Source organism: Schistosoma haematobium, chromosome 1, assembly GCF_000699445.3.
Source record: "Schistosoma haematobium chromosome 1, whole genome shotgun sequence".
NCBI lineage: Eukaryota > Metazoa > Platyhelminthes > Trematoda > Strigeidida > Schistosomatidae > Schistosoma > Schistosoma haematobium.
The window spans coordinates 31,799,532-31,914,920 of record NC_067196.1 but is presented as its reverse complement, the minus strand read 5'-3'; the positions used below and the strand labels follow the sequence as shown (position 1 = coordinate 31,914,920).

Genomic DNA, 115,389 nt, shown 5'->3' with positions numbered 1-115,389 from the left:
AATAGTAGTTTTTTCCATCACATCAATCGTGTTCTCCTGATAAAAGTAGGTCACTACAAATTCTTGAGGGAATTTTGGGTTTTCCCCAATATTTTCCCACAATCTTACAACACTGGGGTTTTTACCCGAAATTTCCGTAAACTTTGGGGAAAACTACCAAACTTTTCACGACTATAGGGAAAACCCAAAAACTTATTCAAAATTCTCCAAAGTTCCTCCATAATAAAGAGATTGGAAAATGATCCTTCTTTATGTGATATTTTAATTTCAACAGGTTAATTACTAACCACTTAACTCAAGCTGCTACAATAATAGCATCTCAGAAGCAACACTGGTCAACGCTGTAAACGAAATGGTGTCCAGTCTTCAAACTCCAAACGGAAAAATTGCCATCCAAATAGAGCTTCTGGTGACTAGTTACTTCCATGGTCAGTGAGGCAGTTACCTACCAATTATATTGGAAGACAGATATGTAATATCATGGGTTGATTGAATTTTGATATAAGGATTATTGGATGTCTGACCATTGGACTGACACGCTCACTGCGAGGTCGATTATTGGCTTTGCCGTGGATGTATAGTTTGACTGAATAAATATCTCACCTAGCACGTCTCATGCCGCGTACTGATAAAAGCCATACAATACACTATATAAGACACTGAAAATAGAGTGCGTTGCTCCAAAGAATGGGATCGTGATGCACCTAAACCAGAACAGTGATTCCGATACTTCATTCATCGAGATTTAGATGGTGGTTGGAGGTAGTCAACAGGAAACCCTGGACCCGGGTTTCGTGCTACTTGGCACTCGTCAGCAAGGTGTACCTGTAATCTTGAGGGAACTGGTGCCCCCTGGCGGATTCGATCTCGTGTCGCCCAGCTTCACAGTCAGAGACGTTACCACTGAACTATCCGAGCCGTGACTAACCTCCTGTAGGACTGAGATGTAATCACAATTGATTGATCACTGGGTGGTGATCAATGTCATGCTTGTCTAGTCCTTATTAGTGCAGATCGAATGCTATCGATCATGTTGCAATGTGGCCAAGTAGCACGAAACCCGGGTCCAGGGTTTCCTGTTGACTACCTCCAACCACCATCTAAATCTCAATACATAGTGCCCGCAGTGTCCAGTCACCTAGACTGGTGGCCACATTGCAACGTGATCGATAGCATTCGATCTGCACTAATAAGGACTAGACAAGCATGACATTGATCACCACCCAGTGACCAATCAATTGTGACTTCATTCATCATAACACTATATGGTGATAACAGTCTTTATTCTTAAAAACACACCGCCTAGCGCTTCGAAAGCCAACAATGGCTAAAAATGAGCTTAATCTTGTATTGAACTTGGATACTATCCGCTACTCAAACAGTACCTCTTCGTCCTCGCTGCCTATTATAGCAGGAGTCTGAGCATAAGGGGCTACTGTGGACAACTTAATCAAAATTCGACCTCAGACGTCACTACTTACTACGTTCTCAAAACCTGACAGTCACCGTTCAAAAATTAACTCCATAAAGCCCAACAAGCAGAAGCATAATATATCTTTAAAACAGTCCATACATACATCAAGCCCCTGCAACATCTTGCCAATCCCCAATAGTTCAGCTTAGTATAGGTAATGTGTTCTAAGTGTAAATGCTGTTTCCAATTCTACTAGTTGATGTTTATTTCGGTTAAACAGAAATATTGGGTACCTTTGGGGGCAGTAATCCTATTTAGACGTCCCGAAACTGAAATCCGTCGGAATCACAATAAATTGTTTTATCCAGGAAACCCAAAATGTAACTGGATACGATATCAACAAACTCCACAATCCCCGAATAGCTAAGTCCAAAAGTTAGATTGATAATGGAATTTGAATTGCTTCCTAATGTATTACTCCGCACTCTAAAATGTGCCGGCTACAAATAAACACTAATGCTATTAGCCCAGACCAACAGACGGACTTGCGAAGGGACCACACAAGGATCAAGTACCAACACTTCAACTTCCTTGGTAACTGTAAGAATAAAACGTGTGAATAGATAGCATTAATGTTCAGAAATTGGGAACAATTACTGAAAAGCGGAAGACGTAACAAAGACTGAAATGAGTTGACGGAATAGCAGATCATGTCATATAATAAGATGATCGGTAACTGAAAAACTAAAATCTACTTACAAAAAACTCAACATTACAACAGAATGAGGACACGTAATTACATGATTTTAGGAAAAAGAAAGTTACTTACATGTCTGAACACATCTATAGGGACCTCATAGATGACTAGAGTTACCTCAATTTTCTACACTACACTAGTAGTATTGTACACACCTGCTGATAAGTTTTTAACATAAATTAAAAATACTACCACACTAAATCCGTCCGACTAATTACTTCCTAATAAACTATTTACTTCTGCGATGTATCATCATAGCCGATAAGGGAGAGATAAAAACGTATCTTAAAAATCATTGCTCATGTACAAGAACCCACTAAAATAAACCTCGCCTATATAACTTTTATTAGCCCAAATTTTCATCGTGAAACGATAGCGACAAAAAACCAAATGTCGAAACATCTATTCTAAATAAAACCGTTAGTTGAAACCTAAGCTTTCATGTTGGTTGTCATTTTTCATCTAAACTCGTGCGAAACCAATTTTTAATCTAAGATATTAACGCCATAAAAGTTTTCCTATAAAATATAGCTTATTCTTAAAACTGAAAATATCCGAAGGAACTATCGAGTTTTGACGACAAATCAACTTTTATTTGAAAAAATTCAGGCGCTAAACTGTATGCCCATGATGAATGTAACATTGTGTAATCGGAAAAAGCTATTTACGAATTATGTAATTAACCAGAGTAAACACCTTTTAAAAATATATACAAATAATTTTGACAACAGAAAATGCCTAGAAAAGATTAATAAATATATAACATATTAACAAGATAGTTGACTGCAATAATACTAAATTAGTTTATTTGACAGCAAAGAACGAGGACAGAAGGCAAGGTAGAGTCAAACCATTGAAGACAATGACTACAATACTATATTGTGAATATGAACTATCACTAAATATTATGATACAATATTTGACGAACACATATTATTAATGAAAAGAGATATTATGAATATTTTTTAGACAAAGTATATAAGCAACCAAAAGCAGCACAAGTAGCTTTAATCACAGTAGGAAAACAACTTTTAAAATAAATCACAAAGAAACTTGGGAAATTAGCAAACTATATAAGTCACTATAATTAATTACAAAACATGAGAACATAAAGAGGAGGAAATGCAATGATGAAAAAGAAAGATAAAACTAAAAGTTGAATAAGTAACACAGTTTGCTTTTTACATGGAAACTGGTACATCTTTTATAATTAAAGCCTCTTTAAAAGAGAAAGATTTAGTTTGAAGTCCTGAGTTATTACAAGCTCCTGTGAATGGAAGAGCACCAAAAACAGGTTCATAGTTAGTTGGCTTGATATGATCGATGATTTTTTCGTTGGAACGGTTATTAAGAGACATATTTGAATGCAGTGTAGAATCTGTGTTACAATTGTTATTATCGTTTAATAAACCATCTGAAAATAGCAAACCTTTTATATCAGGTTCTAAATCGCTTTCGGTAGATTGGGATACAGAGTTTATAGGAAGAGAAAAGTTTTTCAAATTTTCATTACAATCTATTAGTATAAAGCCAGCCGTATCAGAAAGGGGGGATGAAGTGTGTATACTTGAAAGACAAGTCTTTGTGAGTAGAGTCGGACTAACAGATGACGGTAGCGAATCCGATACAGATTTCGAGAGCAGATTAGAATTGTGGTCTACTGTGAAGCAAGAAAATGGATGCTTTCCATCAATAATTTTTGAAATAGCACGACTATCAGTTGACATAACTTGACTACAACGCTTACTGCAGTTATTCAGAGCATTAAAACTCCCGGAGTGTCTTTTTTTGTGGTACATTAAAATGGACTCTCTTCGAAGAGACGAAGATGCTTGAGAGGAAATCCATGTAGTAAGGCGAGTTGAACGCCGTGTTGGCTTAGGAAACAATATACAGGATTCAATAGATTCAAAATCCAAAATAGATGGACTTGAATCACCTTCAGAACACTGGCTATCTGATGATTCTGTGCTTACCAGTTCCTGGCTAGATTGGATACATTTAGCCAACGATGACTCTTGTTTACCAGACGAATTAGCACTAGGTTTTTTACAGTCTACAGTCAAGTTTGCTATTTTCCGCTTTTTTGTTCTTCGTACCATCTTATGAGGAGGGAATAGGTCATAACGATGTCCAGTGAGATAATCAATGATGCGCACATCACGTAAACGGCAACGGCTACCTTGAATATAATCTAAAACATCTAAAGCACGATCAACGCCTGATGAGAAAGCACCATGAGTACATTGTTGACCACCAGAACTGTCAACGGTACCTTCACCTGCAAAAAGCAACTTCGGACAAACCTGTAGTAAAAACAAGTTGGAATAGCGTGTAAGTGATGAGAATATTTTGGACCGTCTTAAAATATATTAATATTGCATATAGAAAGATTATGGTAAAACCAGAAACATAGCTTAAATACATTGGGGAACATTGCAATTTTAGGAAGGACTATGTAGATCGAATAATAAATTTAATAGCTTCTTGCAATAAATGAGTCCCTGTGATGATAAGGATATTCTTACCCCGAACAGTGTGTTTAAATGTTTATGGCGATCCACTTATAAAGCGAGATTCTCCGACATCTATGTAATAATTTCCATATTTTAAAAATACCACTTGGAATTATGTGAGTTGTCTGGCCTTTAAATGTTTACTTAGGACAATCTGTCTGAAGACAAACATCTCAATAGGGGATTGATTTCTACAGCGATCTCACACACTAAATTAAGTCACACTCTAAACATTATTGATAACAGAATATTACTAAAAGTTGTGATTTTCCACTGTCGATATGTTTGTGAATTGGTTAGTCTCTATTAATACTAATGTTCTAATTCCATTACCTCATAGCCAAAAGCACTATCTACTAAGAAGTGGTTACATCCAATAAACTGGCACCAATTAAAATAAAATATTCACCCTATTAGTCACTGATAAATCAAATATGTAAGCAAACATGATTAATTAGTTCAATTTAAAGAAATAATAAGATTATAACTAACTGCGGAAGGCAGGCTACTTGCATAAGCTTGTCGATCAGCGTCACTGCAGCCAACCTCGCCAGCAGTATAAGCACCCAAACTAAACGGGTCTTCTGACCATCGAGTAACGTGAGTGTATATAGGTTCAGGCAATGGACACTGAGAAGTGTACATACCACCTAATAAATCTAGTAAAGTTTTGACGACAGCTTGATCAGATCGACCAGTAATCCTGAGCTTTGAACCACCCCATACGTGAGCAACCAGAACACCTGGATTTCCATAAAAGTCACAATTAAGTATATGAAGGTAAGCGCCGGGACACGTAATATGAGGCGTGTCACGATCCCAAAAAATTTCTGATGGGTTAAACATTAAAATAACCTAAAAGGGAAAAAGCGGGATACCTATTAGTTATCATAAAGTATGTTAACAATACCCTCATTCATTAAAGCAAACACATGAAGACTACAATTCATTGTCAAATGGCTTTCTAACACAGAAATTATACAAGTTTCATTAAACAACAACCACGTAAGAAATAATCTATTATATCTACATACAATAAGTCAAAAATATAAGGAAAGATTATAGAAAATATCATGCTTGATGATTTTAATGAAAACTGAAGGTATAATCCAAACTGTATCTAGAATATTTCGAAAGCATTTTGTCATAATCTCTCTTATTACGACTCAGCTATTCTTATTGTCCAGTATTCTTGGACACCCACTCACTCGACAAGTCCTCAAATCAGAACACGGTTGAACAGGAACGTAATTACATTCCAAATAACAAGGTTGGATGGAAGTAGGAATCTGTGGTGTTTGTATGAACTAATAATTCTTTTGTACTTGATGTGTGCCCGATTTTGAATTCGTAATACAATACATTCGTTTGTGCTCACCTAGTTCTACCTAACATGAATTGTGCTATTTCGGGGATTCCTAGATCATATGATAATCCAAATGCTTCTAAGTATCACAGAATCACAATATGAAAAACGTTAGTATATTTGTAGTTTTTACATGAAAAGATCCTATTGTCTTCTCCAAGTATCCACTAGCGCTGATTGGTTATGAAATAGCCAATTAGAGCGCCCCAACACAATCCTGTAAGAAACATCCTTCAATCGAATTTACATCCCGTTAACACACCTATATTATAATCACTTTTTTTCAGTTGAACAAAAAGGTTACCATATGAGGGTTTGATACGGTAATTTTTAGTTATGAGGTCATCTAATTAACATTATTCGAAAATTTCAAAAACCATTTCTTTCGAACGGATAGTCTAATATCTATCAATATCAGCTTTGTTAGTTACCCTAATAATGTTTTTAGAATACAAGTAATTTACCATGATTATAAAAAAAAACCTAGTCTTGAAGTTCATACCTTCTGCTGGATTTTTTTCAGAAAAGTAAAAAGTGAAATTATTTTAAAGTGTAAAAATTGTGTTAGAACTACTTAATAAACGCACAAAGCCATGTAATAAATTTATACATCTTTTCAAGTATACAATCACTACCTGAATGGTAGCTGAAAATTTTGTGTTACTGTTTTCTTATTTCGATCCGGTTTACTTGAGAATTTTTAAACGTAGATTTTTATTAAAGTTGTACATATTTTATAGCATAAAACTTGCATCATGATGTAAGTTATTTTACATTGAATGAGCACATGAATATCAAACGTTCAAGGTAGAGAAATTCCTGTGAAACTGAACAAATGTTTCAAGAAACTTTAACAGTGTTTTTATCCACTAATGATAACCACACACTTTTACATTACTCAATATTACATATATGAGATATAAAATTTGGAACTCATAATGATAGCAGTGATAGACTTTACGATCACTGTATACTTTTAATATTGAATGCATTAAATTGTACACTTAACATTTAGACCATTAATACGACGATATAAAATGTTGCAATTTCAGAAGAGAAATCACCAGGCAATTTTGATTTTAAAGTGTAAATTTAGTGGTGACTAGTGACTTTTAATCCAGCCTGAATATCGCTCTACATAATACAAGATTCCTCGAAATAACACAAAAATGAAAATATACAATTTATTTCGACGCAACCAACTAAATGCAGTAATATATTTCCAGAGAGAATTTCTAACGAAAACGTACGGTAATTTGAAGTAAACAAAGTATAGTGGACCATTTCCTTTCTAGGATGAGTCCACTTAGTTATAATACTGTTAAAAAGCCTATATATATATATATATATATATATATATATATATATATATATATATATATATATATATATATATTCATATATATATTCATATATATATTCATAGGAGCGAAACTGGTATGAAAATATCAGATTATTGCTCCTAAATTTTGGTAGAACGGTGGCTAAGGCACTCAGCTTTCAATCAACAAGTTAAAAGTTCAAAACTCATCCCACTTAATTCAGTCAGAGCAGCAGGGAATCAGTAATATCATTAGTCATCACACAAATAACGTGGCTCAAAGCAAAGTACATGAACTTGTAATTGACAAGTTAAACTATATTGTGAAGTTTACAAAGAGTATTTTATCATAAGTTTTTCAGCCAATAGTTTATTCCACATTGACTGATATTTCAGATAACTTATAACCTTTCAGTTAATATATTTTTTTCAATACTATGATTATATCTGTAAAACAACTCATGCTATCAAGTTAAACAACGTTACAAACTGCACGAAAATCCACAGTCAGTTTACCTTATTATGAGTTTCTGCTCCCAACTTTGGAATACCAAGACGATCTATTGCAAGTCTTTTCCTTGAAGGCAAACACGGATGAAAATGGATGGCACTACGACGATCAAGGCCTTTGAGTACACCAACAGGGACTGTTATGATGCAGAAGCGTGCAAAATAACGCCTAGAAGATTGCCTGTTGAAAACCAACGTAGACGATTCCCCTGAGTACTGTGCCACATCAACACATACTAGATTAGAAGACTCAATAAAATCCATAAGAGTTTTAGTAGACCATGAGGCAGCACTGTCATGAATTAATTGGATATTAATTTCTTCATTAGATTTACTAAAGTCTGTGTGATTTGACCAATACACATGCCGTGCAACACATCGGTGATGAATGTCTACACCAGACGCTAGAAATTCGACAAACTTTGAGAACCCATCTAAAACTAAACGATCCTCCCATTTGTGATCGGTTCGACGAGCAATACTCTTACACGAGCCATTCAAACTTAAGTGGGTTCTTTTTTCTTGCAACCAATCCAAATAGATTCTTTTGGACACAGAGCTCGGTTGGTCAACATTCAGAGCTAAACCTGCCATAGCATCAGCTTCGAAATGAGGTCCCAAAGAAAGTTTAGGAGAGAGTCTATGAGCCGGATTTACATACGCTATGTATCGGGCAAAAAGGGAATCAAAAATGCCCTTTTCTCTTCGAGAAAGAGTCGGAGAAGTTCGGTAGCCTGCTTTGTATAGTAAATGAAGACATGATTCTAGAGCACTATAAGTAACAAAACAAAAAAAATTAGAAGAAAGCCAACATATAATCATGTGAGTAAATGCATTGATTTAACTCTATTAAATGATCACAGACAAATTTCTACCAAAGTAGTAGGGTTATATGAAGGGTGTCTTATACCGAACAAATAGTCTTTAAATAAGTTGGTAAAACGCGAGTACATATATTGTCACATCTTATGAGTTTAAAAGTAGAGCTGCAGGATAAATTATTCATAAAATCATGATATGAAGTTGAAAAAGTAACCTGGAAACTCAAGTAATACTCCAGTATCTGATGCAACATATCTCTCGAAACACATACACAAGCCAATTCTATAGACTTAAATAAGAATTTTTGAGAGCAGCTTATAAAGAGGTGATCTTAATATAATTTAATATAGACACTGGCGAAATAAAGTAAAGTGAAGACTAATGAAAGCTACTTAGACTGATATACATTTAGTTACTATTATATATATATATATATATATATATATATATATATATATATATATATATATATATATAAAGAGAGAGAGAGAGAGAGAGAGATTTATATTCCCTGTGAAATGAGTGAAAACTTGCACACGGAACAAACCTTGGTAAAGCAGTAGCTAAAGTTTTATTTGATCGATTCTCTTGTTTCTTCTGATTTGCTGCCATAAGAATGTACAGTAAGCATCTGTCAAGTAGAAAACTCATGTCCGCCACTTCCTCCAAGCCAATTTCCTTACCCGACTTATTATCTCGCCAAACAGCTACCTCTGGACATTCCCAACCCCGATGCGTACCTAGAACATCCCCAGCGGCAGGAGAAGTAGCGATTTTTAAACGACTAGCCAGAGTAAACAAAGGTTGAACATCCTGCGAATTGTTGCATCCATGAAGGTAGCTAGCCCCCAGGTCGACGACAGACTTATCTTGTGATTTGCCAGTAACAGAAGGAAGATCAACTGTATGAATCCGGCCACCACTTCTTGATCGCGCTTCTAAAACAATAGTTTTAAGTCCTTCATTAGTTAGTAGTTTGGCTGCAGCAAGTCCAGAAATACCGGCACCCAAAATAAGCACATCACAAAACGTGGCCTCTGACATTTTATAAGTAGCCTCAACGAGGATCGAGCTGCACAAAATAGCAAATAAAAATAAGAATTATGAGGTGAGTCAGATGTTTGGTAAGTACAGTAGTTCACCTCAGTAACAAGATACGTTTTCGAACACAATGACGCAAGTGATATTTATTAGGTGAGGGTCGATAGTATAATATCAATTTTACGAATGTCCTGTGTGGTATAAAGCGTTGCCAACGTCACTAAACGATTCCGTGACTACTTTTGATGGACAGACTATAGTCTATGAATTAACCGACCAGATATAAGATGAAGGGTCTTGGATTTTAACGAGAAAATCATTGATCTATTTGGTTAAGTGGCGTTTTATCGTTTTAGCTTATGTCAGCTCGTGACGAAAACCCGAAACCTAGTCCTAACTCCTGACTCTCATTTATAACCCTTACTAAGTTATAGTTAGTACGTGGATACTATCAAAGTCACTTTAGTGTCGCTCAAAGGTTGCTCATAAATTATATTCTCAACTAGTAAATAAATGTACGTTAAGCAAGATTATTTGGAAGCTGATTTCGGCTTCAACTGAAGTCTTTAAGTTCACCTTAATCTTAGTGAGGCTAGTGCCAAATTCGAGAGCCTGCTTTGAAATACCTGGTGATATTTTGACGGTTTTCTTAAATACTAGTAATTTTTAGCATAGTGTTGTGAAAACCATGTCTTCCAAATCCACTTTTAAGCATGTAAAACAATTTCTAAGCGGGAAGGAATTTTTCTAGGCTGGAACTCTAGGTTACTATTGTTTAAAAGTCAACAACTAAGCAACAATTACAAGAGACAGAAGTTACGAGAATACAGAACCAGATATACTTGGAGTCAAGTACGCCAGGAACCAAACTTTCCGCTCCCAACATTTGGTACTCAATCTTATTATAACGAAATTTTGAGACGTTTGTTTGTAGCCTTGATGTTTGTTGTGTGCAGGTTCAGTTTAAGGAGCCATTCACTAATGTAGGAATATAACCGATGTTATTCTGTGCAAGTCACGACTGGCACTCTCGCTTTCACTTTTGTTTACCGATTAGTTTGTAGTTTTGATGCAGTTGTTAGTGTTTTCTTTTGAAATTTTCCTTTTTGACAGTACCGTCTACTCAATCTGTACAGTCTTATTGACAGTTAACCGTCAATTAAATGTCTACCAAAAAACAGGAGGGTGCTTTTATCATATTACTTGTCAAAGAATACACAGGAGATAAGGGACTATCCAAGATAAAAAAAGATGCTCCTCAAAATTAACTACCTATTGGGTTTTGAGCGAAACCTGACACCCGAAATCACAACCTGTAGGAACCCATGCAGTTTCTAAAAAACTCTGTTTATGAACATTGAGTTCAAGGCAGATACTGCTGCAGGGATTCTGAAGAATCGTTAAAAAATCATTGAGGAATGTTTTTTACGCTACCCAGGCTGCCATTGTCCTCAAAATCCGCTACAATACCCATGGATTTATCAGAGATAAACTCTTGCCATGGGTCATATTATGTTTAAGTTCACTTGCTCATGTGAAGCAGAGTTCACTGGGCGCACAGAGCAAACATTTCGAAGTGCATCTCTGCATATTTTCCTAGGAAGCCTTCGAAACGTGAATGCAAAACGATCAGTAGTTGAATATTATGAGCATTGATCGTGTCGCTTCACCTGGAAAGCCTTTCGAAGTCATTCATACGGCCAGTCGATTCAATTCGAGAGAAAAACAGCCCGTAACTCGTGCATTCCAGAGGTTCTGGCAATCCATATTTTCAAACTTGAACTTTGTATGGAAAAGAAACACGTGCAATCTATTGTTCTTTCATGACTCTAGCAATTATTGTTCATAAAAAGTGGTCTGATTGTTAATACACCTGTCAAATGTTTTAAGTCTCAGTATTAGTTTTTTGATATTATAGCCATCACTTTTTTAATAACCACCAAGTGAAAAATTATTTTTCATACTATTATCTCTCGTCGAATTCTTTATCATCCACATGCTCCATGTAGTTTTGAAAGGAATAGAAGAAGCTTTCGCTTAACGGGAAAAAATTTGTAAATCATAATGAGATACTGTCCTTAGTCCTTAAGAATATGTATCGTGGTGTCGAGTTGAGATTAACTATGAACACCGCTACCAAAAAACACGTGCCAAGTAAATCAGAAGGCGAAGGTTGAACGTAACCAATGAAATCCATAAAATCCCTGAGAAGTCAAATATCAGAAGGCAATTGATGGACCAAATCGAGATATATTCGCTGGCGATCTCGTGGCATCGAAAAGATACCGAGATCGTGCCAGGATAGAAGCTTGGTTACAGAACGTAACCGAATTCGCGCGAAGTTACAATCAAAGTGTAAGAATAAGAATGGGAGCACAATATAGCTGTCATTAGCACAGCCAAACTAAAGCACATTAAAACAAGCACTGGTACAGTTGGTTATAATAATAATTGTTTTTATTAAACCAGTCGTGTTCTCGTGATAAATGTGAGTCACTACAGGAGCCCCCCGCTAGAAAGGGTTTACACTTTCGATAAATAGCGGTTTAAATCGTGGGACTAATCGGCTGACGAGCGATTGTAGGACGGAAGAATTGGCGAACAGGAAAGCGATCGTTGATCGTCGAGTTGCCAACGTAGGTCATTTTCGGAGAACGGTACCAGGAGCGATGTGTTGTATTTGTTGCTTGAGTTGGCATGCTACACGAGAGTGGTTTGTATCCAGAATCTGAAGATTGCGTTCGTAGGAAATGCGGACCAGAAACGCTGCAGACGTAGGACGAAACCACGTTGAGCCAAAAGACCAGAAGCGACCATAACGACCAGGTTCGAGACCAAGCGTATGCCAAGCATTCGAAACCAATATATCGACTGAGTGCGTTGACAAGAGCATGGGTGGCCAATCCAGCTTTCGCCAAAGTTGACTGAAGTCGACGGAACCAAACAGAGATGGTCGAGGGCGTGGGCTCAGGAAACAAAAAGAAAATCAAAAAAGAGAAGGGTGTAGCATGCGTGTAGTATAGGAATAATCCTACACCGTATCAGTTGTTGACTGTGCGACTATTCGCGGAAGCGTACGGGCAACCGTACTCGGCGACCGGAACGTGAGACGGCAGTCTCGTTCGTATCGCGTGAGCCTGCAATCTCATCCGAGGTCAGAGGCGGCGTGGTCTGCTGATCTGGACGTGAGACTATCGTCTCGTCCGTAGACGGTGCAGATGACGCATGCTGTTGACCGGGACGTGAGAATGAGGTCTTAGATGTATCTAGCGTGGGACCTGAAGAAGATTTAAGGATCCCGCTAGGTTTGATAGGTCTAGCATTGAATCTCAAGTTATCAGATAGGGCACTGTCATCGACGTGTGCTGGTTTGAGACGATCAATGCTGACGATCTCGACGCGGCCATGTCGACCAACCTTGAAGGTCTTTTCGTGACGAGCGATCACGCGAAAAGGGCCTTCGTAAGGTTGTTGCAAAGGTTTGCGTACCGAATCTACTCGTATGAAAACATGTGAACAGGTAGATAACTCTCGAGGGAGAGCGACCTGTCGATGTTGTATTCGAGTTGACACCGGAGGCAGCGTTCGCATAAATGCAGACAGTCGTTGGACGTAGTCTGATTTAGCGAAATTAGGTCTGCTCCGTGGTGTGAAGAATTCCCCGGGCAGACGCAATGTCGTGCCGTATACAAGTTCAGCGGCGGAACATTGGATATCTGCCTTTAAACTCGTTCTGATACCTAAAAGAACGAGCGGTAAGGTTTCGTACCAGTCGTCGTTTTCGTGTGCTCGAAGAGCACTTTTAAGTTGCCGGTGAAACCTTTCAACTAAACCGTTTGAAGCTGGATGGTAGGTGGCAGTGCGTATGCGTTCCGTACCAAGCAGCCGAGTAAGTGAGGAGAATAGTGCGGACTCAAATTGTTGCCCTCGGTCAGTCGTGACAGTCGAGAGACAACCGTATAGAGCTATCCATCGTTCTACGAAGCGGTGAGCAACTGTCTCCGCCGTGATAGACGTGATGGGTATAGCTTCGGGCCATCTGGTGAAGCGGTCGATGCACGTATGTGATCATACCCGTGCGATGGTGGCAGTGGTCGTACAATGTCTAAGTGAGCGTGATCAAAGCGAGCATCAGGCGTAGCGAATGTACCGAGGGGGCGGCTACGTGCCTGTGCACTTTTGATAGTTGACATTGTAAGCATTGCTTCGCCCACATACGAACATCTTTATTCATGGACGGCCAGACGTATCGTGCAGCGATGAGACGTAATGTAGCTGCGATACCTGGGTGAGATAATCCATGCAGGGCATCGAATACGAGACGGCGATAAGCAGAGGGTACGATGGGTCGGGGAAGACCAGTAGAAGTATCGCATAGGATGGTGCCAGAAGTCGTGGCTAGAGGTACTTCCTGATACTGAAGGGACGTAGAGTGTGGTGCTTCTGTACAACTGGGATCGTTTGCTTGGGCAGTGGCCATAGCAGGAAGATCGAGCACCAGCAAGGTAACTGCATTCGTTTGGATTCGTGATAGAGCATCGACAACACAGTTCGACTTGCCTTTGATGTGACGAAGGTCTGTCGTGAACTGGGAGATATAATCCGAATGTCTGCACTCCCGTGGTGAGTAGCGGTCAGACTTGGTATGCAAAGCATACGGTAAGGACTTATGGGCGGTGAATAAGATGAATTGAAGTCCTTCTACTGCGTGCCGAAAATGTTTGATGGCGCAGCAGGCTGCTAGCAGCTCGCGACCAAAAGCGCTATATCTCGTCTCCGTGGTAGTAAGGCGTCGTGAGAAAAACTCGAGGGGTTGCCAACTACCGGAGATATTTTGTTGCATGACTGCTCCTATAGCAACATCGGATGCATCAACCGCTATACTAAGCGTGGCTGATGGATCGGGATGGGCGAGAAGAGTGGCTTGCGCAAGAGCCGTTTTGATTTCAGTGAATGCAGTACGTGCAGAATCGTTCATTTCCAATCTGCGTGGGTTGCCGCGTAGTAAGTCGGTTAGTGGTCGTAACCGTTCTGCCGCGTGTGGGATGAAACGACGGTAGAAGTTAACCAGACCGAGAAAAGCCTTCAGTTCCTTGAGTGAGGACGGCACGTTGTACTCCTTTATTGCTTGCACTTTGTCATCACAAGGTAGAATACCCTCTTGCTTGATAACATGACCCAGAAATATTATTTCTCGTTTACCTAACTCGTATTTGTCTGGGTTAACTACTATTCCATTATCCGAAAGGCGTTGGAATAATAGCGTAAGATGTTTATAATGTTCATCTACGTTTGATGATGCGATTAGCAGGTCATCAATATAGACGTGAACAAAATCGAGGTCTCGTACAATGCTATCAATAAACCTTTGAAAAGTTTGAGCAGCATTCCGTAATCCAAATGGCATTCGTAGGAACTCAAACGAACGGAAAGAAGTTGTGATAGCAGTTTTTTCGATATCTTCAAGAGCGACTGGGATCTGATGATATGCTCGTACCAGATCGATCTTAGAAAAGATGGTCGTACCCTTGAGCGATGCCGTAATGTCATGTATGTGGGGGATGGGGTAGCTATCAAAGCGCGTAACTACGTTTAAAGCTCGGTAGTCGCCGCATGGTCTCCAACTAACCCCATCTTTTTTGCTCACCATGTGAAGAGGAGAGGCCCATGGACTGTGAGAAGGACGAATAATACCAGTAGCTAGTAAATTGTCAAACTCACGTTTAGCGAAAGCTAATTTGTCCGGTGCCAGTCGGCTAGGTCATGCCGTGACTGGCGGTCCGCGGGTGACTATGTGGTGTACCACACGATTGGTCACCGATGGAATCTCCTCGAGTGGTTTAGTGAGTACGGGGAATCTCTCGAATAAAGCGTGGAATTTACCGTCACGCGAGTAAAAAGTGCCGAGGATTCGGTACGCGTTCATGTGGGCTCTACAGCCCATGAATTCGCTGTTCGACGAAGTGTCGATTAGCTGCAGCCTACGTGAATCGACAAGCAATTCATAGTGCTGTAGGAAATCGATACCTAGTATGGCTGTGGGAACATCAGCAATGATGAACGTCCACAGATACCGTCGTCGGTTGCCCAGGTTGAACGCGAGTTGTCGTGTACCGTAGGTAGGAATGACTGAGCCATTCGCAGCGCGTAGTCGAAGCACTGTGGCTTGTGACTTGCTGCTACCTCGTGGTACGACAGAGACTTGGGCCCCACTGTCTACTAGGAGCCTAGCGTTTGTGCGATAATCGTGCACATAGAATAAGCGACCAACCTGGGGAGACGGGCCGGCGAGTATGGCCGCTTTTACTCGCCGGCGCTGGCGTTTCCCGCCTTGTATGAGCATGGTGCTCGACAACGGCGGGCGCCAAACCCGAAGGTCCTATGGAACCAGCACCAACTGTCACTCGCTTCCGTAGCCGCCTTTCGGCGTGGCCTGGAAGATGCTCTTTTTGGGCGAGTGGTGACGGGTTTGCAGGAACTTGAGCGAGCTCGGGGGACGTAGGGTTGGGGTACGTTACAACGGTCTCGAAAATTAAGACGTGTGTGAATACATCCGTCCCTGTTGCCATGGGCTGGGGAGTGATCGGCGTCCCTGTTTACTTTAGGACGTGCCGTTGAAGCAACTACATAGATGCCTCTATTACTAGTCCTTGCTAAAATTTTGTCTGCTATGAGGGCTACCTGGTTAAGCGGTGAGTCCTCGAGCAGTGCCGTCACAGTAGGTTGGATATGAGCTGGTAGTGACTCGAGCCATAATTCCTTAACTATTTCCGAGTCAGATGCTGTTGGTCCTGCAAGAGATTGCAGGCGCGTGAGGTGGTGGCTTGGTTTAGCATCACCCAGAGGGTGACGTGCTGACAATGTCCTCGATCGTTCCTCCCTCGATGGGAGGAAATGTCGGAGAATTGCCTCTTTGAGGCGATCATAAACATTAGGCACATTGGAATTGAGGATGACCTCACGTACAGCAACTAAATGGTCCTCGGGCAGTGATTCGAGAGCGAAGGCGTACTTTTGCCTTTGGCTCGTAATGCGACGAGTCTCAAACTGAGACTCTAATGCAGCAAACCAAACCTCTGGGTCGTGGGGAATGAATGATACCGGTCAAAAGTGAATGGCCTGTACGTCTGAGTCTATAACATTAATATTATTCTTGTCGCTATCCGTCATGTCGTGTATATTAAATATTAAAAGATAATATGAAAATCTACGACAGACGTGGATAGATAAACTATAGACTCACCGGATTGGCTTCTTTGGAAGATATGACCAGAGGTTGAGGCGTGTTCCAGAACTTGGGTCACCAATTGTAGCGCGGCGTCGAGTCGCGGTTGACTATGAAAACCGCTACCAAAAAACACGTGCCAAGTAAATCAGAAGGCGAAGGTTGAACGTAACCAATGAAATCCATAAAATCCCTGAGAAGTCAAATATCAGAAGGCAATTGATGGACCAAATCGAGATATATTCGCTGGTGATCTCGTGGCATCGAAAAGATACCGAGATCGTGCCAGGATAGAAGCTTGGTTACAGAACGTAACCGAATTCGCGCGAAGTTACAATCAACGTGTAAGAATAAGAATGGGAGCACAATATAGCTGTCATTAGCACAGCCAAACTAAAGCACATTAAAACAAGCACTGGTACAGTTGGTTATAATAATAATTGTTTTTATTAAACCAGTCGTGTTCTCGTGATAAATGTGAGTCACTACAAATATGTCAAATTTTCTGATAAAGGATTCCTGGGAGGTCGCTTGGACTAGCTCAGTCGTCAGCGTATTTCAGCACTTCACTACTCTCAAAAAGGAGTTTGCCTACAGTCAGTTCTGCTATGTTGTGTCTCTAGTTTCTGGATGTTACCCCTTAGGTTAGTGTTGAGACTAAGCTTAAGCAGGTGTTTAAGAGAATGTCAAGAAGTGTTAAGGATCCTGTAAGCCATTAGAAGGTCACCTCTAAGACGTTTATACTCTAATGGGTAGAGGTTAAGTGATTGGAGGCGCTCTTCATAAGGTGATTTGGTGCATATCTTCGTCATTTTCTTGGGAAACCTACAGACTCAGGTCCTCTCACAACTTATTCTAGCCACCATGAGCTGCCACGGCAGCTGATGTATGGACACGCGCTACACATCCTAACCGTCCCTGCATCTAATCTCATAGCTTCTTATTCAAATGTCATATGACAAGCAAGTGATGCCTCTAACGACACTAATGGAACACGAGTAACTCAAAGGCACCCTGTATGGTACCTTACATTGGTCTACGCACTCACTTAGCTCTTTAGTGAGAATATTACTACAGTCCTGCTAAATATCCCATGAACCCCCTACCTCCATCAAAACAAATAAGTCTGTATTTGCTTCATATAGCAATTTTATTTTTCAGAAGTAGGATATAACAGTTAGAATTGGAGTAAAATGGCAGTATACAGCAGATGCACGTGGTACATGTCTTCATCGATTAACTGAAATAGAGAATACGGATATTAGCTTAACGGGCTTATTTAGAAAGACTAGTGTCTACCTTGAACTTACTGAGTGAGAAAGTTATACTGGGATAATGAATAATGTAGGAATCTAGTCAACCAGGGTGTACGAAGCACTCAAACTGGAAGACAGTTGTCCAAAAATAATTCGAATATGAAGGTGAAAATTTGCAGGTACTTTTCATCGTAAGGGTGAACATATTAGGTACCGGCTGACGTCATACCGTAAAAAACAGGTTTGCGAGTGGTGAAATATGATCTATAAAACAGTTAGCTTAATAACAGTTAATTACCTTTTTACTCCCTGATCATGACCCTTCGGCTTCCTTTTATGGCCAAAACAGCAAACATACACCACACACTGATAGCAGATTTCCGGCTTTTCAATGTTAAGCTTGCTTTAACGCACTACGTAACGAGTACAAACTTTCTGTTACTGCTATATGGCATATTTTTTATAACAAACCCTCTGCAATAGATTGGTAGTATCTGTGACTTCGTCTATGATTGTCGGAAGTCTGGGTCCTTTCGAAAACAATGCTGATATCTCCTACTGCTGGGCAATCGGTATTAGTTTGACTCGTTGGCGGGATAGTGTTGTCCATAATACTGAAGAAAATTAAAAACCGGAGATTGTTTCCTTTCATTTTGCCGATTACATCATAAAGGACAGTTAGGAACGAACATGCGGACAGTTAGTCACAGGCGGCAGCAACAATTATTTTAGCTAAAAAACGAACTTCGGCTTTGGATATCTAGAAAACAAGTCAATACAAAACCGATTACCATTTTAAAACATAAGACTAGGCAGCTTGGCTGAAGAAATACATTGACTTGAGTAGAGGCAGCAAAAACTCAAAAAACAATGCTGATTCGAAGTAAATTTCACACCAACATATAGAACATTACACTAACTGCGGCATTTTAGCACACTGAAACATTAAATTACATAGCTACACGAAAGAAATAGCTGAAAGTAGCACAGAACGAAGAAAACCGAACGCAATTGCTTACAAAGATGGCGGATGTAATAATTCACGTCCCATTCTGATTGGTTGCTAAGCTGAAGGGCACATTTACGAAATTGAGCTGCGTTTAATTGCAGCCATAGGTCACTATTGAAGTTGATGTATGTGCACGGTATGGTCCACTCGATTTGGACGGCGATAGTGTGACCTGAGTCAAGGTCACGCTTTGCGGTTAGTGTCTAACATCGATAATACTTTCGTGGTATCGAGATACTGTGGTAGCTTCGATGACCTTACAGAAAAAAGATGACGTGTTTGGAGAAATGTATTAGTAAGAAGAGATTAAGGAAACAGAAGTATCATATATTAAGGGTTTGACAATGCTGTCGTCTATAACACTCTTATGATTAGAGATCCCAGAGTCAGTACTATCAGAGATCAGGAACGAAGGAGTTCGAAGGTGCATTTGGAAGGTAGTCGATTTAACAGGAAGTATATGATCCAACCTGACTAGTTGTTAGGGGGATTCATAGCACGGTGCAATCAGCAAGGATCTCATGAGGATGTATGACTGAACGACTTCAGGCTGATTGTTTCCAATTACACGGAACTATCTTTTGTGAGGACTGAATTAACTCCATGCTGTATTATGCTTTTGTGTTAAGTGGTTAATTTGGATTAGTCATCACGACCCTGATGATTTTTGGTAGACTAACAGCGATCCGTCATCCAAAGTATAAATGTCTCAGTCAGACGAATGGTTCTAGAAGAGTTCAATAATATTTCGCTCACCCCACCTGTGTAACACTTCTAGGCTCATGTGACGACAGCCAACCTTTTCGAACGGGATGTTTAGTCCTAACGTGATTTTCATTTCTCAAACTTTTGCTGTGTTCTTACGCAAAAAGTACCATTTCTGATCTAGAGAATCTGTTCTGAGCTATACGTTCAGTAGATTACTTTTTTCGAGTCTCACCCAATTTAATAGTTAACTGTGGCTTTGCCTCAGCTTACTATTCGGTTTTCTTCCAGCTTTTCACGTAAAGGCTAGTTCAGTTTATCTTAACCTTTATTATCCAGTTTCGCCCGTTTTTAGTGTGCTTTTTAATGTACTTTTTAACGGTTTTAGGCCTTTACTAGCATCTATAATACAGTTTACGTCAATATAGTCATGAAAAATTCATGTAAACGACATGGATGCCGTTTTGCTGTTATAATAATAATAATATATTTCTGCATGTGCAGGTACATGCCATTTTTACAGGCATGATCTATAAATTACAACATTTGTTGGTGCACAACATGCTTCCTAACTTCAGTTTATAGTTGTTATAAAGTAGACCCGTAGAGCGCTTGCTGTAAACTGTGACCTTGAGGAGACAAGTACGTCAAGTTTGTTCCAGACGTCAGAAGTTTCATAGCTGTGCCCTCAGAGCAAGGTTCTGAAGGAGAAAAAAAGAGAAATAGAAGAGCAGCAAGGCACATGGATATGAACGCTAAACGTTGCTTAACATTGTGTAGTAAAACAGACAGAGGTATAATAAATTAGTTAAATTCATATTATGTCTTGAAGTCAGAGGCTCCATATTAGAGAATGTACTAATAAAGAACAATGAGTTGTGTCGTTTAACAAGTTGGAGTAAGCTCACATGAAGGAAGGGAAGTCAAGGTTGGTAAAAGGAAAGCGGTTTATTAGAAGGGAGCGTGTATATAGAGGGTGAAGTGTTAGGAATACTAATGACCATAGTCTTTTATTGTCTAATTTTTTCTTCCTTTTCATTTTTTGTCCACCCGATGCCAGCCACACAATCCTAGTGGTAAAGTCCGAGTTAGCATGTTATAGATTGTCTTAGTAGAATAGCTAATCCAGCATAATATTGGAAACATGAGTCTGAGTGGTGAGCGCAGGAAGACAATCTATATCACAGATTGATCGACTTATTCTCAATCATAAAAAGCCTGATACATACAAAATGTCCTGCCCCACAAACACGGGTGGATTAAAGTCATTGCCCTCGCCATCAATGCTTGCTGGTCAGTAACTCCACCCTCCCTCCTTTTGTGATGTTAGGCTCATTGAAGCTTATTTTTGGATATATGTCATACCTCACACAATCCTCTGTGTTTCACAACCTGTTAGAAAACACCATTTCTATAACTACCATTTTACAAGCTTATCAGGCAGTTACAAGTTATGGACTATGGGTAAGGCATCGATGCAGTGCTTCTGTTGACTATAGTATAAAGTATAGTTTGCCAGAGTATAAGCATTAAGAAGGGTACAGTGTGGGATAGTTGTTTATTAAAGCAGGTGGAGAAGTATAGAAGTTTATGAGTTGTAGATAAGGTAACGAGTGGAGAAATAACATTAATTGCTGGTCAAAGTGTACAGGAGAGTAAAAAGCTAATACAGGATAAACAGGAAGAAACTCACAATAACTTGGTGTTGATGTTATTTTTTGTTGTCCTAACCAGTTGATTGGTAACAGGCTCCATAGATGCAAGACCGCTGATAGTAGGCAATCGATTGTGCGGTCCTCTTGACTTTTTAGGGTGGTAGAGAGTGTCCATTAGCGACCGAGTTTAGTTGAACAGTATCAATAAGTCCAGTGAGTTACTTGTCTACTTCAAGTGAAGAAATGGTGGAAAAAGTAATTAATACAACTGCAAAGTAGGAAAAATAAGGCAAACTGAACTTGAAGTCCATTTTGGTCTAGACATGGAGAGAGCCTATGATGTCTGAGTGGGGCGCAGATGTGTTCGTACGTGAAAGATCAGTGCAGGTGAGGGCTTGATCAAGCAGTTTTACAAACGTATGTAATTCATCTGCCATACGTATTCAGGAGGGAAGACTGTCCCATATTATTGCATACTTGGTGAGGAAGAAGTTTTCCCGAGCTTTTGATCTGTATTTCTCAACTTTGGCCTTAGATACTTTGTTTCGAAGTTCGTATTCATGTGAATCTTGGGCAACAATTATCTTGCATGTTGAATAAGTAAGGTTTTTGAGTAGTTTGAAGTAGAGAATCAAATAAACCTAAGCCTTCTCTCCCAAAGGGGTGCTATTCCTAAGATTTGGCATCGGTAACTGTAGCCAATGACCGGTTCATTCTTAAGTATTTTGCGGGTGAGGTCTCGTTGTATTCCTTCCACCATTAGTATATCAGATAGGCGTAGGTTGGAAAATAAGAACGAGCAGTATTCAACGATAGGTCTTACACAAACTTTATAGAGAAGGATTTTAGATTCATTTTGGTAGAAATTACAGAGAATGAAGCCAAGCAATTTCTGCATTTTAGATGCTTTGGCTGAGATGTGTTCAGAGAAATTAAGACTGTGTGAATAATGTACCCCTAGGTCAGTTACTGACGCCAGTCTGCGCAGTGTGCTGTGCGACAACTGCAAAGGTTGGTTCCACGAAGCGTGCACAGATCCCACAGTAACTACTCACAACAGACTCAGTAAGTCAGATCATAAGTGGGTATGTATTACGTGCAGCACGGATGCTGTAGTTTTGCTGAGTAACATCATTGTCCTATCGATAAGTCTGCGGAATAAGTTGTCAGCAAACTTGAAAAACAGTCATAAAACGTGTAGACCATCGATGGCGCGTAACGAAAACAAGAATAGGGATGTCGACAGGTCTAATATCGATGGAGCACGCATTAGCACTAGTGATGACATGTTGAGACTCAGCACCACCACTACGTCGACAGTAATAGATTCCCTCAGCAAACTCGAGTCTCCCAGACCAGGGTCCTTGAATGCAACAGTGGCTCCCAAAAACTCTTTAAGTGATTGGACCCACGTTAACAAAGCTAAAAAGGACCAGGAATCATTGTCTAAGTCGAACATCCTAAGTATTGTACGGTTGTGGTTTGATCGCACAGTCTACCCCCAAGAATGTCCGTCCGGTCATCAAAGAGCCTAGGATCCAGAAATGTGCTTCGACCACCAAACAACAAGGTGCTGAACCTGAACGCACCGGAAAACCTGGAGAGACAATAACAGTTCGTGATGACTCTTACAATCATGAACCTCAAAGATAACCCTGACCTTCCTCTCAGTTTGCAGGATGCCCTGGGTGAATCGAACAAGAAGCTTGAACTTCATAGAATAGAGCCTTTGACGGTCACGGCTCACTCGGGGAAAGAAATCTAATCATCAAAATAACCCGAGGCTACTTCGTGTAACACTTAAGAATGCTACCGACGTAGAGGATGTCCTGCTAGCTAGTCATTTACTGAAATCCGATGAGAACGTATGAATACTGCCCGACATACTGTATTCTGAACACAATCTCATACAGAACATCCCTGAAGAATCTCGCGAGTTCTTCCGCGGAAGAAATATAATCGTGCAAACGGTACCGGAAAACACGGACCCTGTTCAAGGAAACTCTGATATTAGGGAATGGAAATTCATCAAGCAGTCCTTGAGGCTCAAAAACATAATGACTTAATATGTGACGAGACTAGTCAAGAAAGACAGAGATTCTAGACCCCGGCTAATGGGGATAACTTTCCCACTCTCCCATATGGCGGCTGCAACTATGGAAGCATTTCGTATCAACAAACATCGGTTGCCAACTGGAATCCATATGCACCCGGATAGGCCATATAATGCCAGGATCAAGCACAAAGGCAAGTTGGGACTGACCATTCCACTTGTGCACTGTCCTGATAATAAAAAAACGTGTAAAGGACAGGGCTGCCTGTCCATTTGCTTGAGGTTCATACAGACAAACAGGAAGAAGCTCACGCGTTTCAAATTGAAAGCATTAACGGCCGCGAGTCTACCTGTTGGGATATTCAGAAAAATATCTCAAAAATTATCCTGTTAAGTCTAATGCTATCCTTGAACGTGAAATGGTATCATTTTCCCATTGGTCAATATTTATTTCACGTGCCGTTTCCCTACTGGTAAATATTTATTTCACGTGTCATTTTCCTGTTGGTCAATATTCGCGGTAGTCCTACCTGTATAAATATGCATTTGTCTGTAAAGTATCATTCCTATTCCTATTCTTATTCTTCTCCTGACCCCATAAACAATTTCATCTACGGTTCGTATTCTGATATATTGGAGAATGGGAACAGTATTGGGGTCGTACTAGGATATCTGAAGTTGGTCAGTCGGTAGAAATCAGCGTAGCCACCCGCGGTCCACAATACTACCAAACAAAATGGATGGGCTACGTGAACTTAGCAATGACAACAAGGGTCATCTGATAGGAGTATCTGAAGCTTGGATATCTTCTCAGTTTGCGGACCAGGAGCTAGCAATACCTGGGATGTCTTTGTTTTGCAACGACAGAAAAACAGGAATTGAAGGTGGAGTAGCCGTATACATACGATTTTGCTTGGAGGTACACTAAGTTCACAAACATGTGTTTAACAATCTTGATGAATCCGTATGGTGCTCAGTAAGATTGTCTACCACATCGATGTGCCTAGTCGGGGTCATCTATAGGAAGCCCACTGCTGAATTCGAGTATGACAGTCGTATGCTGAAAGGACTATCCTGCTCTACACGTTTCGGATTCACTCATATCCTGATTCTAAGGGACTTCAATCTCCCTAGAGTCAATTTCGCGGAACATACGTATATTGGACGTGAAAACCCAACCTCACTGAGAATCTGGGATTATTCGAAAATGTGAAGTCGGCAGCTCGTTGGAAAAACAGCCAGATACCGTCGCGCTTAGACTGGGCAATTACAAACGAAGAATTTGTAGTTGACAACCTCTCAATCCTGGCTCCCCTGGGGAAGAGCGATCACGCCGTTATAACCTTCAGTTTTGTTAGCAAAACTGAGCCAAGATATTCCACCAACAACAGGCGCTGGGATTTCAAACGGTTGAATATTTCAGCTCTACAGGACTATCTACAACAGGCGGATTGGGTTGTTCACCGTCAACTTGATGTGGATGCTCATTGGAACTTCTTACTGCACACGCTGTTATGTGCTACAGAGCAGTAAGTTCCTCAAACGGTCCCCAAAAGCTACAAGCAACCTACAATCATCAAGAACCACACTCTTCGTTTGCCAAGCCGCAAAAGGCACTGTTGGGCAGAATAGAAACGAACTGACAACAACGGCGCGTACAGGCAATACAATCATATAAGGAACATATGTACGAAGGCTAAGAGAGAAGACAGGCTTCAGTACCAGATAAAGCTTATGGATAAATTTGTCTCCAATCCGAAAAGCTTATTGCGTTACGCAGCCTCTCCTCGTCAGGCCAAAACCGGAGTTTCCCAACTGCTAGGTCCTAATGGGCCGATCAATAACGACGGTGACAATGCCGACCTTTCGTCTGGACAATACTCTCGAACATTTCAACTGACCCACATCAACTATACTGAGGACACCTTCATTTGCAACTGCACAGGACTTTCCGTAGTGAATCTGAGCGCTGGCTTGGTGTTCCGGAAAAATCATGTAGTCCCCGATATGCGATGGTATACATGACTATTTACTGTCCTTAAATTTCTTCTCACCCCAACAGCATGGTTTCAGGAAGGGTTACTCTTGTATAACCAGCCTTCTGACTGCGGTGGACAGATGGACAAGCATCCTCGATCGCAAGGGGAAGGTTGATATCATTGACGTTGATTTGTCAAAAGCCTTTGATAGGGTTAAGCATATATGTCTTACCAATAAGCCCAAAAGACTGGGTATCAGACCACCTCTAAATGATTGGCTCATTTCATATCTGAAAATCAACATTTTAGGGTCAGAGTTAACTTCACTTTATCTCAGGCTATGGAATGTCCTAGTGGGGTCTCCTAGGGCTCAGTATTAGAACCTCTTCTCTTTTTGATTTATATAAACCATCTTCCACAACAGGTATCGTCAGACACTACTTTTTGCTGATGACATGAAACTTTGGAAAGAGATACGCAACCAAGAGGATACACAGGCACTTTAGGAGGGTCTGACTCGACTTCAAATCGGACAGACTTACCTTTAACACTTCAAAGTGTAAAGTAGCCCATCTGCGACATGTCGCAGACTATCGTTACAACTTGGGAAATTCTTTTCTAGTAGTATCCCGAGTCCCAAAATATTTAGGAGCCCTGGTGCCTCATAATTTAAAGTCCTACGCTAACTGTGACAAAAATGCCTTTCGAGAAAACCTTGCACTGGTAACATTGAAGCGCATTTTTGGCTAGTTTGATGGAAGAACTTTCATCATAATCTTCAACAGTTTTATTCGTCCCCACTTAGAGTACGGAAACATAGTATTTCCTCCCTCACTCCAACAGGATAAGGACACTCTGGAGCGTATCCAACGGAGATCCACGAAATCAGTTCGGGGACTCAAATTCAAGACTTGTGATGTGCGCCTCCATTCACTTAACTTTTGCCCATTTGAGTACAGACGTCTTAGAGGTGACCTTCTGATGGCTTACAATATCCTTAATATTTCTGGACACCCCCTTGAACACCTACTTAAACTTAGTCCCAATACAAACCCAAGGGGTAACACCCAGAAATTAGAGACACAACTTCTACTCCTTAAGAGTTGTCAAATGCTGGAATTCGCTGCCGACTGGGCAAGTCCAAGCGACTTCCCAGAAGTCCTTTAAGAGGAAACTTGACCTATTCTTAGGGACTAAGGGTAACATCTTTTTTTCTAATCTATTATAGTTAATATACCTAGGTTCCTGCCTGGAGGTATTGGCAATCCCATGCTGTTAGACACGGAAGCCTGTTAAGCGAATGCTTCTATTCCGTCCACAACCATTTGAACCATTCGAACCTCTTAGAAGTCTTGCCTGAGGTCAGCAAATAATAAAATCTACGTCGTGAAAGGTACTAACTACTGTGATGGCCATACTATTATGAAATGAGTTAAAGTAGTGTTTGGTTGAAATAATTGGCTTTCTGGCGTACTGTCGTTTGAGCGCGTATTTGGATTATAGTCCCAGCTGATAGTTGTCTGGCGTTTTTGTTATGAAAACCAGGCGGTCTGGATATAGATCTGATTTCAAGAAATCATACGTCCTAGGAAAGTCTTCAGATCCAAAAACTCCACACCCAGGTGAACGTAAACAAAAACCGGGCAGAGTTAAGGGTATCCTCAATTGTACTAAGCGTCAGCGGAATTCTGAAACCTATAAATCAGCGCATTTAGTAGGTCGTAGAAGAGCTTCTAACTTCGTTACATATACACAGAACGGTCGGCTTTTTTATGATATCTATGTCAGAGAATCTCCATACCGTACAAACAAACTAGTAACGTCAGTTCCTAAAGAATCTATTGAAGATAGAGCTACTACGAGTCTAAAAGATCAAATCAATACAAAGCTACGTAAAAGGGGTGTTCGCACTAGAAGCTGCGATGATTCTGTTCAAATTTCATGTTCAAAAGCCTCTGTAACCAAATATTTGGCCAGAACTAGTAAAAACAGTGTCCGATCAAGTGGCTCTGTTAAAAAATCTGCTAAGGGCTTTAGGAGAACCCGGAAGTGTCGAAACAAGAGTCCAGACATTAAAAAAGCATTAAGACGTGAGCTTGGACCTGATTATGTATCTCCTATTGAAGCCCATGGTAAACGGTTAGCAAGTCTAAACGCAACTGCCATCATAGGTGCTTTTAATTCTAAATCTCCTAGGAAAACATACGTCAAGAAAAGAAAGTCGGGTGTATTATTTGAATTAGGATTACCACCAACTTTGATTCATTCGGATGAAACAGATGATGCTATTACAGAGCCTATGTGTTCAGTCGTTGATGATGATTTAGTTCACTGTGTGGAGGTTACCGATGCCCTGACTTCTGAACAAGGCAGCGTACTGACAACACACAAGTCCTCAAGTTGTACTCCTGTGAAAGAAATTACACCATTAACGTTTAAGAACGTTTGCCAAATTAACCCTGCAATCGAGAGTTTTCATTCACAACGAATTATACCACTAGGACATGACACGTTTGGTGTTCAGCAGATCATGCATCAGGTAGTAGTTGTACCTCATTCGAACGAATCCTCTCCAATTATGTGTCAGTCTAAATTACCAGATCTCGGCACAGCTATCCCTCGTCCGTCAATAGGAAGTTCTGTTCCTTTTCCTGTATTATCCTGTCCAAAACCATATGGTTGTTATTTTAATGATACCGCATTACAACAGCGACACAACCAAGTTATGTACAATCCATTTTATCCCTCCCTTCCGCCCCAGTACGTTAATTCTTGGAATCCTACGTTATCGTGTATTGCAAATTCAAGTATCACACCATCCTTTGTTGCTTGCGCACCTCCAAGTATTATTCTTCCCCACATCGGCTCACCCTTTGTTGTTCCTAACCCTGGTGTCACGCCTCAGGCCGCATATCCACTTGTCTTACAATCGTTTTCGAATATTCCTGCATCTTACATAGGACCTAGTTTTCCCTGCGGAATTATGTCACCTGTTCTCTTACCAACATCATGGGTTCAACCTAGCTTGCTACCTTGCCAACCATTCAATACCTCAGCTAACAACAGCAATGAACTCTTATGTCCTATGATGGTCTCGTCCGCACAAATTATTTCAACCACTCAACCACAAATTATCCAATTGTCAAGTAATCAATGCACAAGCTTTTTACCTCAAGCAGGTCTAGGACAGTTAGTGTTGAACCACTCCACAGTCATACCAAATGCATGTTCTATTTCTGATCAGCCGACGTCTAGTCACAGCAAACCATATGTGGAGAACCACTCGACATGTTGTTCATATGGTAAGGTTAATGGTCCTGTATTGCCACACCAAACACCGCCTGTCGACATCCTAGATGAAACTATTAATATAGTTCCATTCCAAAATTCACCTGTACTTTGTACAAAAACTGAAAGACCTTTACTGAATGAAAGCAGTTCACTTGGAATGAAGTCCTCGATTGAAAACCCTGGGAAAAAATTAAGCCCAACAGTCATATGTCTGGATAATGGAAAAGATGCGTGGGTGTGGGAGGGCAGTTCTTTTGATCAATATATTTTCCATCAGGTAAGCTGTATAATATGTTTTGGTTATGTTAAAGACTAGGCTTTTCAACTATGCTCAGATCTGCAAGTTCATGTTTTGGTAGCTGTAAGGAGTTTGTTTGATATTCCACATTTTGTCTAACCATCCACGAGTTTGCTTTGTCCAAAATAAGTAATTGTATGTATTTCGCTAAGCTGAATTCTATAGCAAACACTAACTATTGTCGAAATGATCGGTCTTAATTTGGTTAGTGTTTTAATATCTTGCCTGGTCCTACGTTGTAGCTGGCTGACTGATCTATGTCTTTGCGTCGATGTGTCATTAAACATGAGACAAAGTAGAAGTAGTCAATTTAATTCCTTCCAACCGCTTACGTAATGCTACTGCTAACGGCAGGTTAAAGTATAAGGAAATCGTGGAAGGAAACAAAGTTTTATCCATCAGTTCATGTTCAAAGAAAAATTAGTTGTACTACCGATTATATAATATTCTCATCCGAGCGCATACGGTAAAAATCGTAGTTGTAGGTGACGGATTTAATGCGCGGATTGGATGTTGGTGTAATTTGCACTTATCACATAGCTTGTGCAAACACGATCATTGTAGGGAGCAATTTCCTACAGGTTTAATTCTGAGCTATTCTCTAGACCATCGAATACAGAGTCTTGGTTTGGCCAAAGTCAGAACAAGCAAGCTATTTGGCTAGATAAACTTTATCTGTTTCTAAAGCATAAATTAACATCGTTAGTGTACAAACAAACAGTACGGTCTATTAATACAGGGAAAAAACAGATAAAAAACATACCGAACAGTAGCCAGAGAGTAGAAAAAAATGAGTCAACAAGCAAATATTGTTTTACAATGAACATCAAACTGTGATTGGTTAATAAAGAGATAGAGTCGTACAAGGTCAAAGGGAGTTAATGTGGTGGTGGGCGTTTCCCTTTATTATTGGTGAATTCGTCTATTCATCACATTTCACACTCCCCTCGAAACGCGCATCACGTCCATTGTCCAGGGTCGTCGTCGCCGTCAGATAACCGGCTTCTTCTAGCATGCATAGGCTTCGCACATCTCTGACGATTTCTTCTATTGAGGTTCTAAACTTTACCGTGCGGAGACACAAACACAAGTTACCTAATAACAGGAAATTAGCAGAACGTAGACTTAGCTGCTTAAAAGGTCGACTTATTCGGGATAAGAAATTGTGCCAAGACTATGTGGACTCCATGACTCGGTACATAGAACGAGATTACGCTGAAAAGGTAAACGATAACCACTCTGATGAACGAATTTGGTATCTTCCCCATCATCCAGTCTTCCACCCCAAGAAGCCTAACAAGTTAAGAATAGTGTTCGATTGCGCAGCTCAGTATGCTGGAACGTCTTTAAACAAGAACCTTTATTCTGGGCCTGATTTAGTCAATAACCTAGTAGATGTTTTCACCAGGTTCCGGCAACGACCAGTAGGTCTTACGGCGGACATTGAAGCCATGTTCCATCAAGTAATAGTTCCGCCGCATGATCGAGATGTTCTTAGATATTTGTGGTGGTCAGGTGGAGACTTAGAAAAGGAACCCGAGATCTATAGAATGAAAGTTCATCTGTTCGGGGCAACTTCATCGCCATATTTGTCTTGCAGAAAACGATTTCGGATAATCAAGATAAATTTCCCAAGGCAGTCACGCGAGCAGCTAAAGAGCAATTCTATGTGGACGATTTATTGATAAGTGTGGATACTATAGAAGAAGCCAAACTGACATATTCACACTTTAAAAGACTCCTAAGTTTGGGAGGATTTAACTTAACTAAATGGACTAGTAATAGCGCTGAAGTGCTGGAGTTCATTCCAGAAGAAGACCGTGTTGAAGGAAACATTATTGTTTGCGAATCCAATGAGACAAGTAAACAAACTCTGGGAATAGAGTGGAACGTCCGAACAGACGAGTTATGTTTCAAAGTTCATGAATTTCACGGAAACCCAACCAGAAGAAATATTTTATCGTACGTAGCATCTATCTTTGATCCAATTGGGTTTGTAGCCCCAATAATATTACCAGCTAAAGTGGTCTTACAGGATACTTGTCGTCAGAAACTAGACTGGGATGCCGAGTTACCTATAGATTGTCAAGCAAAGTGGAATATTTGGTATAGACATATAAAAGGGTTAGACCACTTAAGAATACAAAGGTGTTTGAAACCAGGGTTTAAACCATCATCTGCGCAAATTCATTGTTTTGCCGACGCCTCCGAGCTTGCGTATGGTGTTGTTGCGTATATTCGTTATGAAGGTGTTTCTGGTCAGATCCATTGTTCGTTCCTGCTAGCTAAGTCTAGGGTTGCTCCTCTAAAACTTGTTACCATACCCAGAATGGAATTAACGGCCTGCGTTCTGTGTGCCAAGATTGGAAGGCACGTAAGGGAACAGTTGAGCATTCCCATTTCGTCAGTCATTTATTGGACCGACTCGACAGTTGTGCTTCACTGTATAAAAATACGACTAAAAGGTTTGAAAGGTTTGTGAGTAACAGGTTAGAAACTATACAGGAGCTGTCTACGCCGAACCAGTGGAGATATGTGAAAAGCAAATTGAATCCTGCGGATCACGCGTCACGTGGATTGTCACTAAATGATAAGGCTAAGTTAAGGGAGTGGTTACAAGGACCAGGATTCTCGTGGGAGGAAGAAGGCAAATGGCCTAGCCTAGAAAAGGTTGAGAACACTGTAGCCCATGTACTGACAGAAGATTTCGAACCCCCAAGATGCAATGATGGGTTTCTAGATCGATTTCGTACGTGTAAGTCGTGGTCTAGGCTTCTAAGGGTATTTTCATACTGCAGACGGTTTGTCAATAATATATTAAACAAGAGGACTGGAAGTCATCTAACCTTAGGTGCGCTAAGTGCTGGGGATATCGAAAATTCGAAGAGCGACATAATTATACTAGTCCAAAGTATCGCGTTCCCGGATGAGAAAAGAATCCTAAGTAGTTCACCGTTAATGCTCGGAGATAACGCTTTTAGACAACAAAAAAGTCAGGAAATAATGGACGAGGTGATCAGGAGAAAAAAATTAATTTGTCAAAGTTCTATAAGAAATCTCAACCCCTTTATGTTAGGCCATAGACCTCTATTCATTTCGACGTTACTAACGAGGACTAAGTCACCCGGTTGTAAGTTCTTGTGTACACCAACCATCTGTCTCTTGTTTGGAGAGTCGGTAAATATTCTTTTATCCATCTATTTCAGAATGCAGTGGTTAATTTTTGAGCTTCTTTCCATCTTTTGTTGTATAATAACGTCTTATCCACCAAAGCATCATCGAATAATTTTTTATAAATCAGTAACAACTTGTTCGGAGTAAGAACTTCTAGGGTACCAGGGTCATCTGTCATTTTAACCAGAGATCTGTCATCCAGTATCCGTTCCGCCTCAGTTAAGAAGGTTTGCATAGTTTCATCGGTCAACACATTCTGGAATAAAAGCACTCTTAAGATTCTTCTAATAGATCTTATGATGCGTTCCCACACACCACCTCGATGACTTGCCCTAGGTGGGTTGAAACGCCACTCACATTCTCGTTCTTTAAGGTGGTTTTCTATTTTATTTGTATTCCAGGAACGTATAATCTGTCTCAAACTAGCGTCTGCACCTCGGAAGTTTGTGCCGTTATCACTAAAAATACGCTTTGGGCATCCTCTTCTGGCAATAAATCTTGATAATGCACATAGAAATGAATCCGTATCTAAAGAGTAGGCCATTTCGATGTGAACAGCTCTAATAGATAAGCAAGTGAATAAACAGCCATAACGTTTCTCGACAACTCTACCTCCTTTGGCGTGATCCGCAGGATTCAATTTGCTTTTCACATATCTCCACTGGTTCGGCGTAGACAGCTCCTGTATAATTATAGTATAATTATGTCACTCTTCGAATTTTCGATATCCCCAGCACTTAGCGCACCTAAGGTTAGATGACTTCCAGTCCTCTTGTTTAATATATTATTGACAAACCGTCTGCAGTATGAAAATACCCTTAGAAGCCTAGACCACGACTTACACGTACGAAATCGATCTAGAAACCCATCATTGCATCTTGGGGGTTCGAAATCTTCTGTCAGTACATGGGCTACAGTGTTCTCAACCTTTTCTAGGCTAGGCCATTTGCCTTCTTCCTCCCACGAGAATCCTGGTCCTTGTAACCACTCCCTTAACTTAGCCTTATCATTTAGTGACAATCCACGTGACGCGTGATCCGCAGGATTCAATTTGCTTTTCACATATCTCCACTGGTTCGGCGTAGACAGCTCCTGTATAGTTTCTAACCTGTTACTCACAAACCTTTCAAACCTTTTAGTCGTATTTTTTATACAGTGAAGCACAACTGTCGAGTCGGTCCAATAAATGACTGACGAAATGGGAATGCTCAACTGTTCCCTTACGTGCCTTCCAATCTTGGCACACAGAACGCAGGCCGTTAATTCCATTCTGGGTATGGTAACAAGTTTTAGAGGAGCAACCCTAGACTTAGCTAGCAGGAACGAACAATGGATCTGACCAGAAACACCTTCATAACGAATATACGCAACAACACCATACGCAAGCTCGGAGGCGTCGGCAAAACAATGAATTTGCGCAGATGATGGTTTAAACCCTGGTTTCAAACACCTTTGTATTCTTAAGTGGTCTAACCCTTTTATATGTCTATACCAAATATTCCACTTTGCTTGACAATCTATAGGTAACTCGGCATCCCAGTCTAGTTTCTGACGACAAGTATCCTGTAAGACCACTTTAGCTGGTAATATTATTGGGGCTACAAACCCAATTGGATCAAAGATAGATGCTACGTACGATAAAATATTTCTTCTGGTTGGGTTTCCGTGAAATTCATGAACTTTGAAACATAACTCGTCTGTTCGGACGTTCCACTCTATTCCCAGAGTTTGTTTACTTGTCTCATTGGATTCGCAAACAATAATGTTTCCTTCAACACGGTCTTCTTCTGGAATGAACTCCAGCACTTCAGCGCTATTACTAGTCCATTTAGTTAAGTTAAATCCTCCCAAACTTAGGAGTCTTTTAAAGTGTGAATATGTCAGTTTGGCTTCTTCTATAGTATCCACACTTATCAATAAATCGTCCACATAGAATTGCTCTTTAGCTGCTCGCGTGACTGCCTTGGGAAATTTATCTTGATTATCCGAAATCGTTTTCTGCAAGACAAATATGGCGATGAAGTTGCCCCGAACAGATGAACTTTCATTCTATAGATCTCGGGTTCCTTTTCTAAGTCTCCACCTGACCACCACAAATATCTAAGAACATCTCGATCATGCGGCGGAACTATTACTTGATGGAACATGGCTTCAATGTCCGCCGTAAGACCTACTGGTCGTTGCCGGAACCTGGTGAAAACATCTACTAGGTTATTGACTAAATCAGGCCCAGAATAAAGGTTCTTGTTTAAAGACGTTCCAGCATACTGAGCTGCGCAATCGAACACTATTCTTAACTTGTTAGGCTTCTTGGGGTGGAAGACTGGATGATGGGGAAGATACCAAATTCGTTCATCAGAGTGGTTATCGTTTACCTTTTCAGCGTAATCTCGTTCTATGTACCGAGTCATGGAGTCCACATAGTCTTGGCACAATTTCTTATCCCGAATAAGTCGACCTTTTAAGCAGCTAAGTCTACGTTCTGCTAATTTCCTGTTATTAGGTAACTTGTGTTTGTGTCTCCAAGGCAATGCTATTGATAATACCCGTTAAACCTTTGCGCTGAACCCGATATAACACTGAGTGCTAGACGATCTTCTACAGATATCGATATCGTACGACTAAACGGATCTTTGAATTCATTTGAGTACAACTATTGAAACTTACCCTCTAATTTCTCTTTAACTGAAAGGTGATTGATCACACGATTGTTTTTACAGGGTTCCCCATAGGAACCGAACAGCGTCCAACCTATCAGAGTCCTCACAGCGGTGGTTCATCCGACTTTCCAGTTATTATCTCTTTCGTCTCGTGTACACTCGGTGTGTTGCACCCGATCAACAGGTTGACGTTCTCATCTTCTACTCTCGGAAAGTTTATGTCCTTTAAATGAGTCCAGGATGCCAATTGAGATGCCGTTGGTACCGTCCTACGCAACATAGGTAATCTCTTTACTGTCCATACATTTGGGATTCTAAGTGATGACGACGAATCTAAGGGTGAAATTTCTACTTGAACCTCTTTACATTGAAATGTGGACTGGTTATCCGGTGTTTTCAATAAAATCGTCTTCGACTCTCCTTCTAAACCCAATCTTCTGGCTAGATGTGTAATAAGTGAAGCATCCGACTCACTATCTAAGAAGGCGCAAGTCTCTACTGACTTTTCTCCATTTTTTACCAATACAGGCACTATTGCAAATGGTACTTGCTTCTGTACACACTCAACGCTTTTCTCCGTACATAGTTGGGTATTAATGTGTGCACTATTATTATTATCTCTTTGCTCTTCCCACTTCTTATGTAACAACGTATGGTGTCTCCAACCACACCCTTCGACGGCACATGACCTCGGTGCTCGACAGTTTCTTGCTATGTGGTTCGCTTTTAGACAGACATTACACAACTTCTTCTTTGATACAAATCCTATCCTTTCATTAACACTCTTGTCTCTAAATCCTTTACATTGATCTAATGGGTGGTTTCCCGTACATAATAAACCTGACAATCCAAGTGTCTTTAGTCTTACGGGTTGTGTAACATCAAACTCATTCGTGTTAGCGAATGACACTCGCTTTATATGCTGAATCAAGATGTCCTTTAGTATTAGCAACAGATTGCTTTTGGTTGCGATTAGAAGGATCGCCGGTGACAAGTAACCCGTATCTAGTATTGGCAATGTCTGACTGCTCTTTCGCAAATTCGCAAAGGTCCTTGAATGAAGGTTCTTTACCTGTCTTAAGAACTCTACATGCAACTTTAACCCATTCTCTTTGCAGGTGTAACGGGAGTTTTAAAAACATGCATTCGATAGTCTTTATAGAATTAAGATCAGATACATAGTTCATCTGCGTGAGTGTTAGCTCACAAATATGCATCTCACGAGACAACCTTTTTAAATTATATGGATCGGTCCCTTTAATGGCAGGGATGTTCAGAATCTTATCAATAAATACATGGGCTAGTATATGCTTCTGACCAAATGCTTCCTCGAGAAGTTCTAGTGCTTTACGATAGCCTTCTTCTGGCTCGAGCAATGCGCAATGAACAATAGTGTTTTTAGCTTCACCATCACAGTACTGGATCAAATAGTTTAACCTAGATCGGAACCCAATGCTCTCGTCAAAAGTCCTCAAAATTCCGTATGAAGCTCCAATAGTTCATAGGGTTACCATCAAACCTTATAATCTCTTTCTTTGGTAGGTCTAGAGCTCTAGACATCATTTTACCCAGTCTTTTCTAGGAGGAACATCAACGACATGTGAGACAGATGTAGACTCATACGTCATCGCCTTGTCAACCATAACTTGATTATAATGTTCTCTTCCTTTTTGGCGTGACCGTTCTAGCTCGATTTCTCTTTCTGTCTGAGCTAAACGTACTTTAGCTAATTCTAACTCTAACAAGAGATCCATTCGGTAGGTATTTCCTCCGAGCTGGTCATCACTATGGGTTTCTGAATAATGAGGAGACAATTCAGGAATATGATCAGTTTTATGACTCTCCATAGACATCTAAAGGTACCCAATGTACGAAACTTTAATGAGGTACTGTTCGAAACTTTGTAGGGAGCAATTTCCTACAGGTTTAATTCTGAGCTATTCTCTAGACCATCGAATACAGAGTCTTGGTTTGGCCAAAGTCAGAACAAGCAAGCTATTTGGCTAGATAAACTTTATCTGTTTCTAAAGCATAAATTAACATCGTTAGTGTACAAACAAACAGTACGGTCTATTAATACAGGGAAAAAACAGATAAAAAACATACCGAACAGTAACCAGAGAATAGGCCATAAAGAGCATGTCGAATTTTGTTTTGGTTATAAACGGATTACTCATGTAGTCATCCATCAAAATGTTGAATACTACCGTGTATCTTGCATGCCAACATTCGTATCTAACTACATCACGGTTGCTTCTGTTTGCTGAACTAAATTGTCTTCTAGAATATTATGCTAACCGGTAGCGTCTGGAAAGTTTAAAAGCACCTGAAGTAGAATACTGAAATATTACTATCTTTGTACTTCGTTTTAAACTAGTAGCACGTTAAACAGGGTGTTCAAACTCTCTACTAATTTTTAATATTACCACACATTAAATTCTGGAATCGAAATTTACTGTGCTACCCTGACTAAACTTAATCAGTTAGTAATCAACATCGACAAACAAATCATGTTCTTATAATATCGAAATATACTTCTAATGGAATGACGGAAATTCACAGCTACAATCGACATTTGAAATAGTCAGTAAATTCATGTGCCTGGATTACCCAGTGTTAGTACCAGTTGGTGTACCTTGCTTTAATCCACACTTTTACTTGCTAGTGATATTATCCAGGCACTTAAGCTGGAGTAGGTATATCAGAGTTCATACCTCCGACCCAGTGATTCAAAATATCTGGGTTAACCTTTCACGTAAAGTGTATCCCTCAATGCTTTGTATTTTTGTCTTTATTGCATAATTTTCACTCATCTTTTCCTCTACGACTATGTAATTTATCTCTGTGTGGTCCATTTCTTAATGCTTTGTTGTATCAAGCAATTTGTTTTACAAATAACTGTGAAAGATGTCAAAGTGTACTACTAGCATACGTTTCGGGAAAATGGTAGTTGAGATATGGTTTTCTACAAGTAACTCGTATCTCTTTCTGGCGGATTCATAACACCATTTAACTTTTGTTTTTATCAGTCTGACGCACCCCCAGTGCTCTGCCAGTGTTACCTTGCAATCCGACACCGACGAGATGGTATGGTGATTCGTGTGAAGGACAGTGTCTTATTGTGTAGTGGTCCAAGCCGAAGTCATCCACCACATGTCGCGAAGATTGTTGCATTGTATCATGATAAAAATACAGGTGAGTGGTTATAACATCGCACCTGATTTATCTATGCTAAACTATTTCTGATTATCTTATTCGTTTAGTTTACATGAGTTGATAAGCAGGCTTTCTTATAGGAGGAGGTCAATGTTCGAAAAGTTAGGCGGTGTTATTTTCAGGAGTATATCAATGGTGTAGTTATATAAAAGTAGGGATGTTGAGAAATCCTGACTAACAGTATTTGGTGTTATGAATTCTAACGGCATTTCACTATAAACTCTCACTCGATCAATAGTATTTGACCAGAGCGTCTGTATATGCAGATGTCTGGATGTCATACCAAGCTCCTTCAGGATGAGCATTAGTTGTCGATTCAATGCATTTTTGACCTTTTCACCTTCGAAATGATCTCTAGTGGATTTTCCTATTGCGACTTTCCTGTGCCCAGTATAACAGAAATGTTTACTCTTACTAGAACATGGTCGGTGTTCAAACATGTACTGCAGAAGAAGTGACAGTTTTCTATTTGGCCGCTCCAACGATGGCTCATGGCAGTATAGTTTATATGTATCGATCGTTGTGTTGATGTTGGAGGCCACCAGACTAGGTAGCGTCCCTCTTTATGCTAAAATTTTTCACGCGCAAGGAATAAGGGGTCGTCTGAACACTTGTCTTTTCATTGGGCTGAGTTTCTTAATGATTCATCTGAATGTTTTTTAGTTTTACGAAGCCTACCAACTTGTGCGTTAGAATCACCTGCTTCGATTACTATCTAAATACTTGAAATTCTGTTTTGTGTCAGAAAGCTTCCTGTAAAGCTCATCTTTTACTTTATCCGAGCTACAGACAGTGGGGACGTAGGGAGAAAAAACTTTGAGACAAAAACGTGTGCCTCTATATTTTCGAGTTCTTACTGTGCTATTTAGATGGACAGCACATAAGCGACTGTCGACAGGAATTCAGTCAAAAAGTTTCTTTTGCAACAGAAGGTATGTCGTGTGTGTGTTTCGGAGATACATCATACATTGATGGGACGAGATTCTAGTGTACTAGCTAGTGATGCCCATTGTCTGATTTAACATGAAGTTCGGACGTTGGAATCTCCAACTTGTAGCTTAAAGTGCGGTTTCAGGAAACTTGAGAACTCATTTCCTGGACTCGAATCGTTAGTACTGGTGAAAGAAGTCGTAGACAGATAAAGGTTGCTAGTGGAGATAAAAGAAATACTAGGTAGAGATGCACATGGGCTCCAGAATCCTGCGGTAACAAATGGTGTATGAACCAATTCCTTGGTCACCGGCTACCATGGGACTTCATCTCCTCACGATGCTCCACTGCCTTGTGGGTTAGGCCTTTAGGTCAAAGGCTCGGGGTGTGGCTCCCTAAGGAAACCACCTGCTTCGGTTTAGGCACCCGGGCAGTATCTCAGCCCGCACACAAAAACATGATAAACTGTCTACTTATAAAAAATATTCCTCTCGCTCCAAATTACAATCAAGTGACTTGCATTATTATTATTATTATTATTATTATTATTATTATTATTTACTACGTCATTATCCACCCTCTTTTATTCCTACTGTCTATACTTATTTTTTTCGACTTATACAGCAGCTCGTCTATGGTGGAAATTCGGCTCTGTCTAAACGTTCTCGAGTCACTGTCCGGTTGAAAATTGTATGTTACCACCGAATACGAGTACTGAAGCAGTGTTTTTGAAACCACGTGCACCATTCAAACTGGCTGTCTTCAACATTCGCACACTCATGCAGGTTGGACAACAGATAGGACTGGCTATGTCTTTAGAAAGTCTTAATATCGATGTTTGTTGTTTATCCGAGACCCATATTCAAGACTCTGGTGAAGTACTACAAATTCGCTCTCCATCTGTCGCTTCAAAAAGCTTGTTTTACGTGCGCTTATCCGTGGACCCTGTGGCATCTCCGTCTGGTCTTGCTGGCGTTGGTGTTGCACTAAGCGCTAGAGCTGAGGCAGCACTAATCGATTGGATCCCCATTAACAGTCGGTTATGTGCTGTTAGATTAGAGAGTTCCATCAAAGTGAGAAGAAATCGGCGTGAGGAACCATCTCCGCCTATGTTCCGACAGATTGCAGCCCCGATACAATCAAGGATGAGTTTTACCACCAGTTATCTGTTCTTCTCCAGAAAGTGCGTTCGACAGATATTGTAGTACTAGCCGGAGACTTGAATGCTCAGGTCGGGTGTCTAGGCACAGAAGAGAGTCGTTTAGGTGTCCGATGGGAACTTGTTGACCGCAGGACAGAAAATGGGGACCGTCTACTGCAACTGTGCACAGACCACAACCTGTTTCTGGCTAGCACTAACTTCCGGCACAGTCATCGCCGATGTGCCACCTGGCGTCCTTTCTCTGCATCTGAAGCCTGGACTCAGATTGATCACATCGCGATCAGCTACCGCTGGCGTGGTTGTGCACAAGACTGCCGCTCCTTTTGGAGTACCTATCTGGACTCTGATCATGCCTTGGTCTGCGCCAATCTTACCTTACTTTTCAGTGGCCAACGAAGTGACCGCCACCAAAGGATTGATGTTAGCAAGCTGGTTGCAACTTCTGTTGCAAGTAAGTATCGAACCGAGCTAGCTGCTAGGCTAGCTACCATACCACCGAAAAGTATAGATGAGCGTTGGTTGCAATTGCATGACGCCATGAAAATGGCGGGTACAGTCAGTTGTGGGTTTGCGAAACGTCTCGCTCTTAAGTACTGGGTTTCTTCTGGTTCCTTACAACTCATTGAAGCCCGTCGGTCTACTCCGGGTGACCGTGAGTTTGACCACAAACGAAGGATGTTACGTAATGAAATTGGGCAAAGCTTGCGTAAGGACCGAGAAACCTGGTGGTCGGAGCGCACTAATGAGCTGGAAGCAGCAGATGCGTTTGATAATTACCGGAAGCTCTTCCAACTCGTCCGAGCCACTGGCAGGAAGTCTGGTGTGAGTGAAACAATCTGTGAGGATGATGGGATGCCAATCACTAACATCCATCGACGTCTTGGACGATGGGCAGAATTCTTCGAAGGGCAGTTCAACTGGCCTGCTGCTCCGGCAACATCGGTCAGATTGTCCTGCCCTCCATGGCCGGTGACGACTGATCTACCAAATGAGGCGAAAGTCCGCAAGGAACTCTAACTCTTGGAACGCCACAAATCACCTGGCCCAGATGACTTGCCTCTGGCTCTTTTTAAAGATGGTGGTGACTTTCTGACTAAGGAATTGACGACGTTGTTTACAAAGGTTTGGGAACTAGAGAGTGTACCAACGTCATGGGATGAGTCGATAGTTGTCCCTATCTTTAAAAATGGTTCACGTCGTTCCTGTAACAACTATCGGAGGATAAGTCTACTTCCGATTGCGTACAAGCTATTGGCTTCCGTCATACTTCGTAGGTTGTTCAAAACCCGAGAAAGATTGACTCACGAGGAGCAGGCTGGGTTTCGTTCTGGTAGAGGATGTATTGATCATATCTTCACCCTCCGCCAAATGTTAGAACACCGTCATACTTATCAAAGGCCAACAATCGTAGTGTTTCTTGACATCAGGGCTGCCTTCGATTTGTTGGATAGGACTGTTCTCTGGGATTGTCTATTGAAGAAGGGTGTGTCTGAGAAGTTTATTAACATCCTAAAAGCCCTATATAAAAACACCTCAGGCAGAGTGAGGGCATACAACCACCTTTCTCCATTGTTCCATTCGAGCAGTGGGGTTAGGCAGGGTTGTCCAATCTCACCATTCCTCTTCAACTTTGCCATCGACGACATTCTGGAAACAGCTCTGATGAATGTAAGTAATGGGGGTGTGGATCTGTTGCCTGGAGAAAGACTTCTCGACCTTGAGTTTCGGATGATATTGTCTTACTGTGCGATAATGCCCAAGTCATGCAATCCGCACTTAATCAGTTGGCAATCAGTGTCCGTAGGTATGGTATGTGCTTTGCACCTTCGAAATGCAAAGTACTTCTACAAGACTGGCAGGATTCTAATCTTGTACTCACTCTGGATGGTGAGCAGATAGAAGTAGTCGAGAAGTTCATGTATCTAGGTAGCTGCATAAGTGCTGGTGGTGGCGTGAGTGATGACATCAATGCACGTATAGTGAAAGCAGAGCGGCTTATGCCAATCTGGGCCACCTTTGGCGCCTTCGTGATGTTATTCTGGCTGTGAAAGGTCGGATCTACAACGCGTCGGTGAGAGCAGTTTTGCTGTAAGCTTGTGAAACTTGGCCTCTCCGAGTTGAGGACGTTAGACGACTCTCTGTGTTCGATCATCGCTGTCTCCGAAGGATTGCTGACATTCAGTGGCAACACCATGTTAGTAATGCAGAGGTTCGGCATCGTGTGTTCGGGCACAGAGACGACAAAGCAATTGGTTTCACCATCTTGAAACACCGACTTCGGTGGTTGGACATGTTCTACGAATGTCGTCCCAGAGAATTCCACGTCGTGCATTATTTGCCGACTCTGGGACTGGTTGGAAGTAGCGGAGAGGTGGTCAGTGTATGAAATGGTGTCGTGGTATGAAAGAAAGCTGTAAAGGACTGGCTTGTGTTGGTCCTTCACGACTCCCTGGTTGGGGTCCGAGAGATGGTGCTACACAGTGGCTAGAGACGTTATCAGATATGGCTCAGAATAGAAGCCAGTGGCGATGCTGCTGTAACCTTCTTTAACTTTCTTCGTGAAAAGTTGTTGTATCTTCCTTAACTAAAGGAATCTTCTGATTGTACCTTTCCGTTCCCTCATTATTACTATTATTATTACACTACCTTACACTAACCTTTTCTTTCACGCTCCTTACTTTTTTTTCCTTGTTTTTAAATTCTCATTGTTTTGTGTGGCGCATATATATTTGGTGCCCTCTTGTACCAATATATATGTGTTCAAATAAAATAAAAAAAGGTAGAGAAAATAGGGTTTGATTGCATTTAGAGGTATGAGGGCGGTTTTCACTTCCCGGTTACCCACACTGTGCTGAAACATCTCTTCTTGAGGGTTCTGGAAATTAAATAAAAATTACAGTGGTCTTAGAGACCTGGGAACCTGTCTGCAGCGCCTTTGGGGTAACTGCTGGAAGCTCATTACCTACATACTTTTTGCAGTTAGTTCTTGTTGTATTAGCTACTTACTTCTAAGTCTTTACCTCTGTCAGCGGAAATCCGTGGTACAAGGTGATGTGTAGTCTTTTTTGAACCGATGATTTATAACCTCTTCCTTCCATTTTAAGAAGGTAGCCTCGCTGTAGATTTAAATCCTGGTTATTTTTGAGAAACACCTCACTCCATCCCAATTCCTATACGGCCAGCAGTGTGACTTCACTGTTCGACGTTAAGTTGTTGCTTTTAGCTTTACCACTCTCCACCCTACTTGGGCCAGTAGAACGTAAAAAACGAGCGTTCAGCCAATATATCTCGATTTGATAATCATGATATGGAAACTCGACCAAACTCGTCAAAATAGCAGCTGCGGTCGGTTCTGTCTAACCTATCGAGTCTCGGTCAGTTAAGTGGTCAGTCAGTCAGCTACAACGTAGGACCAGGCACATATGTGCATCTGTCTAAGTTGCCATACCTCATTAGCACAACAAGATGAATACCGGATTAATAGAAGTAGTTAATTCAGTGGAGGTAATATATAAAAGAAAGATTGCATGTAAGGACACAGTACAGGAAGAAAGAATTAGTTCGTAGAAATCAAGGTATAAAGTAATTTTAATTTCGTGGTAAAAGTGCAGACAGAGAGTGTATACATCTACTTCATTGTGATCGATTCTGAGCCATGTCACCCAGAGTCTCGAAACATTGGTTACGATAGTCACGGGGACCCCATCCAAGTAGTCTGCGTCTAACGATATGGATAAGACCAGAAGTTAGTGACCTCAATGACTGATGCCACGTTTAGGTCTGGCCGCCCCTACCTTTCTTTCAACCATCCACAACACTAGTCAGCATTGCACGTCGCGGTAATCGGTGTTCAGGCACACATAACACGTGGCACAACATCTCAGTCGATGAAGGTTTACAACCCTAATACCTTGCGTCTAACCTTACTATTACTTACCCGGTAATCCCAGCAGATGCCAGCAATATTTCTAAGGCATCTGTGGTCAAATACTAGTAGCTTACGAGTATCTTCTGCTCTTAATGGTCACGTTTCGCAGCCATAAATTAGAACAGAACGGACTGCCGCGCAGTATACTCGTCCTTTTATTGATAGACGGATATCTCGCCTTTGCCATAGGTGACGTAAGTTGGCAGAAGCCAAGCGAGCTTTTCGAATCCGTGCTGAGATTTCGTCAGACACCAACCCATGAGGGCTGATTAGACTTCGAAGATAAGTGAAGTTGTCAACGCGTTCGACTACTTCACTCCCTATCGTTAGTTCAGGTGTTGACGCAGACCAGTCCTGAAGCAATAACTTACATTTAGAGGAAGAGATTCGCATTCCAAACACTCTGGCATTGTTACTTAGTGCTACTAGAAGACTGCATTTTATCAGCGTCTTCACTAAACAGGACTATGTCATCTGCGTATTCTAAGTCAATATATGGACCTCCTGGAAGGAGATCAATGCCCGAAAATTCAGTCGATCAGAGCGTTATTTCCATCAGTAGATCTACGACGAAGTTGAACGAAAATGGAGAAAGTGGACAGCCTTGACGGACACCACTTGAGGTTGCAAAAGCAGGTGACAGTTCGAGTAAAGAGCCCTCACAAGGTTTGTGTACTTCTGAGGTACACCTTTCAATGACAGACAGTTAAGTGATACCATTATTTCATCTCCGTAGTTCTCACATTCGTTACGAATTAGCTGAATTATGTTTCATTTTCACGTTTAAGACTTCGATTATTCATAGTAACATATGCGACATTACTACAAAGTGTTTCTAACGATGGTCTTGGAAGTTTGAGTTTTCGAACCCATTTCACTTCTAGAAAATGCTATTTATTAAATGTGTTATGACTTTTGTCCCTTTTAATTATCACACGATAAGATCGCCAATTAGAATACCGACTTATATGACCTTGACACTGCCGAACCAATGGCACATAAACCAGTACGAGCAGCCTAGAGTCAACTCTGAGTTCTTATTGGTTCTCTGAGATTGTAGCTACTTGCTTAACCCAACCGGTTCAGCCCAGTGCAGTAATATCAGCCTTCACTGTATGAATCATATATTTCAGAATACTTGGTTTGTATACACGCAAACCAAACGACATACAAAAAATAATAAAAAACAACAATTGTACAAGATCAAGCCAAAAGTGGTTGTGATTGTGAAAGACTATTACTGATAAATTGGGAATAATTTAAGGATAGCAAATTTTATCATAGTAGTCAATAGGTCAAATAAAAGCTAGTGTTAAAAGGAACTTAACTATATATTATCTAGTTACTTAACAGTTATACAATAAGAATGTATATGATAACAGTCTATAATTAGTTCCCATAATTTACCAATAACTTAATCTTCAGATATAACAAACTATTAAACTCATCAGTGGCACGTATCCTTAAACGTTTTAATAATTTCCTAACATTTTAATAAATTGGAATGATGGAAAAGACATGTAACTTGAGAAGTTTGTGCGAATGATGTTGTCTAGGAAAATAATGAAAGCTGCATGACTAAATAATCTAGCTTCAAATGACAAAAATTAAAATAAATTACTTACCTAATACATTTACAGCTTTCACATTTAATTCTTTTTAAAAGAGCCGGATGCTAATTAAAATTGTTTAGTTGAGTAGAATCAAAATATTTTAACTGTTTTCCTACCACTTGTGTATTATATTGATAGGAATAAGTTTCTAATTCACTTGGTATTGTTTGGCTTGTATCTTCCCATTGAGGTTTAAGACTGCAATTGATCAGTCTGTTATTGGCATGTGTGCATACTGTGCGTATGCCTCGATATTACCTTAATTCACAAGCTATTTGTAAGCAATGATGGATAGTGGTTAGCAGTGGAATCCAGGACGCGCGTTTCGTTCTATTTGGGACTCGTCAGTTGGATGTACCTGTATCTCAGAGTTGATGTTCTAATGATTAAAGCATTTTTAAAATTGTTTGATAATGAAATATAGTTTACAAATGTTATGATAATATTGGCAGGTGTTTATTTACCCAACGGTTGAAAATTAGTGAGTTTGTAATACACTCCAAGAACGTTTATGTTGAGGATTTTACGTAGACTCTCTTTCTTCATTTTTCGTCCTCTTGGACTTTAGTGTTCTGGATGATTGTCTGTCTATTCTACTCTTGTATGATATTTATCTAAAATATTATCTTTTTATGTAGACACAAAAATGATGTCTCTACTATGGTACTATCGTCCTGAACATATATCTGGTGCATCACACAATTTTGTCAAGAATGAACTTTATGCAAGCAGACATCGTGACACTAATCCACTTGACTGTATAGAAGACAAGGCATATGTACTTTCAGTTAGTGCATATAATCGTTATATGGCAAAGCTTAAACGTCAACAGGTAAATTTATTTTTCTAAATGAAGTGTTTCCTATAATCTCTTCGAATTTTACATCATTCTAGGATGGCATACTAAAGAAATTAATAGTGCAATATTTATTTTTTTCTGTTTTTTTCCGTGAGCTGAAATTCTACGGTTTCCTAGTTGAGGTTTATTCATATATTCTAAACCTTTAAACAGACGAACTAAGTATTTCGAAGTCCACCAATAAGGGCCTTTAAATAATAGTTTGTATTTATAGTTATTACAGTTATAAATCTTTGCTTTTACTGTGTGACATGTGTTCAGATCAACTTCTGTCTCTTAATAGAACGTTGGTTCAAAAGATCTTACTTAACAGCATAGCGCAACGAAAAGTAAAGGATTTGTTATCTCCAATTAGTATTCTACGTCTGACATCAAAATTCCCCTTTCAGTAGATCGAAATGCACTAGCAATGTTTTAGAGACACTTATCATTACATATATATATGAATGGAGAGGGGATTACTTCACTATGTAGTCGCTAAGTCAATGAGTTTCCAGACAAGTAATCAATTCTTAGGAGGGAAATTCACAACAAAATAAGTAAAAATGGGTAAAGCTGAGAGTATTTTATAAGATTTGATCTAACTTCAAGTGTTCAAATAAAGAGAATTTAATAAGCTAATCGCAACAGCGAACAATGCTACAAATCATTTAATATCGAGAGAACAGAATACCGTCTTCAAATAATTTAGTGAAGCTACAATTGAATGTTGGCATATATGCCAGTGAATTGTAACTTTGATAAACTCCATCACCTTCGGTGCTGAAATATTGTCTTTTTGAGTTGCCGCGTATGTTCTGGCTCATTGACAACTGTATAATAACTAAGTAGGCAAGTATTACGTTTAACTCAGATTTAATTCTGGTAAATTGTTTCCTTGTAATATTTCAGACGGGCTATCGGAAGATGCCACTTAGTTCCATTGTACCTCAATCTATACAGTGTGGGTTACATGGTAGTAATAGTTCAAACGACAACTTTTTCATGGATAAAGTAAGTTCAGGATACTCAACAGAGTTCCTTGTTTTTACAAATACTACTTATATTTAACAAGTTTGCTTTGATGATACACTTTTAATAGACAAATAGTTGTAGTCAAATTTGTTTCAAAATGATTAGAATTATATAGTGTGTTAATCGTGTTTGAGTAACTGTACTGAGCTATTAACCGAGAATAAAAATATTGCTAAGATTAGAACACTATTAAACTTTATTGCATATGGTCAGCATGGATAACCTCAAGGTTGATGAGCACACACATTTTCCTTGAAAGTTAATGCTAACATTTAACGTAAATTTAAATTAAAGATAAGTTGATGTCTAGAATTATCGTATTCTATTGTAATTGTTTGTTCTATTACACTAATCTAGTTTCTTTCAACCACTATTTTTAAACTTAATGCACTGAATATGAGATATTATATAGATAAATTTTGTACAACATTTACCTTATTATAATTACATTGATGGGATGGCTTTGCGACTAAAGTATTCAACTTCCTATCAATATATTGAAATTGGAATCTGGCTTTTTCTGATTAACAGAATGGTATCACCAGCTCTCATATGAAATAAATGAAAACTGATTTCACAACTTTATACTCAACTACTTGGTAGTTGGATTAGGGGTAATTGCACTAAAACTATATGATCGACTCTAATTTGTTCATTATACCTGTTGTGAACAGGGAAATAAGAAGCCCAGACAAACTACGAAAGCTATTTCTTGGGACGTTATTTCATTTCATTCAAACCTTGTAAAACACTTATATCTATTTTTGTCCCTATTTTATTCTACAGAACATGAGCTTTCGTTCGATGTATCATTCGTTGCCATACCCCTTTTTGTTCCGAAACTATTGTAATTTAAGCATAATATTTTGCACCTTATTTTCTACCCTAATTCCCAGTTTTGGACATAATTGTATTTTCCCAAATTATCGTACTTTGTGGTCCGGATACTCACTTATTTATTCATGTACGTTTTTGCACTAATCCGAATTCAGAGTGGTCCAACTGTCTTGTCTTCTCTCACTTGCGCGCTTGCCAGCCAGTCAGGTTCTAGAATAGTTCTCTCTCTACCCCATCTCGAATTCACGCGCACTAGCTTCAAGGTTAAACCGCTCAGCTTATTGCGCCAAGGTCATAATCTAGACTAGACAGATCAAGGTCAAGTCATAACAAAGTATCGACGGGGTAAAAGCGATTCAAGGCCATAACAATACCCCAACTTTGTTGAAATAGTTATAACTCCTCATTTGAAATGCATGATTTCAGATTAACTCATAAACTTTTATGAAAATCTGTATCAGTCAAAGCATTAAATCAGCAAATTAAATTTAGCATTCTCTTCACTGTTTTATCGAAGTATATTTCGTAGATTTATGTGTATTGTTTTTGCATCGGGTTATTCATTTGAATCCCTCCTCATTAATGTTTGAACAATTGTAGAATATCGTTAGCGACACTCATACGCCATCGCATACACTTAACAAGTTACATTTGGACACTTGTGATTCTGTGTTGTAAGCGTAATTAATTTTTATGTTCTGAAACATATGTCTATTTGCTGTGTTTTATTGAACCATTCCCTACAATTTATTATATAGTTCAGTAGACAGTAATATGAAGCCTGTGAAGGTTTGTAGGTTTCCAAGATAGTTTTCATAATGTACTGATATCAGAACCATTCAACAGCAGTGGAGGATTGGACAAGTGTTTCATCGTGGTTTCGGAGACACTGAATTCCAGAGTTCTAAATGATAGTTGTTTGATTTCTACTCTGTGATTCCATTTTTTCTTTTCCGTGAAACCTGAATATATGGGGTTTATTACTTTGTAGGACCATTGATAAAAATTATTGAAAAATCTTAAATTGATCAGAAAAAAGCACCCATTAGCTTCTATTCCTAATAGTTCTTTAATTGATGTTAGTTCATGATAAAAGTTTGCGCAAAATTTAAAAATCTTTGAGGTCTATTTTTATTTCTTGAAAATCCATTTTTATTGATGTATCATTTGTATTTATATCTAGTTGATTTACTGTTTTCGTTATATTTCTTTTTTTTTGTAGCAGTTGTTATCTGAATGTGATGAATGTTTTAACAATGTCAGTTGTCAAAGTGTTTTCTTCTGCCGTGGTTTGTATGATTATAAACTAAAACGTGTTACTAAATACCCTGTATTTGGAAATCAGTGTATCTTATCTTCTCATTTTGTTAATCGACCCAAATTTTATGGACAGCATTTTACATCACCAGCAACAACATTAACAACGAAAAATGTTACTGAACATAATAACTTGGACATTTCAAATGATCACTGTTGTGACACATCCGTTTCTCTTAAGGATGATGTTCATAAAATCGTTAATACTATTGAACCCATAACTTCGTTGGATGAAAGTGTACCCTTTACAGTGTGTTCAACGTCTATAGTTTCTATGGGGAAAAACACAAACACCACAATAACACCGTCTCAACTTGCCGAAAATGATTGTCATTTTGTTGATAATTCTCATATGAACGGAGAATGTGAGCGTTTATCTTATGGCAGTCATGAAGGTAGAACATCAACTCCTGTAAAAAATCGTGATCAATATAAAGCTGTTGAAGAAAGTATAACAACTGTTGTCGAATCGCAACAGACCTTGATTACCGAAAACAGTTTAAATGCTCCACCTAAAATGTATTCGACTGATTCATGTATTGAAATCACTAAACCAGATCTATTAATTTCAGAAATTCGTGTAACTTCACCAAATGTAGAGTCCCAGTTCACTTCATGTTCATCTTTAGAAAAAAAACTGTCTAAGGTGACTGAAAATTCCATCGTTCAGCCACTGGAAACCAATTGTTCATCAACTGTCGTTGGACAACTATGTGAAAACAAACTAGCAAACCACCTTGCATGTCAGTCTAACTTCTCACCTGTTCAACCTGTATGGCCAGTAGTTACTACATCTGTAATCAGCTGTGATAGGTCTATCCTTGAAAGAAGTGCTGATATATCCGTTAATTGGGGTGAGCATGGTGAACAGATTGCTTTGTCTCTTGATTGTAGAATTAAAGAGAATAATCTTAATGGCAACAGTCAGATGACATCACATCTTACTATGTCTTCCGAATCTCTAGGTCCAACACAATCGTTTATTGATATGACAAAATTACCTGTACATCCTAATCCGATGCATTATTCCAAAATGAACTCAAAATGTCTTGATCAGGATCAACCACGTCTAGTAATACTTTAAGTTGTTTTCAACCATAAAATTTCAGTTTACATCACTGTGAACAGATTTCCTGAAATTAAATCTAAAAAATGTAAGGAAACTCATTTCAGCTGTGACATACATATTCATCTAGTTTTGTCCTACCATACAACTGTTTAATAGATGGGGCATCACTGTGAAGTTATACTACTGGAATTATCTTTCAATTGAATGAAAGATTAATGACACTATTAACTCTTTCATACTACATTTCACAGATTACTGGAACTAGTTACATTATTATTACTAAATCTACTACCTAATTTAGTTTTTTGTTAACTTTAACTAATATTGTCACATATATTCATTTATGAAAACAAACAAGGTTTCTTTTTCCAATCTGCTAAATAATTGTCTTGTCTATAACTTTTTTTCATTGTTTCTTTTTGTGTGATTGTCATTATCTATCACTTGTATATTTCTCATTTACTACTCCTTCAGATAAAGAATGCAGCATTCTCAGTTTTGTTTTTCTATTTCTACTCATGTAATGTTTGTTTCAGCTTTTCGTTTTTAAGGTATATATATAATCACTAGTCCGTCGATAATGTGCTGTCCTTTTATGTACACTGAAATGGTATATCATACTTTTTATCTTAGAATTTAATCTATTTGTTGAATTCATTGTGTATATTTTCACTTAAATAAGAATTGAGTGTTTATTTTGAAAGATACGAGTTAGTTCTGAACTTATTCACACGGTTGTACCGCACTTTATCCTAGTGTACATGGACGTTTTCCGGGTCATTAAGAAAAATTAATTTTCTAGAGAAACAAACTGTAGAATGTAAATTATGACTGTTTTTCTTACTATCACGATTCCGATTGCCTATTAGTTAAATATCTTGAACTATGGTAAGAGTAAGATTCATAGATTTCTGATAAACCCCTCAATTAAAAAAATGCAACTCTTTCCCTCCAAAACCCACGAAATATTGACTCGTGGAATAGTGTTTCTCGATACTAGGGCCGCCTTCGATTCATTGGACAGAACTGTTCTCTGGGGTTATCCATTGAAGAAGGGTGTGCCTGAGAAGTTCATTAACATCTTGAAAACACTACATTACTAACACCTCAGGCAGTGATGCCATACAACTACTCTCTATTGTTACATTCAAGGATCGGGGTCAGGCAAGGTTACCCGATCTCACCATTTCCCTTCAACTTTGTTATCGATGAGTTCTAGAAACAGCTCTGATGGATGTAAGTAATGGTGGTGTGAATCTGTTGCCTAGAGAAAGACTTCTCGACCTTGAGTATGCGAATAATATTGTCTTACTGTACGGTAATACCGAAGCCATGCAATCCACACTTAACCAGCTGCCAATCAGTGTCCGTAGGTATGGTATGTGCTTTATACATTCTAAGTGCAAAGTACTCTTACAAGAATGGCTGAACCTGCACTCCTTGGTAGTGGGTAGATAGAAGTAGTTGAGAAGTCCATGTACCTGGGTGGCTGTGAAAGTGCTGTTGGTGGAATGAGTGGTGAAATCGATCCACGTATGGTGAAAACCAAGGCGGTTTATGCCGATTTGGTCTATTTTAGGTGCCTTCATGATGTTAGTCTGGCTGTAAAATGTTGAATATATAACGCGTCAATGGGAGCAGTTTAGCTGTACGCTCGTCAAACCTGGCCTCCAAGTTGAGGATATTAGACAACTCTCTGTTTGATTATCGTTGTCTCCAAAGGATCGCTGATAATCAGTGGTGACACCATGTTAGTAATGCGTAGGTTCGGCAACGTGTGTTCAGTCACAGGATAATTCAATTGGTATCACCATCTTGGAACGCTGACTTTGGTGGCTTGGACATGTTTAGCGAATGTCGTCTCAGTGAATTCCACGTCGTGCATTATTTGGCAACGCTAGGATTGGTTGGAAAAAGCGGAAAGGTGGTCAGTCTATGACATGATGTCGCCGTATAGAAAAAAAGTCATCTGTCTTTCACGACTCCCTGGTCGGTGTTCTAGAGGTAGTGGAATATAGTGGCTTGAGACGTGAATTGAAATGGGAGTCAGTAATGGCCCTTCTGTAATTTTCTTCATGAAAGTGAGATTTCCCTTGACTGGAAGAATCTATTCTGGTGTTATTTTTCTTAGCTAAACTGCTTCTCGCGACTTTTTTACTCATTCACTAATTTGTGTTCATTTTGGTTATTTTATTATACTCACCTTCGTTTCGTTACCTTTTAACAATCCCATTTTTATTGTGTAGTGTAAATTTATTTTGGTGCCTCCTCGCTCTAATAGTTATGTGTTAAAATAAGTAAATAGTTCACCCCAAATATTTCTAATAGTATACATTGCACAGTGAATAGTTATTCCAATTTGGTCAATGGAGGTAGTTGTCGTGCAGATTTTCAGCAATCCCATCCTTTAACACTAAAACTAGTTTTTCCCAAAAAATGTGTTCGAATCAAATTCGACATTGTATATCATACTCAATAGTGGTATTCGCTATAGGTAATATATGAAATACTTGTAATTTTATTTACATTGAAATGGTAGAACAATGTAATCAGACTAGAATATATTCGGTTTTTTCAATGGCTTCGATTTCTGATGCTCGGAAAAAGTGTTTGAGATGTGAGAAACATTGTTACATAACACAAATATATCTCATCTTTTTATCCTTTCTTCCTAGCAGCTTCTATCGTTTTTCATGTTCTTTAAATATCTCATGTGATACAACCGATGAGAAACGTTAGAACTCATTGGTTATATTAGAATGCATGGCACATGCACTGAACTGCTGGAATATCAGAGGCCAAAAGGTATACCATGATTGCGAAGAATTACTGGCAAGCGAAAATATGGCTCCATGTACATTTTTAATTAATCTGAAATTATAGTGGAAATGATTGGTCTAATGCTAGAATAAGTTTTTCAACGCTATTACTCAGAACAAGTAGAGAAATCCTCTTGCTGAGGTTCTGCAAATGTAATTTTTTCCTAATGTATACATAGTGTTAGTTAAAATCGTTAAATTTTGTTACGTCCTATGGTATATTCAAGGAATTTTCGTGTACCATAATCTATAGATGAAGTACATGGGTATTCTTACTGTTCATCTAACCCTAAATTATTAAACATCCTGTTAGTTCTTTTTAAATACGTTGTTTGTTGATTCTAAGTACTACATGAAATTACAGCAGCATGGTGTATCGTAGATCCAAATAATGTTAGATAGATTGATATGAATGAAGATCCTATGGGAAAGAAGTTTCTAGAATGGGACGGTAGCGAAAGAGTGATACTAGAATCACATGGCTACATGATGATTTAATTGAATACAAATAGGTGATAATTAGGGACAGATTAGTATAATCTCAGTTGGTTGAATGATAACTTGAAGAGTTTAAAGATGTTACTACAAGGAGATTCGCCCAGAAAAGATATATTCGGAAGGAAAAGAAAGATCGATGACTGTTTCCTATTGAACATAGGTTTCAAGAGCATGATGACCGTAGTTCCAACCTACATGGGATAAGGTTGGTTATTAATCACAACGGTATATGTCAAAGTTTCTAATAAACGTATAGAAACCATACTATTGGACACTTTTGTTTACACGTTTAAAGGTTATAGGGTAGGTACTTCTTTCTGTTTTTCCAATTTGACTGCATTCGCGGATACATGTAGAGTGATAAATAGTACTGAAGGTATGAAAAATCTTCTGTGTGTTGGTTAATCTCAAAAATTAATCGAACAGTAATGTAATTCTTATTAGGAAGCTGTGAAAACGGTCGAAAAGTATATTGTGAACATGAGTTGGATATTCATGAAAAAAAATTCGGCAATGAAATTTAGTCAGGCTAGTTAACTATCTATCTTTCTTCATTTAGGCTATATATTTTTATATTACCCAATCAGCAGAATATAGCATACGATTTAGTTTTTAGGCATTGGAATAGATTCTATCAGCCAAGTTAAATAACTTAACGCTAGAGTACAGTGAATACCATAACTATTTCGCTGAAATAATTATTCTTTTTGTCGATTTCGACGAATGAGTTCGTAATCATGGGTATAATGAATGGAAATCACAGTGTGCTGTTCAGTAATAGTTGGGTGGAACAGGACAACACCGGATATGAAGATATCATGGGACGGCACAGACTGGGAGAAAGAAACGAAAATGGTGAGAGATTTGCAAACCTATATGCCTTCAATAAACTAGTCATAAGCGGCACTATATTCCCACATGAAAACATACACAAAGCCACACGAACTTTACCGGACCACACTACACAGAACTGATTCGACCTTATGTGCATCAACAATAAGTTCTGGAGGATGTGAGAACCATGAGAAGAGCTGACATAACATCAGGCCATCACTTTCTGATCGTCAAGACGAAAGTGAAACTTAAGAAGCACTGGACAACGGGGCGGACAATATCACAAAAGTTCAATACGGCTTTTCTTTAGGATACTGACAAACTCAACAAATTCAAGATAGTCCTCAGCAATAGGTTCCAGGCCTTTCATGATCTACTCAATGGAGAAAGAACTACTATGGAGAGCAACTGGAAGGGGATTAAAGAGGCAATCACTTCAACATGTCATGAAGTTCTGGGCCACAAGAAACACAACCACAAGGAATGGATCACTGTTGATACACTGGATATGATCCAAGGATGAGGAACAAGAAGGCAGCAATCAATACCAGTCGAACAAGAGCAGAGAAAAAAAGGCAAAAACTGAACGCACAAAAGTAAGCAAGCAAGTGAAGAGGAGCATCAGGACCGATAAACGTAAACAGGTGGGAGATCCAGCAATGACGGCGGAAAAGGCTGCAAGAGAAGGAAACATGAGACAATTGTATGACAAAACGAAGAAACTCGCTGGGAATTACTGTAAACCAAAACGACCAGTGAAAAGCAAGGAAGGCAAAGAATCACCAACATTGAAGTACAGCGAAACAGGTGGGTAGAATACTTCAAAGAACTCTTGAATCAACCAGCCCCACTGAATCCACCCAACATCAAAGCATCACACACGGACTTCTCAATCGATATTGGCCCATCAATAATTGAAGAGATCAGCATGGCCATCAGTCAAACCAATAGCGGCAACGCAGCGGGACCAGACAACACTCCAGCAGAGGCACTGAAAGCAGACATGGCAGTAACTGCAAAGATACTTCACATTCTCTTCAGCAAGGTCTGGGATGAAAAACACGTACCAACAAACTGGAAAGAAGGACACCTGATCAAGATACCAAAGAAAGGCGATCTCAGCAAGTGTGAGAACTAGGGAGGCATCACTCCTCTCTGAACACCAGGAAACGTCTTCAACAGGATATTGTTAGGCAAAATGAAGGACTCCGTGGACGCCCAACTTCGAGACCGTGTACAGACCAAACAGCAACTCTATGGATCATTGTGGAACAATCTATTGAATGGAATTCATCACTTTGTATCAACTTCATTGACTACGAGAAAGCATTTGATAGTGTGGACAGGACAACAATATGGAGGCTTCTTCGACAATACAGCGTGCCTGAGAAGATAGTCAATATCATACAGAGTTTATATGATGGATTACACTGCAAAATCGTGCATGGAGGTTAGTTGACAAAGTCGTTCGAAGTGAAGACCGGTGTCAAGCAAGGTTGTTTACTCTCACCCTTTCTCTTTCTCCTGGTGATCAACTGGATCATGAAGACACCAACATCTGGGGGGAGGCATGGGATACAGTGGACAACTAGAATGCAACTGGGAGGTCTAGACTTCGCAGATGATCTGGCTCTTCTATCGCACACGCAACAAAAAATGCAGGAGAAGACGACCAGTGTAGCAGCAGCCTCAACAGCAGTAGGTCTCAACATACACGAAAGGAAAAGCAAGATTCTCCGATACAACACAGCATGCACCAATCAAATCACACTTGGTGAAGAAGCTTTAGAAGATGTAAAAACCTTTATATATCTGGGCAGCATGATTGATGGACACGGTGGATCTGATGCAGATGTGAAGGCGCGGATCGGCAAAGCAAGAGCAGCATATTTACAACTGAAGAATATCTGGAACTCAAAACAACTGTCAACCAACACCACGGTCAGCACTTTCAATACACATGTCAAAACAGTTCTGCTGTATGAGGGGCGGAAACTTGGAGAACTACGAAAGCCATCATCCAGAAGATACAAGTGTTCATTAACAGTTGTCTATGCAAAATACTTCGGATCCGTTGGCCAGACAATATCAGCAACAAACTACTGTGAGAGAGAACAAACCAGATCCCAGTGGAGGAAGAAATCAGAAAGAAGCGCTGGATGTGGATAGGACACACATTGAGGAAAGCAACCAACTATGTCACAAGGCAAGCCTTCACATGTAATCCTCAAGACCAAAGGAGAAGTGGAAGACGAAAGAACACATTACGAGAAATGGAGAGAGACACGAGAAGAATGAACAACAATTGGATAGAACTAGAAAGGAAGGCCCAGGACAGAGTGGGTTGGAGAATGCTGGTCGGCAGCCTATGCTCCATTGGGTGTAAAAGGTGTAAGTAAGTACGCAAGGAATAGGTTAATAATAAATGAATCATCAGAGGGGCGAGAAATCACAGAACATATGAGCGATTATAGGTTAAAGGCAACAAGAGGATGAAACTTTGGTGTGAATCGACAACTAGGTAGATAGGGATTGGTCTGAGATAATTGGTTGAAGGTGGTCATATGTTAGTAGTAATAGAATGAATGGAGTGTTTGTTGGGGGGAATATATTCGGATGTAACAAATTAGGTATAAGATAACATCTGATGCAAAGATAAAAGAGGCCAATATAGAGCGAAGAAACTACGTTAATGCAAATAAAGGAATATCAATGGCCAAGTTGAACACAGCGATCTTACATACCGTTTTTATAAGCATCAATCTAGTTTTATATTGGTATTGGGAAGGTCTCTGCAATACAAAAAGGTCTGGATTTACCTTTAAACGGATTCAGTTTGATTTTGCAGATGACCTCGTATTCTGAATCCGGTACTATGTGATTATAATTAATTACATACTGTAGGATAGATGACTTCAAAATTTTGGGTTATCATTTATAGAGAGATATGCCGTCAAAAAATTATTATACTTACTATCATTGAACGTACAACGATATTTATTATGTTTCATGCCATGCGAAATATAAATAACTGATGTTATTCACATTTAATATTTAACAAATACATTGTATACTATAATACATCATAGTGTATTCCAAAAATAGTGAACCTCAATCAAACAAACGAAGAGATTATTTGTTTTTTATTTTATCGTCTTCCCTCAACCATGATAATATGATATCCATACTGTGTTTTAACTGGAGGATCAGTGTACTTGGGATTTTCTAAAGTTGATATAGGCAAGTTAAATGCTGCATCCTATGAAAATTTTTTGAAAAAAAGAACATAATAAGAATAGATATTTTTCTGGTAAAACAACATAATAATACTTAATAAATATGAATAATGAATTTTACATGCGATTGATTAACAACACTGATATAAGCTTAATTGTGAGGTTTGTGTAAAAATAGTTTAATTCTGAATATTTTTGTGTGTAATGATTGAGATCGTTTAAGAAACCATTTAAATCTATGGAAAAATGAACAACTGTGCTAAATTCTTAAGCAGTGCCCAATTATAACTTTAAAACCTTTAAGTTTCGTGATGAGCGCGGTAACACTGGCATATATCCTCAAGTTCAATCAATTCCAGATGTACTTGTTAGGTCCCGATAAGTATAATGAATGGTAACTTTTGAGATCCATTATGGACCAATACTATACGTATATTTTTATCGTATAATTGTTAATTAACTAAACTATTCATATTCATGTCTCTCTTATTATGAGCTTTATTTTGACCTATGAACTTTTATTATAAGATTTTGCATTCTTGAATGATTCTCTATTTATTAATCACTACCTCCCACATTCACAGTCACATTTGGCCAAATCTTGTATAAATATTGTTTTCTATTTTATGGTACGTTGTGGTCTGTTTGATTGGTATATAAACTCAGTATGTTTGAAATATAATGATTCATATTGCAGTGGCTGAGATTGGCGTTCTGGACTTAACTGGCTAGGCTAGGCGGAAAGCAAGATAAGTTAGAACTCTAGGCTGCTCGCACGTGTTTTACGCGTCCTTGGTCTGATCGATAATTCACTGCTCTCTGATTGCGCAGTATTATTACGTTACTCATTAACAGGGCACTCAGGCAACAAGCTATAACAGTAATACAACAATTATCTAGATTGATCTATAAATCACTACCACATGCTGAATTTCAACTAGATGCAAGTTTTGATTAGAACTTTGGAAATCCACCTCGAAGTCAATCAATATCTAATATATAATCGGTATCGAGTTTGACGATTGATTCCATTCCAATACAATTTTTGAGAATGATTTTGTAGTTAACATCTATGTTTTGTTCTACTTTCTACTACAAGACATAACCCAATGTAAATTCATTAGTTTATTAAAAAGCAAATAAATTTGTTATCATCATTTGAAACAATAGTTATACTATTTATGTTTTCTTCGGTCTAAAGACAGCAGAAACAGAGCATAGAAATAATTTTGTAATATTGATAAAGATTTTGGTCAACATGATTAGAGATAATGATAATATTGATCATTACAATTGAAATCATTACTTTTTGTTTTAGTCTTCAACAGTACATAAATTAGACTGACAAAAATGTCTATGACATGAATAGTGGCTCATGTTTGTTGTAATTGCAAAAGATTTCCAACTATTCATTATGAAAAATAAATATACAAAGTGCAAATTATAAGTTTGGTAGTGACAAATGAAAAAAAATCTTTTTTCCAGAATATCAATATCATTTGACAATGGCAATAACTTTTGAAGTTCCAACATTAGTGAATGCATTAATCTGGTTGACTGATAATTTAAAAAAAACACGGTAATACCAAGATGATGTTCAGTAGTTGAAAACCAACCAAATAAAGCTACATAACGATGAATCCAAATGGTAGTTGATAAGTTTTAACTAGCTTTAATTTCCTTAATAGTGAACATCAATGATTTTTTATCCAAATTTTTTGCGAATTGAGTAATCCAAAAAATAGATAACATTTTGATAATTCATTGAAGATACGAAAGATAAATGATTAAACCGAGAAGTAATTGTGCTTAATTATGTTTATAATGTTTTTTTGAAAGTATGGTTAAAAAATTTTAGAGCATAATTGAATAATAGGGGTATACCAGTATGAATAAAACTAGCTTTGTATAGAGAAGAGTAGTGATGGACAAATGAGAAAAACTTATGGAATTAGTAAATGACATAAACAATTTTAAGGGATACTTAATATTACGACTCTTGAAAAATATACGGTAAAAATAAAATGTATAGTGACATGGCTCAGAATCGTTTGCAATGGCGCAGGTGTATACACTTTGTGTTCTCCCAAATTCTAATCTCCTGATTCCTCCTTGTCTCTTTTTTCTCTTCTTAAATTTATTTCACTGGATTATACTCTTTAAATAACATCTCCAAACCCTAATCTTCCCGATTACTGCTTATACTCTTGCTACCTCTACCACTACGGGATTTGAATCGACAACTGCATCTCTGTGCTAATGTGGTATGGCAACTCGAACTGATGTACGTACGTACGAAGTTCTACGTTGTTACTGACTGACTGATGATGTGTAAAATATCGGAAAAATGAAGCAAACAATCGAGATCCGAATAAAAACATCTACTTGAAAAAAATAACAATATTTTTTGTGATATCCTAATAAGTAATAATTTGTATTTCTAATGTTTCATGACTATAATGTATGTCAATTCATGAGAGGAAGAAAATACCACATCAAAATACTTGTATATCATAGTCGTTTTAATAAATTAAACGGAAAGTCATTCTATGGATTCCTAACATAAAAAAATTTATTAGGTTCATCACAAATGAGTTGCTTGCATTGGTAACACTCTTAGTCTCACAATATTTGAGTTGATAGTGAAGATATGAGGAGAAATATCAAGATGACACATTTTGATGAATACACAACTATAAATAATACAGAAGGTACATGTGATAAACTTAAAAGCTGTAACAAAATTATGATAATGTTGCAATTATTGTAATAGAAATCATTTAAAAACCCTGATACTATAGATTGCTTCGGACTATTTTCTATCAAGACAATAATCAATAAAAAAAGTTTTGGCTGATTATTTATATAATTTTTCGTATCAGTACAGTTCATGTTAAACTGACCAATTTCAAAGGTACTGGACTAATAGATTTACATATTTCTGAGATTTATAATGAGGAGAAAATATTATGAATAGTACAATATTATCAATGATGGTATAAATCTCGAGTAAGATGACGTTATCATGAGGTACAAAATAAAAGTAATTGAATTATCAATGCATAATCTCAAGTAAATTAAATTATAACTAACTTGAAATGCACCGACCATCGATCCACGGGACATCCATCCTAGATCACCCCCTGAACGAGCTTTATCTTCACTGTACATTTCTGCTACTTGATTAAAACGTTTACCATTTTTAAGTTTTTCTAAAGCTTCTAAGCATTTACTTTGTTTTTCACATAGTATATGACGTACCTTAAATAAAAGTAAATCACAGAAGATCATATTAAAAGCATATATAAGACGTAATCTAAACAGAATAGCTAATTATTACAATACTCCATAGGTTTGAAATTGGGTTCAAGATTACCAGGTCAATTTAAAAGAAGTGATTAAATTACTTTCGAACAAATGAAAGGATTAAATATTCTAATGGTCAAGGCTTCTACAAAATTATAAATGTAAAACTGCTTTTGCATACAAATTTTAAGGTTTTTCTAAGGTCAATCTTAGTTAATGTAGTAACATTTGGCAGTTATAATTAATTCTTGATAGTTTAACACTCATCTGAACAATGATATATGAAGTGTAAGTATTACGTAAGATGTTACCATTAAATAGCAAGATATGTAAAAAATGATCTTGTTTTGTTACAGGGAAATAACAAAGCATTAACTAAAATAGAAAGTAGTTTCCACTGAATCGTAATCAAGAATTTAAAATTGCGAATAAATATTAAGTAAAGAAATAAGAAAGGACATAAAGTTAAGATAATTTCAAAAAGATAGTAGATAGAAAAAGATAATATTATTTTCCCCAACAGTGATATTTATTTAAACTAAATGTTACTGTAACCAACTAAAACATGACACGACAATAATATCTGAATAATTAATACTAGGTATTGTGCATACAATGACAATAACTTTGCAATACTCCTTTAATACAGGATTTACGTATTATTATTAGGCGTCTTTATTATATTGAATAAAGTAATCTATACTCCTAATCCACTGACAATGTATCCTCATTTAAAACTTCTTATTCAATCAAAATTTAAGTTGGTTATCAGCTGTTGAAATATTCATTTTAAAAGTTGAAATCACGAGTCGATCTAAGCTAGACCACCATTGAAAACCTGGAATCACTGGACGGTCGTTTCGTTCGAATATGGGAATCCTCAGCAGTGCGCATTCACAAAGTGATAAGAAAAATATTTATTAGAGCTCAGGATTCATTAGATGATTGAGTTTAAACAAAGTTCTGTTTATTTACGTTTGGAAAACCAGGTACTATCAATGAATGTGATGAAACTAATTGTATCTTGTCTCCTCAAGGAAATTTTTAGTAAAAACGTGAAAAATCTGTTCAGAAATGAAAAAAACATTATAGTACGTGCGCGGCTCAGATATGAGTATATGGTAAATGAGTTATATTGTGTAGTTCAATAACGAATACACATATCTTTGACTGCAGTTTGAAGCGAAATGTAGCACTATTGAAGAAACTTAACGACGCCACTGGAAAACAACTACTTACAATCCATATGAACTGGTTTTAAAGATGAAAATACATCTCATCAGCAGTAAAGAAAACATAAACTGTTCTACTAATTTGACGTTTGTTACATTTCAATTTGTCGGTGAAACGAAAGTACACCTACTTAAAAAACCTTTCTCAAATCAAATATTCATCACCATAGAAAACAATAATTACGGTAAATCACGATCAAACTAGTAAATCAGTCAACTTGAAGGTATAACCATCATACTGAGTGAGTTAGGGGATTTTATCAATGATCAATAAGCAACGAGAATAACGGTTAACACTTCATTGACTTTGTAAACAAAAAGACAAATATTCTAGATATCATAGATCTAATATAAAAAATAAAGGAACTATTCCACAAATGCTGAAAAACGTAAATGAAAACATTGAATTTGAGGTAAACACAATCTAAAAAAATACGTATGACAAATAACAAAGCATTTTGTCATATTATATAAGTTACCTTCACCGCATTTGCCAACTTGGACTGTTTACCAGAGCCGGTTGATGATGCATTATCAGTTTTATTGTTAGAATTAGTTGAACTTTTTCCACTCATCTTACCACTTTTTGAATTGTCACTTTTAGCAGACGACTTTGGCATGATATTGTTTTTATTATTAGTTCTAGCAATGGCTGTGAAAGATAAAAGCAAAATAAAATTGGTGTTATTCAGCGATCGAATAAACAATTATTATTCTGAAAAGGTTATATGGAAAGGAAAAAATGTAGGTGATTTATAAATTAAAAGTCAGCTTAATACAAGTTTGGTTAGGTAGTTAATGACGCTTTGTTCAATCTGGTAGCTTATCATAGACAGGTCGGTTGGACAAGTGGCAAGGACTGAATAGCTTATTTCGTCACCATTTGGAACTAATAGGAAGTCTGAATGCATTTCGATACAGATTTCCAGTAATCCTTAACTCTAACTGACGAACTTGTAATTAAGAAAACTGATCAAGGTTGAGTCATTCAAAATAACTTTGTTTACAAGAGATTCAGTACTCCAAATGTATGCTCTTTTATTCGATAACCTTAAGAATCAGATCAATCAGGATAGGTACAAACATGTAACACTGAAAAACTAATAGTGATATAATATTGAAACAAATGATCACTACGGATAAGTGCACTAAAAGGGTTCTTTATGAATATATATTATTCATTTATTTGTAAATTATATTCTGATATTAATAACAGATCATCATTTCTAACCTTCATACATCTGTTTTAGATTAACACACAAAATTTAATGTGATATAAGAACAAAGATCCTGTCAAAATAAAGGGTTGAGTAATAATTTAACTAAACAACATTTTGTTATTCATCCTAAAGAACCCTATCAAGCATAGAACTGTTTTGGTTAAATCCAGTACATGAAACAGCTTTTATGCAGAGCATAATCAAATTTAATTGCTTTAGGCGCTTAAACTTCAGTTAAATTACAAGTAAATGTAGTGACATTCTATAAAACCGTGCAATTTCATTTAAAATATGTACTATAGCTAATCCATCATTAATAATCAACTTCCTATCCCACTACACTTATTCGGATTTCAGTAAATAAACAGTATCTAAATGTGAACTTGGTTACTGAGTTTCATCAAATTTAAAATTATATGATTTTCCAACCATCATTTAGCATACTTCAATTATATATATGTACATGGACGAACGTGTAAAAGAACATATAAAAATGTACATGAATTCTTTTATCTTTCCAGTTTAAATTATTAACAAATGAGGAAAATCATTCAAAATTAATATTCTGAAGCAAAAGAGCAACAGGGAAAATGATTATTCCAAAATTATTGTCTGATAAGATAGAGAGAGAGGGAGAGGGAGAGAGAGAGAGAAGTATATGTGTGTGTTCAATTCATGTCAAATTATCGAAGAAAAAATTAATGTTATTAATAATATTAAATTTTTACAAGAAATACAGAAGCTGCCATTAATATAACTGCCACATAATAAACTCGATTGGTTGATTCTTAATCCCTTGCGTTTCCGTAGATTCCTTTCAAGACTACAAAAATTAAAATTGTTGTTTAACCTAATACATTCAGTTACAATTAAATATAATTAAAAAACAAAATGTCATCTATGGATTTAAATCACACACATCATTCAAAAGAAGTCTGGTGTTTATTCGTTTTCTCTTTCTTTTTTCCTTTTTTCTTTTACTAAAAAGGATAAAACACATAAAGTCATCATTTACATTTTAATATTCGTTTCATTGTATTTGAGAAAAATAAAGGGGAAAATAACAAAAATTCAATATTTCAGCATTTAATAAAAAGTAAGTTGCTAACGGATGACCAAAACAGAAAACATAAGAGTCATAAAAATAGAGTAAATAATAAAAAAAGTAGGAATAAACAGTGATTATTATTATTAACATTGAAAAATAATTCATTGGAAAAACAGCACAAAATCATTTTTGATACAATCATTATTATTATCGAGATCAGTGTAAATTAAATAACGGTTTACAAAAGTATACACATATATGTATAACAAAGTATTCAAATGATCTAGTGTTTCTCATTTCACCATAAAGGAATGTTAATAATGGTAATAATAATAATAAGAATAGTACAGTGACTTCAGAATGTTTGAATAAGTGAATATATATTTGTGTATTATAGTGCTGTTTACTTAAATTGATCTATTGTGTAATACACATTTTGTTAGTATGTAAATAATATCGACAAACAAAAAAAAAAACAAAATAAACAAATCAACATGAAATGCCTTTTTTTTTCTTCAAAATCACTATTGAAAATTTCATTCTAAACTATTTTACATAATTGATTTAACTTTAATATAATAAACTTAATGCACCAGTATCACTTCCTATTAATAATAAATTATTTTCTGATAATGAACTAATGGCACTAATGGAACCACGTAGAAAATGTGAAGAAATTCTGCCTAATGTATAAAAGTTTTCATTTATATTATTATTATTATCATTATTATTATTGAATGGATATGAACAAGTTGCTAATATTGTTCCACTATTATTATTAGTAGTATTGTAGTATGGTTGTGGTACTGTTGTAACAGTTGACAGCGGTGTAGTTGATGTCTCGTTTATTATGGATGACAATGATGATTTATCTGAGTTAATAGTTACATTATTTGTTCCTCCGATTCCACTTCCACTGCCAAAAATTGGGAAACGACTTGTACTCGGTAATGGATATGATGAAGGTAGAGAATTAGCACAAAATATAGGATTTTCTTGATGTTTAGTTAAACATGTGATATTCTGGAGCGTTGATGGGATTCGAATAGATTTTGGTTTTAAAACAATTGTGGGTTTATTCGGTAAATAATTAAAAGTTTCTAATTCACTATATGAAGTTGATAACGAATGCTGATTGAATTTTGATAAATTAGTTGGATTAATGAATGACAAACTTCGGTCGTTACATGATATAAATCCATTCAAAAGATGTGGGATAATCTAAAGTGAATAATAATATCAATATATAAGGAGTATTACTATATGGAGCTTAGTATGTAATTTACTCAATATGGTAAAAAAATCTGGAGTAGATAACTAACGAATCAACTGTTTACTCTGAGGAGTAATTCCCTGTTAATAACTTAAATGGCAGGGTGAAAAATTCATGAGTAAGGTAGCAATCTGTTCCGTTGAAAGTCAAGGTATTCCACCAAAATCGACAGAAGCATTCCCTGTGACCGAACTGCTATATATTGGGTCATTGAAAACTGCCGAAAAACTCGATTGGCCAAATAAGTGTTGGTGCAGTTGGTGAAATCAATCCACTTATGGTAAAATCCAGGACGATTATAAGAATCTGATCTATATTTGTCGTTCTTACATTAAGTTTCAGTGATTTAAGGATGAAAAATAAAGGCCACCTGTTTAATTGGAATTTTGAAAATTTTGAATATAGAATAAACATTCGGTAACTTGCTTCATTTTAGTACAATATGTTAGTGTTTTCACTCAATTTCAAACTTGGCATATATCAATGAAATATTTATTCCACGTTTATGTTGAGATATTAAAGCTCCAGTCATCATGTTGGTATCAAACGAGATGAGCGCTAGTTCGACAAGCGAAGAAACATACTCTAAGTATATAATCGGTATACAAATCATGTATAATCTGATAGACTGATTTTACATGTTGATCTGGTATTTCACACATTTTCCTAATATTTCTACTAAATAGTTTTACTGTACATGAGTGATGCTATATGTTGGAAAAATAAACTTCTAACAATTTAGCTTTTATGCTCAATCCAAACATATTGACGATTTCTTTTTGGTCAACATCAACCAGCTCTGATAAACGACTCCAAATAACGGATGAAATATTTTTATGTGACGCTTATCACAAACACTGTTGCAAACTTCGTTTGAGCTATTATATAAAGAATATTTTGTGTTCACCTCATTTTTGTTATTAACAATGTAGAGTTGTGTGAAAAATCATTGACCGAACAGTGTACACATTGGGAAAAACCATTAGTTTCACCCTTTACAAGTGTGGAAACTCTTAGTTAAGGTGTTCATAGTGTTTTAAAATTTTTAATCGTAGTAGAGATAGATTTAAGAAAATAATTAAAACCATGAAACAAAAACCAAAAATAAATTACTCACATCAACTACTGAATCCTGATATTCTCTCCATATGTGAATAACTTGTCCCATTCGTAGATCTAATGCAGTAATTATGCCTGTTGTAAAACCACACAATAAATAATAACCATTTCGACTAGTTGTTAAACAATTTAACAAACCAGTCATATTTGTATTAGCATTTAGTAGAGAAGAAATTGGAGAATTACTGTTTGTATTAGTAAACGAATTAATTGATAAATGATACGGTTGAAATTGATTAGTTATGTTCATCATAATATTTGTGATAGATAAATCCATTGTAGACTGATTGTAAAAAGAAGGAGCTGTTGAATAGATAGAATGAAAGTAAAAAAAATACAGGTAAGAAATATGTAACGAAATCTAAAAACAGTCCGTCAATTAAAAACACAGCTTGTTGAGCCGAATCGTTTGATAATTAAAGAAAACAGTGAGTTAACAGTAAAAGAACTCAGCTTTCAACTATTAGACCACACGTTCGAGGTCCCTTCAGTTCTATACTCCATTTATACGTTTGGGTGAGTACCATTAGAATTTGTACAAAGCATGTGTCTAAAAATCAAGTAATCGAATGTGTACTTGAAAAATGAGTTAGTTATAGAATGTTCTTTTTTATCGTTAAATTAAAAAAAAACAGCATATGATGTACAAGAGAATAAAACATTTAAAAAATGATAAGATGCAATAATTATTTCTAATATGATGATTAGAAATACAAAGGTGTATGAAATACACTGTTGATTCAATTTATTGAGCTGGTTGAAAAAGAAGATAAATGATTACGTAAACATTGAGAATCAAACATTAAAAATAGTCTAATTTGTAAAAACCTAAATTATATTATATGAGTAGAAATAGCTAAACTATGACAAGTTGTAAAACAACAATATTCATATTCATTGTTCAGTTGAATAAATAAACCACACCTATACAAAATAAAATCACACATTATATTTAGTGTATAGGTCGTTTTTACTTATCAGTCAAATGGTATGGTAATAACAGTCAAATAGTCAATCATTAATAATTTTACTTATTTAATTAAACACATAAACATTAGTACAAGGAGGCACCAAACAAATATGCACCACATAAATCATTTGATTTATGTGAGGTCGGGGATAGTGCCGGGTTCCCAAACCGAAGCAGATGGTTTTCTTAGGGGGCCACTCACAGAGCCTTTGATCTAAAAGTCTAATCCACAAGGTAGTGGAGCGACGTTAGGAGATGCAGTCCCATGGTAGCTGGTGACCAACGATTGGTTCATACGCCATTTGTTCCTTCAAGACCCTGGAGCCCATATACACAACAATTAAATTCCAGATATTGTTAAAACAAATAAAGATTTTCAACAATAAACACAACAAAAATTGAAGCACTGAACGTACAGCATAATTTCGTATTATATCTTGTATGCTTGATTGATTCATTGATAGGAGTTTCAAATTTTGAGCGTTCTTTGTTTATTAGAAATGAAGCTAAATTTGCACCACTATGGAAACGTAAACTCCCTGTTCTTCCGGAACACACAGCACGGGGATCTATAAGGTGTACAAAACCTGACTGGTCAGAACAGATAACAGCTCCATAAGGAACAGAGCTACAATTTATTGCAGTTAGATTTTGCCAACTTGAATTTTCGCTTTGATTATTGGATCTTACCTAACGGAATGGAGAGAGAAAAATTCTACAGATTTCTGAAAACAAAAAAGTTAATTTTATCAATATACTGATACATTCATAAGAAGTGTGTCTAATCGTTATATATAACTAAGAACATGATCTACTAGTACAGTAATATAATCGCCGTTTTGTACATTAATTTCAGTGTCAAATGACTTTTCATTTATCATTAAAATGTTAATTATTTCTATCAACTGTCCAAAATGAAACCTAGCGATTCATTTCAGATTATAGAGAAATGCTATTCCAAAGCCAGAATTAGATTATTTATACAGTTATTCGTGAACACAAACGAAGATGTAAAAGCGGATTGAAGTGATTCCAACTTTACAGGAAATTTGAGAGAATTATTATATAATTTTCGCTACTATGATATAATTTCAATGTATAAGGTTTAAACTTTTAAAAAACCGAACTTATGAATAGATTATTTTGAAGGAAATGCCAGAGCATAATCTTAATCTATGTAACGATACATTAAGAATCATAATCAGAGTTAGTAGTAGGAAGAATTTTTACATTTAAAGGTATTAAATTACAGTTTAAATAATACCTCTTTTAGCCACTCAGTGGCTAAACCGTGTTTAAAGCGAAAGCGACTAATTGAAGTCCCGTTGTGGATATCAACATTGGAGTGCAGGTGAATCGAACTGATCATTTCAATGTTACACATTATCAAACTTTGCTTAAAGATATTTCTTTTAATTCCGACAGCTACTTATAGCAAACGCTGACATAAAACAATAAGGACCAATCACCCAGTGTGAATATCATTTCGATGACCACGATGCTGATAAGTGAGATTAATTTTGATTTAAGCTACATAGTCTACAACTACCAGGTGCCTTCTCTTTTGCGAGTGGTATACTGATAGAATATAGTTTCACGTTGAGATAAGGTGTCTACTTACAAAATGTAATTTGAATATATATAATGTTTAGACGTAACTGGCTAAATCACAAGAATGAACAAAAAGTATAATTATACATACACATTTTTAGCATATTTTTATAAAAAGAACTCTGAGGTCATATATTTTTGTTTTGTAAAAGAATAATGATGAAACATACTGTTTTTCCCATCGATGGATCCCAGAAGATTAGACAACTATCAATAGAAGCCACTAATCGATAAGGTTCCAGATAATGCGCAGCAATTACAGATTTTCTATGTGCTCTGTATACTAGACGAGCAACTACATGATTACTTGAATCAATAGGTAGACTTTTGTTTGAATTATTCACATTATTATTATTAGTTATTTTATGATTGATGGATATAGAATGTTGATCAGAATTATAAGTATCAGTTAATGACCATAACTGAACTGTTTTATCACGACTTGTTGTAATGAAACAATTTTCAGTATTTAAATGCGTGACACAATTGATTTTGTTAATATGGCCTAGAAAATAAAAGTTATTTTTTGAAAAAAAACCCGCCTACATATAATCGAAGACTAATAAGAAACTGGCATTTAACATTAATCATAATAAAATAAGAGTAAATCCTAGTAGAAATAAAATTAATTTTAGAAAAAAGATCTATTCAACAGTAAGCCTTTTGGATGTTGTTGGTAAATAGAGGTATAGTTCACTCAAAACCTATCGAATTGCCACATTATTAATATATCCTGAGCAAAATACATAAATTCAACTTCACACAACACTTTGTTGTTTAAGGTTTGTAATGTACACTAGAGACAGAAGGAATTAAACTGGAAACTCGATTGTAAACGTCCCATTTTACAAAACAATATGTTGAAAGCAATATATAGTTTAATTCTAATTAAAATGAATGAAGACTAGAATAAAATGTGATAACTTTAAAAAATTGGGCGGATGGGAATCTCATGAATCCAGAATCATCAAAGCATCATTAGAAATAAAGAAGGAGGGAATTACGATGACTGTTATCCAATGTTATGCACCCACCAATCACAGCAACAACGACATTAAAGATCAATTCTATGAGAGGCTGCAATCAATCATATTGAAGTGCCCAAGAAAGGACCTCACCATTCTGATGGGAGATCTAAACGTCAAAGTTGGAATAGACAACACCGGATATGAAGATATCATGGGACGACATGGACTGGGACAGAGAAACGAAAATGGGGAAAGATTTGCAAATCTGTGTGCATTCAACAAATTGGTCATATGGGGCACAATATTTCCACACAAACGTATACACAAAGCTACATGGATCTCACCGGACCACACCACACAGAACCAGATAGATCATATTTTTATCAATAAATCCTTCCGAAGGACAATTGAAGATGTGAGAACCAGGAGAGGAACTGATATAGCTTCAGATCACCACCGGGTGGTGGCCAAGATGAAACTGAAGCTAAAGAAGCACTGGGAAACTGGACAAACAGCACTACAAAGGTTCAATACAGCCTTCCTTCGAAATACTAACAAACTCAACGAATTCAGAATAATTCTCAACAACAGGTTCCAATCCTTATAGGATCTACTGAAAGAAGAAGAAACTACTATGGAGGACAAATGTAAAGGTATCAAAGAAGTATTAACTTCAACGTGTCAGTTGGTTCTGGGCTGCAACAGGCATCATCATAAGGAATGGATCTCTATAGAAACACTGGGCAAGATCAAAGAAAGGAAGACAGCAATTAACAACAGCCGAACACGAGCAGAGAAAGTCAAAGCACAAGCTGAGTACACAGAAGCAAACAAGCAAGTGAAGAGCATTAAAATCGATAGGCAGAAATACACGGAAAAAGCTGCAAGAGAAGGAAATATGAAACAAGGCAAGCCAATCATTGAGATTCATGAACAGAGGTACAGATAGGGAGAACGCTTTGATGAACTTTTGTATAGACCTGCTCCATCGAGTCCATTGGACATTAAAGCAACACCTATAGATCTTTCTATAAATGCCACTTCACCAACGAACGGAGAAATCAACATGGTCATCAGATAAATCAAGAGTGAGAAAGCGACAGGACCTGAAAATATAATGGCTGAAATCTTGAAGTCAGACATAGAAGCAACTGTAAACATGCTCCACGTTCTTTTCAGAAAGATTTAGGAGGAAGAACAAGTGTCGACAGACTGGAAAGAAAGACACCTCATAAATATACCAAAGAAACATCTGAGCAAACGTGAGAACTACAGAGGAACCACATTACTGTCAGTACCAGTGTGGTGTGTGCTACTTATGTTGACATAAGTAGTATATGATGTTAGTCGTGAACAGAAGGTCTGGCAGCAGAGAGACAAGAGGATCGAACAGTAAAGAATGGAAACAGGATGCGATCTGAATGAAAATGCAAGAACAATGAAGTTTGAGTCATTTTGAGACAACTGGTGGACATTTTGCATATTAAGCATTTACTTTATGATTGTTAGATTTTATTAACAAGTCCTGTAATTTTGTGTTAAATACATTCGATTGTCCCCACTGGTGTTCTTGTTAACTACACCAGGAAAGGTTTTCAACAAATTGTTGCTGAACCGGATGAAGGACGCAGTAGACTCCCAACTCCAAGACTAACAGGCTGGATTCCGTAGAGATCGGTCGTGCACAGACTAAATCACAACAATACGGATCGTCATTCAACAATCACTCGAATGGAACTCCTCACCTTACATCGACTTCCTTGACTATGAGAAAGAATTCGACAATGTGGATAAGAGAACCTTATGGAAACTTCTTCGACACTATGATGTACCTGAGAAAATAGTCAACATCATCCCATACACACTAACAAGTGCGGGTCAAAACAAAGTGTAGCAGCAGCCTCTGCATCAGTAGGCATCATTGATGAACGTGGAGGATCCGATGCAGACGTATAGGTGAGGGTTGAGAAAGTAAGGGCAGCATTCCTATAGTTGAAGAACATATGAAACTCAAAACAACTGTCAACCAATGTCTTTAATACGAACGTCAAGACAGTTCTGCTGTACGCAGTTGAAACTTGGAGAACTACTACAACTATCATCAAAAAGATACAAGTGTTTATAAACAATTTTCTAGGCAAGATAATAGATTTCCGTTGGCTGGATACCATCAGCAACAGCCTACTGTGGTAGAAAACAAACCAACTCCAAGCTGAGAAGGATATGAGAAAAAGACGCTGGAAGTGGGCGGGACACATTGGAATTATCAAACTGCTTCATGAGGCAAACGCTGATTTGGAAATCTTGAAGGGAAACGTAAAAGAGGAAGACTAGAGAACACACTGAGTTGGGAATAGGAGGTAGGCATGAAAAGAATGAATAGCAGCTGGAAAGAATAGGCCAGGAGAGAGTTGGATGGAGAATGCTGGTGACCGGCCTATGCTCCTCCATGAGGTGTAACAGGTGTGAGTAAATAAGTATTTCAAGTTTGACAGTTGGTTACCGTCACTAGTTTACACATGAATAGTTTGAACTTCAAAGTTGAGAACGAAAAATCTGCGCTCAACAAGTTACATAGATGCTTCATTAAAGGAAAAGATGTCGTATTTTCAAGTAGTGGCTGATACGTTAGGAAGATCGTCAAATAAGTTAATATTTCGATCACCATAGTTTTTAAAGAAGTTAACAACGACGAGAATTACAGAAGTTCGTATGCAGATTCCACAGTCATGCACACATGATGGAAACTAAACTACTATAAATCTGGTGCTAATGTTTCATTTACAATATTTGAAAATCTGAAATAGACAAAGCGATGAAAACTGTCGTTTTTGATTATATATATATATAATTTTTCTCTACAATTCACACTGTCAGAACTATTTAACAGATATATTAGCTGTCAGGCTTGAACCAGTTACTCAGCGCAAGATTATCTGCCTCATATTTTGTATTATAGATACAATGATACTGGCGATAGTCTTTGGGCATTCAGTAGAATGTTTCATTTGCGTGACATGTCTATAGTATATCATATAAACTGTCATTATTGAGACTGAATACATATGATATAAAGTTACCTGTGAATGCAGCCACTTGTATACCATGGTACTTTGGAAGGGAAGCTGACTGGTTGGAGCTAGTCTCAAGGACTTCATAAATAACTTGACGCCAAGCACCACGCAAATGAAAATTGCAGTCGTTACACAATGCTGAACTAGCAAACTGAAATATTAATTAATTAAATCAGGCATAGTAGGCTTGCAACCAGGTATTGTGGTACAAAGAATTTATGTCATTGTTTTGAGTGGAAATATTCAAACCAAATAATTGTTACTTTTAAAAGTGGAAATGATTCTTTGTTTATATTACACATTAAATTTAACCATGATCCTAATAAAAATGTATTTTGGACAAAAAGTAATGTCTCAAAAAAGTTTTTGATAGCTCTTTTATCAACGGAACTAACAAGAGAGTAGTAAATATTCGTTGAAACAACTATTTACCTCCATTGATGACAAGTTGAAAGCGAAGCTTATTTAAGCAACAAGCAAAAATAAATTTATGGGAATAAAACAACAAAGCATGTCGAATAAATGATAAGATAAATGGAAAACAAGAAGACACTTATCATTCCATAGAATCATTAGCTATTGATCTGAGGCATGTTGACAGATGCAAACAACTTGGTTACAGTCCACACAATAATTGCGATTAACGGTTAAAGACATTAGGTGATATGTCTTAAAATCGGTTACAACAGAGCTGTTGCACTCACCGTTTATCTTAATTCAGATCTTGAATTCGAGTATTTCTTCAAACATAGTTTTGCATTCCGTCTTCTCAAGTTGTATTAGCAATGTCTAGTGTTTCTCACCATCACCACGACTACAACTATTTCAACCTTGCTAATTTCATTACATCGTGCTGATGTCGTGTGGTGACATGGACTAACGCAAATTTGTGTGTTGATTATAAATGACTAACTTATCATTGATATGTAATAATCCTAAGCAGTTATTTTTGGAACCAATGGAAGCGAGCGAGGAAGTTGATAAAAACGTGTTGTATATATGTATTCATATGATGATCACATAAAACTTTTCCACATATTATCTAAACATTCTCTAGTAGATACTTTCGCAAAATAACATAACACTGACTCCTTTTTGATAAAACACCTGATACATAGGGTCCTTCTTGTCTAAAAAATATCTTCGGAACGATTTTTTTATCGAAACATAAAAATTATTATTTTCCGGTACTTCATGTATTCAAAAATAGGATTTATATTTACGAACGAAGCAATTTTTGGAAACATGTATTTTGATACAATTATTGACATACTTTTATTTAAACGTAATCATTAGCCAGTATAAGTTACACAGCCAACTAACAAAATGTAATGAAAACAATGCGGATACTTTTAGTGTCATTCTCATCATGAAATGACAGGAGATAATCAACAGACAACTTTCCCTGTATACAACAAGGAGTATTATAAAATCAATGCCTTCAAGTAAGTAGTATCTTTGTGACGAAGATAATAAAACCACACAAAAAACTATCCGGTTTCAAACTTCTATCTGTTTCAATAATTGTGAAAACGTAGTGGATCAAAATGAGATTTATGCTCAAAGAATAAAAACATCACTGAAAAAAAACTTCTTACATAGACATTATACCCGGATAGGAATGAAGTATATTTGATTAATAAACACATAAAAAACATATTGATACATAATGTTACCGACCAATTTGATAAATCAAATTATGCATACGTGAAAGATTAGCTATAACAGATTGCGTCATCACAGAGCTACAAGGTTATGAATTTCATAAATCTTGAATGTAGACTAATTTATTTACACTTCACACTAGCTTTGATCACATGGTGCTTTCATCATATTCCATATGAACGAGAAGTATAAATCTTTAACCTACAACTCATACTTATCGTGTTTTTGTCTCAGATTCGTATGCTCAGTTTTTAGTCATACATTCTGTGTGAGGGTTACTAATCTTAAGTGAGTTTTCAAACAGATGTACATGGAGTATAGTTCGAAAATCCAACGTCATAATGGAAAATTGGACGCCTTGAACACCAAAAGTATCGAAGAGATTGGTATTAGGCATCTTCGCTGTACTCTACTACAGATTACTTGTTTCCGTTAGCAGAAATTACGGAAGAAAAAGATCAAATAACTACCTAATAGAAAGCGCATAAATCATGGCTAAGTGGAATAAATAACTTTTGTTATATCTTCATATCTATCATATTTTTCATTAACAAAACCTTAAAAATAACGATATAAATCATCCATTCAGTATTAGCAATCTTCAGAAATGTTCACTGAAAATAAGAAAAATTCATGATAGTGATGTTTGGTGGTAGAGTGAGAGGATGAATTTAAGCCAACAAAAAATATGTTATACTTTGTTCATTGTTTTTCTGTATATAAATGTTTTAATAATTCATATTTTATTTTTACACTTACATAAATAACAGATACACCTTACTGCACTATTCAAATAAGTCGAAAGAAAAATGATTGAATTATCGTGTATAAGAGACCACAGATAGAAAGTAAACTCATTCAAAATAAATAAACTTGTAATTCACTTACTAAAGTAGCTTCAAAATCAATTTTACTACGATTTGACAATTGAACATCTTGAACGTTAACAGCAGCATCGTTAGAAATGGTTGTTGTTTTATTAGATTCATCAGAACACGATTGTTTCAGTGTATCATTTGATTCGTTAGATATCAGTTGATTAATTAATTTTTGAATAGATTGTGTATTGTATAAACAATCATCAATATATGTGCCACCTACAAAAAGAAATTAATACAATGTATTAATAATAATAACAATAATTTTCCAAATGTTCTCGAGTTTTTATTGAATATAATTTACATCAAATGAATGTCTTTCAGTCTAATGTGTTATTCCTGAAGAGAAAATACCACTTCAAAAATCGAATCAACCTTATGCTCTGTATCATTTTGTAAAGATCACTAACACTAATTAAGTAAACAAATTGAAAGTGATCATGTAAGGTGTTCGGTAATTTAAATTTAAGTATAGCAAAAACAATGAACATAGTAGAATGACATGAATATATTTTATTTCACGGTTTTTCATCAGCTGTCAAAACTTCTAAGCATAGTAGTATTAATCATTAAGAATCGGCGTACATACTTTTATAATACTGACAAGGTCCTTATCAGTGAAGATTAATGAAAAGAGTAATAATTACAGAAGAACGATAAGATATGGTCATTTTTTAAATGATGTGAATATTAATCGATTAAATATATAAATATTTCAGAGCTAAAAAAAACTAGCGAGACTATAATTTATGGATGAACCAATCAGATATAAGATACCAGGTCTTGGATTTTAGCGCGAAATTCATTCATCCATTTTGCTAAATAGCGTTTTGGCATTTTAGTTAGTGTCAGTTAATGATGAAAACCTTAAATCTAGTTCCTAACCCTGATCATCAAGTGTAAATCATAATTCTAATTCCTTACAATGCTTTATAACCCGTAATAGATAATAGTGAGTAGGTGGACATTTTCAAGGTCACTTCAGTGTTGCTCAAAGGACGTCCATAAATTCTAGTCTCACCATTAATACGATTATGTTTGGAGGTTATGAGCTGATAAGAAAGTGTAAACAAAAAAGGATTCATGTTATTCTGCTACGTTTATAGTCCTTGCTTTACTCAAATGATAAAAATCATATAGAATTTTTAACAGTATGAATCATTTAGAACTTTTATAAAACTGGATAAAAACAAAATATTTTGCTATAAAAAATAGAAGCAAACAGATATCAAAAAGATGAATATCAACTGAAAAGGATTACCCAGGACAGAGTTCGATGGAGAATCCTGGTGGGGGGCCTATGATCTACCATGAGGGTTAACAGGCAAATAAGTAAGTAAAACAAGTAGATACAAAGTATGACTGTTACGAATCTCCATTGTTTCATTATGTGATCATAGAAACTACCATATCTCAGGTTAAAATACTTAAAAGCTTTAAAGTTGATTTTATATTTGCTGGTAAAATTATAAAATTAAACAAAATATTACTAATTATTATTCAAAGAATGATTTATTCATGAACATTATCTCTTTTCAACGAATTTATTATCAAGCTGTACAGTCGTATATATATGAACATTTTTTTGTATTTTGTAAAAGTACGCTTGACGTTAACTCTTTGTTTACTAGCGTACCTTTAACCGAAACGGTATGTTATATATGTGAGTATATTGATTCTAACAACATAGATCTAGGTTTGCCGACTGAACACTTGGAAGAACTATTGTTACGTTGTACTTTTAACGTCCAGTTCAGTTTCAATAATTAAATATATAGACAAAGGAATGGGATCGCAATGGGGTCTCCATTGGGTCCAATTTTAGCAGACTGTTTCATGGCAAAACTAGAAAACGACCAACTAAGCTTAATGATCAATCGATTTCACTTATACGTAAGATACATGGACGACACGTTTGTCGCTTGTGATGATAATATTGATTTAGATGATATTTTACACACCTTTAACTCATACCACCCTTCCATAGATTTCAAGTTAGAAAGGGAACGAGACTAATCAATTCCTTTTCTCGATGTACATCTGATGAGAAGGAGTAATGGATCTTTAAAGAGATCCGTTTTTAGAAAAAAAAACATGGAATGGCCAGCTAACCAACTTCTATAGCACGGGTTCCGTTAAGTAGAAAGAGAAACCTCATCCATTCTTTATGTTATCGAAATACATCAGATATGCAGTACGGAATGCATTAACGAAGAACTCTCATTCCTCAAAAAAAAACCTTGACGAAAAATGGTTACCCAGAACGTTTCATCGAAAAGAATATGAATAGAAGTAGTTGCGACAAGAAATCTAGTTGTTCCGTCGCGAAGAAAGACCTTTATATAAGTCTGGAATTTAAAGGCTATCGAACATCAGACGTAATCAAAAATCGTCTAACAACAACGATTAGAAGAACATTTAACGCGGCTAAACTGCGAATAACCTTCACTAGTAGGGACTTATTTTCTATCGTTATCGTTACCTTGGCCTTAAGTATTTTGATTATCCTATTATTATTATTATTACTACTGCATTCCCCCCTTTACTTATGTCTTATATTCTCACTATTTTATTCGTAAATGCTCATCATATCACCTTATTTATTTTTACACCTCTATGACATTTAATTATTATAACAAAAACATTTTAATCATCTTATTATATTCACTAAATCTATTGTTATTATTCGTATTACGTAATCAAGTATTATAATCTTTCTATTACGTCATCTTGGTTAATTGTGTTCACATTTCTTCACGGAGTCAGTACTTTTTCATATATATACGATTGTACAGCTTGATAATAAATTCGTTGAAAAGAGATCCCTTCGCTGAACTTCGTGCTTTAATTTTAATGTTTAAATGGAAATTATCTGTCATCTTCATTATTAACTTATTAATCTTCACTAGCTAAAATAAATTATTAATATCGACGATGAAAAACATATTAATTAACAACCATATTGTTTTACAGTTCAAGGATGATAAATCCTTGGTAGTCCATTTAAAATTCAATAAAGTTAATCGACTCAAGCAAGAAAAAACTGATTATAATCGTTATTGCAAAATATCTGTGTTTACATGTATATATCATTGCAGAAAAATTCATCGTAGCTTAGATAAATTACATTTAGCTGAATATATTTTAATCAAATAAAAAGTGCCGAGTATAATAAACTCTATAGGGTACAAAAATATTTGTCATGTAAAACAAAACAGTATTAAGTTGTAGATTGTTTCTTTGATCTTCTAATACACAATTAGACAAGCCATATACTATGGTCACCCTAAACACAAAAACTATCTCAATGTATATAATAACAATGTAAAATATATTATTAACTTGTATTCATTTGATTTGCATGATATTATAAGTTTATCAAATTTAAACGAAATCCTTCTGTTTGTAAAAGCAAAATTAGTAACAGACTAAATTACAACCACATGAATTCATCTAGTGGTTGAATATTTGTAAGTCTATAGTTTAGTAGTTAAAGGTCAACTTCATTAAGTGACAGTAATGAAGTATATTCCATACAACTACTATTGATCAAATAATCATACCAGGCAATACAACAATAAGAAATCAAAATGTCGCCAACAATATATTTAGGCAAGTAACATGTTTAAACCAAACACTATAATTCAAAGTACGGATAAGAAGACAGAATTACAAAGGAATTGATATTTCTTTTACATTATTAAGAAAAAATTAGACGTACCAGCGAGATGACAAAATGAAATATATGCCAGTCGAGCGAGATCACAATCGAATGTTTCAATTAATTCAGTAAAGATATTAGTTTGATTTGACTTTTGTGCAATCTCTTCTACATTTGTTACTTGAGATGTTGCTGTGAACTGTAGTTCTGGATCATCAACACAACGTTGTTGACATTTATCATTATTATTACCATCAAATAAGCAATTGTCTAAAAAGAAAACATAATTTAGAACTAATTTTGGCTAAATAAAATGATTTGTTAAGTGTGAACAAAACTGCACACATGTAAATATTATTGAATTAGTTTTATGTAGATATATATGCAACTAGTTAAAATTTCTCATTTTACAGATATCACGTTTTTCTATAAAAATGGTATGGTAATTGGTAAATATAAACTACAATCCCTTTTCGTAAAACAACACTAAGGTATATATCAGCAATCATATACAGCCCGACCGACCAATCTATTCAAGAATTAAGAATAGTAATTGGAGACCTTGATTTTGGGTCCCAGCGTGAGATCTAATGCTACAACTCAATGAAAAAGACTTTGATATATTGTCTGTATTGACGAAACAATAGTTCGGGAGATTACAACAGACATTTCATCCAGTGATCGTTATATCTGAATGAAATGTAATTATGTTAATCTAATGAATTTATATTAGGAATTAACTATACCCCAAATATTATTTGATAAATAAGGAGTATTACTATAGGGGCTTTGCCGAAGTTGCTGACTTCATAGTTTACATTACAGATTAATATTAGTCAGACAATTACTGAAAATCATGAAGTAAACGACAACTGTTTCATTCTAGTATGAATTATCTAGTCAATGTCAGTCCGTGATGTAAATTGTGAAATCCACGAATCTTTACAAACCATCCATAGTCATAGTAATCATGTCCACAAAAGTGAGCAATGTTTAGATGGTTCCCGGAGTTCTATAATAAAGTTAAGTCCGGTGGAATTCACTCATGTCAGGTGCGAGGCAGCTACTCACTAATGAAATTGGAAGGTAGTTGCAAAATATTAGGGATTGATTGAAGTTCGATGTGTAAAACGTAGAATGTTGACTCAATGGTTAAAATATTAAACATTCGCTGCAGAGAGCTGAGTGTCCTAGAATCGACCGCAGGTAAGTTCATGTGTGTACTGCTGAGGATCAACATACTAACCAGTGATTTCTGGTTACCATCTGTTGTTTTATTGAGGTCATTCCGCGATGTACACCATGAAATAAAGAATACGCACGTTAGACATAGACCACTTACCTTTTAAAATGCATTTTGTAGCAGCAGTATTGATAACACGATCGAAAAGTGCGAAAAATACTTGAAATATTGATGTTAGTTGAGTACGTGTCAATTCAAAACCAACTCTTAAACCAATTATATAGACAACATTAATAAATTTATATAGAACAGCACGACGTCCAATAACACCACCGGGAAAACTAATATCTAAACGACCAGACATTTGAACTGCTTTAATAAGAATGTCTTGTATAATGGATTCCTAAAAACACAGAAGAAAAATAAAACATCTTTTTAAGAGCAGTTTACCGATTTACCATAACATTAAACTCTCAATCAAAGAACAAAAGACAAGTTAAATAATGCGATGCAAGTACATCCGGCTGATAAGTCCCAAATAGGGTAAAAGACACATGCTGAATTCCACTGCTAGTCACCAAGGATTTCTGTATATAATGCTTGTTACTGAATGAGAATATCGAGGTGATTGGCACACAATGTATATATGCCAAAAGAAACTGATTAATCGCAGTCCTATACATCAATAAGAAGAATTAAACAACCAACACAAGTGAATTAAGTAGTGAGAATCTCCATTTCATTTTCTACGACTAAAAGAGCTCCTTAACATAAAATCCATTTTTTGTCATCTCTTTTGTTTACTTTGGACAATTTCTTTCACATATCCAGATTATTCAATGCCCTTTTCATGGAAAATATGTAGCATTTTCTAAATTAAAACTCATAATGATTCATTTCTCCCTACTTTTTATGATTTCTGTACTTGCTATCAGTTTGTATACTAATGGTAAGACTTCGATATAGTTTTTGAATTTATTTGTTTTATAAAGTGTATATAATCAATACAAGTGTATAGTAAAATGATATGATTTAGATCCATGGACGCCTAACACAATTCATTATTCCATATTCTTATCATTTTTTTTCCCAAATTCTTAGTTCGAACTAACCTAGGAATCATATTTTTCAAAAAATTTACATAAACCTGATCATCCCTGTAATTTGGCATGGATTCTGTACTCATTTAAGGAGTATATTATTATTGTCTTTGACACAGATGATTTGATTGTATTTATGTATGTAATTTGATGATTCCATTTTAAATCACAAATAAGCTAACACGATTTAAGGTTTACTAGAAGATAAATACGCCTGTTTTATGAATCTGTTTGTGACTTTTCAGTTTTAATTCTACGTGTAATGTAATCTTAGAGAAATAATATCCGCTTTAAAAAATAAAACATTAGTTTACGACCAGAATGAGGTTTATTAAGTACATTAGTGGTTCGACTATATTGTACTTGTGACAAATTTGTAAAAAGTACACCTCATTCACAGTCCACATAATCTTTGAAAATATATTGGTGTATGTTTATAAATGACGAAGGTTAGTATATCCATACAGTGAGTACAATATGATTTTTTATTCTGAACAAACTAACATAAGTGGCATAAATATCAAAATCTCAGAGTAAAAAATACCTTAGAAGTTTATAATAACACACACATACAAAACTTGCTTAACTGGTATATATCATGCGATAATATTGATAATAATATTTATCTTATAATTACAATCTACATCATCTATATGTATTACAACTAAGCAAGTTGAAACTTATTTATCCAATATTTCGTTTAACACATAAATGTAAACATTATATCGCATATTCTCCGTATCTTAATACACTACTTGCTACTAAAAAAGGAGCAATCTACAAAAAAAACGTATTTTTAATAGTTAAGATCATGAGTCAATCGAAATGTTAAACCACCATGGAAAACCTGGGAGTACTGGATGGTCGTTTCGTCTTATTGTGGGACTCCTAAGCATTGCGCATGCACGATCCCACCTCGCGAGATTCGAACCCAGAACCTATCGGTCTTGCGCGCGAACACTCAACCTTTAGACCACTGAGTCGGCATCTAACGATGTTAATCTCTAACTTCAACTAATCCACGAAACTGAGCGATACATTCACGATTGTCTTCAGTGAGTTACTATCTCACAACAGACCCGGTCGAACTCCACTGATCACTGCTTCTCACTAGAACTCCAGGAAATACCTCTTGAAGCCATTTACCAGTGAGCATGTTTTTTAGATATGTGTTTCTTGGAAAAAATAGCACTGATATTTAACTAAATTTAGGTTCTTTTTGTGAGATATAACAAATAGATAAAGGAGAAAACTATATAAAACAGTAAACATGTAACTAGTAAAGGTGTTGTGTTAAACAATATATAAATTCTTTTTCAAATAATTTTAAATATTTGCTTGGTTTAATACTTTCCGAACAGAAATTTATTCTGAATTAAGAATACACGTGTGATGTATAAGTTAGCATAACTTATCAATAGATATTTACAATCTTCAATGCTAATTCAAGAGAGTACATATTCATCTTTTAAAGAGTTCAATTTTCAATAATACCAATCACTAACGCAATTGTCCTGTTACTAAGAATCAGTATAACAATAAAATTACAATGTATTATTAATATAAATACATAGTTAATATCTTACTTGTAATAATTCAACAAGTTCATTATCCGGTATATAGATAACAATTTGATACAATAAAGTAAGAACTCCAACGAGTCGTGCTAAATAATGATAATTAAAATTGAATAACATTGTCGATACAATTGCTTCATTACTTGTAACAGATTCCAATGGATTTATACAATGATTATTAGTTTGATTTAAATTATTAATATTTATACATTCTGATAATACAGGATTAAGATTAGTAATAATCGATGTGATTGTTTTTATAACATAAGGTAAATATATATCTATAACAATAGATACACCATAAATTTGTACTAACTGTACTAAACATCTTAAAACACTAAATGCTGAACGATCTCCAATTAATGGACGATTATTAATCTGTAAACATTTGTCAGATGAAATATTATTAACAGATAGTTGACTTTTACCCTGAATAAATTAGAAAAACGTAGAACAATGTTAAAATGACGGTGTATTTACATAGAAACATATATGCAAATATATACACATACAAACAGAAAGACAATTTGAGAACAAACTCAACTATAAAGCAGAACACTTAGCAGAGTAGTGAAAAAGTATGAGTAATTATGATACTTTTAAGAAGCTATTTAAACAGAGGTCTGACTTGATCAAAACGGTGCTTTTTTAACGAAAGAAGCTATATATTCATTACTGGTTTTACCTTCGTCAATTGTGATTTACATATAAATTAAAATAAAAGTCACTTGTCACTGGTTTTAACATCATTTCAATAATTAATAAATGTTAATAAACTTTAAGACAACTTTCTAAGTTAAAAATTCCGCTTCAGAATACCTTAGATAAAAAGTTAGAGAATGTAGTTTTTAGTAAAGGGTTATGGAAATTGCTGAATTTCATTTAAGTCGCGAAGATGGTCATGCAATGTCGTGAATTGATTGAAGTTAGATATTGCCACCGTTTGATCCCGACTCAGTGGTCTGGAGGTTTAAGCGTTCGTGGATGCGCGCTACTGAGGAGTCATATTTTGGGAAAAACGATGGTCCAGTGCTTCTAGGTTCTCATTGGTGGTCTAAATTAGAATGCTTCATGGCTTTATTGAAAGGAAATAGTCTCTGAAAAATTCACATCTTGTTAAAACAGGTATATGAACGAAGAATATTTTTTTCAATATGTTCTGTTCAGATCCTACGATTATATAATCAAACTAATAATCTAAAAGCCGGTCAGGTTTAAGGCAAAATACATTGTTTGACATTCGAAAAGGCTGGGAAGATAAATTTAATACTTGTAACAACATATCCATAGCTCAAATCACTACAAAAGAGTGCAAACATGAACAAAGATAACAATATGATAAATATAGTACGATATAAACGAAATATTTCGGATTACTAAAATAACCAGATAGGCAAGTCACTTATGAAAACTCTCTTCTCAAAGTACATGGTTTTTCTTACTAATCATAAATCCATTAATGTTAGACCATCATTGAAAACCTGGAAGCACTGGACGGCCTTTTCGTCCTAGTACGGGATCCCTCAGCAGTGCGCACCCACGACCCCGCATGCTGGACTCGAACGCACGACCTTTGGTCTCACGGGCGAACGCATAACCTCTAGACTACTGAGCCGGCATCCAACGGTGTTTATGTCTAAATTCAACTAATCCACGATATTGCGCGACCATCTTCCATTGTCTTCGATGGGTAACTGCCTCACACCCGACACGAATAAGCTCCAATGATTACATCTTTTCAATAGGAAAATTTACGATCTCAATCAAAACTCAACAATCTCCACAACCCAATACTGATAAAATATGCATCTGCTGAAAATAATCTTTATAAGTACAAATTTAACAACATCTTTAACCTGTTATTGTAAAACGAAAAAAATTAATGAAAAGGTAAGAAAGTATTAAAAATCTGCTCACTTCATAGCACAATGTCAATGTAGTTAATAAATACTTAACAATATATTTAATCGTCATTACAGGACCAATACGTCTAGAAAGCCAATCAAGACTATCCATAGCTGCAGTGATTGGTGGAATGCTGCTTATATTAGAACAATTACTACTACTATTACTATTATTAAAGGATGTTTTATTTGAAAATGAAACCTTCTTCGGTTCACCACAAACAGATTTATCTTCGGTTAAACTGTCATGTAACAATTGTGATACGTTACAATTATGCGTGATGGAACTACAAGAGGAAAAAAAGCGAGAGAGAAATTTTGATAGATGACAAATGCTAGATTAATTACATGAACATATGTAAAACCAGGCACATATATGCATCGGTCCAAGTTGCCATACCTCATTAACACAACAAGATGGACACCGGATTCATAAAAATAGTTGGTTCAGAAGTGGTAATATATAAAAGAGAGATTGCAATAAGGATATTGTACAGGAAGAAAGAATTAGTTCATAGAAAGAAGGATATGAAGCGATTTTAATCTATTAGTTTAAGGGAAGACAGAGAGTGTATACAGCGACACCACTGTGATAGATTCTGAGCCATATCACCAAGTCTCCAACCATCGGTTACGACAGTCACGCGGACACCAACCAAGTAGTCTGCATCTCCCAACACGGCTCAGACTAGAAGTTAGTGACTTCAAGCACTGATGCCACGTTTTGGTTTGGCCGCCCCTAACTTTCTTCCAACCATCTCCAATACCGGTTAGCATTGCACGTCGTGGTAATCGGTGTTCAGGCATACGTAACACGTGGCCCAACCATCTCAGTCGATGAAAATTCACAACCTCATCAACTGATTTACCATCATTCCCCAATACCCTGCGTCTAACCTCACTATTACTTACCCGGTAATCCCAGCAGATGCCAGCAATATTTCTAAGGCATCTGTGGTCAAATACTAGTAGCTTACGAGTGTCTTCTACTCTTAAAGGCCATGTTTCGCTGCCGTAAATTAAAACAGAATGGACTGCCGCGCAGTATACTCGTCCTTTTATTGATAGACGGATATCTCGCCTTCGCCACAGGTGACGTAAGTTGGCAGAAGCCAAGCGAGCTTTTCGAATCTGTGCTGAGATTTCGTCAGACACCAACCCATTAGGGCTGATCAGACTTCCAAGATAAGTGAAGTTGTCAACGCGTTCGACTACTTCACTCCCTATCGTTAGTTCAGGTGTTGACGCAGACCAGTCCTGAAGCAACAACTTACATTTAGAGGGAGAGAAGCGCATGCCGAACATTCTGGCATTGTTGCTTAGTGCTACCAGAAGACTGCATTTTATCAGCGTCTTCACTAAACAGGACTATGTCATCTGCGTATTCTAAGTTGATAAGTGGATCTCCTGGAAGGAGATCAATACCCGGGAATTCAGTAGACGAGAATGTTATTTCCATCAATAGGTCTATGATGAAGTTAAACAAAAATGGAGAAAGTGGACAGCCTTGACGGACACCATTTGAGGTTGCAAAACCAGATGACAGTTCACCATAAGCTCTGACTCGACTGGTAGTGTTCGAGTAAAGAGCCTTCACAAGGTTTATGTACTTCTGAGGTACGCCTTTCAATGAGACACTATGTGGTGTTTGAATAAACTAATGATACCTTTATACTTGTTAAATGCTTGATTTCGAATTCCAAATACAATACATTCGTTTGTGCTTGTGTCTCACTTCTTAATTCAATTGTGTTATTTCTGGTACTCTTAGTTCGTGCTATAAATCAAATAATTCGAAACATTATACACTGTCACAGAATCTCGCGGTCTACCGAGTCAAATGCTGCTTTTAAGTCAAGAAAGACCATCATTGTCGGACGTCGATAAGTATGCCTATGTTCTAGAGCCTGACGAATGGTGAATATGTGGTCGATGCAGCCACGACCAGGTCTGAAGCCAGTTTGATTCTCTCGTGTTTGCAGTTCACGAGTTTTAGTTAGGCGTCTGATAATTATCGGGGCTAGTATTTTAGATACTATATTAGTTAAACTAATCCCTCTATGGTTGTCACAGGACTTTTACATGAAGTTAGTATTAACAGTTCGGTTTGGTTACTGTTTCAATATTGATTCATTTACTACCGACAAGAGTGTTTAACAATTTTATACCCCCTGAAAAGGGGAAATTCAACAATTTAGTTCATAAACCGTTTATGTTTTGTAAACTAGCATGTTATATATAGTGTAATAATATTCCAACTACTTTTTCAAGTGATGGGCAATTAACCTCACCATACCTGCTACTTTGACTTGGCGGTCAAGATTACATAAAATGATGACCCAGTAGGGTTATATTGAGTGGAACGTTCATCCTCTTACTTCCCACCACTCTAGACAGGTCAGTTGAAGAGCAGTAGGATTAAAAGCAGCAAACTAAGGTCCGAAGACAAAGTGGCATAATTGTATGTACAGGGATGTGACGTCTTTAAGATTTACTTCAGAAAGCTGGCATCTGCAGTGATTCTGCATCATTACAACGGTGGGAAATAGTTAGAAAATGTCAACCTTAAAAATACCACACCTCAACATACTCCATGGATTTCTATTGGTTGTGGTAAAGTATTAAAAGTACTAAGTCAACATATCAAGAACTAATTGGAAAAAGAATATGTGAAGTCAAGTTTAAACATTTGTCTCTTGGGTGCTGCAGTTATGGTCACCACTGTTAAGTTAGCCTCCTTTTCAGGTACATTAAAGGAAGCATTTTTTAGTGATATGAATAACCGAAAAGTAACAACTACCAGAACACCTATCACAGCACTTAGGATAGGTAGTTATGGGTAATATGGCATGCAAATTGCTTACTTTGAGGAATGAAGAGAAATTGCTGATGTTACATCATTTGCACAACTGTTAAGCGATTTGCCACTAACATCACATTCTTCTTCATTGGACTTTACGCAAGTGAACATAGATAAACTTTTAGCATCTTCTAAGAATTGAAATTCTTCATCATTTATTAAACTCCGAAGATCAATTCCAATCTCATCTACATTCAGAACATCTTGTTTATAAAACAATAAATCGCAATGTGCTGATATATTTTCCTCTTGATCATATATTAAAGATTCATCATTTAATTCTAGATTGCGACTCAATGATTCAGGCGTGTTTTGGTTAGTATTTGAATTCTTAGAATCTATTTGTTCATTTGTAAGGCCAGCATAACTTCTTTGATGCCATACAATATTTTCATCAGATAAAGCGTTTATACTGCCACCAATAAGACTAAGGGTTATATAAGGTAAAATATGTACAAGAAATGTGTTCACATTTAAATAAGCCAATAAACGACGTAGAAATAAACGTGAATATAATAAAGCAAGAGGAATTCTCGGGGAGATATCACTTGACATACGTTTAAGTTGTTCAGGTTTGTATAGATAGATAATTAGTGGGAGAAGATGTGATCGTATGAACTAAATAACAAAGAAAAATCAAGAATAACAGTAAAAGAATACAGTCGATTAACGATGTCAACGCACATATTTGATGAATGGTAGCTCCGTTTTCATTCAGCATTATAAATAGTTACCAATAAGAAAATGAAATTTTAAAAGTCGGGATAATTGAGGATGTGTAATATCACATTTAAATTAGAAAACCATGTACATGCTTTATTTAGATGGATAATGATGCATGCAATTTACGAATAACAATACTGCAATTATTATCTTAAGTGAACGAAAATTAGCAGTAAAGAGCAGATTAAGCGCAAAATCTCATAACGATTAATTATTTTGAGTTGTGTAATCTATGACAATGCATAACAATATAATGGTTATACAACGTAAACATAGGGAGTTCCAATTAAATAAGGAACTTCGAGACTGAGAATCACATAAAACGCGAGTTTGTCAATAGGAACGCTAATTAGTAAAATCAACATCAGTAACACATGCTTTATACCATGAATTTGCCCTATGTAGTTTGGCGGCCTTCTTGAGCATCTATGATACCTATTTTTCTACCATTCAGATATTTAAAAATCTTTTTGTTTGTTTTAACTTACCGATTATGTCTTAAAACTGTATAACCTACCCCCATGTGTACATAAAAAATTTACGATCTATCGCTTCATAAATTACAGAAAATGCAACCGCAGAGGTTGGTAATATATGTTAATCAGATCTCTATTCTTCAACTGCTAGCTTCCAAATCCAGATCACTAATGGGCAAGACACACTCTTTGATTTCTACTAGGTCTTAACATATACCGTAATTATGGTCTAAACGCAATTCGAAAAACCTGGTTAAATGATTTGCATGGAGATAGTTTAGTATCACTATATATTTATCGTCAGGATAGATCGAAAAATAAGGAAAGGTGCGGCTATGGTGTAGCTACGTTTATAAATTTGACCTAGTTTTAATCAAACTATACATATTTTAGGTCTTTAAAGGAATTCATCGACTGTTTATCCTTAATATACCATCCACTTGAACACATGAACAAGTGCATTTCTATTTATGTTGTCAACATTTACGTGAAACCAGACAGTACCTCATCTGAACTATCTGTTACAATTGATGAGTTCCCTGGATTTGCCACCCCTAGCTTCAGCGGTTTTCTTTTAATTGCATGTGGTGATTTCAGTCCGTGTGATTAAAGCTTTCTTCTATCTCTAAATCATCAGAACCTAGTCGATTTCCCCACCAATTATAATGGGTCTCTAGTTTTAGATTGCTAATAATGTAGAAATACATATGACTCGTAAATGTGTTTCATTGCACTATTCATATTATGCCTAAAGTATGTAGGAAGCTTGGAAAGAATATATTTTTGCATCAGGCCAGAGAATTAAAATGTAGAAGCTACTCAAATGAAAATACCCAAGATCTGAGAAAAATGTTTCCAATAACAAACTGGGATTTATTTAGAAATGACTGATGGAAAACACCGACGATGTTATCAACCGTTACCTTGAATTCTGCCTTCATGTTTTTTTGTCCAAGTGAAACGATGGAAAAACTATTGCTACTTTTAATTCAGTCTGGAGGAGTGCTCAGATCAATATTAGTTTTCTTGCTAATATGAAAGAAGTCTCATGGGTATTGCTGCTGTCCTGCATCATAATATAGTGTTTAGTTTGGAAAAGGGTAAGAAGTACGTTCGATATGCATTTCCAGAATAAACTCCTGCCTTCAATTATATTCCATGACCTCTATAATTAAGCAACTTTGTCAGCGTTAACATCGAGAGCAAGATAACCAAGCGGCAGTTGTATTAATTTTCTAAAAGAGAATACACTGTGCTTGTGGAAGGTATTCTATTTCTAGTGTATCACAAGGAGCTATTCTTTTATATTCCTTTTTCTTGTTTCCTTTCTGTATGACACTTTTGTTAGGTATGAGAATGGCCTTATTGTATGTATGTGTTTCTTATGCTGTAAAGCCCTTTGAAATGAATAAGTTCTCAATGCTCATTAGAAAGTAATTTATTTTTAAAGGTCTCATACTTCAGCCTTCTAAGTGCCAAACTGTCAACTTCAACTTGAGACATGAAAAGCACTTAATGACCTCGTTAGAACAACATAAAGTTTGTAATGTAGGAAATTCCATAGTGAAAACTGTCATTTATCTTGATGTAGGTTTTTCTTGTGATCCCTCTTGGTATCTTCGTGTTTTATTAATACCGAAAAGCGTTTTACATCTGACATAATATAAAGAGGCCACATGTTTTGGTATTACTCGACATTTACTTTTACAATTCATAAATTTTTGTATGATGCCTATTATCCTTTACTGTTCCCCAATATATTTTTTTCTGGGTTTTTGAGAAAATTTTGTGGAGTGATGAATAGAATTAATAGGATTTGTGGTGAATCTTTTGATGTCATTATGAATATGATTGTGGATAAACATTTTGAACCTTGTAAACTACTGGTAAATATTAATTTTATCAGATATTAACCATCCGCTCTATTCACATCGTTCTTCTAGTATATCTTTTGGCAGAACGATACGCAAACATGTTACAATTCATGTACGCAAACACAACACAAAATTTGTGCGATACTGTATTTAGCACATTTATCATGTAACGCACAGGTCGTGAAAGCTGACCTCATCAAAAACCTATATTGTTGAACATGTTGTTAATTTACAGTTGTACAAATTTTTATTTGCTGATAAATATTTCATTTGATTTCATATAACTTAACTCCATATAATTTACTTACGTATTTCACGTATATATTTATGTATATATCTTTTTTGTAATAGAAGTGTTAAGAGAAAATTGTTGAAATACTGTATGTTGGAAATTCCATATTGTACTAAACATATAATACTGAGTGGAGCTATTTTTATCATTATGTGGTTATTTGGAGCAGTAGCTCAGTGGTTAAGATGTTTGACTTCCAGCCACCGAGTCACAGGTTCACATTCCACTATACCTACCTTGATGCATGAAATTGGGTTGTATCATTAGCTGCGAAACTTAATGTTGCATGAAGCCAAATGCCCGAATACGGATCTCCATAAAATGAATACTATGTGGTCATTTGGTAATTAACGTGATATGAAAATATGGTAAAATATGAGAACCACTTACACCAAATGCTTCAAGAATGTCGACTAACAGAATGTACATGTGACATGGATTATGGTAAGGTCTTATGGAAGACTTGGTACAAAATATAAGTGGTTTAAGCTGTTATTAGCATGACAGCGAAATAAGGTGTAAATGATATAGATCACTTGAAATCATATATAATATGCCCTGATAAACTATTCAAGTAATTTGATGCGAATTATCAGAAGAGACGATCAGTTGTTACATTGCAAGATATATCCATCAAAGTTTGTGAGATTCACAACAAAACTTAAAATATATATTCTCCCTGTTGATCAACAGTGCTGAGAAATAAGTAGAATGACAATGAAAATGGATTATCAATGTGAGGAAAAAAACAGTAATACAATAAATGAAACTAACATGAATTGTAACTAAGGACTGAAACACAACTGTGAAACCATACAACTACAAGGAAAACTCACTTCAAGACCTCCTATTGTTGAAAACAGCTCTAACATTTTGGATGAATTTAAAATATTCACAAACCAATTAGGATTTGCATACACTGCTGATTGAATATATGGATATAGTAATCTGATTACATCAATTGGAATGTGAACAGTTGACAAATTTACCAGATTATACAATTCACTTTGATGATTACTAGGGAAAAATGCTGAAAGCAAGCATGTTTTTGGTATGTAGGGTGAGAACGATTGTAACTGTTGAAACGATTGGTTGGAATCGATATTAATTAGCTATATGATCCAATGTTTTGGGAAAAAATTAAGATACAATGAATATTATGAATGATACAAGTAATAAAATGTTGAAATTGAAATAAAGTTATGTATGAATGAACTAAATGCTTATCAAAACATACTTAAAGTAAAATTTACGAGGAAAAATACACTGATATAAACCATTTAATTTCAGTTTGCATTACAAGTTAATGATTCAATCGGGAAAATCACTCTATATAAATAACCTATGAATAGATGGTTGAAGAACTGATAAGATTCTCAAAAATATCAATAAAGGACCGAGGTTATCGCTAAAGTTATATATCATTTAATTGTAAATTTTGATCGCCCAATTCCATCATACAAGATCAATACTTTGGAAGCGATTACATTTTGAAATGTAGATGTGTTTTGTGCTTTTATTTTCAGCGATAATGCTTCATAATCGTAAAGCAGGATACAAGAAATTCTTTAGTAAGTTACTCGGTATTCCACTTCAATTAGTTGGCCAGTAACACAGGAGGTGAAAATCGACAATAAAAACCAAATGACCATTTTTAAAATAGTTGCTCAGATTATATCAGCTATCAGCTAACTGCAGTTTATGCAATTATGAAAGTCTTTGTCTTCAGAACAGGTATTGGTGCATAACTTTTCGAATGTGAAAGACAAAAACACATTTCACACATTCTCATATTCTCTTACTTCTACCATTTAAAAGATAATGCAGCCAGTATGTACTAAAACAATTAAAGAACCTATGAATGGATCGATTTCTAACACATTAAAATAAGAAAATATTACCTTTATAATCATATAGTTGTGTTGAAAGTACAAAAAAAATCAATAAACGGATTATAACGAGTGACATAATATCGAGTCCTTAAAAAATGTCACAAGGGAAATCTTCAAAAACGTACCCAATCTCGAATATATAATAAATCGAAAATATAAGGTGGAAATTCACATATTAAATGAAGAAAAATATCTACAGTTGGTAAAAAACGTTCATCAAATTGTTCTCCAATAAGATTTTGATCAAATGGATGTAAAACAGAATTGACAGCATCATGAAGACAACTATAGGAATAGATGAAAAAACATTAGATAATAATCAGAGATAAGATTATTCATTAAAGATAAAATTTAGTAAAAAAGTCTTTTATGTAAGTACGTATAGAGTCATTCTAGTAATAAGTATAATTTATTATTAAATGAAAGTTTATACATTTCAAATACTATTTATAAGTAGTCACTTAATCACAATACATTTTATTCTATACGGAGATTTTGGTTAATAAAAGTAAGTTACATAGACATAAGTATTTATTCATGCACTTACAAAGATGTATCAAATCAAATAAATACGTATAACAAAAAGAATAAAGATTGAAGTGGTAATAAAACCCAGTGACAAAATACGTTCTCTCACTAGGTTTCAATGTGAATTTATGGTAAGAGGGTTGGAAATAATAATGAACTGATCAAACGTAAGTTTTAATCAATATAATATAAAATAGTCGGTAGATTATGGATTAAGAAATATGGTATAAAAAATGAAATGATAATATTATGAAATAATAAGAAAAATAATGCTCAAAGAAAGACAAATAAACACCATGAAATGATGACGTTTAAACAAAAAGTATGGTCCAAATTGATTTCATCTATCTTAAACGTGCATCTTATTGTTTATGAAGAACAGTATAAAAACAAAACAGGATTACAGCTGACTTTGATTTACCGTGAACCATAATAACATTTCAAATCATGAGGTTGAGAAATCTCTAGTACTATACCCAGGATATCGAATAAAGGTAAAATTATAATCAGGATTACCAGTATTGACCCCAAATGTAAAGATGTAATTCAAGGAGCTTTTTGTAATCATAAGGCAGAATAATATGGTCCTCACAATTCAGGTTTACAAGTCATCAGTCAAATAGAAATAAACGTTGAGGAGCAGTCTTAGATTATGACAAATCAATATTACGATATTGGAGTTGCTTCACAGATTAAACAAATTGCTTTTAGGTACAGAATTAGTTATAGAAACTGAAAGGCTCAGCAACAATGGTTGGCATCATCGACCCAAATCAAGCCAAAGACACCACAACCCAATCTTACGTGACTATATATGCTACAGCTGTTTCATATTGTATGTCTACCTAAAAGCTATGGCTTATACATACAATAAACAATGTCTTGCAACTTCCTAATGAGTACTGAGGCTAATAACATTTGTAACTTGTATTAAAAATATGCTAAACTTCACTGAATTCTAAATGAATATGCTCCAATTTAACTACTCCTATTAGAACACACAGATGCCTGACCGAAGAATATCCTTTTCAGAACATTCTTAAGCCAGGTCTCAGAATTACGAGTTCATATCACTGATCAAGAGAAATGATTTTAAACAAATAGAATTATTTAAAATACAGAATACAAATTCAGGATCATAAGTAAAATAAGTTTGTCAACGCTTCAAACTAACCACCACTTGATGATTACTTGGATCGGGGTAACAAATCAAACGAATATTGTGAGATTAATAATCCGAATAGATGTGGATAGAGTATGGTGAGAGAAATTATAATATAATAAACAGTTTCGTCAAATATTTGGTCATATATAATGTCATACATGAAATGATATGAATTAGATAGGAGATAGCAGATATGGAGTATTAGGTAAATTTTTTTAATTATATGTAAATTTAAGAACCATATATTAACAAAGACACAACCAATAAGCCATATCTTTAAGATGAGGATCAATGTTATGGAATAGGTAATTAATTTAGACTTGAAAAACCTGAAACCTAAAAACAATTAATCAAGCCCCATTAATACTAACAAACTCAGTCAAAACATTTCTTAAACAAACTTAAAAAGAATAGTTTAACAAAATAATGAATTACTTTGGTATTTTATCCCAATGTAAACGTGCTTGCAAACGTGCAAAATTAACACGTTCCCCATGACTCCATTTATTAACTTCAACATAATTGACTATTGAAAATAAACTTAATTCAACAATGAGACAAGCCAATGATTCGAGATCAATTTTGAATAAATTGTCAAAATCATTATCAGAAGTATTCAGCTTTGATGACTGAATCTGAAAAAATTACAACAGATTATGAAAATATCGGTGAATACAAACACAACCATACGGATACCTTATTCCATCGTAAATATACAAATTTAATTACTTACAAAAATCATAGTTGTGTATAAGCATAAATAAAACGTTCTGACATGATGTTTTGACGTTAGTTATAAATAATGTATGATTGTGCACAAAGTGGGCATGGGGTTAACTTGTCATAATTTAAATAAAAACAGTAGGATAAAAAACAAAGCGATCAAAATAATAACATCAATGGTGGTGAGAAATTAAATACAAGATAGTTCGAAAAAACCGAACTAAATCGGAGTGTATGAATAATGTGGAGTAATAATACTGAAACATTTAATTTATTGGGTCAAAAAGAATGAGTAGATCTGTCCCACTGTAATTAATACTGATCTATGTTACGAAGAATCTGTAACCATAAATAGCAGTTGTCTGTAGGACCCAAACTCGATAGCATGGACCTTTTAACAGCAGTCAGACTAACATTCAGTGATGTCACAAACATATAGTAGTAGTACAACCGAATTTTTATCTTATCAGAAGAATGAAAATCTACTGATATTTCATTATTGAATAACTCGTATCTAAAGTATAATCACTCTATGGCATAGTATTCGGTCATTTATTTTTCAATTCTTTGGTAAATTCAAGAAATTTATCTGAGGAATGACACTTTTTGTACTTTAAAAGTACGACAAATAGTCGGAGTTAACTGAAAAAGAGCATTTTGTTCTGTTCATATTTTTAAGTATGTTTTCTATGTCTCACATAATGACTGAGTTAAGCATCAGGGTTAGTTAGCTTATTTTCAATTATTCTTCGAGGCAGAAATCACTTTTTCTTTATGAGGACTTGATCGAAACCTACGAAACAATAGTTATACGAATGTACAGCTTAAGTAAATGATTTCGTCGAAAAGAAAAATTTTCTTCGCTGAATTCTCTTTTCCTTATTCGATGACACTATGGGTTATTTTAATTAACAACAGTTTCTATAGAATTTTCTTTTTGTTAACTAAATCAACATATACTTGTTACTAAAGCCTCATAGAATAGTTATTATTCATTGAAGAATTTTTTTCGAATACTATCTAACTATTCTATGTTCACATTCCAAGGCATATTCTAACTGTCCTACGAAGAAATAGTCCTGACTAAACGTTCTTGGTGCACAGACGAAACAGGAGCTATTGAGTGACAAAAATTATTTAATTCAAAAAGAACGCCTTAAAGTGTATTATATCATGAGATTAAGTCGTATTCAATTTTGGCAAGATACTTAAGTCGCAGAAATTCACTCTTATTTTAATAAATAATGTCCATATGTGAATTTTACATTTGAATGTAATGAATCATGATAATTAAACATCTTGTTTCTATGGTTTCTAGGTTCCTTCAACAGTTAATTTTTACAATGATGTTGATATGATAAAATATGGGTTTTCCTAGTTTACAACTTAAAATTATAACTCAACATTTAATATTCTTTGATTTAGACTTTTGCTTAGTAAAACAGAACCTACCAATTTCCCAACTGGCTTTGTACATTGATTTAACTTGCTAAACTAAACATACAATTTAAGGTTTAGAAAATTTTGCTTCCAAAAATTGTCTCCAACAAAAACTAAGATCAAAATTAACTTAAAATGTTCGTTTCTGAATAATTTTAGAAACAATGTTCTCAAAATGAAGATTGAAGTGAGTCTGTCCCGGATTTTGAACGCGTGTATTACATTATATCACAAATGAAATTAAATCATTACTTTATGTTGAAAATATTTTTAACAATCCAGTTGATTTAATCGAACTTCTGTTAAATTAACCAGGCCTATATAAAATACCTATTATGGCGAAGTAATTTTTTGCGATTAGGTAACTCATTTTCTGTCAACACAATAGCTCATGGTAAGAGTGGGAAATGTTTATATGAAAAAGAACCAATTTATAAAAATTCAATGAATGTGTTTATAGAAAAACTAACAGAGGAACATGAAGATGAACTTTTGACAAACACTGGTAAAACAGACTATAAATTACAGGTGATTTCAATTTTTAAATTTACTTGTTACAATCCATTAAAAAGAAACAACATCTTTCAAATGAACTACACAACTAGTGTGTGAACTAAATTGATAGTATTACTCTGCATCTTAGAAAGAGGAGTGGCTCTCTAAGAAACCCGCGTGCTTTGATTTGGGCACCCGGATAGTATCCTAGCCCATACATATATCAAATTATTTGTGTGGTGCATGTATATTTTGGTCATTCTATGTACCAATTTTTGTGTTTAAATAAATAATAACATTTTGTCCACATATCAATTACAATATTAATAAATTATAATCTATGCGAACGGAACAAGATGGATGTTAAGCGGAAAAAACACGGCATTATTTATTTACTGTGAATTCATTAGGGATGTTATTTTATGCAAATCAATTATTCATTTGAAACAACAGAACAAAGGTAAATAAAGCTGAAACTATTACTAATGAGCTATTTTAACTCACAAGTTCTAGACCATTTAAATCTTGTATATGTGTTTCAATGTACAGAAATTTGCACAGATTTTGATGCATATTAATTAATTCTAACGGATCATAATCATCAGGAAGCCATATTCTATTTCTAAAAAAAAGACATAGACCGAAAAACAGTGATTAAATGAGAGCTATTACTTTCAAACTACTTATTTATTTGAACACATAAATATTGGTACAAAGGGGCACCAGATACATATGCGCCACACAATAACAATGAGAATTTGAAGAGATAAAAAATGTAAAGTGCGTATAATAAAAGGACAACAACAACGACGAACAGAAATTAATGTATGAGAGTGGAATATATAATATTGGGAGAAACAGTTCAGTTCGCAAAAGTACAACCAGAAAGAATTCTTTCAGTTAAAGAAGTTATGTTCGCTTTTTATGAAGAAAGTAAAATAAAGTTACAGCAGGGTCCCCACTGGCTCATATTCTAGGAAATATCTGATAACGTCTCTAGTCACTGTGTTGCACAATCTCTAGGACTCCAACCAGGGAGTCGTGAAGGTCCAACAGAAACCAGTCCTGTGCGGCTTTGTTTCATACACTGACCGCCTCTCCGTTCTTTCCAACCAGTCTCAGAGCCGGCAAATAATACACGACGTAGAATTCTCTGGGACAACATTCGTAGAACGTGTCCAAGCCACCGAAGTCGATGTTTCAAGATAGTGCCACCAATTGAATTATCGTCTCTATGCCCGAGCACACGATGCCGAACCTCTGCATTACTAACATGGTGTTGCCATTGGATGTCAGCAATCCTTCGGAGACAACGATGGTCAAACACAGAGAGTCGTCTAACGTCCTCAACTCGGAGAGACCAGGTTTCACAAGCATAGAGCAAAACTGCTCTCACCGACGCGTTGTAGATCCGACCTTTCACAGCCAGAATAACATCACGGAAGCGCCAAAGATGGCCCAGATTAGTATAAGCCGCTCTGACTTTCACTATACATGGATTGATCTCATCACTCACGCCACCACCAGCACTTTTGCAGCTACCCAGATACACGAACTTCTCAACTACTTCTATCTGCTCACCATCCAGGGTGAGTACAGGGTTAGAATCCTGCCAGTCTTGTAGAAGGACTTTGCACTTCGAAGGTGCAAAGCACATACCGTACCTACGGGCACTGATTGCCAACTGATTAAATTCGGATTGCATGGCTTGGGCATTATCGCACATTAAGACAATATCATTCGCATACTCAAGGTCGAGAAGATTCTTCCAAGGTAGCAGATTCACACCACCATTACTAACATCCATCACATCTGTTTTCAGAACGTCATCGATAGCAAAGATGAAGAAGAATGATGAGACTACGCAACCTAGCCTGATCCTCAATGTTGAATGGAACAATGGAGAGAGGAAGTTGTATTCCCTCACTCTGTCTGAACTGTTTGCATATAGGGCTTTTTAGATGTTAATTAATTTCTCAGGCACACACTTCTTCGATAGACAATCCCAGAGAACAGTCCTATCCAACGAATTGAAGGCAGCCCTAATGTCAAGAAACACTACGATTGTTGGCCTGTAATAAGTATGACGGTGTTCTGGATTTCGTTTAGATAGAACAGGTTTTCCACCATAGGCGAGCTGCTGTATAAGTTGAAAAATAAGGATACACCAAGTGAGAATAGAAGAGAATAGATAAGTGACGTAGTATATAAGGTAATAATAAAAATAAACATGAATGTTTTCAAATGGATGTTAGTTGCCTGAATTTTAATTGGAGAGAGAACAGTATTTCCAGTCATTAGTGTCATTTTATTTTATTTGTATGTGGGTTGTGATACTGCCTGAGTGCCCAAACCGGAGCAGGTGGTTTTCTTAGGTGGTCACTCCCAGAGCCTTCGACGTAAAGGTCTAATCCACAAAGCAGTGGTACAACGTAAGGAGATGCAGTCTCACGGTAGCCGGTGACCAACAATAGGTTCATACGCCATTTGTTCCTTCAGGATACTGGAGCTCATGTGCACCATTAGTTTGGGATAAGGGTTTTCCAACTCTCCTAGATGGACCCTCCATATCCAACAACCCGGTTAAAGCGTCGGACATTCGCTTTTCGTCCTCCCAATTTCGTAAACAACACTCCGGCCGAGAGAAGGCAGTGAGTAGAACTTCCCTGACAGTGGCTGTTTACGCGTGGCCATGTGAGAGCATTTCGACAGGGAGAGTTGACTCTCCCCACCGTCAGCCGTACCAGAGCATTGGGGGGCTTCTTCCAAAGTTACATCATATTATTATCTTTCTAAACAAGTCATATTCCAGTCCTGCTGGTAATAGATTATGAACTGAAAGTCAATATTTCTCAATCATTGTGTTAGTAGTTAGACAATCTTAATTTATAAATAAATTTCTAATTTATTTGTAGCTAAATTCAGCTCAGATATGATAGTTAACGTAACTTCTTCATTTCTTACTTAAAACTCTTATTGACTTAAAATATGTACATGATAGTACTGCACGGCAAAAACGCTGAAAAGTCTTTTCAAAGCATTGAGCAGTAATGCAAGAAAGTTCGAAAGTGATATTTCATTAATAGTCTATACCAATGGCTAAGCTGATCACACAAAATAAAGCAATTGGCAAAATGGCCACATCAACCATAGAAGAGTTGGACTATCCATAGTAACTAAGTGGCTAGCGAAATTTTGGAGCAGATGCGAAAAGCTGGTTTAATTTATTGGAAGGCTAGTGCAGGTAGAATTTCCGTATACCTATTCCAAATGCGAGTATACTGTATAATAATTCGCTCAATATTATTTCAGGCCACAAAATATGAGTTTTAATGATAGAGGACGTGTGTAGGTCAATATTTTGGTCATAGAGCCTAAATATGGGGAAGAATAGAATAAGTAGTACTGCTATTAAGCGTAGCGAACATTGTAAAGATGGTAAGGTAGACAATGAAAATCTCTGAGCACTGAGGTAGTTGGGACATGTTTTACACATTCCTGACCACTGCTTTAACCAATGCCCAAAGCTAGCCAGCAGAAAAAATCTTCAGCTGATGGCACACGTAAACATAACATCCACTCAATAAGTGACTGAATTCGGGATTCAGACCCACTGAATTGTCAGAGTGTACAGTTGTGAATTTTAAGTCATATGGCTCCACATTGGTTGCAGTGGAGCAAACGTACTTATTCGAAACGTTCCTCTGAAAGTTGATTTCCAATATAACTCTAGATTTATTATCTTCTGACTCATTCCGAACTATACTTATATTTAGTTTTCCACTAGCACCAGTATTATCATCTCAACTACTTAAATTTCTACTTCGTTAACTTTATCTTACTATAGTGGAGTAAGGTGTGATAACTTGGACCCAAATACACTTATAAGAGTAGGAACTTCATTTGTGACTGACTGATACGACTTTTATATAGTATTATGTCGAGAGTAAAGTAAATATTATATATTTATCTGGTATTACTCTATATAACTCACAGTGACAAGCTACAATATGAACAGTGGATGAAAACAAATAACTGATGTTAGAGTATATCATATTCACAAAAGAATCCAAACAAAAGAGGATACAAACAATACATAAAATAAATTCTATAAACAAGACTGATTTTAACTAGTTAAATCAAATAAATTTCAGAGTAACGCAACTTCTCTAATCAACTAAGAGACCTCAGTGTACAACTCTGAAAATTGTCTACAAAAATAGTTAATTATATATAGTCAAATACCATGAATCGAGGCATTGAAATATCATCCACTTAGCATTCAATAATTAAAAACAGAATAGAAAATAAAGTGCCTATAACTCATTTGAGTAAATATTTTACACTGATAATCAAATATTCGATGAATATTGTACAAAAGAGTGAACAACTTACTTGAAACATAGATCTCTATCGCCTGTCGGCAGATTTATAGTATGATTAACCTTTGGGAGAAAAATATACATTGTAAAATCATGAATAAACATACATACACACTTGAGATCTTTTTGACATATTCAGTTGTTATATATAAGTTTCCCTATGATTGATGAATATAAACGGAATGATTGATTATGTGAAATTCTCAACATACAAACCTGACTACAAGATATTGAGATTATTAACAACTATATACTACTGAACTATTGTTTTAAAAATTACCTCACACATAAAATATTAAAGTAGGTACGATAAACTATAACTAATGAAAGACATCATACCTTAGAACTAGAAATCGACTTCGCTAGAGTATGATTGTTTTTTCTCCAAGACACTTCATTTGGAGAGTTATTTGCATGCATTTTCATACCAACTGAATTGTGTTTAGAAGTTGGAGGATTTACATCCATTTGAAATATATCTGGTAGTGTCGCACCAAAATATCTTGATAATTTTTTACTACAAATTCTTTGAGGATGTGGTGTACGAAATAAACATACGACACCAGTACAACGTAAAGCAGTTTGATCACCTGCCAATTCTAGATGAACATTTTTAGCATTCACTGCAGCTGAACCAAATAACTACAATCATAAAAAAGTAATTAAAATGTATTCCATTTAAGGAAGAAAGAATTCATTTATTCATAATCAAATGTGAAAATTTAGAGTAAGAACAAAATTAGTTTGTGTTGAAGAACTTGTCAGTGAAATATATATCTATCAACTTGCTACTGTTTCTTCTCAAGTTAAACTTATGTGAAGAACTTAGTGAAGTAACGCACCTAACAATATCACTTGAAGACTATTAATCAATAAAAATTTTGTGAAACTATCTAGGCTAAAACCAAATATACAAACACTATATCAATGCATAATAGGCGTCGGTTCGAGTAATAATAATTGCTACAAATTTTCAATCACTTACTTTGTATCCAAAGTTTAGATCGATCCAGTGGTGCAAATTACTAGATACTTCATCACTTTCCAGAAGTTTAGAGTGATATTTAATAAACTCTTCAGGAGAAGAACACCAAGACGGCAGGCCAAGGTCAGCCATATCGGGGTGAACAGAAGAGAAAACTGACGGATCTGTGAAAAACTCCGGGATGCATTCGTCTGGAGTAGATTCATATAATCGTGCAATAGTCGTTGGAAATTCTTGAGGTTGATAAACAGGACGTACAAACTGTGTCAACAAGGACAAGGGAGTTTTTCTAGCCTATTATATATTATACGTATATAAGCATAAAAATGGAAATAAAAAGTAAATGAACATGTTCAAGGCCGTAAGATACGTATTAAAGAACTAATCATCAGTCATATATATTATTCACTACATAAAATAAGTAAGAAACGAGATTTCTACTGGCACAGTAACAAGATTATCAAGTCATTGGCAGCGGAATCGTTAGCTTAAGTCTAGATTTTATAAATAATTTCAAAAAATCACTCGAAAACGGTAGTACGGTTGTAAAGGCATTTGACGTTGAACTATTCATTGACAAGTTTTAATCTTATCTATTTTACTGTATTTCGAGCACCCAGATAGCGTAACTGCCGCTCATACTTTACTCCTTCTCTGAAAATGCATTAAGTGTTCTTACATCTGTGTGTTTTATTCCACAAGTGAGATTATAAGAATTTTAAATGTTTAGTCATTCGTATTACCGAATCCACTAAGTGAACCTACCTACCTGCTGTTACTTTATACTTACACCGTCTCTGGCAACCTTGACTAATTTGAATAATATTCAACAAGGATAGTACATTATAAAATAACCTGACATATGTATTATGGTAGACCTAACTAACCTATTGTAGTATTTATCGCCTTTGCTCCATGCTCTCTGCTTCCGTTTTATTTTCTCTAGTTATAGATGGTTATAATTACATTCATTATGGCGTAGGAAATTATCTTAAATGCACCGCTCATACATCAACAAGACGTCAACTTAAAAAGAATTAAAAGATCCTAGCTGATGCCTTTCATTGTAGTTATACATATGAACAATTTTTGCACTTTAAAACTTAAAATAGTCGCACACCACATATCTGCTCTCTACATTTAATATTACTATTTATATCAGGCTGATCACTCCTGTAAACTGGCTCGAATTTTGTAATTATTATTTTCAGAATATATTATATTAATAGCATTGTACAAGGATTGTGACTTAAAACTGACTACATATACGCGTATTGATTTAGCAATATGATATAATTGTTTCTTTTTTAACAGCATAGAATATAGTACATAAAAACACACTTCTCAATGTTTCAGTTCGGATATACACTTTGAGTTGCAAAATGATTGCATTCAAAATCCTAGTAAATTGATTAGATTCGCTTCCATGCTGAATCCTCATAGAAAAATAGACGACAGTAGAATATTGGCCTTGGTATGACTGCGTAAAATATTACGTAATAATGAAACAAATGTCTCAATCACTTTTGTGCTGTCATCACTTCAACAAGCGAAGCTTTTTGTTGATTTACATTCAAACACTTAAGGGGATCACTGGTTTCTAGCCAAGCCAATGATATTGAATAAGGATGGAATTAAGACACACAAAGCCTGGTTTTAATTGTATTTTACGAAAGGAAATGAACCATGGTGATATTGTGGGGTATCATAAAACTAATACTTAAACGTCAACTGGATTATTTTTCAAAAGCATAACCTAAGGTTTTGTGATAAAAGCAAATTATTCTTTCAGAAATTTACTGAGATATAGTCAATCAACATAGCAGTCAATCAAGAATCATACAACTCAATCAAGTAGAAGCATCGACACGTGTAATTACTTTACAAATCAGTCAGTTATACTCAATATGGACCTGACACATGTTCATCGATCCAGGGTGCCATACCACAGTAGTACCGAGATAAAATTATTCCATGACAAATCTTAAATTGGTAGAAGTAGTAACAGTATCAGTATAGAAAAAGAAAACGAAGGTGTATGGGGATTCTGAAACTCACGTTCTACAGAAAGACTTTTACGTCAAATAATCAACCTGTCAGAAATACGATAAAATACTTGTCAGCACTGACTGCCAAACTTCAAAATGCATATACTATAGAGCCAAGTTGGTTTTAGGATAATTCAAAAACCATACCTTATCACCAGTCAAGGATAACAGAATATGGTCTGTTCATTTTAACTTGAAAGTAATTTTGAAGTCAATCCTTTAAAAATGATAGGCAGAAATAGTTACTCGAATAAATGCATTTGGTCTTGATTCAATACAACTATGAATCAGATCTTAATGGCTTCAGAATTAGACTAGTAATATTAATTACTTACCATGTATGTGTAGTATGCTAAATCAGGCATTATATCCAACAAATGGTGAGGAGAAAAAGTATAATTCGTATTATTTTTCCTGTTATCTATATCCAAGTTTTGTTTAAATAAAAACAATTTACCATTAGATATACATGCATCTACATTATTGCACGCCAAGTTGGTATCTGCATTACTTATACTACAGGTACCTAAAAGCAGAAGGAATAACGGTCGATAAATACACTGATTGTCTTACCCAAATCATTACACAATTTCATAAAATCCTGATGATGATTCCTAATATCATAATCTTCTTCCACATTATAAGTACCTAGTGGCCAACTAGGACGCTTAGATATTGTATGATTATATAGAGATGTCGTAAAATTTGCATCCAATTGATCTTCTCCTTTACACAAATGATACTTTGATTTTGTTAAATCCCTTAGCTGTCCCAAAGGCGTATCAAAATTTGTTATCCATGGTAAAATTGCACTGTTTGATGGATCCCCCTTATGTCGACCAGCCAGTTCATTTAGAAACATCAGGTAATCATAGTTTGTAACCTGAAATAAAGACAACAAATGTTTCATATTGTTAAGCAAAACAAGTTATATGTATTTTGTAATATTTCAGTCTAGCGACTTCCTATTTGATATCTTCGTGACGAAAGATGCTAAAATAACGATTAAATTAATGAAAATCCTTGACCAAACTCAGTGTACTAGGTCTTCAGCTAAACTTGTCGTGAGATTTAAATATGCTAATCACCAACTAAAACTAAAGTGGGTAGAAAAGAGTGCACCACAATAATTAAGAGCATATCTGTGTACTCAGTTTTGAGCTACATATTTTGTGCGAGGGAGTATTGGTCAAATAGAAGTGAGACAGAATTCAGACCTTGTGGCCCAACGGTTCTAAGTTCCGAATTTAATAAAAACTAAGTAACTGTTATCATCGAAAGGAGACAAATATGTAAAAACTGAAATACATCTTAATATTTCAAATCAACCATACAACCACATATCACAAAGTGAATGACGAATTTCGGAGACAAGCCAAATAAAGCACTTCCACGAGGTTAATTATGATAACGACTACCCTTCTTGTTTTAGACCAACCTTATCGATAGTGCAAATGGGGTGAAGAAATAACCATATTATTTGTTCTTGCTAACTGGATGAACAGGACATCTACATGATCAAAGCAAGTGCTTAAGAGAATTGCTGAGCTCATCCAAAGGACTGGAAGCCTGGTAATTGCATGAATCTCATTTAAATATAGACAACAATAGTACAGTGACCACTGAAACTCAAAAATACAAGGCGAATATTACAGATATATTAAAAACCATATTAGAAATTCATTCAATGTCGAGACACGTACCTAATGAGTTTGTAGTTTTAATTATGATAACTGTCAAGTTATTATGAAATTCCAGATTTTCACAATTAATTTTAGTTTTTCAGATAATGAAGACTATAACCAAAAAAATCGATTCACTAGTCAGCAGAATAAGTCTGAAAAATATAACTACTTGATGAGGTAATTATTACTTACTCGAATAATTAATTCCAGGGTTTTGAGATGTCATATAAACAGTAGAATAACAGTGAAGTAGTTAAGAAATTTGAATTTAAACTACTAGGTTACAGGTTCATACTTTGCCTCGATACTTCAGTTTTGTTAGCCGAACAATAAAATATGTTTTTTTAAATAAAAATCCAAGCAAAATATCAGAAACTAATGTCAGAAGAGACTCAATAATCAAGCCCTAATCCTATTGATACTTGAGTGGCGAACGAAGTTTTTATTCCCTAGTACCTTATGTTAAGAATTATTTCTAATCATGTTTATTTCTGTATTTAATATTTTATACACAAATATGAAGTTTAATTAGAAAGCTTTTCCTGTTGTTTAGTAATCTCGTTTTTGTTATCAATTTATATGAACATTTGAATCGTTAGTCCGATCTCGGAAAAAGAATTCATTCGACCATATAGTACCATTATATTTAATCTATCAATCACATCTCCATTTATTTATTTCGACAGTTCTCTAAACGATCATTCACTAGTCAAGGCCCACTCCATAACCAAAACGCAACGGATCTATCAGACAAGTATTCTATTAGATAGCACACCAGCAAAGTAAATCTCGTAATATTAAAAAAAAATTGAATATCTAAAAATCAATCTAGAGCAATACTTGAGATTTCCTACGAGCTCGGTTGTTAACTGTTTCTTGAAAAAATTAGATGAATATTAATATCTAGTAGTTTTCTAATTATCTAGTCTTTTAAACAACAATTATGTTCACTCAATTGTTTTTTAAATGCTAGGATGATAAATATGATAGAGAAACGATGAAAATACGTTTAAGACAAATGAAATTGTTGTTTTCTCAGTATACTATTGAGAAAGTCTGTGAGTAGAAAGCTTTGAAAATAAATTCGGAGATCGTGACTTTTTAAAACAAATAAGTACAAAGTTAACTAAATACTAATAACATACTGAATTGTTGATTGAGTAGGAAATCTAAACAGAAACTCGATGGACCTTAAATTCGGTCAAATAAGTATCTTAACACTGTAATGCCCCAAGTAATGGTTTCGAAAGAAGCGTAATAACTATCATTCAAAATAACTAGCGTTTTACAATAAGCAATGCGTAAAATTTAACCAGAAATAGTGGAAAGCCGGTTTACAACAAGATTTAAAGTAAAATTTAAAGATTTATTTATCACTTTGATAAAAATAATTTTATTAAAGAGAACTATTGTATTTAGAAATATTGGCGGAAAAAATATTTTAGGAGTTCAATGAATATCGTTCTGGAAATTATTAAGGCTTTATACACATATAATGGTAGGAACAGTTGACTTTATAATATATATGGCGGCCTGCTTGAACATCTGAGCTACTGCTCTTGTCATTTAGATATTTCGACAAGTTATCTAATTTTTTTGTTTTAATACATCATTATGGCTATTATTCGCATAACCTATTTGGGTGAGTTTCTGAAAAGTGTACAACCTTTCGTTGTACAGATTACAAAAGACCCGATAAGAGATATTGTGGTTGTTGACAATATGCAGCGAAAGGAATGTACATTATTTGGATGTCAATTGATTGGACTGCTAACTTCTAACTGGCGACCACTCAATATTTATTGTTAGGATTGATCAAGAAATAAGAAAAAGAAACTTGTTGAAATACTTTGAGCTTAAAATTACATGTTGTACTAAAATTTTAATGTTGAATAAAGCTTATGTATACATATAATAAAAATAAATGAGAATATGGATTTCATACACAATAGACATATTTGTAAAGCGCCACTGAAGAGTACCAACTTATCCTTCGTTTATTGAATTACATCAAGACAAGATGAATTTGCTTACTTTGTGAAGTATCCAATTAGTTGTCATCGTGGACAGCTTACTACTACTGCACACCGCAATATCGATTACTGTGGTATTTTCCTCTTCGTTTAACTCATTTGTCTTCATGTTTGACAGAAAGTCAATGGCTTTTGGGAGACCAAGAAAGATGTTGAACTTTTCGTCTACAAATATATTATCCAATGTTATACCACTATGGGGTAAATTTATTTCGTGTAATTGAGTGATGGTATGAATTGCCTGTGAGAATGTACGTGACAATTAAGTAGTAAATTACCTGATAAGTGAGAAATAACAGTGTGTTGTGATTTTTTAGACGGCCGGGACTATACTTGATTACATCATAGAGAGATACTCCAACAACATCATAATCCATCATGAGTTCATTCTGATTATATGTGCAATTAAGACATTTAACGAAGTTCAAATTCTGTGGGTTTGAAAGTACATCCATAAAATTATCCAAAATTGATTTGCAAGTCTGAAAAGTTTTTATAATCTTATGTTTGAACAAATCATTACATCTTACCGTTGTCTTTGATACACGACAGTGGATATTATTTTGCAAGATACTTCGATGGTTATTAAAACAGCTACGCCATAAGTGCGCTAACTCTGCTTTTTTTAGTTCACTTAAGAAGTCACTAAACTGAGTAGTGTGATTGTGGTGGCTAGGATGTACAATATCTATTTAAAAACCAAAAATCTCACTTTACTTGAAAATTCAAAGATGACATTCGAAACTTCCAAACCTTCCTTTTTTTCATTATATAAACCAACTGGATTGCACTGGAATATATACAAAATGTGAACTATCGATGCCTCTAAAAGTTCAGTGTAAATTATGGGGAAAAATACACTCGTAAATTTCTTCAATGCGAGCGGTCTCAAAGCAATTAATTAAGTTCAGACTCACCTCAGCACTAATTCTATGAAGTATGAAACAAAATATCGAGTTATTATAAGCAAATATAAAAGTAGATAGGGGTGGGAGAACTAATATCTAAAAAAGGTAGTTAAATAAGATGCATCGAACTAACTCCCAATTGTTTTCCTAGGTGTTCCTACTACGAATACTATTGAAGATTATAGCTGCCAAATTACATAGATTATACGACTAAATGAGTCTTTCATTAACAGTTGTCTCTATTTACGTCTAGCACATAAAACACAACCTACGAGTCACTTGGGTGTTATATGTGAATGTCTAAAGGGCAGTAGTGTTTATACGCTAATCATTTTTCAAAATATGTTTCTTAGTGGGCACCTTTAAGCCAAAGGTATAAGTGGATGTGAAAAATGATAGAGTCAGTGGATTTAAGGTTCAAATGATACTATCAGTCATTAGCAGACAAACTTGCTCTGAAATGTCTAGGCATAAGATAGATCTTTTCTGAAGACACGACTTTTACAACAATTTAGGTAGATGAGATACTATTTTTCTACACCTCATCTTATACTTAAGAATTCAGATCGGAAGATGTTCATACTTTTAGCTCGACACTTCATCGCCGACCAGATTTTACGAGTACTTAGCTCCAAATGTGCTTAAGGCATCGTTTGACAGTCAGCCTAGGACTTTCTATTAGCGATAATCTTTCTATTGGAAAAATCTAAAGTGATGATGCTAGATAGACACCATCATACAAATGATCACAAAAATTTGTTCTTAATATATTGCCTTAATTTATTCATTACTACAATGCATAGAACCTACCTACCAATATACTAATTACCGACAGCACCCAAACAAACCAACCTTGAAGAGTGGAAAAGTACTCAAAACTGTAACCTAAATGTTGAAAGGTCAGCTGCAGTCTTCAATCGTCAATAGAAAGAATAAGAGGTCAGAAAAACTGTATTATTACTTGTAGTTTATAGTACTTTGAAGATCAAAGCATATTTTGAACGTGTCAACAAGATTTTCTCATGTTCCGTGTCCTCGTAGAGAATTCCGTTATTTCACAAAACGGCGCAAGATAAGGAGCTTCAGAGGTGGAAGATTGGATCTCAGTTATAGAACTTTCTACGAATTTCCTTTAAGTTTGTTGACCCTGGATATATTACTATCAAGATGATCATTCGGCATATGGCAAAGTAGCATAAGTTCACTCTGTAACCTGCGGTGAGATGACGGATAATATAACGGAAAGCGAATGATGAAAATTCCTCAACAGCTTTTTTTGTTAGACAGTACTGTCATTTATTTGTTTCTTCTCCCTGTCGTGTATTTTAACCCTTGTTCAGATCTCGTTTAACCACACCTTTTGTTCTTCAGTCTTCCTCGTCTGAGCTTTTATTATGTGATTTTGATTAGAGACTTATCTTTTGTTACCTAATTTTCTACTGCAGTTTGCCGGACTATTGAAATTAAGGTCGTGTTTGACTTAGCTCAAGGTCATGACGTGGTTCAGTGTGTGGCTGTTAACCTTTTGACTGTCTGTTTGGGAGCATTGCTGGAATCCCAGCAGATAGATATTTGATCCGATCTGGTTGGGAATATTTTTATTGATTCTCAGATATATCGAACCCTTTGGTATTTACTGTTACTTTTATTGTTTGATGAGCTATTTCGCGTTAAAGAAACTTCTCACTGTATAGCACAGGCTGTACCGTTTGACGTATTTTGTATTTTTGATATAATTTGTTCCAGTTCCTAAATTAGAACCGTCTAAATTGAGCACAGACATTGTGTTCTGATGTAATTTAATACGAGTATCTCAAAAACGCTCGATACGCTGTACAGAAGAACGTAGTCTGGCCTATTAGATAAAAAATTTGGTCCATCAGTCTTGCGTTCAAACCGAATACTGGCAATTCGGTTGTTACAGATACAGTTGGATGTGTTTCAATCTGTATTCGTAAGATAGTCAGGAAAGATCTTTAACTAATTTGGCCCCTCACCGTGTAAATCGTTTTAGCATATCCGCTCCATGCTGTAAACAATGGCTCACAGCTTAAAGCTTATGTTCTAAATGCGGCTTCAAAAAGGTCGGGTATGTTACACTGAACATTTTTTCACCCATTTATGGAATATTATTCTATCGGATATACGTTGTATGGGCCTGAATAGAACATATGAATTTGCAATAGTCTGTAAGTGATTTGCGTAAAGGTCGAAGAGTGTATTTTGGGTAAATCTACTTCTTACAGTTTTTAGAGTGCCGTTCACTTCTTCTAGTTATATGCTATCACTTATCCAGTTTGCAATTTCGTAACGAGTCCTAGAACTGTCCAGTTATAATCTAAACTAACATAAGAGACCTTGTTAAAGATTTACTAAGATCTATAAAAATTTCATCTACCTAATTATTACTAAATTTTGCTGTAGTTCAACCTTCTTTTGCGATGGAATTTGTCAAACATAAATTTCCTTTCATAAAACCATGTTGTTACCTGGCTAAAAAATTGTCCCCTATCGTACAGTTTGAACAGCCAATCGAATAATCTTTTTCATTTGCCTGACTACACTGGATAAATCAACTAACGCTTTACCCTTCGCTTTATAAACTGGATTGAATATTATGCAGTTACAGTCTCTTGATGCTTTAAACTGCTTCAAAGACATTTTAAACAGTGTTGCAAGAAGCTCTGCAATTACATCTTACAGGGATTTCGTAATCATAGGACGAATATTGTCAGCCCACCGAACCTATTTGGTTTCAGATGTTGAATTATTCATAAAACAGTCCCCTTTCTCAACGACCAGAGAATCTGTAGAATCTTGGTCTACTGTGATATATGTACTGCTCTGATAACAGACCTAACCCTAAAATTGTACATTTGTCGTGTTATAACTGCCTAATCTATAAGATCTTACGTGGAAGTCACATCGTTGTCTACACTGACTCGTCATACCGTCACAATCACCAATACATAATGGACAACAGGCTTAGGCTAGAGATGGAACCATACATTTAATATGGATAAAAGATATAAGATAACATTCAACAGAGATCACACCTGCAAGGCCGAGCCATGCCATCCGACCAATTCGAATTAATTCAATTCATTCTTCCCGCATTCTCCATCGTTGGGTTTTTCTCCGCGTCAAATGTTGAATATCCATTTTCCCAGCTGTCTCGTGTTCGGCCCTGAGGATTGAGTTTTTAGGGCCCAATTCCACTATAAATCCTCCGACAAGACACCATTCTTATAATTATGTGTTGGTTTTACCATCGTTAATAGAGAACAGCTTGCTAGGATATTACGATAAAGCTTCGGCTGTTACAACATTTTCGCCAGTAGCAACAACTATTATTTAGCCGAAAGTGATATGGTTCCACCATTTCTCTGGGATTTCCTCTTTACATATGAGAACAATATTTTCGGGCTATTTTCACAATTTTCAACCAATTGCTTTTCAAATCAATGTCTAGTCATACTTACCAAATCTTTTCAAGCATTCCTAGTCTTACAATATGTGAATACGTACTGTTCACAGCACGTACAGAAAAACATACTCCAATTAATCTTCCTATGTCCAAAAAGTTTCTCGACTTGTTTGGTTATTCATGATAGGCAGTCACTAAGTCTGAGTGGTACCAAGCGTAGTATAAATGGGGATATAACTAAGCTAGGTGTACCTTCAAATATTGAACACGCTTCTTTAACTGATGGGGCAGTATTTATTGGCAAGTGCGTTGCTGCAGCAAACTCTTGTATGGCTGTTACGTTTGCTCTCCATATATTTGTGAGAGGTCGAACCCGATTGTTTATTGTGTCACAAGTCTCGAACACCAATGAAAAACAGCATTGTCGCTATTTGTTGACATTGGGAGAATATTAAATTAGGGAATACCCTCAATCGCATGGGTGATTGCTAAGTCTAACACAAAAGATCCTTGGCCTGAACCGAAGTGTGTGGGTTCGGATGCGTGCAGTACTAAAGCATGCCCCATCTCCGTCATCAGGTTCCATTTATCGGAAATTTTTAGACCCTGCAGTATCCATCTCTGTCAAACTAATATTAGGTGTGGTGAAATCTACTACCAAGTATTTGTTATTTTTACTCCACAGCTGGATGTCGATTAAAATGAAGTAATTGACTGAGGAGATTGGACTACAATACGTAACAACCAATGCAACGGAAATAAAACACTGAAAATTCCTTCATAGCGTTTTGCTGATCAGTACTGTCATTTATTTGTTACTTCTCCCTATGGTGTATTTTAACCTTTATTCAAATCTATGCTAACCACACATTGTATTCTTCAGTCTGCCCCGTCTGAGCTTTCATTATATAACTTTGATTAAAAACAAACCCTTTGTTCCCTACTTTTTCCGCCTCATATTGCTGGACCATTGACTATGACGTCGTGTTTGACTAAGCTCAATGTCACGGACTGGTTCAGAGTGTGGCTGTTAATTTCTGACTGTCCGCTTACAAAAGTTTTTAGACTCCCTGAAGATGGACGTCTAATCCTATTATGTACGGAATGATTTATTGATTCATAGCACCCTACTTTATGTTAGAAAAACCCTTGACTGTCTAGCACAAGCAGTACTGTTTCATGTATGCCTTATTTTTTTATATAATTTGTTCTCTTCATTAAATTTAGTAACTTAAAAACGCTTGTAAATTATACAGAAGAACGTAATCTTGTCTAATCGA

General features: G+C 36.1%; 3 protein-coding genes across 4 annotated transcripts; 1 reads left to right on the top strand and 2 right to left on the bottom strand.

Annotated features, from left to right (window-relative positions):
- Positions 1-2,531: 2,531 nt before the first annotated feature.
- Positions 2,532-10,692, bottom strand: MS3_00007606 (uncharacterized protein). The gene is made up of 5 exons (XM_051215925.1): positions 10,552-10,692; positions 9,254-9,778; positions 7,891-8,656; positions 5,180-5,542; positions 2,532-4,477 (listed from the first exon to the last, which is right to left on the bottom strand). The coding sequence occupies exons 2-5, from the start codon at positions 9,748-9,750 to the stop codon at positions 3,353-3,355; spliced, it is 2,751 nt and encodes a 916-aa protein (XP_051073728.1). The 5' UTR covers positions 9,751-9,778; positions 10,552-10,692; the 3' UTR covers positions 2,532-3,352.
- Positions 10,693-27,106: 16,414 nt separating this feature from the next.
- On the top strand, positions 27,107-56,236 carry BAHD1 (bromo adjacent y domain containing 1). The gene is made up of 5 exons (XM_051215905.1): positions 27,107-29,197; positions 38,082-38,247; positions 46,540-46,733; positions 47,652-47,753; positions 49,834-56,236. Exons 1-5 carry the CDS (start codon positions 27,164-27,166, stop codon positions 51,010-51,012), a joined length of 3,675 nt encoding a protein of 1,224 aa, XP_051073727.1. The 5' UTR covers positions 27,107-27,163; the 3' UTR covers positions 51,013-56,236.
- A 968-nt stretch (positions 56,237-57,204) lies between these two features.
- Positions 57,205-111,543, bottom strand: WDR81_1 (WD repeat-containing protein 81). 2 transcript variants are annotated; one of them, XM_051215890.1, is made up of 28 exons: positions 111,493-111,543; positions 110,487-110,704; positions 110,305-110,446; positions 110,053-110,256; positions 109,776-110,015; positions 106,630-106,939; positions 106,514-106,582; positions 106,392-106,477; positions 104,009-104,302; positions 103,363-103,665; positions 103,037-103,086; positions 99,146-99,263; positions 96,419-96,618; positions 94,416-94,575; positions 93,235-93,510; positions 89,038-89,651; positions 86,187-86,460; positions 84,279-84,698; positions 81,752-81,995; positions 80,470-80,679; positions 76,759-76,967; positions 74,212-74,356; positions 70,334-70,668; positions 68,969-69,242; positions 67,581-67,885; positions 63,402-66,411; positions 61,478-61,645; positions 57,205-58,407 (listed from the first exon to the last, which is right to left on the bottom strand). In XM_051215890.1, exons 2-26 carry the CDS (start codon positions 110,540-110,542, stop codon positions 65,761-65,763), a joined length of 6,189 nt encoding a protein of 2,062 aa, XP_051073726.1. In that variant the 5' UTR covers positions 110,543-110,704; positions 111,493-111,543; the 3' UTR covers positions 57,205-58,407; positions 61,478-61,645; positions 63,402-65,760. The 2 variants fall into 2 exon arrangements, with proteins under 2 accessions (XP_051073726.1, XP_035586911.2); XM_035731476.2 differs by lacking the exons at positions 99,146-99,263; positions 103,037-103,086; positions 110,487-110,704; positions 111,493-111,543 and having other exon boundaries at positions 63,402-63,574; positions 65,775-66,411; positions 110,305-110,331.
- Positions 111,544-115,389: the final 3,846 nt, after the last annotated feature.

What these genes read in the sequence shown, in the direction of transcription:
- BAHD1 (XM_051215905.1), top strand. Translation starts at nt 27,164, where the DNA reads ATGAAAACCAGGCGGTCTGGATATAGATCTGATTTCAAGAAATCATAC. An exon ending in ATCAATATATTTTCCATCAG is followed by an intron (nt 29,198 to 38,081) that starts GTAAGCTGTATA and finishes TGTTTTTATCAG; the next exon opens with TCTGACGCACCCCCAGTGCT. An exon ending in CAAAGCTTAAACGTCAACAG is followed by an intron (nt 46,734 to 47,651) that starts GTAAATTTATTT and finishes GTAATATTTCAG; the next exon opens with ACGGGCTATCGGAAGATGCC.
- WDR81_1 (XM_051215890.1), bottom strand. Translation starts at nt 110,542, where the DNA reads ATGAAAAAAAGGAAGGTTTGGAAGTTTCGAATGTCATCTTTGAATTTT. An exon ending in TAGCATACTACACATACATG is followed by an intron (nt 104,303 to 106,391) that starts GTAAGTAATTAA and finishes AATATATAATAG; the next exon opens with GCTAGAAAAACTCCCTTGTC. An exon ending in ATCAGGATTCAGTAGTTGAT is followed by an intron (nt 66,412 to 67,580) that starts GTGAGTAATTTA and finishes TATTCACTTTAG; the next exon opens with ATTATCCCACATCTTTTGAA.
- MS3_00007606 (XM_051215925.1), bottom strand. Translation starts at nt 9,750, where the DNA reads ATGTCAGAGGCCACGTTTTGTGATGTGCTTATTTTGGGTGCCGGTATT. An exon ending in TTAGCTACTGCTTTACCAAG is followed by an intron (nt 8,657 to 9,253) that starts GTTTGTTCCGTG and finishes TGTTACTTATAG; the next exon opens with TGCTCTAGAATCATGTCTTC. An exon ending in CAAGTAGCCTGCCTTCCGCA is followed by an intron (nt 4,478 to 5,179) that starts GTTAGTTATAAT and finishes TTTTTACTACAG; the next exon opens with GTTTGTCCGAAGTTGCTTTT.